Below are 142467 nucleotides of genomic sequence, written 5' to 3' on the forward strand. Positions count from 1 at the left end.
TCCAAATAGAATTCTCTAGCTTAGATTATACCTTTCTATGCAAGGGTAAATAGCTCAATTGTTTGACTGCAATGCCACAGGAAATGGTTTGGATCCAAGACAGTGTGACTGAATAATAAAGAAACCTTAAGATGAGTTCATGAATGTTGTATAAGTATTAGTGAGAGAAGGGGTCAGGAGCATGCTAGGCTGCAAAAAAATAAGGTAGGCTGCAAGTGAAAGTAATGATCTCCTATATATTTTCCCAGATCTGTCACTCTGTGTGGCTAACTCTGGGGGAAGTCACAGCAATGGGCGGAGACGGCATCTGCAGGACGATACACCAGTGCCAGCAGCAGACCGTAACAAAGTGACAGATTAGGGAGAATATATAGGAGGTAGGGAGGTGGCCATGGTACATGGCTGACCAAGGGACACTAGCTCATGTACCCCTTTACCACTGAGGCTAGCCACCAAGGATGGACCTGTCACCAGTGCACATGCAATAACCTCTTCTGCTGCCCTCTTTGCAACTCAGATTGCCCAGTGCTCCCCTTCGCTAACAGTCCACAAAGTTTCCCCATCTCACGATCTGCCTCCTCACCGCCACTTTCATCTCTACAGCACACGCGCATATCATACAAGATCCCATCATGCGTACGTAGGTCTGAAATGCCAGAGGGAGGTTGGGGGGAGATTGGCATGCGCCAGCAACACCACACAGCTCACTGTGACCACAGTGGAGAGGCGCTGCAACAGGACAATACACCAACCTCGGAGCAAGGAACTGCGTCGGTCAGGAGGAGAACAATTTCAATAGCATAAAAAGGTTAGTGCGTCCCACCCTATGGACACCAGACTCATCAAGTCACTGTTGCCAGAGTCTCATACAATGACTCTGAACCTCTAAGCACACTATTTGACTGTCCACACCCTGCTGTGCCTATTACCCATCTCCTCCACCACCCTCAACACTGAACCCACACATCATTCACCCACAAAGATACAATAAAGGTAGTTTGGATAAATTAGCTAAATGAAATGGATTTAACCAATTTATCTAAATGACCATTTTTGGATGTTTTCCAGTGTTTGTGAGCAAATGGTCAATTGTCATTTGCTGCCACATACAGTATTAGCATAATTTTGTTTCAACTAGAAAAAAAAAATTGGACAGATAATCTAAGTGTGGATCCAGTTTAAAGGTCCGTATTCACGGCCCAATTTTGGGGAGAGATGTGTGCTGAGCGAACTGCTCAGCACACATCTCTCCCCCCGCTCAGCACAGCGTGATGTGTACTGAGCGTACGGGGGCGCTCATTTCACCCCCTGTGTAGGGCATTCTGTGTGTATCCAGCTTAACAGGTGTGAGCATCATACAACTACTGACTTGCGAGTAACTATACAGCAGCTCCATACCTTGTGACTTGAAGAAACACCAGTTAACCCCGGGAATGCTGCAGTCAAAGCAACAATTCCTCTTCTTACATTCCGCTGCACTTATTGTGGGGTAGCCGCAATCCCTTCTGCTGTACGGTTCCACATTACATTGTTTCTTGTCACTTCCTGTTGATGCAGTAAGGAAACATCCAGGAATTACAGCAGCTTAGTTTTTTTTTTTTTTTTTAACTGGTGCAATTTAGCTAAAACAGCTAACAGGAAATTTCCACTTAAATGGTATTTTCTAATCTTATCTGACCATGACTAGGAATAAAGGATACACAAGATAAACTCTTATAGCTATGGACCTTATCCATGTTTAAGCTCCATCAAATCTGTAATCAATAGCACTACATGCTCCCACTCTACCACTGTACTGTATACTCTACCTGTGTTTTTAAGGTAAAAACACCATTTAACCCCAGTGACACTTGAATTAAAGCAGCAGCCTCTATAATAGCATTCTTTAGCATTAATCCCAGGAAATATGCAATCTTCACGCTCTTTGATAGCCACGCTACATTGCTGTTTACTTGGATGGAGCAGAGAGCACAACATCAGGACATAGGAAATATTACAATGCATGACAAGAAAGGTGTGAGCTCTACAGCAAGGCCTCTAACCCTTTGCCAGTGCCAAATACATAGGGCTTAACTCAGATCTGATCACAGCAGCAAATTTATTAGCTAAAACCATGTACACTGCAGGGGGGGGGGGGGTGTATAATATGTGCAGAGAGAGTTAGATTTTGGTGCGGTGTGTTCAAACTGAAATCTAAATTGCAGTGTAAAAACAAAACAGCCAGTATTTACCCTGCACACAAACAATATAACCCACCTAAATCTCTCTGCAAATGTTATATCTGCCCCCCCCCCATCCCTGCAGTGCACATGGTTTTGCCCACTAGCTAACAAATTTGCTGCATCTGGGAATTACAGCATCTTAATATTTCTTTTTACAGAAGGTTCAGCAAATTAAATTATTTAGTGAAATACTGTAATCATAACAGTTACAGGGATATTGTAGGTAGATTTATTGTCAGTGGATAAATGTAAAAATTAAACCCTTAGGCATAGTTCCCAAATGCTGTCATTGCAATCCAGATTTTAAGGATATCATGCTTGAGCACAGGTGACTTAATTAGAACTTCGGTCAATGTGAATTAACCATTGGACTCAACCATGGTTATCCTTAAAACCCAGGGGTCTATTTAAGATCGATCTTAATCGATGTTGGGCTTCCAGGTTGAAAAAAAAACACACATTTACTAACATTTTAAAATTTATATAAAAAATCATCTGTTCGTAAATGCAGTGCACATGGTTTTGCCCAACTGCTAACAAAAATCCTGCTGCGATCAACTCCGAATTACCCCCCATGGCCCTCATTCCGAGTTGTTCGCTCGCAAGCTGCTTTTAGCAGCATTGCACACGCTAAGCCGCCGCCTACTGGGAGTGAATCTTAGCATCTTAAAATTGCGAACGAAAGATTTGCAATATTGCGATAAGACATCTCTGTGCAGTTTCTGAGTAGCTCGAGACTTACTCTGCCAGTGCGATCAGTTCAGTGCTTGTCGTTCCTGGTTTGACGTCACAAACACACCCAGCGTTCGCCCAGACACTCCTCCGTTTCTCCAGCCATTACCGCGTTTTTCCCAGAAACGGTAGCATTTTTTCCCACACGCCCCTAAAACGGTCTGTTTCCGCCCAGAAACACCCACTTCCTGTCAATCACATTACGATCACCAGAACGATGAAAAAACCGTGAGTAATATTCCTAACTGCATAGCAAATTTACTTGGCGCAGTCGCAGTGCGAACATTGCGCATGCGCATTAAGCGGAAAATCGCTGCGATGCGAAGAAAATTACCGAGCGAACAACTCGGAATGACCACCTATGTGCACTGCAGGGAAGGCAGATTTAACATGTGCAGAGAGAGTTAGATTTGGGTGTGGTGTGTTCAATCTGCAATCTAATTTGCAGTGTAAAAATAAAGCAGTCAGTATTTACCCTGCACAGAAACAAAATAACTCACCCAAATCTAACTCTTTCTGCACATGTTATATCTGCCTCCCCTGCAGTACACATGGTTTTGCCCAACTGCTAACAAAATTCCTGCTGCGATCAACTTGGAATTACCCCCATCGAATTACCCCCATTTTCACACTGCTCGTGTATATAAGACATAGGGCCTAATTCAGTTTGGATCGTAATACGCGTTCCAACCGCAAAAACTATGAAGAGGATGGGGGCATATACGCAGGGTCCATCCTGTGCGTGTGCCTACATTTTCTCCGGGTGCCCCGCAGAAAATGCGAATGCCTCTGCCTGTCAATCAGTAGAGGGCGTACCTTCGCAGGTATATCGCGATCATGAGCCATGTCTCCCTTTTTTGTCATTATAGGTGCTCTGTGAGCTGCTGGCCATGCCCCAGCCCCTCTGTCTCCCGTGAATAGACATTGAGGCTTATTCAGACCAGATCGCTTCAATTTATTTTCACCCAGCGGGCAATCAGGTCTGCACTGCACATGCGTATGCGCCACAATGCGTAAGTGCGACGGTCCGGAGATCACAAGAAGATTGACAAGAAGAGGGTGTTTGTTTGGGTGGCAACTGAATGTTTCTAGGGAGTGTCCGGAAAAACACTGGAGGGACCCGGCGTTTTGTGGGAGGATTTGTGACGTCACCTCAATGGCTGAGTAAGTGCTGAGCTGTGCAGCTCTTGTGCACATGTGATCACACACCTGCACAGCAAATTTTCCCTTCCGCTGTAGGCGGCAACTACCTGATTACAGGGATGCAAAAAACACACCCTAGCGATCAGGTCTGAATTACCCACAATGTGCATATTTGCAGAGCAACAAGCTACAGGGAGCCTTCCACCCCCCACCCCCCCTTCCCCATGACTATGGGACACTGCGGCTCCCACAGGGCGGGGGGGGGGGGGTTGTTTGGGTTAGCTGGACATTCCCAAAAAAAGTGACTGTCCTGCAAAAATTGGTATAGTTGGGAGGTATGTTCAAATACATTTATTGTTTTGCATGCAGGGTAAATACTGGCTTCTTTGACATTTAGCCACAAATGCTGCACAGCTGAATTACAGTATTACACTGCAATTAACAGTTATGCTAGGACATTCCCCCTCCCAAATCTACCTCTCTCTGCATGTTACATCTGTCCCACAGTGGCGTGCGGTGAGGTCAGTGGCTAGTGAGGCACTACAGCCATAATTTCCGCCGAATCCTGCCGATGACCCTTAGCCAATGCCCGCTACTGCCTCTGAGCCGATACCCGCTGCCACCGCCAATGGCTTACAAACTCTCCCACAATCAACTGACCCAGCCCTCCACCACTAATTTCTATCTCAGTCCGATGCCGCCAATGCCTGCTGCCTGCCTGCTCATTGTTCTTGTTATATATTATACATTTTTAAAGAAAAAAAAATGAGTGTTTGGGACTGGGAAGGGTGAGGGAGGAGGACATGAATGCAATTTTGTTGTCCAGGGCTTCCATTAACTTAAAGGAGAAGGGTCTGAATGGGTTAAAAAAAAATGCGTGAGGTCCCCCCTCCTTAATATAACCAGCCTCGGGCTCTTTGAGCCGGTCCTGGTTATTTAAATACTGGGGGAAAAATTGGACAGGGGTTCCCCGTATTTAGACAACCAGCACCGGGCTCTTAGAACGGTCCAGGTTCCAAAAATACGTGGGACAAAAGATGTAGGGGTCCCCCATATTTTTAAAACCAGCACCGGGCTCCACTAGCCAGAGAGATAATGCCACAGTCGGGGGACACTTTTATGTAGGTCCCTGCGGCCCTGGCATTACCCCTCCAACTAGTCACCCCTGGCCGGGGTTCCCTGGAGGAGTGGGGACCCCTTAAATCAAGAGGTTCCTCCCCTCGAGGCACCCAAGGGCCAGAGGTGAAGCCCGAGGCTGTCCCCAGCACCCCTGGGTGGTGGGTGCCGGGCTGATAGCCATGTGTGTAAAAAAAGAATATTGTTTTTTTTGTTGTGGAACTACAAGGCCCAGCAAGCCTCCCCCGCTTGCTGGTACTTGGAGAACCTCAAGTACCAGCAGGCGGGGAAATAACGGGCTTGCTGGTACCTGTAGTTCTACAACAACAAAAAATACCCAAATAAAAACGCAAACACACACAGCGTGACAGTAAAATTATTGAGACAGGCTGTAGCATGTGGGTGCATGTAACCCTATAAAAGTGATGGATTGGGTGACTATTACAATACCCACTGTTGCTGTCTGAAAAATTATGGATTTATAGATTGCTCTGCCGAGACATGTTTTTTTCTAAAATGCACCACAGGTATGGATGGATAGTATACTTGACGACACAGAGGTAGGTAGAGCAGTGGCCTACTGTACCGTACTGCTATATATTATATTATTTATTATTATTATTATCCTTTATTTATATGGCGCCACATGGGTTCCGCAGTGCCCAATTACAGAGTACATAAACAAATAATCAAACAGGAAAACAGCAACTTACAGTTGACGACAATATAGGACAAGTACAGGGTAAATAAACATAGCTACATCAGCAGATGACACTGGAATAAGTATCAGGTGGCAGAAGACTGCTGGATTTGGTGCAGCTGAAGATTATTAAAGTAAGAAAAGAGTAAGCACATGAGGGAAGAGGGCCCTGCTCGTGAGAGCTTACATTCTAAAAGGGAGGGGTAGACAGACAGGGGTGAGACAGATGGGGTACATAGAGAGCGTGGAACAGAGGTTTAGGATGAGATTTGGCTGGGTTTGGTGAAGAAGTGGGTCTTGAGAGCCCGTTTGAAGTTTTGTAGAGAGGTGGAGAGTCTGAGTGGGAGAGGTAGGGAATTCCAGAGAAGTGGTGCAGCACGTGAAAAATCTTGGAGGTGGGAGGAAGTAATCCGTAGGCAGGAGTCGGTGTGCATTAGCAGAGCGAAGAGGACGGGTGGGAGTGTAAAGCGAGATAAGATCAGAGATGTAGATGGGAGAGGAGTGGGTGAGGGCTTTGTAAGCAAGTGTGAGAAGCTTGAAATGGATTCTGAAAGGGAAGGGGAGCCAGTGAAGGACTAGTAAGAGAGGAGAGGTGGACGTAGTGCGTTTGGTGAGGAAAATGAGCCGGGAAGCAGCATTGAGGATAGATTGGAGTGGAGAGAGGTATTTGTCAGGAATGCCAGTCAGGAAGAGATTACAGCAGTCCAGTCTGGAGATGACCAGTGAGTGGATAAGAGTCTTAGTAGCATCCTGGGTCAGAAAGGGTCTGATCCTGGAAATATTTTTTAGATGAAAACGGCAGGTTTGTGAGAGGTGCTGAATGTGTGGTTTGAAGGAGAGGGAGGAGTCAAGGATTACTCCAAGACAGCGCACTTGGGGGGGTAGAGGAGATAGTAGTGCCATCAATAGATAATGAGATTGTAGGAGGTGAGGTTATGCGGGAGGGAGGGAAGATGATCAGATCGGTCTTAGACATGTTAAGTTTAAGAAAGAGCTGGGACATCCAGGAAGAGATAGCAGAGAGACAGTTGGAGATACAAGTGAGGAGAGTAGGGGAGAGGTCTGGAGAGGAAAGATAGATTTGAGTGTCATCAGCATAGAGATGATATTGGAAACCAAAAGAACTAATGAGCTTACTTAGTGAGGACGTTTAGAGAGAGAAGAGAAGAGGACCAAGGACAGAACCTTGGGGTACCCCTACAGTTAGTGGAAGTGAGGGGGAGGTGGAGTCATGAGAGGAGACAGAGAATGAACGGTCAGAAAGGTAGGACGACAACCAAGAGAGGGCTGTGTTACGCAGACCAATGGAGTGAAGGATTTGCAGTAGGAGAGGATGGTCCACAGTGTCAAAAGCAGCAGAGAGATCAAGTAGAATAAGTAGAGAGTAGTGTCCCTTAGATTTAGCAGCATGGAGGTCATTGCATACTTTTGTAAGGGCAGTTTCAGTGGAGTGGAGAGGACGGAAGCCAGACTGGAATGGGTCAAGCAGTGAGTGTGAGGAAAGAAAGGAAGTAAGGCGGTTGTAGACAATACGCTCAAGGAGTTTGGAGGCAAAAGGGAGGAGAGAGATGGGTCGGTAGTTGGAGAGAGTGTTTGGATCAAGGGTAGGTTTTTTAAGAATAGGAGAGATGAGAGCGTGCTTGAAGGCAGAGGGGACAGTGCCTGATGAGAGGGAGAGATTGAGAAGGTGGGAAAGATGGGAAAAAGCAGAAGAAGAGAGGTGGCAAAGGAGGCAGGAGGGGATTGGGTCAAGTGGGGAGGTGGTGAGGGGACAGGAACGAATGAGGGCCATGACTTCCTCTCCAGATGCATGGGAGAAAGATGACAGAGTTGGTGCGAGGGATGGGGAGGGTTCGTAAGGGTTGGGAGAAGGCTGGTTACTGATAGTCTGGTGTGATGTGATGTCCGGACGTATGGAGTCAATTTTGGATGTGAAGTAAGTGGCAAAGTCAAGAGCAGAGAGTGAGGAAGGGAGACGAGGTGGAGGTGGGCAGAGGAGTGAGTTGAGAGTGGCAAAGAGGCGCCGGGGGTTGGAAGACTGGGAGGAGATGAGGTTCTTGAAGTATGACTGTTTAGCAAGAGAAAGGGCAGCACTGAAGGATGAGAGCATAAGTTTGAAATGGAGGAAAACACAAAAAGACAATTTGAGTGAGTGCGCTGTCAGCGGCAGCCGGTATAGGGATGGTAAGTCCCTAAACAGTAATACAAAGCAGAGAGAAATATACTGGCGCCGGCTGGATCTCAAAAATGAAAGAACGGAAACAGTTGTGTCAACTAAAAAATAAAATAATACATTTATTAAATATAAAAAATAATAATAATAATAAGAGTGGGTATAAATATCTGATATAATATCAAGAGGGTATTTAAAATTCAGCAGTTGAGAGTCACTCAATTTATCCTATGACCACTTGTATTTTCATTAGGCAGTGAATACTGGTATTCTGGCTAGAACTCAGTCCTCCTTGGTATCCTCACAAAATTTCAAATATGGATATTACCATGGTCTCAGATGAAAGGCCCCTTGGTTCTCGTTAGCAATTCGAGGTCCAATAGCAGCAGGGGAATGAGGAGACTTCAGATGGAAAGTGATGGTATGGATCCTGGAGGATTCAAAGTCCAATTATTGCCAGATATTCCAAAAGGTGGTTTGAAGTGCCAGTGGTCAGGGAGGAGTATATCTCTGTAGCTCAACGCGTTTCGCTGGACTAGATCACCGCCAGCTTCCTCAGGAGCATGCTCCTGAGGAAGCTGGCGGTGATCTAGTCCAGCGAAACGCGTTGAGCTACAGAGATATACTCCTCCCTGACCACTGGCACTTCAAACCACCTTTTGGAATATCTGGCAATAATTGGACTTTGAATCCTCCAGGATCCATACCATCACTTTCCATCTGAAGTCTCCTCATTCCCCTGCTGCTATTGGACCTCGAATTGCTAACGAGAACCAAGGGGCCTTTCATCTGAGACCATGGTAATATCCATATTTGAAATTTTGTGAGGATACCAAGGAGGACTGAGTTCTAGCCAGAATACCAGTATTCACTGCCTAATGAAAATACAAGTGGTCATAGGATAAATTGAGTGACTCTCAACTGCTGAATTTTAAATACCCTCTTGATATTATATCAGATATTTATACCCACTCTTATTATTATTATTTTTTATATTTAATAAATGTATTATTTTATTTTTTAGTTGACACAACTGTTTCCGTTCTTTCATTTTTGAGATCCAGCCGGCGCCAGTATATTTCTCTCTGAAATGGAGGAAGTCTGCATTAGAGCGTGATTTCCTCCAGTGTCGCTCAGCCGTACGTGAGCATTTTTGCAGATATCTGGTGCATTTGGTGTGCCAGGGTTGAGGTGTTAATTTGTGAGGGTGAATAGTGGTTGGTGGAGCAACAGAGTCAAGAGCAGAAGTAAGGGAAGCATTGTATGTGGAAGTGGCTTGTTCAGGGCATGAGAGAGAGAGACTAGGAGAGAGAAGTGAGTCAAACAGGGAGGAAAGGAATGTGGTGTCAATAGCTTCAATGTTACGCTTAGTGATGGTAGCCTTAGGAGGTAGAGATGGGGAAGTCGAGAGAGATAGGTTGAAGGAGAGCAGGTGGTGGTCAGAGAGGGGAAATGGGGAGTTGGAAAAATCAGAAATATCACAGCGGTGAGTGAAGACCAGATCCAGTGAGCTCCCATTCACATGGGAGGGTGATGAGGTCCACTGGGAGAGACCAAGTGAAGAGGTGAGGTTAAGGAGTTTAGAGGCAGGGGATTGTGTGGGGATGTCAATAGGGATGTTTAAATCGCCTAGGATAATGGTGGGAATGTCAGAAGAGAGGAAGTGAGGAAGCCAGGAAGCAAAGTTGTCGATGAATTTGGAAGCAGTGCCAGGGGGGCGGTAAATGACAGCTACTCTAAGATGGACTGGTTGGAAGAGGCATATGGCGTGGACCTCAAATGTAGAGAATATAAGGGATGGTTCTGGTGGTATGAGTTGGTAGGAGTAACTAGAAGGTAAAAGGACCCCAACACCACCCCCATGGCGACCCCCAGGTCGGGGTGTGTGTGTGAATGTAAGGCCCCCAGCAGAGAGAGCAGCAGCAGAAGTAGTGTCAGAGGGCGTAATCCAAGTTTCAGTAATGGCTAGTAGGTGTAGGGAGTTGGAAATGAAAAGGTCATGAGTGGGGACCAGTTTGTTATAAACAGATCTGGCATTCCAGAGGGCACAGGATAGGGGGTATGAGTTTGTGGGAGAGATGTGAATTAGATTTTCAGGGTTGCTGTAGCGATGAGGTGGGATTAACTTTGAGGGCAGGGATGATGAGAGAGTAGTGATGGTACGGGTGCCTGAGCTAGGAGGGGAAACTGCAGGAGGTGGGCAGGGAGGGAGGTCAGTGTGATGTGGATGGGGGTGTGGGGAGGTGACAGGGAAGGGAGAGAGGGAGCAGGGCTGAGTTGTGGGGTAGCAGGACCATGGGGCAGAGGTGAATGAAAGTGGGGTAACAGGAAAGGTGGGGGAAGGAAACAGAGGGATGGAGGGGAGACAGAGGAGGGGAGAGAGGAGGAGGTGGAGGAGACTAGGGGGGAAGGCTAAAGATACATTATTAGGTAGACACTGAGTGATGTGGGGAGTATAAGAAAACCTTGACATAGTGTTAAGTAGGTAAATAGGTTGAGGGAAAGTGGAAGTAGGAGAGGAGACTGTAAGGCAATCCGAGCAGAAGAATTGCAGAAATGCAGGTGAGAAAAGCAGTGTAGGCTCAAGGGGTGTAGATTTAGTATGAAATGAGTCAAAAGCGTAGATAAAGTGGGTGCAGAAAAGTATTTGGAGTGTAAGAAATGAAAGGATTGTGAGAGGTTTAAGAAGCAATGGTAATTATGTTAGATGTTTTAAGTGTTTGCAGGTAAAATTGCATTGGTGCAGCTGTGCTTAAAAAACAAAATTACAATAATACAGATACAGGCATTTGTAGGTGAAATGGATGGTTTATGAAATGTCCAAGTAAGGTAGTTCTGTGCTATGTAATCAGATGCAACAATCAGGAGGTGAGTGATCTGAGGAGTAAGTGACTCACATTTGTTATTAGTTCTTCAGTTTTCTTTGTTTTGTTAGATTGGTGTGCTTCTGTTTTCCTTCTTTTTCACTTCGATTGAACGCTAATTGAACACTGCTGTTATGTGTCAATTTTATCACGCTTTGATAAAAATGCACGCTTAGATCAATAAATGCACAGCCAAACGGCTTTGCACAGCCTACACCATTGGACTTAAGTAGAAGACTATTACAAGTGAAACCAATAATTGAAATCTGTAACCACACCCCACCCCCTCAAATGCCAGGCAATAAATTACCGTAAAAACAACAACCAGGCATTCCACAAAGATTAAACTGGGTCTATATCATTCAAAACTTTAAAAAAGTACTTCAAAATCACATACTATGCAATAATGTTTCAATTTGCATAACCCAGCAGAATTAGCTTTGCATATATAGATATAGTGCAGCAGAATATATTGGTGGTTGTAGTCAATTGTAATTACCTGTAGGTGACAAGAAGAGAAGAAACGTCAATTCACAATCAATATCAGCTGAAGATAAATTAATGCTGATTGAACACTGCTGTTATGTGTCAATTTTATCACGCTTTGATAAAAATGCACGCTTAGATCAATAAATGCACAGCCAAACGGCTTTGCACAGCCTACACCATTGGACTTAAGTAGAAGACTATTACAAGTGAAACCAATAATTGAAATCTGTAACCACACCCCACCCCCTCAAATGCCAGGCAATAAATTACCGTAAAAACAACAACCAGGCATTCCACAAAGATTAAACTGGGTCTATATCATTCAAAACTTTAAAAAAGTACTTCAAAATCACATACTATGCAATAATGTTTCAATTTGCATAACCCAGCAGAATTAGCTTTGCATATATAGATATAGTGCAGCAGAATATATTGGTGGTTGTAGTCAATTGTAATTACCTGTAGGTGACAAGAAGAGAAGAAACGTCAATTCACAATCAATATCAGCTGAAGATAAATTAACGCTGATTGAACGCTGCTGTTATGTGTCAATTTTATCACGCTTTGATAAAAATGCACGCTTAGATCAATAAATGCACAGCCAAACGGCTTTGCACAGCCTACACCATTGGACTTAAGTAGAAGACTATTACAAGTGAAACCAATAATTGAAATCTGTAACCACACCCCACCCCCTCAAATGCCAGGCAATAAATTACCTTAAAAACAACAACCAGGCATTCCACAAAGATTAAACTGGGTCTATATCATTCAAAACTTTAAAAAAGTACTTCAAAATCACATACTATGCAATAATGTTTCAATTTGCATTACCCAGCAGAATTAGCTTTGCATATATAGATATAGTGCAGCAGAATATATTGGTGGTTGTAGTCAATTGTAATTACTCAGCAGAATTAGCTTTGCATATATAGATATAGTGCAGCAGAATATATTGGTGGTTGTAGTCAATTGTAATTACCCAGCAGAATTAGCTTTGCAAATATAGATATAGTGCAGCAGAATATATTGGTGGTTGTAGTCAGTTGTAATTACCCAGCAGAATTAGCTTTGCATATATATAGTGCAGCAGAATATATTGGTGGTTGTAGTCAATTGTAATTACCCAGCAGCAGCTCTACTGCACTCAACATCACCAGTGCTCACAATATATATAATGCTATATACTATGCCATAGTGGTGCTTACTATATAACACCTCCTACTGCGTTCCCCCTGGCAATTAGCATGACACCCAGAGAGTGAAACCCCTGGCAAATGAGCATGACACCCAGCACGTGAAACTCTTGGCATTGAGCAGTTTTTGTAAAAGTAATTAGAAGCTTTACTGTAGGGCATAGTGTATCACAGATATTGTGGTGAGTGACATAATATGTTCCAAAGGGCATTAATGTGTGGGGCTTAACATGGTGGAAATTACTGTACTTTTTTCCCTGTGGTGGCCGAGGTCTGTTGGTGCAGGGTCAAGAACTGGGGTGTAAGGTAGTCTTTGCCTGCAAGGCTACGCCCATTTTATGGAGACCATACCCATTTTTGCGAGGTCACGCCCCCCCATCCCGTCCGGAGCGCTCACGCAAATATAGTTTTTTTTATATATATATATATATATGGGGGAGGGGCACAATTTTTAATGCCAATGGTGGCGGGGGGCACGCATTTGAAGCCAAATTGTTTAGAAACACCCCTGCAAGAAAATATCTGCAAATCCAATGTTACCATAAGTGTGGCATATACCTGCGCTTGCTCGCGGGGTGAGAACATCTCCCTAATTGAATTCAGCGATATGAATAGAGGTTGTGCAGCAGCCACAGAAAGGGTTAATCTCTGCAGCTTGTCACTAAATTACATTGTTGCAATTTTAGCTGGGAGCTGCAATAATTACTCTAATACATAACACAGCCAACACTTCTATATTCACACAATATACTGCATGGTGAATATAGAAGTGGTGCTTACTAAACAGCACCTCCTACTGCATTCCACATCACCGCTGGTCACACTCATATCAGGCCCATAATGCTGTATACTATGCCATAGTGGTGCTTACTATATAACACCAGGTGCTGTGCAGTGGTCAAAACAAACTAACTGGTCCCATGCTGTTGTTGAACTAAAGGCCTATACACACGATGAGATTCGGTCTATGCTAATAGGTTTAAAAAGGTTACATAAAAGCTACTTTATGTATTTATTCATTAAAGTTTTTAAGTTGTATTTTACAACCATACAATGATATGATATATAATGTATCGTATAATCATTACATAATGTTGATGGCATTGAATTGTCTCTGCCTTGACTAGTGGCAGCAGCTTCAGCACTAGGTGGAAGTGGATCTTGATCTTTCCCTATTTTACCCTCCACCTTTTTGTTCTCCATTTTTTAATGTGTGGAATTATATGCCAGTAATATATCTGGAATTAGACGGTGGTAATGTCTGGAATTAGATACCACTAGATAGATACCAGATATCACTGCATACCCTCCAACATTTTACACACAAAAATCGGTACAAATTAGAAAAAGGGCCGTGGTCACAGGTAAAGGGGGCGTGGTCACGCCCCTTTCCCTATACTTTCAATGGAAGTTTGGAGAGCCAAAAATAGGTACAGACCATGAAAAAAAGGTACTGTACCTATTAAAAAGGTACAGTTGGAGGGTATGTCACTGTGACTGGAATGATGACATATGCACAGTGACAGGACACTACCACAGCACCCTACAGCAGCCATATGCGGCACAAGACACTGGAGTATTAGTAATGTACTGTAGTATACTGAGCACCACAAGACAATGAGCAGTGATACGGAGCACTGATGAGATTACTAGAACTGACACTGAGCAGCAAGATGCAGCACTGGACTATTAGTAATGTTCTGTAGTATACTGAGCACCACAATGCAGCACAAAACAATGAGCAGTGATACTGAGCACTGATGAGGATACTAGAACTGACACTGAGCAGCAAGATGCAGCACTGGACTATTAGTAATGTACTCTAGTATACTGAGCACCACAATGCAGCACAAGACAATGAGCAGTGATACTGAGCACTGATGAGGATACTGAGAACTGACACTGAGCAGGAGAGACGCACTACAATTTCATCTTGCGCCTCTTTTTTTATTTATCTTTGCATCATGTGCTGTTTGGGGCTATTTTTTTAAGTGCCATCCTGTCTGACACTGCAGTGCCACTCCTAGATGGGCCAGGTGTTTGTGCTGCCCACTTGGGTCGCTTAGCTTAGTCATCCAGGGACCTTGGTGCAAATTTTAGGACTAAAAATAATATTGGGAGGTGTGAGGTGTTCAGAATAGACTGGAAAGGAGTAGAAATTATGGTTATTGAGCTTAATACTATAGGATCAAAATTACCCCCAAATTCTATTATTTTAGCTGTTTGAGGTTTTAAAAAAAAATCACCCGAATCCAAAACCCGAAAGGGTGGTTTTGCCAAAACGCGTCCGTATCCAAAACACAACTGCGGATCCGAAACCAAAACCAAAACATGAAACACGAAAAATGCCCGCTGCACATCTCTAGTTAGGGGAGAAGCATGTAGCCTTGTAGACTATGCACAGCTATATCTAGAAAAATATACGATCTAATCTTTAACCAACCAATGCAAGAAAGTATTTAATGTGAAAATACGAAACACTAGACTAATTGGAGGTGCGCCCTAAAGCAAATTACAATGTTAGGATTAGGGGGTTCGGAAAGACCTCTAGTGTATACACTACTATATACATTTTAAGATAGGAAGGTACAAATTACATATTCACATTGCATCTATGGGCTGGATTCAAATGTCCCTTTCCTCCCTCAATCGTGCCCGTCAGCAGCTATTCTAATGTTGCTGCCAACGGGTGCGACATGTTTATTTCAGCTCGCTACCCCCAGGGGAAACAAGCTGAAATGTGTGCAAAGAGACCCATTTGGGCAACCAAACGGTGTCTTTTCACGATCGCGCCCATTACTTTATTCAGGTTTAGGTGCTTTGTGCACCTAAACCAGAGTGTAATGGGCGCAATAATTGAGGGCATTTGAATTTCCCTTATATGTGTGTGTGTGATATACACACAGACACACATACTGTATTTCTTTATATAATGGACACCTCAGTTTCTATTCATTCATGTCATGCCCCCTACTCTGTCAGACCCCTTCCCCTCTACTTTTCTGACCCCAAACGCCACTCATTCTTGTTGAGTGCTGGTGGGCCCATTCAGAATTTTGCTATGGGGCCCACAAAGGTCTAGTTACGCCACTGGGCAGGGTTATAGAGGAGGCGGTGCAAGGCATCCTGGGAACAGTCAAAGCTTTAGCCTGTTGGTGCCTTGGATCAACATCCAACTCTACACCCCTATGTTAGTGTAGTGCCTTTTGGGGTTAAGGTTTTACAGAAAGTTACAGGTTTTTTTTAATTTAGTAAAATATGCCCCATTTTAAAGATAGGGCATTTAAATTTGTTGCACCTGTGCAGTACATAGCAGCCTGCAGGGCATGTACAGTGGCTTCATTTGGGTGCACATACATTGCCGGCTCCTGGACGCAAACTGAAATTATTGTGTGTAAGTGGAATTAGCGGTGTTTATGTCATACAGGGGGGTGGGGGAGGTTTGTGGTTGGCGGGGGGCACGCTGTGCGATTATTATCCTGCATCTATACATACATGCGCTAACACCTGGACATACACTGATGTACCCACACCTAATATCCATACATACACGCCCTGACACCTGGACATACACCAACATTCCCACACCTGCATCTATACATACACATGCTGACACCTGGACATACACCAACATACAAGCACCTGCATCTATATATACACGCGCTGACAAATGGACATACACCGACGTACCCACACTTGCATCTATACATACATGCACTGACATCTGGACATACAAGCACCTGCATCTATACATACACGCGCTGACACCTGAACCTACACTGACGTTCCCACACCTGCATCTATACATACACATTCTGACACCTGGACATACACAGACGTACCCACACCTGCATCTATACATACACGCGTTGACACCTGGACGTACACTGACGTACACACACCTACATCTATATATGCATGGATGCAAATGTGGGTACGTCTGTATACGTCCAGTTGTTAGCATGTGTATGTATAGATGTTAGGTGTGGGTACATCAGTGTATGTCCAGGTGTCAGCACATGTATGTATAGATTCACATGTGGGTACGTTGGTGTACGTTTAGGGGTCAGCGTGTTTATGTATAGATGTTGGTGTGTGTATGTCAGTGTACGTACAGATATAGGTGTGTGTATGTATGTATGTATGTATGTATATGTATAGAGGAAGGTGTGATACATACATATAACACATACATGATAGATACATACATATATCACACACACGATAGATAGATAGATAGATAGATAGATAGAACACATACATACAAGATAGATACATACATACATACATGATAGATAGATATATATATCTATCTATCTATCGTATGTGTGTGTATATATGTATCTATCATGTATGTATGTATGTATCTATCTTGTATGTATGTGTTCTATCTATCTATCTATCTATCACAAACATATATGATTCATACATATATCACACACACATACATGATACATACATGAGAAAGACCTGGGATGGTGATGAGGCCCGGGCCCCCTGCTGATGTTGCGTTGAGGAAGGCAGTGTTCCAGGGCGGATGCCAGTCGGGGAGAGCGCCGCGCAGCCCGGGAAAAATACTGCTGAGGAGCTACATCTGGAAGAGCCCCAGGGAGGGAGAGTGTCACATGCCCCATCCTGCGCGGCACACTCTGCAGGCCTGCACATGGGAAGGGAGGTCTCTGGCCACACATACTCACCCTGCTGCTGAAGCTCCGCTGCTGTCCCCATCAGCGCTCTCCAGCGGGGAGCGGGGCCAGGATGAACCTCAACCTGTGAGAACTATCTTCATGATCAAGAGATCTCATATGCAAGATAAGTATGTGTTGGGAAAGGGCTGGGGAGGGCGGCTGCTCGGGCACACCCTCGTCAAGTTAAGGAGATTTAACTGAGGAAGCACAAGGGAACTCTCGTCTGGGGACAACAACTGCAGGGAGACCACATCTTTTCAGATGAACATGGGAGGGCGGAAGGCTGCCTAATACTGAAGCACCCTCAGACATTAAACCATATGCAACAACTATTGCAAGCATTCCTGGGGGAAGGTCTGCAGCAGACGGATTTGCATTCGGTGATGTCATCCAAGCAGTGGGCCAAAGTTGGCTGGAACCCTCATCTGTATATGAAAAGAGAAAAGGGGCATGCGGGGCATGGCGGTCTTTTGCGGCGCTTGGATAACCCCAAGTTTGCATTAAACACCCCCACCCTCCTTCGGTGTGGGGCTCATGTTGGCCATGCCCAAGCCCCTGAAGCATTCAAGCTGATTTCTTGCAGCAGCTGGGCACTGTAACAGCTTCAGAGCTGCTCTACAAGACAAGTAAAGGGGTGTGGGCCCTGCAGCACCACCGGTAGTTTGCATACACACATATATAGGACAGCATCTCTTATATGCCCCAGGGTCAATAAAATAGTATCCTTGTCTAGGCTATCCATCCCCTCAGATAAGGCATTTGTCCATGCCGCTACAGCACTACACACCCAGGTTGACGCAATTGCCGGTCTGAGTAAGGTACCTGAATGTGTATAAATGGACTTCAGGGTAATCTCCTGTTTGCGGTCAGCACACTCTTTGAGGGTAGCCGTATCCTGGGACGGGAGGGCTACCTTCTTGGATAAGCGTGTTAATGCTTTGTCCACCCTAGGGGAGGATTCCCATCGTAACCTATCCGTTGATGGGAAAGGATACGCCATAAGAATCCTTTTGGAAATCTGCAGTCTTTTATCTGGAGATTTCCAAGCTTTTTTACATAACTCGTTCAGCTCGTGTGAGGGGGGAAAGGTTACCTCAGGCTTCTTTCCCTTGTACATATGTACCCTCTTGTCAGCGACAGGGGGTTACTCTGTGATGTGCAAAACATCTTTTATTGCCATAATCATAAATCGAATGGATTTTGCCAATTTTGGCTGTAACTTTGCATCATCGTAATCGACACTGGAGTCAGAATCCGTGTCGGTATCTGTGTCAACAAACTGGGATAGTGGGCGCTTATGAGACCCTGACAGTCCCTGCAACATAGGATCAGGCATGGGTTGAGACCCTGACTGTCCCAAAGCTTCTGCCTTGTCTAATCTTTTGTGCAATGAGTTTACACTAGCATTTAAAACATTCCACATATCCATCCAATCAGCTGTCGGCGGAGACACCACATTAATTTGCTCCCGCTCCTCTCTAATATAGCCTTCTTCCTCAGACATGTCGACACACGTGTACCGACACACCACACACACAGGGAATGCTTTTTCTGAAGACAGTTTCCCCACAAGGCCCTTTGGAGAGACAGAGAGGGAGTATGCCAGCACACACCCCAGCGCTATATAACCCAGGAATAAAACAGTAACTTAATGTTTGCCCAGTAGTGCTGCTGTATGTAATTTGCGAATTATGTGCCCCCCCCCCCCCCTCTTTTCAACCCTCTTGTCTAACGTGGTATAAGCAGGGTAGAGTCCGGGGAGCTTCCTCTCAGCGGTGCTGTGGAGAAAAAATGGCGCTGGTGAGTGCTGAGGGAGAAGCCCCGCCCCCTCGGAGGCGGGCTTCTGTCCCGCTTAAACTGTAAAATTGGTGGGGGCTCATACATATATACAGTGCCCAGCTGTATATATGTTATATTTTTGCGAAAGAGGTTTATATTGCTGCCCGGGGCGCCCCCCCTGCGCCCTGCACCCTTACAGTGACCGGAGTATGTGAGGTGTATGGGAGCAAAGGCACACAGCTGCAGTGCTGTGCGTTACCTCAGTGAAGATCATGAAGTCTTCTGCCGCCTCTGAAGTCTTCTTTTCTTCTCATACTCACCCGGCTTCTATCTTCCGGCTCTGCGAGGGGGACGGAGGCGCGGCTCTGGGACGGACGGCGAGGGTGAGATCCTGCGTACCAATCCCTCTGGAGCTAATGGTGTCCAGTAGCCTAAGAAGCAGGACCTTGCAACTCAGAGAGTAGGGCTGCTTCTCTCCCCTCAGTCCCTCGATGAGGGAGTCTGTTGCCAGCAGTGCTCCCTGAAAATTAAAAACCTAACAAAATACTTTCTGTCAGAAAGCTCAGGAGAGCTCCTGAAAAGCACCCAGTCTCCACTGGGCACAGTATCAAACTGAGGTCTGGAGGAGGGGCATAGAGGGAGGAGCCAGTGCACACCCAGAACTAAAGTCTTTCTTAAAGTGCCCATGTCTCCTGCGGAGCCCGTCAATCCCCATGGTCCTTACGGAGTCCCCAGCATCCTCTAGGACTTTAGAGAAAATAGGATTTTAATACCTACTGGTAAATCCTTTTCTCTTAGTCCGTAGAGGATGCTGGGCACCCGTCCCAGTGCGTACTGTGTCTGCAGTTATTAAATGGCCCTTAACTCCAGAACATTTATGTGGAGACAACTTTCCTGACTTGACCATCTTCCTTGGATGTTTTCCCCCTGTGTGACTGCTCCCCAGCCTCGGAGGGTTGCATCCGTGGTCCCTAGGATCCCGTCCTGGATCCCAAACCATCACCCCTCTAGGTGGTGAGAACTGTGCAGCCACCAATGGAGTGAGATTCTGGTCTTGGAAGACAGGATTATCCTCCGGTGCATGTGTAGGTGGATCCGGACCACTTGTCCAACAGGTCCCACTGGAACACTCTGGCATGGAGCCTGCCAAACTGAATGGCCTCGTAGGCCGCAACCATCTTCCCCAGCAACCGAATGCATTGATGGATTAACACTCTTGCTGGTTTCAGAATTTGTTTGACCAGACTCTGGATCTCCAGAGCCATTCCACTAGAAGAAAACCTCTTCTGTGTCCAGTATCACTCCCAAAAACAACAACCGCGTCATTAGGACCAACTGCGATTTTGGCAAGTTTAGGAGCCAACCATGTTGTTAAAGAACTGTCAGGGAGAGTAGATGTTTTGCACCAACTGGTACCTGGATCTCGCCTTTATCAGGAGATCATCCAAGTACGGGATAATTGTGACTCCTTGCTTGCGAAGGAGAACCATCATTTCCGCCATCACCCTGGTGAAAATCCTCGGAGCCGTGGACAGACCAAACGGCAACGTCTGAAATTGGTAATGACAATCCTGAATTGCAAACCTCAGGTAGCTTGATGCAGTGGCTAAATGGGAACATGTAAGTAGGCATCCTTTATGTCTACCAAAACCATGAAATCTCCTTTATCCCCCGGACTGGAGATCACTACCCTGAGAGATTCCATCTTGAAATTGAATTTCTTTAGGTAGAAATTAAGGGATTTCAGATTTAAGATTGGTCTGACTGAGCCGTCCGGCTTCGGGACCACGAAGAGGCTTGAATAAAAACCTTCTCCCTGCTGACTAAGGCTGATTTGAACAATCGGTGAGGGGGAACTTCTTGAAACCCCAGTTTGTACCCTTGGGACACTATTTGTAAAACCCACGAGTCCAGGTCCGAATGAATCCAGAACTGACTGAAGAGTTTTAGACGTGCCCCCCAGTGGCGGAACTAGCGAGCAGTGGGCCCATGTGCGACAAAATGGCTTGGGGCCCCCCCCTTCCCATCCCATCCAAGTCCACCCCCTCACCCCTGGAGAGGATCTGGTGAGGGGGGCCTGCTCAGGGAAGTGGATACCTAGCAACAGTGCCGTAACTAGACATTTTAGCAGTGTGTGCAAGAAACGGCATTGGAGCCCCACCCCTGCATGCAAAACAGGGGCAGTGCGCGCCGTAGGCGCGCGCAAAAAAACATAGTGGCGTGGCTTCGTGGTTAAGCGGTGTGGCCACAAAATAATACCAATTCATAACACGGTGCACAGTAGTCTCCATTATTCAAATTACGCCGCACAGTAGCACCACTACGCCAGGTAGAGACCCTTTTACACCTTACGGCGGACAGATTCCTCTTTTTACACATTACAGCAGACAGCGTCCTCTTTTTACACATTACAGCAGACAGCGTCCCCTTTTTACACATTACGGCAGACAGCATCCCCCTATTTTACACAACGGCAGACAGCGTGCCCTTGTTACACATAGCGGCAGACAGCGTACATTTTTTTCACATAACGGCAGACAGCCTGCCCTTGTTAAACATAGCGGCAGACAGCGTACACTTTTTACACATAACGGCAGACAGCCTGCCCTTGTTAAACATAGCGGCAGACAGCGTACACTTTTTTCACATAACAGCAGTCAGCCTGCCCTTGTTACACATAATGGCAGACATCGTACACTTTTTACACATTACAGCAGACAGCTTGCCCTTGTTACACATTACAGCAGACAGCTTGCCCTTGTTACACATTATGGCAGACAGCGTGCCCTTGTTACACATTACGGCAGATAGCATCCCCCTTGTTACACATTACGGCAGGCAGATTCCCCCTTGTTACACATTGCGGCAAGCAGATTCCCCCTTTTTACACATTGCGGCAAGCAGATTCCCCCTTTTTACACATTGCGGCAGGCAGATTCCCCCTTTTTACACACTGCGGCAGGCAGTCCCCCTTTTTACACATAGCTGTAGGCAGATTCCCCCTTTTTACACATAGCGGCAGGCAGATTCCCCCTTTTTACACATTGCGGCAGGCAGTCCCCCTTTTTACACATAGCTGCAGGCAGATTCCCCCTTTTAACACATAGCTGCAGGCAGATTCCCCCCTTTTACACATAGCTGCAGGCAGATTCCCCCTTTTTACACATAGCGGCAGGCAGATTCCCCCTTTTTACACATAGCGGCAGGCAGATTCCCCCTTTTTACACATAGCGGCAGGCAGATTCCCCCTTTTTACACATAGCGGCAGGCAGTCCCAACAAAGAAAGAAAGAGACGAAAGAAAGAAAGAAAGAAAGAAAGAAAGAAAGAAAGAAAGAAAGAAAGAAGAATTATACTTACCCTCTCCGCTGGCTCAGGCTCCTCGTGCAGCTTGACGATTCCCGGGCAGTAGAGAAGGATGAGGAGGGAGGTGGAGGAGGGAGCCGCAGCAGCGCTGTGTTATTGGTGGAGGCGCTGCTGCTGCTGCCCCTCTGCTTCACTATAGGCTGTTCTCGGAAGACAGCATATAGTGAAGCAGAGGGGCAGCAGCGCCTCCACCAGTAACAAAGCGCTGCTGCGGCTCCTTCCTTCACCTCCCTCCTCCTACTCCTCCCCCCCGTGCCGCTGCTCCTCTCATCTCCAAGCGACCCTCCTCCCTCTTCGTGTGTTACAGAGGCGGCAGCGTGTCTGGTGCTGCGGCTGCTGCCCGTAGTGCCCTGGCCTGATCTGTTCGTTACGACGGGCGGGCGGCGGGAGTCGCAGGACGCAGACCCGACGGGAGCGCTGGTGTGCGGCTGCGGCATGATACAATGAGTCATTGTGACTCATTGTAATGCCGGCGGCTGTGGGCCCTTGAGTGCGGCGGGGGCCCCAGTGCAATGCACTGCCTGCCCTGCCAGTAGTTCCGCCCCTGGTGCCCCCCTCTCTCCTGCAAGAGAGCCCCAGCGTCATGCAGTGGATTTGGCAGAAGCAGAGGACTCTGCTCCTGCGATCTTGAAGAGGCTTCTTGGAGTCAGCATCAGCATTCCCTTGGTGAATCCACAATGCCCTCCTATCCGAGACTGCCATGAAATTGGCCCGTGAGCACTTGTGCCCGGTGTAGGATTTTTAAATATGTGTAGTTTACTGTATGCAAGGGTTTAAAACCTTTTAGGAACTGAGATCTAAGGTGTATTACATGTAGTTTAAAAAAAACAAAAAAGGTTTATTTTATGGCAGTAGTTTCCAAACTGGGGTTCTTGCACTGGTAGCATAGTTTGGTGGTCCAGGACCAATTAAAATTATTTATACTTTATTAAATTGCCAAAACCATTCCCTCACAACATAACTGAACCTGAGGATGACATGCTATAAACACAATTTACTTAATTTTATATTTTTTTCTGAATTTCTCAATAAAAAAAAACTTTGGCCTAGGGGTGCCGTGAAACAAATTTTGATACTATTTATTTATATAGTGCTCTTTCTCCAACAGGACTCAAGGCGCTTGAGATATGGCTTCTGGAACTGAACACAGGATTCTAAATGTGGCTGTACCAAGGACCTATACAGTGGCATTACAGGTTGAGTATCCCTTATCCAAAATGCTTGGGACCAGAGGAATTTTGGATATCGGATTTTTCTGTATTTTGGAATAATTGCATACCATAACGAGATATTATGGTGATGGGACCTAAATCTAAGCACAGAATGCATTTATGTTTCATATATACCATATACACACAGCCTGAAGGTCATTTTAGCCAATATTTTTTATAACTTTGTGCATTAAACAAAGTGTGTGTACATTCACAGAATTCATTTATGTGTCATATACACCTTGGGGGTAATTCCAAGTTGATCGCAGCAGGACATTTTTAAGCAGTTGGTCAAAACCATGTGCACTGCAGGGGAGGCAGATATAACATGTGCAGAGAGAGTTAGATTTGGGTGGGGTGAGTTCAATCTGCAATCTAAATTGCAGTGTAAAAATAAAGCAGCCAGTATTTACCCTACACAGAAACAAAATAACCCACCCAAATCTAACTCTCTCTGCACATGTTATATCTGCCCCCCCTGCAGTGCACCATGGTTTTGCCCAACTGCTAAAAAATTTCCTGCTGCGATCAACTTGGAATTACCCCCCTTATACACACAGTCTGAAGTTCATTTAATACAATATTTTTAATAACTTTGAGTATTAAACAAAGTTTGTGTACACTGAGCCATCAAAAAACAAAGGTTTCACTATCTCAGTCTCACTCAAAAAAGTCCGTATTTCGGAATATTCCGTATTTCGGAATATTTGGATATGTGATACTCAACCTGTATTACTTTTTTCTGCTACTGGTTCTTTACCTATGCAAACAAGCATCTGACTTGCCTTTCCTATTGCTTTGTTACATTGCTCACCTGAAATAGTAATACTTAGATAGCTTTCCTCTTGCCATTATAATGCCCTTAATATTATAGTTAGCCTTTGTATTTTTGAGACGTGTATGATTTAGCATTTTTTGGCATTAAATGTTGCCATGTTCTTGACCATTCCTCTAGTCCAGGGGCGGAACTGCCAGAGACAACGGAGTCAGTTGCCGCCGGGCTCCAGCCCTAACGGGGCTTCCTCCATTGCCCTCCGGCTGTTACGTGCCCTTCCTATTAAATAGACAAAGGCGCTACCAGCAGGGTCTCGCAGTTTGTACATTCCATGCCGTAACACCCTTCTTTCCACCTTTTTCAAGACCCAGCCCAGCAGCCTCGCCGCTGCCACCACCGCTAGCTGCAGCACTGCCAGCGGTGGGGTGCCCCTGCTTCTTCTCACACCACAGATAGCTGGGCAGCACTGCAACTGCCTGCCTGATTGCTCCGCCCCCTTCCGGCTCCCAAGCACCTCTGCTGCCCAGTGATCCAGGAGCCTGCTGCTAGGAAGAAGTGGCCGAGCTTCAGCAAGCGAGTCTGGACACTGGCGGAGGAAGCCATGATAACCAGATAATGGGGAGTGGAGAGCCAGTTCCAAGGTAATACTTTATACAGCTGGTTGAGATCCTGGTCGGTGGATATGGATTCCAAGAAAACCCTGGAGGTGCTTCCTTTCAAGGGAGACACTCTCTTTGGAGAAGACCTCAATAAGATTGTAGCTGATCTGGCTACTGCTAAAACAGCTTGCCTACCTAGTATGACTCCTACCACGCAGAAGGCTAAAAGTACTTTCCCTTGGCCCTTTCATCCTCAAGGTAAAGTGTACCCAAGGTCAGGCATACCCAAAGCAAGCTCATGCTTCCAGACCTGCCAAGCCCAGACTGAAGCAAGCCTGGGCTGCCCATCAGCCTGCTTCCAAAACGGACAAGCCTGCCGCATGACGGTGCAGGCCTCCCTCTGGGGGATCCCAGGGTGGGGGGCCCGACTTCTAGGTTTGGCATAATTCTAAGCTAGAGAATTCTGTTTGGAGCTCACCTTGTACTTTGTGAAGAAATAATCAGCATTGTGGCTGAGCAGATACATGTAGTGTGTGGCTGCAAACTGCATGGATCTGCTGCGTTGTAATGCTGATACTTTTTTTTTCAAAGTACCAATAGCTTCATATAATGTTCACAATTTTTATGCAGGATCAAATAGCTCAATAGGTAGGGTGTTTGATTAGAATTCAACAGGTTATAGGTTTGAATCCTGGGTATGGTAGTTTGAGATGTGTTATTTAATAAAGTATGTTGTTCTGACTGCCGGCATCCTATCACCTGGGATATCATACTAAATAAATGGAGTTGATCAATTTTTTTTATTTTTTTTTTAAACTAGGGACAATTTCCAGATACTTTTCTTTATAACTGAGATTGCCCCCTGGAACTTCACATCAGTTGACAACTATGCATGAGTGGGCAGTGCTTGCTCTGGATCTGCCCACCCATTTATGTGCCGTCATAAAAGAAAGCACAACTGACAGTTATCCTGGGCGTACACTACACAATTATCTGTCAGGCTATCTATCCAGTCTGGATGGATGGAATGAAAATCTGGTAATGTATCGGAGCAAATGTCAATTAACCATTTGCTCCCAAACACTAGAAAAGTGGTCAAAAATGGTCATTACACAAATTGGTTAAACCCAAAATTTAACCAATTTGTTTAGGGGACCATTTTTGTCCATTTTCTAGTGTTTGAGAGTAAATCGTTGATGGTCATTTGCTCACATAGATAACCGGATTTCTATTCCAACCAGCCAGTGTTGGAGATATGGTCTGCCAGATTACATAATGCATACCAGAGCCATAACTAGACTTTTTGGTGCCCTGTGACAGATAATTATATGCGCCCCCCCCTCCCCATTTTTGCAATATGGACAAAAGGCGCATGCCTTGTGGGGAAGGGACATAACAAGATTGGTCTCAGAGAAAGCACATGAGATATGAAGATATATCTAGTATACTTGACACTCAATGGTTTGTGGTATTGCCGGGGTGCCCTCCTTAAATGCATATACAGTCACACATGGCGTGTTTGTGCAAATGGCATATCAGCAGTCAGCACTAACTGGTGACATGCCATTTGTACAAGTAAGCCATGTGTGACTAATATATAAACATACTTTATTAAATAACACCTCAAACTATCATACCCAGGATTCAAACCTATAACCTGTTGAATTCTAATCAAATACCCTACCCCAGGCCTGGCCAACCTGTGGCTCTCCATGCCCTGCCACAATTTTAGCATTCCCTAATAGCAAAACTGTGGCAAGGCATGATGGGACTTGTAGTTTCACAACAGCTGGAGAGACACAGGTTGGCCAGGCCTGCCCTACCCATTGAGCTACTTGATCCTGCATCTATTCTAACCTCCAAAAACAGATTCAGTTGCATTTTCCAGCGTGTTTTGTTTGCGCCTTTGCAAATGTCTTACATCGACAAACTTATTTAGTACTATTTTGCAAATAGGGTTACATTGTCGCAACATTGTGTTCCCTAATTGCTTGATTTTTTTAAATGCAACAATAGATAAAGACACCTGATAATTGCTCTGTGGAGTCTTATTTTGTGTCTACTTCTTATCTACATTTAATTCCCTACCTCTAATCAATGCATTTTTAAATGCTGGGGGCTGCCAGGACGTGAGGCCTACCTAGACTTTAGATCTGAATTTGAATGTACTTGTGAACTAACTTAATTTCCTACTTCTAAATTCATTCCTAAATTCACTACTTACATTAATCCTGTAGTTGGGCATTTTGAGCCTTCAATTGTGGGCATTGTTTTGTGTCCAGACCAGCAGCTGGTGGTGTGCATTTGCTGGAAAGGCATCGAAGACCTCCACTATGCTGCATCTCCTGATGTGTGTCTCCCTCAAGTGGCTGTCAGCAAATGCATGCTAGACACCCCATTCCAAGCTGATTGTGACATCACGGAACATGCATCATAGAACAGGCATGCTAGAATATGGGTCTTCAACCTGCGACCCTCCAGCTGCTGTGGAACTACATATACCAGCATGCCCTGCCTCAGTTTTAGCATACCTTAATAGCAAAACTGTGGCAGGGCATGCTGGGATGTGTAGTTTCACAGCAGCTGGAGGGCCACAGGATGAAGACCCATGTGCTAGAGCCAAGCCGCAGGTATATTGAATGCTAGCAAGCTGAATGTTTAAATCCTTTTTGTTCCGCAGCATTCCAATGCGGAAGATTCCATGGAACCAGAGATTATTCCATTGAGAAGGACATGCTGCCTGGATGACTGCACTGTGCAAATTAAATCACGGAGCCAGTTGGCTTGTGGGTGGCTCTGGTGACTGAATGGTTGGGTGGGCGGTGTGTCGGAGGTGGAGCACATGCAAATGAATGTGTATCATCCAGCTAGTGAGAGTGAAAACTCATGCAGGAGTGTGCCTGCTTGTCAGTGGGTTATGCACCTTGCCAGACGTCAAATCTACATGGAGCAGCTGTAGGGGACAAGAGCAGGTTTGCAAAATATAGATAGAAGAGCATATATGCTGGCACATTCTCCATGATTGTGTCAGCTTATGTTTTGGTGCACTGCACTTTCCTCCACTAAGTTTTAGCTATTTTGGTTAAACGCAAGTGTAGTTGCTTCTCGCCCTTTTGGCTGTGATCTTGTATCGTGGTTGAAGAGTCTGCTGGAGGGATTGTTTTCTTCATTGGCGAGAGACTGAAGATATTCCAGGATGGAAGGCTTGGGAACACTATCCGTTTTTAAGTTGTGGAAGAGTTGAAAGACCGGATTGAATTACATTCTATAGTAAAGGATATCTTTGTATTTATTAATCCTCCCTTTATATGTGTCTGTCTTTCAATAAAGCTTCGGGCTTGTGATTCCCTCACACTCTTACACTCCACACCCATAGCCTTATTAACTGTTGTATTATTGTATTGTTTAAATGTATAGTGCAGTTCATGATTTATAGTGTAGGCTGGCCTGTGCTGTAGTTCTTGAACTGTACTATACCGACAGCATTTGTATTGTGTTTTGGCTGTGCTGCAACACGGTACTTATGTGTGTAATGTTTATGTATGTTTTTTTGCTTCTTTATGTCAATAAAGACTGCTTTTTCAATCCAATATCTGAAAACAATCAATGTTTATCTTTGATGGCAATAGAAGTGGTATGATATTTGCTGCTTTTGAAAGGCAATATCTGATATGTCCCCTATCTGGGAACCATATATTAAATGGCTTTTCAGAAAAGGGAGATGGGAGAAGAGCTTTCAGTACTTGTAGGACCGATGCTCATTTCCTATTCTAGCCTCCAAAAACAGATTCAGTTGCATTTTCCAGCGTGTTTTGGATGCGCCTTTGCAAATGTCTTACATCGACAAACTTATTTAGTACTATTTTGCAAATAGGGTTACATTGTCGCAACATTGTGTTCCCTAATTGCTTGATTTTTTAAATGCAACAATTGATAAAGACACCTGATAACTGCTCTGTGGAGTCTTATTTTGTGTCTACTTCTTATCTACATTTAATTCTCTACCTCTAATCAAGGCATTTTTAAATGCTGGGGGCTGCCAGGACGTGAGGCCTACCTAGACTTTAGATCTGAATTTGAATGTACTTGTGAACTAACTTAATTTCCTACTTCTAAATTCATTCCTAAATTCACTACTTACATGAATCCTGTAGTTGGGCATTTTGGGACTTCGATTGTGGGCATTGTTTTGTGTCCAGACCAGCAGCAGGTGGTGTGCATTTGCTGGAAAGGCATCGAAGACCTCCGATATGCTGCATCTCCTGATGTGTGTCTCCCTCAAGTGTCTGTCAGCAAATGCCTGCTAGACACCCCATTCCAAGCTGATTGTGACATCACGGTACATGCATCATAGAACAGGCATGCTAGAACATGGGTCTTCAACCTGCGACCCTCCAGCTGCTGTGGAACTACACATCCCAGCATGCCCTGCCTCAGTTTTAGCATACCTTAATAGCAAAACTGTGGCAGGGCATGCTGGGATGTGTAGTTTCACAGCAGCTGGAGGGCCACAGGATGAAGACCCATGTGCTAGAGCCAAGCCGCAGGTACATTGAATGCTACCAAGCTAAATATTTAAATCCTTTTTGTTCCACAGCATTCCAATGTGGAAGATTCCATGGAACCAGAGATCCTTCCATTGAGAAGGACATGCTGCCTGGATGACTACACTGTGCAAATTAAATCACGGAGCCAGTTGGTTTGTGGGTGGCTCTGGTGACTGGGTGGTTGGGTGGGTGGTGTGTCGGAGGTGGAGCACATGCAAATGATTGTGTATCATCCAGCTAGTGAGAGAGAAAACTCATGCAGGAGTGTGCCTGCTTGTCAGTGGGTTATGCACCTTGCCAGACGTCAAATCTACATAGAGCAGCTGGAGTAGACAAGAGCAGGTTTGCAAAATATAGATAGAAGAGCATATATGCTGGCACATTCTCCATGATTGTGTCAGCTTATGTTTTGGTGCACTGCACTTTCCTCCACTAAGTTTTAGCCATTTTTGTTAAGCTCAAGTGTAGTTGCTTCTCGGCCTTTTGGCTGTGATCTTGTATCGTGGTTGAAGGGTCTGCTGGAGGGAGGGATTGTTTTCTTCATTGGCGAAAGACCAAAGATATTCCAGGATGGAAGGCTTGGGAACACTATCCGTTTTTCAGTTGTGGAAGAGCACAGAGGTCGGATTGGACTACATTCTATAGTAAATGATACCTTTCTATTTATTGCCCCTCCCCTTATATGTGTCTGTGTTACAATAAAGCTTTGATCTTGTGATTCCCTCACCCTCTTACACTCCACACACATAGCCTTATTAACTGTTGTATTATTGTATAGTTTAAATGTATAGTGCAGTTCATGATTTATAGTGTAGGCTGGCCTGTGCTGTAGTTCTTGAACTGTACTATACCGACAGCATTTGTATTGTGTTTTGGCTGTGCTGCAACACAGTACTTATGTGTGTAATGTTTATGTATGTTTTTTTGCTTCTTTATGTCAATAAAGACTGCTTTTTCAATCCAATATCTGAAAACAATCAATGTTTATCTTTGATGGCAATAGAAGTGGTATGATATTTGCTGCTTTTGAAAGGCAATATCTGATATGTCCCCTATCTGGGAACCATATATTAAATGGCTTTTCAGAAAAGGAAGATGGTAGAAGAGCTTTCAGTACTTGTTGGACCGATGCACATTTCCTATTCTAGCCTCCAAAAACAGATTCAGTTGCATTTTACAGTGTGTTTTAAATGCGCCTTTGCAAATGTCTTACATCGACAAACTTATTTAGTACTATTTTGCAAATAGGGTTACATTGTTGCAACATTGTGTTCCCTAATTGCTTGATTTTTTAAATGCAACAATTGATAAAGACACCTGATAACTGCTCTGTGGAGTCTTATTTTGCGTCTACTTCTTATCTACATTTAATTCCCTACCTCTAATCAAGGCATTTTTAAATGCTGGGGGCTGCCAGGACGTGAGGCCTACCTAGACTTTAGATCTGAATTTGAATGTACTTGTGAACTAACTTAATTTCCTACTTCTAAATTCATTCCTAAATTCACTACTTACATGAATCCTGTAGTTGGGCATTTTGGGACTTCGATTGTGGGCATTGTTTTGTGTCCAGACCAGCAGCAGGTGGTGTGCATTTGCTGGAAAGGCATCGAAGACCTCCGATATGCTGCATCTCCCTCAAGTGGCTGTCGGCAAATGCCTGCTAGACACCCCATTTCAAGCTGATTGTGACATCACGGTACATGCATCATAGAACAGGCATGCTAGAACATGGGTCTTCAACCTGCGACCCTCCAGCTGCTGTGGAACTACACATCCCAGCATGCCCTGCCTCAGTTTTAGCATACCTTAATAGCAAAACTGTGGCAGGGCATGCTGGGATGTGTAGTTTCACAGCAGCTGGAGGGCCACAGGATGAAGACCCATGTGCTAAAGCCAAGCCGCAGGTACATTGAATGCTAGCAAGCTGAATATTTAAATCCTTTTTATTCCGCAGCATTCCAATGTGGAAGATTCCATGGAACCAGAGATCCTTCCATTGAGAAGGACATGCTGCCTGGATGACTACACTGTGCAAATTAAATCACGGAGCCAGTTGGCTTGTGGGTGGCTCTGGTCACTGGGTGGTTGGGTGGGTGGTGTGTCGGAGGTGGAGCACATGCAAATGATTGTGTATCATCCAGCTAGTGAGAGAGAAAACTCATGCAGGAGTGTGCCTGCTTGTCAGTGGGTTATGCACCTTTCCAGACGTCAAATCTACATGGAGCAGCTGGAGAGGACAAGAGCAGGTTTGCAAAATATAGACAGAAGAGCTCTCCAGCCTAGTTTGCTGTCTGTTTCCACTTCTCTTTTCTTGAGCCGCTCCCTTCTATGCCCTAGCGCACTATCCTGACTTCTCCCATCTGCTTACTTTGTGCCTTCCAACCCACAATGCGAACTACAGGTAGTGCTGCAGGGCCCACACCCTTTTACTTGCCATACAGAGCAGCTCTGGAGCTGTTACAGTGCCCAGCTTCTGCAAGAAATCAGCTTGAATGCTTCAGGGGCTGGGGCATAGCCAACATGAGCCCCACACCGAAGGAGGGTGGAGGTGTTTAATGCGAACTAGGGGTCATCCAAGCACCGCAAAAGGCCGCCATGCCCTGCACGCCCCTTTTCTCTTTTCATATGCAGACGAGGGTTGAAGCCAACTTTGACCCACTGCTTGGATTACATCACCATATGCAAATCCATCTGCTGCAGGCCTTCCCCCAGGAATGCTTGCACTAGTTGTTGCATTTGGTTTGTTGTTTGGGGGTGCTTCAGTATTAGGCAGCCTTCTGCCCTCCCATGTTCATCTGAAAATATGTGTTCTCCCTGCAGTTGTTGTCCCCAGATGAGAGTTCCCTTGTGCTGCCTCAGTTGAATCTTCTTTACTTGACAGAGATGTGCCTGAGCAGCGGCCCTCCAAAGCCCTATCCTAAATCATACTTATTTTGCATAGGAGATACCATGGTCATGAAGATTGTTCTCCCAGGGTGAGGTTCATTCATTGCATTCTGGGTATGCTGACCCCTGTGATTTCCCCAAATGTGGGAAACTTGACTGCATTATTTGTGGTAGTGGGGGACTGTGTCTGTGCTTTCCTCTGGTCAGCTCTGGTAAAAGTCAGATTTCTTTGTCTCAGATCTTCCTCTAGCCTTGTTCTTCTTTCGAGAGTTCCCTTGTGCTGCCTCAGTTGGATCTCCTTTACTTGACAGGGGGGTGCCCAAGCAGCGACCCTCCCCAGCTCTAGCCCAACTCCTACTTACCTGCCAGGTGAGATACTATGATCACGAAGGTGCTTCTCCCAGGGCAAGGCTCACCCATTGCACTCTGGGTGTGCTGCCCCTGTGATTTCCCCAAATGTGGGAAACTTGATTGCATAATTTGTGTTTCCACTGGTCGGCTTTCATATAATTCAGATCTCTTTGTCTCAGGTCTTTCTCCAGCCTAGTTTGCAGTCTGTTTCCACTTCTTTTTTTTTAAGCCCCTCCCTTCTATACCCTTGTGCACTATCCTGACTTCTCCTCCTGTCTGCTTACTTTGTGCCTTCCAATGCACAATGCAAACTACAGGTAGTGCTGCAGGGCCCACAAACTTTTACTTGCATTACAGAGCAGCTCTGGAGCTGTTACAGTGCCAAGCTGCTGCAAGAAATCAGCTTGAATGCTTCAGGGGCTGGGGCATTGCCAACATGAGCCCCACACCGAAGGAGGGTGGGGGTGTTTAATGCGAACTAAGGGTCATCCAAGCGCCGCAAAAGGCCGCCATTCCCTGCATACCCCTTTTCTCTTTTCATATGCAGATGAGGGTTCCAGCCAACTTTGGCCCACTGCTTGGATGACATCACTGTATGCAAATCCGTCTTCGGCAGACCTTCCCCCAGGAATGCTTGTACTAGTTGTTGCATTTGGTTTGTTGTTTGGGGGTGCTTCAGTATTAGGCAGCCTTCTGCCCTCCCATGTTCATCTGAAAATATGTGTTCTCCCTGCAGTTGTTGTCCCCAGATGAGAGTTCCCTTGTGCTGCCTCAGTTGAATCTCCTTTACTTGACAGAGATGTGCCTGAGCAGCGGCCCTCCCCAGCCCTATCCCAAATCATACTTATTTTGCATAGGAGATATCATGGTAATGAAGACTGTTATCCCAGGGTGAGGTTCATTCATTGCATTCTGGGTATGCTGACCCCTGTGATTTCCCCAAATGTGGGAAACTCGACTTCATTATTTGTGGTAGTGGGGGACTGTGTTTGTGCTTTCCTCTGGTCAGCTCTGGTAAAAGTCAGATTTATTTGTCTCAGATCTTCCTCTAGCCTTGTTCTTCTTTCGAGAGTTCCCTTGTGCTGACTCAGTTGGATCTCCTTCACTTGACAGAGAAGTGCCCGAGCAGCGACCCTACCCAGCTCTAGCCCAACTCCTACTTACCTGCCAGGTAAGATACTATGATCATGAAGGTGCTTCTCCCAGGGCAAGGCTCACCCATTGCACTCTGGGTGTGCTGCTCTTGCGATTTCCCCAAATGTGGGAAACTTGACTGCATAATTTGTGTTTCCCCTGGTCGGCTCTCGTATAATTCAGATCTCTTTGTCTCAGGTCTCTCTCCAGCCTAGTTTGCTGTCTGTTTCCACTTCTCTTTTCTTGAGCCGCTCCCTTCTATGCCCTTGCGCACTATTATGACCTCTCCTGTCTGCTTACTTTGTGCCTTCCAACGTCAATGCAAACTACAGGTAGTGCTGCAGGGCCCACACCCTTTTACATGCTTTACAGAGCAGCTCTGGAGCTGTTACAGTGCCCAGCTGCTGCAAGAAATCAGCTTGAATGCTTCAGGGGCTGGGGCATAGCCAACATGAGCCCCACACCGAAGGAGGGTGGAGGTGTTTAATGTGAATTAGGGGTCATCCAAGCGCCGCAAAAGGCCGCCATGCCCTGCACATCCCTTTTTTCTTTTCATATGCAGACGAGGGTTGAAGCCAACTTTGACCCACTGCTTGGATGACATCACCATATGCAAATCCATCTGCTGCAGGCCTTCCCCCAGGAATGCTTGCACTAGTTGTTGCATTTGGTTTGTTGTTTGGGGGTGCTTCAGTATTAGGCAGCCTTCTGCCCTCCCATGTTCATCTGAAAATATGTGTTCTCCCTGCAGTTGTTGTCCCCAGATGAGAGTTCCCTTGTGCTGCCTCAGTTGAATCTCCTTTACTTGACAGAGATGTGCCTGAGCAGCGGCCCTCCCCAGCTCTATCCCAAATCATACTTATTTTGCATAGGAGATACCATGGTCATGAAGATTGTTCTCCCAGGTTGAGGTTCATTCATTGCATTCTGGGTATGCTGACCCCTGTGATTTCCCCAAATGTGGGAAACTTGGCTGCATTATTTGTGGTAGTGGGGGACTGTGTTTGTGCTTTCCTCTGGTCAGCTCTGGTAAAAGTCAGATTTCTTTGTCTCAGATCTTCCTCTAGCCTTGTTCTTCTTTCGAGAGTTCCCTTGTGCTGCCTCAGTTGGATCTCCTTCACTTGACAGGGGGGTGCCCGAGCTGCGACCCTCCCCAGCTCTAGCCCAACTCCTACTTACCTGCCAGGTGAGATACTATGATCATGTAGGTGCTTCTTCCAGGGCAAGGCTCACCCATTGCACTCTGGGTGTGCTGCCCCTGTGATTTCCCCAAATGTGGGAAACTTGACTGCATAATTTGTGTTTCCCCTGGTCGGCTCTCGTATAATTCAGATCTCTTTGTCTCAGGTCTCTCTCCAGCCTAGTTTGCTGTCTGTTTCCACTTCTCTTTTCTTGAGCTGCTCCCTTCTATGCCCTTGCGCACTATTCTGACCTCTCCTGTCTGCTTACTTTGTGCCTTCCAACGCACAATGCAAACTACAGGTAGTGCTGCAGGGCCCACACCCTTTTACATGCTTTACAGAGCAGCTCTGGAGCTGTTACAGTGCCCAGCTGCTGCAAGAAATCAGCTTGAATGCTTCAGGGGCTGGGGCATAGCCAACATGAGCCCCACACCGAAGGAGGGTGGAGATGTTTAATGCGAATTAGGGGTCATCCAAGCGCCGCAAAAGGCCGCCATTCCCTGCACATCCCTTTTTTATTTTCATATGCAGACGAGGGTTGAAGCCAACTTTGACCCACTGCTTGGATGACATCACCATATGCAAATCCATCTGCTGCAGGCCTTCCCCAGGAATGCTTGCACTAGTTGTTGCATTTGGTTTGTTGTTTGGGGGTGCTTCAGTATTAGGCAGCCTTCTGCCCTCCCATGTTCATCTGAAAATATGTGTTCTCCCTGCAGTTGTTGTCCCAAGATGAGAGTTCCCTTGTGCTGCCTCAGTTGAATCGCCTTTACTTGACAGAGATGTGCCTGAGCAGCGGCCCTCCCCAGCCCTATCCCAAATCATACTTATTTTGCATAGGAGATACCATGGTCATGAAGATTGTTCTCCCAGGGTGAGGTTCATTCATTGCATTCTGGGTATGCTGACCCCTGTGATTTCCCCAAATGTTGGAAACTCGACTGCATTATTTGTGGTAGTGGGGGACTGTGTTTGTGCTTTCCTCTGGTCAGCTCTGGTAAAAGTCAGATTTCTTTGTCTCAGATCTTCCTCTAGCCTTGTTCTTCTTTCGAGAGTTCCCTTGTGCTGCCTCAGTTGGATCTCCTTCACTTGACAGGGGGGTGCCCGAGCAGCGACCCTCCCCAGCTCTAGCCCAACTCCTACTTACCTGCCAGGTGAGATACTATGATCATGTAGGTGCTTCTCCCAGGGCAAGGCTCACCCATCGCACTCTGGGTGTGCTGCCCCTGTGATTTCCCCAAATGTGGGAAACTTGACTGCATAATTTGTGTTTCCCCTGGTCGGCTCTCGTATAATTCAGATGTCTTTGTCTCAGGTCTCTCTCCAGCCTAGTTTGCTGTCTGTTTCCACTTTTCTTTTCTTGAGCCGCTCCCTTCTATGCCCTTGCGCACTATCCTGACTTCTCCCGTCTGCTTACTTTGTGCCTTCCAACGCTAGAGATGAGCGCCGGAAATTTTTCGGGTTTTGTGTTTTGGTTTTGGGTCTGGTTCCGCGGCCGTGTTTTGGGTTCGACCGCGTTTTGGCAAAACCTCACCGAATTTTTTTTGTCGGATTCGGGTGTGTTTTGGATTCGGGTGTTTTTTTCAAAAAACCCTAAAAAACAGCTTAAATCATAGAATTTGGGGGTCATTTTGATCCCAAAGTATTATTAACCTCAAAAACCATAATTTACACTCATTTTCAGTCTATTCTGAATACCTCACACCTCACAATATTATTTTTAGTCCTAAAATTTGCACCGAGGTCGCTGTGTGAGTAAGATAAGCGACCCTAGTGGCCGACACAAACACCGGGCCCATCTAGGAGTGGCACTGCAGTGTCACGCAGGATGTCCCTTCCAAAAAACCCTCCCCAAACAGCACATGACGCAAAGAAAAAAAGAGGCGCAATGAGGTAGCTGACTGTGTGAGTAAGATAAGCGACCCTAGTGGCCGACACAAACACCGGGCCCATCTAGGAGTGGCACTGCAGTGTCACGCAGGATGGCCCTTCCAAAAAACCCTCCCCAAACAGCACATGACGCAAAGAAAAAAAGAGGCGCAATGAGGTAGCTGACTGTGTGAGTAAGATAAGCGACCCTAGTGGCCGACACAAACACCGGGCCCATCTAGGAGTGGCACTGCAGTGTCACGCAGGATAGCCCTTCCAAAAAACCCTCCCCAAACAGCACATGACGCAAAGAAAAAAAGAGGCGCAATGAGGTAGCTGACTGTGTGAGTAAGATAAGCGACCCTAGTGGCCGACACAAACACCGGGCCCATCTAGGAGTGGCACTGCAGTGTCACGCAGGATGGCCCTTCCAAAAAACCCTCCCCAAACAGCACATGACGCAAAGAAAAATAAAAGAAAAAAGAGGTGCAAGATGGAATTGTCCTTGGGCCCTCCCACCCACCCTTATGTTGTATAAACAGGACATGCACACTTTAACCAACCCATCATTTCAGTGACAGGGTCTGCCACACGACTGTGACTGATATGACGGGTTGGTTTGGACCCCCCCCAAAAAAGAAGCAATTAATCTCTCCTTGCACAAACTGGCTCTACAGAGGCAAGATGTCCACCTCATCATCATCCTCCGATATATCACCGTGTACATCCCCCTCCTCACAGATTATCAATTCGTCCCCACTGGAATCCACCATCTCAGCTCCCTGTGTACTTTGTGGAGGCAATTGCTGCTGGTCAATGTCTCCGCGGAGGAATTGATTATAATTCATTTTAATGAACATCATCTTCTCCACATTTTCTGGATGTAACCTCGTACGCCGATTGCTGACAAGGTGAGCGGCGGCACTAAACACTCTTTCGGAGTACACACTTGTGGGAGGGCAACTTAGGTAGAATAAAGCCAGTTTGTGCAAGGGCCTCCAAATTGCCTCTTTTTCCTGCCAGTATAAGTACGGACTGTGTGACGTGCCTACTTGGATGCGGTCACTCATATAATCCTCCACCATTCTTTCAATGTTGAGAGAATCATATGCAGTGACAGTAGACGACATGTCCGTAATCGTTGTCAGGTCCTTCAGTCCGGACCAGATGTCAGCATCAGCAGTCGCTCCAGACTGCCCTGCATCACCGCCAGCGGGTGGGCTCGGAATTCTGAGCCTTTTCCTCGCACCCCCAGTTGCGGGAGAATGTGAAGGAGGAGATGTTGACAGGTAGCGTTCCGCTTGACTTGATAATTTTCTCACCAGCAGGTCTTTCAACCCCAGCAGACTTGTGTCTGCCGGAAAGAGAGATCCAAGGTAGGCTTTAAATCTAGGATCGAGCACGGTGGCCAAAATGTAGTGCTCTGATTTCAACAGATTGACCACCCGTGAATCCTTGTTAAGCGAATTAAGGGCTCCATCCACAAGTCCCACATGCCTAGCGGAATCGCTCCGTGTTAGCTCCTCCTTCAATGTCTCCAGCTTCTTCTGCAAAAGCCTGATGAGGGGAATGACCTGACTCAGGCTGGCAGTGTCTGAACTGACTTCACGTGTGGCAAGTTCAAAGGGCATCAGAACCTTGCACAACGTTGAAATCATTCTCCACTGCGCTTGAGACAGGTGCATTCCACCTCCTATATCGTGCTCAATTGTATAGGCTTGAATGGCCTTTTGCTGCTCCTCCAACCTCTGAAGCATATAGAGGGTTGAATTCCACCTCGTTACCACTTCTTGCTTCAGATGATGGCAGGGCAGGTTCAGTAGTTTTTGGTGGTGCTCCAGTCTTCTGTACGTGGTGCCTGTACGCCGAAAGTGTCCCGCAATTCTTCTGGCCACCGACAGCATCTCTTGCACGCCCCTGTCGTTTTTTTAAAAATTCTGCACCACCAAATTCAAGGTATGTGCAAAACATGGGACGTGCTGGAATTTGCCCATATTTAATGCACACACAATATTGCTGGCGTTGTCCGATGCCACAAATCCACAGGAGAGTCCAATTGGGGTAAGCCATTCCGCGATGATCTTCCTCAGTTGCCGTAAGAGGTTTTCAGCTGTGTGCGTATTCTGGAAAGCGGTGATACAAAGCGTAGCCTGCCTAGGAAAGAGTTGGCGTTTGCGAGATGCTGCTACTGGTGCCGCCGCTGCTGTTCTTGCGGCGGGAGTCCATACATCTACCCAGTGGGCTGTCACAGTCATATAGTCCTGACCCTGCCCTGCTCCACTTGTCCACATGTCCGTGGTTAAGTGGACATTGGGTACAACTGCATTTTTTAGGACACTGGTGAGTCTTTTTCTGACGTCCGTGTACATTCTCGGTATCGCCTGCCTAGAGAAGTGGAACCTAGATGGTATTTGGTAACGGGGGCACACTGCCTCAATAAATTGTCTAGTTCCCTGTGAACTAACGGCGGATACCGGACGCACGTCTAACACCAACATAGTTGTCAAGGCCTCAGTTATCCGCTTTGCAGCAGGATGACTGCTGTGATATTTCATCTTCCTCGCAAAGGACTGTTGAACAGTCAATTGCTTACTGGAAGTAGTACAAGTGGGCTTACGACTTCCCCTCTGGGATGACCATCGACTCCCAGCAGCAACAACAGCAGCGCCAGCAGCAGTAGGCGTTACACGCAAGGATGCATCGGAGGAATCCCAGGCAGGAGAGGACTCGTCAGAATTGCCAGTGACATGGCCTGCAGGACTATTGGCATTCCTGGGGAAGGAGGAAATTGACACTGAGGGAGTTGGTGGGGTGGTTTGCGTGAGCTTGGTTACAAGAGGAAGGGATTTACTGGTCAGTGGACTGCTTCCGCTGTCGCCCCAAAGTTTTTGAACTTGTCACTGACTTATTATGAATGCGCTGCAGGTGACGTATAAGGGAGGATGTTCCGAGGTGGTTAACGTCCTTACCCCTACTTATTACAGCTTGACAAAGGCAACACACGGCTTGACACCTGTTGTCCGCATTTCTGTTGAAATACTTCCACACCGAAGAGCTGATTTTTTTTGGTATTTTCACCAGGCATGTCAGTGGCCATATTCCTCCCACGGACAACAGGTGTCTCCCCTGGTGCCTGACTTAAACAAACCACCTCACCATCAGAATCCTCCTGGTCAATTTCCTCCCCAGCGCCAGCAACACCCATATCCTCCTCATCCTGGTGTACTTCAACACTGACATCTTCAATCTGACTATCAGGAACTGGACTGCGGGTGCTCCTTCCAGCACTTGCAGGGGGCGTGCAAATGGTGGAAGGCGCATGCTCTTCACGTCCAGTGTTGGGAAGGTCAGGCATCGCAACCGACACAATTGGACTCTCCTTGTGGATTTGGGATTTCGAAGAACGCACAGTTCTTTGCGGTGCTTTTGCCAGCTTGAGTCTTTTCAGTTTTCTAGCGAGAGGCTGAGTGCTTCCATCCTCATGTGAAGCTGAACCACTAGCCATGAACATAGGCCAGGGCCTCAGCCGTTCCTTGCCACTCCGTGTGGTAAATGGCATATTGGCAAGTTTACGCTTCTCCTCCGACAATTTTATTTTAGGTTTTGGAGTCCTTTTTTTACTGATATTTGGTGTTTTGGATTTGACATGCTCTGTACTATGACATTGGGCATCGGCCTTGGCAGACGACGTTGCTGGCATTTCATCGTCTCGGCCATGACTAGTGGCAGCAGCTTCAGCACGAGGTGGAAGTGGATCTTGATCTTACCCTAATTTTGGAACCTCAACATTTTTGTTCTCCATATTTTAATAGGCACAACTAAAAGGCACCTCAGGTAAACAATGGAGATGGATGGATACTAGTATACAATTATGGATGGACTGCCGAGTGCCGACACAGAGGTAGCTACAGCCGTGGACTACCGTACTGTGTCTGCTGCTAATATAGACTGGTTGATAATGAGATGTAGTATGTATAAAGAAGAAAGAAAAAAAAAACCACGGGTAGGTGGTATACAATTATGGACGGACTGCCGAGTGCCGACACAGAGGTAGCTACAGCCGTGGACTACCGTACTGTACTGTGTCTGCTGCTAATATAGACTGGATGATAATGAGATTTAGTATGTATAAAGAAGAAAGAAAAAAAAACCACGGGTAGGTGGTATACAATTATGGACGGACTGCCGAGTGCCGACACAGAGGTAGCTACAGCCGTGGACTACCGTACTGTACTGTGTCTACTGCTAATATAGACTGGATGATAATGAGATGTAGTATGTATATTGAAGAAAGAAAAAAAAAACCACGGGTAGGTGGTATACAATTATGGACGGACTGCCGAGTGCCGACACAGAGGTAGCTACAGCCGTGGACTACCGTACTGTACTGTGTCTGCTGCTAATATAGACTGGATGATAATGAGATGTAGTATGTATAAAGAAGAAAGAAAAAAAAACCACGGGTAGGTGGTATACAATTATGGATGGACTGCCGAGTGCCGACACAGAGGTAGCTACAGCCGTGGACTACCGTACTGTGTCTGCTGCTAATATAGACTGGTTGATAATGAGATGTAGTATGTATAAAGAAGAAAGAAAAAAAAAAACACGGGTAGGTGGTATACAATTATGGACGGACTGCCGAGTGCCGACACAGAGGTAGCTACAGCCGTGGACTACCGTACTGTACTGTGTCTGCTGCTAATATAGACTGGATGATAATGAGATGTAGTATGTATAAAGAAGAAAGAAAAAAAAACAACGGGTAGGTGGTATACAATTATGGATGGACTGCCGAGTGCCGACACAGAGGTAGCTACAGCCGTGGACTACCGTACTGTGTCTGCTGCTAATATAGACTGGTTGATAATGAGATGTAGTATGTATAAAGAAGAAAGAAAAAAAAAACCACGGGTAGGTGGTATACAATTATGGACGGACTGCCGAGTGCCGACACAGAGGTAGCTACAGCCGTGGACTACCGTACTGTACTGTGTCTGCTGCTAATATAGACTGGATGATAATGAGATGTAGTATGTATAAAGAAGAAAGAAAAAAAAACCACGGGTAGGTGGTATACAATTATGGATGGACTGCCGAGTGCCGACACAGAGGTAGCTACAGCCGTGAACTACCGTACTGTGTCTGCTGCGACTGGATGATAAATAATGATATAAAAAAAATATATATATCACTACTGCAGCCGGACAGGTATATATTATATAATGACGGAACTGCTGGACACTGTCTGTCAGCAGAATGAGTTTTTTATTTTATAGAATAAAAAAACACCACACAAGTCACACGACGTGTGTTTAACTTTTACAGGCAGACATTCACAATACAATATAGTATACTATATACTGGTGGTCAGGTCACTGGTCAGTCACACTGGCAGTGGCACTCCTGCAGAAAAAAGGTGTGCACTGTTTAATTTTAATATGTACTCCTGGATCCTGCTATAACCTAACTGCTCCCCAGTCTCCCCCACAATTAAGCTGTGTGAGCACAGTTAGATATTATACATAGATGATGCAGCAGCACACTGGGCTGAGCACAGATATGGTATGTGACTGAGTCACTGTGTATCGTTTTTTCAGGCAGAGAACGGATTATATTAAATAATATAAAACTGCACTGGTGGTCACTGGTTAGTCACTAGTATAACTAACTAATACTATCAGCAAAATTCTGCACTCTCTGTCTGAGTACTCCTCCTAAGCTCCAGTAAATGAAGTGTCACTGTCTCACTCTGTCACTAGTATAACTAACTAATACTATCAGCAAAATTCTGCACTCTCTGTCTGAGTACTCCTCCTAAGCTCCAGTAAATGAAGTGTCACTGTCTCACTCTCACTCTCCTATCTATTTCTTCTCTAAACGGAGAGGACGCCAGCCACGTCCTCTCACTATCAATCTCAATGCACGTGTAAAATGGCGGCGACGCGCGGCTCCTTATATAGAATCCGAGTCTCGCGATAGAATACGAGCCTCGCGAGAATCCGACAGCGTCATGATGACGTTCGGCCGCGCTCGGGTTAACCGAGCAAGGCGGGAAGATCCGAGTCGCTCGGATCCGTGTAAAAAAAGCTGAAGTTCGGGCGGGTTCGGATTCCGAGGAACCGAACCCGCTCATCTCTATGCAATGCACAATGCGAACTACAGGTAGTGCTGCAGGGCCCACACCCTTTTACTTGCCTTACAGAGCAGCTCTGGAGCTGTTACAGTGCCCAGCTGCTGCAAGAAATCAGCTTGAATGCTTCAGGGGCTGGGGCATAGCCAACATGAGCCCCACACCGAAGGAGGGTGGAGGTGTTTAATGCGAACTAGGGGTCATCCAAGCGCCGCAAAAGGCCGCCATGCCCTGCACGCCCCTCTTCTCTATTCATATGCAGATGAGTGTTGAAGCCAACTTTGACCCACTGCTTGGATGACATCACCATATGCAAATCCATCTGCTGCAGGCCTTCCCCCAGGAATGCTTGCACTAGTTGTTGCATTTGGTTTGTTGTTTGGGGGTGCTTCAGTATTAGGCAGCCTTCTGCCCTCCCATGTTCATCTGAAAATATGTGTTCTCCCTGCAGTTGTTGTCCCCAGATGAGAGTTCCCTTGTGCTGCCTCAGTTGAATCTCCTTTACTTGACAGAGATGTGCCTGAGCAGCGGCCCTCCCCAGCTCTATCCCAAATCATACTTATTTTGCATAGGAGATACCATGGTCATGAAGATTGTTTTCCCAGGGTGAGGTTCATTCATTGCATTCTGGGTATGCTGACCCCTGTGATTTCCCCAAATGTGGGAAACTGGACTGCATTATTTGTGGTAGTGAGAGACTGTGTTTGTGCTTTCCTCTGGTCAGCTCTGGTAAAAGTCAGATTTCTTTGTCTCAGATCTTCCTCTAGCCTTGTTCTTCTTTCGAGAGTTCCCTTGTGCTGCCTCAGTTGGATCTCCTTCACTTAACAGGGGGGTGCCCGAGCAGTGACCCTCCCCAGCTCTAGCCCAGCTCCTACTTACCTGCCAGGTGAGATACTATGATCATGAAGGTGCTTCTCCCAGGGCAAGGCTCACCCATTGCACTCTGGGTGTGCTACTCCTGCGGTTTCCCCAAATGTTGGACACTTGACTGCATAATTTGTGTTTCACCTGGTCGGCTCTCGTATAATTCAGATCTCTTTGTCTCAGGTCTCTCTCCAGCCTAATTTGCAGTCTGTTTCCACTTCTCTTTTCTTGAGTTGCTCCCTTCTATGCCCTTGCGCACTATCCTGACTTCTCTCGTCTGCTTACTTTGTGCCTTCCAACGCACAATGCAAACTACAGGTAGTGCTGCAGGGCCCACACCCTTTTACTTGCCTTACAGAGCAGCTCTGGAGCTGTTACAGTGCCCAGCTGCTGCAAGAAATCAGCTTGAATGCTTCAGGGGCTGGGGCATAGCCATCATGAGCCCCACACCGAAGGAGGGTGGAGGTGTTTAATGCGAACTAGGGGTCATCCAAGCACCGCAAAAGGCCGCCATGCCCTGCATGCCAATTTTATCTTTTCATATGCAGACGAGGGTTGAAGCCAACTTTGACCCACTGCTTGGATGACATCACCATATGCAAATCCATCTGCTGCAGGCCTTCCCCCAGGAATGCTTGCACTAGTTGTTGCATTTGGTTTGTTGTTTGGGGGTGCTTCAGTATTAGGCAGCCTTCTGCCCTCCCATGTTCATCTGAAAATATGTGTACCTCCTGCAGTTATTGTCCCCAGATGAGAGTTCCCTTGTGCTGCCTCAGTTGAATCTCCTTTACTTGACAGAGATGTGCCTGAGCAGCGGCCCTCTCCAGCCCTATCCCAAATCATACATATTTTGCATAGGAGATACCATGGTCATGAAGATTGTTCTCCCAGGGTGAGGTTCATTCATTGCATTCTGGGTATGCTGACCCCTGTTATTTCCCCAAATGTGGTAAACTTGACAGCATTATTTGTGGTAGTGGGGGACTGTGTTTGTGCTTTCCTCTGGTCAGCTCTGGTAAAAGTCAGATTTCTTTGTCTCAGATCTTCCTCTAGCCTTGTTCTTCTTTCGAGAGTTCCCTTGTGCTGCCTCAGTTGGATCTCCTTCACTTGACAGGGGGGTGCCCGAGCAGCGACCCTCCCCAGCTCTAGCCCAACTCCTACTTACCTGCCATTTGAGATACTATGATCATGAAGGTGCTTCTCCCAGGGCAAGGCTCACCAATTGCACTCTGGGTGTGCTGCTCCTGCGATATCCCCAAATGTGGGAAACTTGACTGCATAATTTGTGTTTCCCCTGGTCGGCTCTCGTATAATTCAGATCTCTTTGTCTCATGTCTCTCTCCAGCCTAGTTTGCTGTCTGTTTACACTTCTCTTTTCTTGAGCCACTACCTTCTATGCCCTTGCGCACTATCTTGACTTCTCCCGTCTGCTTACTTTGTGCCTTCCAACGCACAATGCGAACTACAGGTAGTGCTGCAGGGCCCACACCCTTTAAGTTGCCTTACAGAGCAGCTCTGGAGCTATTACAGTGCCCAGCTGCTGCAAGTAATCAGCTTGAATGCTTCAGGGGCTGGGGCATAGCCAACATGAGCCCCACACCGAAGTAGGGTGGAGGTGTTTAATGCGAACTAGGGGTCATCCAAGCACCGCAAAAGGCCGCCATGCCCTGCACGCCCCTTTTCTCTCTTCATATGCAGACGAGGGTTGAAGCCAACTTTGACCCACTGCTTGGATGACATCACCATATGCAAATCCATCTGCTGCAGGCCTTCCCCCAGGAATGCTTGTACTAGTTGTTGCATTTGGTTTGTTGTTTGGGGGTGCTTCAGTATTAGGCAGCCTTCTGCCCTCCCATGTTCATCTGAAAATATGTGTTCTCCCTGCAGTTGTTGTCCCCAGATGAGAGTTCCCTTGTGCTGCCTCAGTTGAATCTCCTTTACTTGACAAGGGAGGCATTTTGGATTTTTTCTTTGGGTACCCTTACACCTGATGGTCTGAATGAGAGCATCGAACTGAACAACATTGGCAGTCTCTGAAGATTTTATCTATTGATTTACTTAATATATTATTTATTGAATATCCATTTATTGTATGTTTAATAAATAAACAAAATTATTAGAAGTAGCTATTTTGGAAACAGCTTTCCTCTTAGGATGAAACTGTATAATCCTGTTGTGTGTGTTCCTTTAAAGTTCTTTAGTAAAATCCACTAGTAATGATGAACATCAGATTTCTTCCTCCATCCTCTTTTTACACTTTCTCTTGGTTCTATATATATATTTTTTTTTTCTATTTTTTTTTCCCTCCTTCTCCCAAAAGGCCCCCCTCCCCCCCCCCTCCCTGTTTTAAATTTTAAAATCTTTAAATATTTAAATCTTCGAATCCTTAAATTGTCTGTTTAATATTTATTTTTTCTTCATTTCTTTTTGTTGTTTAAACAGCAATGTAATTATTCCAGGGGTTAAAATAATGAAATATAGAAATAATATTAACAAAAATTAAAGGTAAAAATGAATTGATAGAATGATCCCATTAAAAGTAAATAAATAATATGGATGTTAAGCTGAGCGGGTTGGATTCGAACATGGGACTAGCTGCATAGAGTGCATTTGATGTTTCCCCTGCGCCACAAGAACTGCTTTAGTAGTGGCATGGATTTATGTTACCCTAAAAGGTTTTATATAAGTAAATGGGGATCCTTAGTGCTGAGTCTCTGAATTATGTATATGTGATTATAGATATGAGGTATTGATTGAAAGATTATAGGTTAATCTGTATATAGATTATATATTTTCTGTTATTTTTTAAACCACCTTGTTGCTTATTTTATTATTATTTTTAATCACCATGTTGCTTATTTTTATATTATGAAATGCCTTTATATGTGCAATTGCAATTAGAAAGTTGTTCCATATGTGGGTCATTACATGTATGCATCCAATTAGTACATGTATGTATCCAATCAACTAATTAGTAATGCTATTGGTCCGGTGCATTTTAAAAAGAGCCTGCTAGGCTGCTGATGTATCCTCTGACGAAACCGCTCTTGGATAACAGCGGAGAAAGTGATTACCGGACACTCTGATTGCTGAGATATAAGCCCGTTCATGAACGAGCTACATCACGGCGGACGTCTGATGTAAAGACAGCGGTGAAGGGGAAAAAGCAATTTGAGACCGAGCAAAAGGAGGTCTCTACCCCACGGCAGGGAGAAATATCCCGACCGCGAGTGCCAATAAGATCCAGCCACGGTTAACGGGGGTCGTAGCATACCGCTGTGTTTCACCAACCATCACAGCGCTCTCCCCCTGTTTTCTTTCATTACTCACGTGAGTTACATATGAACTTTAACTGCAGTAAATAAGAGGCGTTGGTTACAACTGTTGCTGTTCATCCACAAGAAGGAATTTATTGTATCAATTACAATTGGAAAGTAACGATTAAATTACAACAGCTGTATCCAGGAGGATTTTTTGGACACTTTAATAAACATTCCGTTGTCATCAAGGGCAATATGAAATAGATCCTGATTACATTTAGATATGGATAGTGGTGCCTATATATGTTGACTCCATTGTATTTTATTGAATGTGGGTTTCTTCTGTCTATATATATTTTTTTTTAAAAAAGAGCTTGTATATTTTATTTTTTGCGCTCCCTTGATAACAAGTGTGATTATCTTTAAAATTTGGTTTATTATTGGTAGAACAGTACTACCTATGGGAGCAGCATTTTATAATATATGGTGAAAATTAATAGATGTATAAAGATTAAATAAGCAACAAATTGGTGAAATAGATACGTTTTGATAGGAGCGCTGGGTTCTATATATATATATTGACATTTGGTTATATATATGTATAGACTTTATAAATTCTTGACAGAGATGTGCCTGAGCAGCGGCCCTCCCCAGCCCTATCCCAAATCATACTTATTTTGCATAGGAGATACCATGGTCATGAAGATTGTTCTCCCAGGGTGAGGTTCATTCATTGCATTCTGGGTATGCTGACCCCTGTGATTTCCCCAAATGTGGGAAACTCGACTGCATTATTTGTGGTAGTGGGGGACTGTGTTTGTGCTTTCTTCTGGTCAGCTCTGGTAAAAGTCAGATTTATTTGTCTCAGATCTTCCTCTAGCCTTGTTCTTCTTTCGAGAGTTTCCATGTGCTGCCTCAGTTGGATCTCCTTCACTTGACAGGGGGGTGCCCGAGCAGCGACCCTCCCCAGCTCTAGCCCAACTCCTACTTACCTGCCAGGTGAGATACTATGATCATGAAGGTGCTTCTCCCAGGGCAAGGCTCACCCATTGCACTCTGGGTGTGCTGCTCCTGCGGTTTCCCCAAATGTTGGACACTTGACTGCATAATTTGTGTTTCCCCTGGTCGGCTCTCGTATAATTCAGATCTCTTTGTCTCAGGTCTCTCTCCAGCTTAGTTTGCTGTCTGTTTCCACTTCTCTTTTCTTGAGTTGCTCCCTTCTATGCCCTTGCGCACTATCCTGACTTCTCCCGTCTGCTTACTTTGTGCCTTCCAACGCACAATGCAAACTACAGGTAGTGCTGCAGGGCCCACACCCTTTTACTTGCCTTACAGAGCAGCTCTGGAGCTGTTACAGTGCCCAGCTGCTGCAAGAAATCAGCTTGAATGCTTCAGGGGCTGGGGCATAGCCCCACACCGAAGGAGGGTGGAGGTGTTTAATGCGAACTAGGGGTCATCCAAGCGCCGCAAAAGGCCGCCATGCCCTGCACGCCCCTTTTCTCTTTTCATATGCAGACGAGGGTTGAAGCCAACTTTGACCCACTGCTTGGATGACATCACCATATGCAAATCCATCTGCTGCAGGCCTTCCCCCAGGAATGCTTGCACTAGTTGTTGCATTTGGTTTGTTGTTTGGGGGTGCTTCAGTATTAGGCAGCCTTCTGCCCTCCCATGTTCATCTGAAAATATGTGTTCTCCCTGCAGTTGTTGTCCCCAGATGAGAGTTCCCTTGTGCTGCCTCAGTTGAATCTCCTTTACTTGACAGAGATGTGCCTGAGCAGCGGCCCTCCCCAGCTCTATCCCAAGTCATACTTATTTTGCATAGGAGATACCATGCATCTATACATACATGCGCTAACACCAGGGCATACACTGATGTACCCACACCTAATATCCATACATACACGCCCTGACACCTGGACATACACCAACATTCCCACACCTGCATCTATACATACACATGCTGACACCTGGACATACACCAACATACAAGCACCTGCATCTATATATACACGCGCTGACAAATGGACATACACCGACGTACCCACACTTGCATCTATACATACATGCACTGACATCTGGACATACAAGCACCTGCATCTATACATACACGCGCTGACACCTGAACCTACACTGACGTTCCCACACCTGCATCTATACATACACATTCTGACACCTGGACATACACAGACGTACCCACACCTGCATCTATACATACACGCGTTGACACCTGGACGTACACTGACGTACACACACCTACATCTATATATGCATGGATGCAAATGTGGGTACGTCTGTATACGTCCAGTTGTTAGCATGTGTATGTATAGATGTTAGGTGTGGGTACATCAGTGTATGTCCAGGTGTCAGCACATGTATGTATAGATTCACATGTGGGTACGTTGGTGTACGTTTAGGGGTCAGCGTGTTTATGTATAGATGTTGGTGTGTGTATGTCAGTGTACGTACAGATATAGGTGTATGTATGTATGTATGTATGTATGTATGTATATGTATAGAGGAAGGTGTGATACATACATATAACACATACATGATAGATACATACATATATCACACACACGATAGATAGATAGATAGATAGATAGATAGATAGATATATAGGACACATACATACAAGATAGATACATACATACATACATGATAGATACATATATACACACACATACGATAGATATATATATATATATATATATATATATATATATCACAAACATATATGATTCATACATATATCACACACACATACATGATACATACATGAGAAAGACCTGGGATGGTGATGAGGCCCGGGCCCCCTGCTGATGTTGCGTTGAGGAAGGCAGTGTTCCAGGGCGGATGCCAGTCGGGGAGAGCGCCGCGCAGCCCGGGAAAAATACTGCTGAGGAGCTACATCTGGAAGAGCCCCAGGGAGGGAGAGTGTCACATGCCCCATCCTGCGCGGCACACTCTGCAGGCCTGCACATGGGAAGAGAGGTCTCTGGCCACACATACTCACCCTGCTGCTGAAGCCCCGCTGCTGTCCCCATCAGCGCTCTCCAGCGGGGAGCGGGGTCAGGATGAACCTCAACCTGTGAGAACTATCTTCATGATCAAGAGATCTCATATGCAAGATAAGTATGTGTTGGGAAAGGGCTGGGGAGGGCGGCTGCTCGGGCACACCCTCGTCAAGTTAAGGAGATTTAACTGAGGAAGCACAAGGGAACTCTCGTCTGGGGACAACAACTGCAGGGAGACCACATCTTTTCAGATGAACATGGGAGGGCGGAAGGCTGCCTAATACTGAAGCACCCTCAGACATTAAACCATATGCAACAACTATTGCAAGCATTCCTGGGGGAAGGTCTGCAGCAGACGGATTTGCATTCGGTGATGTCATCCAAGCAGTGGGCCAAAGTTGGCTGGAACCCTCATCTGTATATGAAAAGAGAAAAGGGGCATGCGGGGCATGGCGGTCTTTTGCGGCGCTTGAATAACCCCAAGTTTGCATTAAACACCCCCACCCTCCTTCGGTGTGGGGCTCATGTTGGCCATGCCCAAGCCCCTGAAGCATTCAAGCTGATTTCTTGCAGCAGCTGGGCACTGTAACAGCTTCAGAGCTGCTCTACAAGACAAGTAAAAGGGTGTGGGCCCTGCAGCACCACCGGTAGTTTGCATACACACATATATAGGACAGCATCTCTTATATGCCCCAGGGTCAATAAAATAGTATCCTTGTCTAGGCTATCCATCCCCTCAGATAAGGCATTTGTCCATGCCGCTACAGCACTACACACCCAGGTCGACGCAATTGCCGGTCTGAGTAAGGTACCTGAATGTGTATAAATGGACTTCAGGGTAATCTCCTGTTTGCGGTCAGCACACTCTTTGAGGGTAGCCGTATCCTGGGACGGGAGGGCTACCTTCTTGGATAAGCGTGTTAATGCTTTGTCCACCCTAGGGGAGGATTCCCATCGTAACCTATCCGTTGATGGGAAAGGATACGCCATAAGAATCCTTTTGGAAATCTGCAGTCTTTTATCTGGAGATTTCCAAGCTTTTTCACATAACTCGTTCAGCTCGTGTGAGGGGGGAAAGGTTACCTCAGGCTTCTTTCCCTTGTACATATGTACCCTCTTGTCAGCGACAGGGGGTTACTCTGTTATGTGCAAAACATTTTTTATTGCCATAATCATAAATCGAATGGATTTTGCCAATTTTGGCTGTAACTTTGCATCATCGTAATCGACACTGGAGTCAGAATCCGTGTCGGTATCTGTGTCAACAAACTGGGATAGTGGGCGCTTATGAGACTCTGACAGTCCCTGCAACATAGGATCAGGCATGGGTTGAGACCCTGACTGTCCCAAAGCTTCTGCCTTGTCTAATCTTTTGTGCAATGAGTTTACACTAGCATTTAAAACATTCCACATATCCATCCAATCAGCTGTCGGCGGAGACACCACATTCATTTGCTCCCGCTCCTCTCTAATATAGCCTTCTTCCTCAGACATGTCGACACACGTGTACCGACACACCACACACACAGGGAATGCTTTTTCTGAAGACCGTTTCCCCACAAGGCCCTTTGGAGAGACAGAGAGGGAGTATGCCAGCACACACCCCAGCGCTATATAACCCAGGAATAACACAGTAACTTAATGTTTGCCCAGTAGTGCTGCTGTATGTAATTTGCGAATTATGTGCCCCCCCCCCTCTTTTCAACCCTCTTGTCTAACGTGGTATAAGCAGGGTAGAGTCCGGGGAGCTTCCTCTCAGCGGTGCTGTGGAGAAAAAATGGCGCTGGTGAGTGCTGAGGGAGAAGCCCCGGCCCCTTGGAGGCGGGCTTCTGTCCCGCTTAAATTGTAAAATTGGTGGGGGCTCATACATATATACAGTGCCCAGCTGTATATATGTTATATTTTTGCGAAAGAGGTTTATATTGCTGCCCAGGGCGCCCCCCCTGCGCCCTGCACCCTTACAGTGACCGGAGTATGTGAGGTGTATGGGAGCAAAGGCACACAGCTGCAGTGCTGTGCGTTACCTCAGTGAAGATCATGAAGTCTTCTGCCGCCTCTGAAGTCTTCTTTTCTTCTCATACTCACCCGGCTTCTATCTTCCGGCTCTGCGAGGGGGACGGAGGCGCGGCTCTGGGACGGACGGCGAGGGTGAGATCCTGCGTACCAATCCCTCTGGAGCTAATGGTGTCCAGTAGCCTAAGAAGCAGGACCTTGCAACTCAGAGAGTAGGGCTGCTTCTCTCCCCTCAGTCCCTCGATGAGGGAGTCTGTTGCCAGCAGTGCTCCCTGAAAATTAAAAACCTAACAAAATACTTTCTGTCAGAAAGCTCAGGAGAGCTCCTGAAAAGCACCCAGTCTCCACTGGGCACAGTATCAAACTGAGGTCTGGAGGAGGGGCATAGAGGGAGGAGCCAGTGCACACCCAGAACTAAAGTCTTTCTTAAAGTGCCCATGTCTACTGTGGAGCCAGTCTATCCCCATGGTCCTTACGGAGTCCCCAGCATCCTCTAGGACTTTAGAGAAAATAGGATTTTAATACCTACTGGTAAATCCTTTTCTCTTAGTCCGTAGAGGATGCTGGGCACCCGTCCCAGTGCGTACTGTGTCTGCAGTTATTAAATGGCCCTTAACTCCAGAACATTTATGTGGAGACAACTTTCCTGACTTGACCATCTTCCTTGGATGTTTTCCCCCTGTGTGACTGCTCCCCAGCCTCGGAGGGTTGCATCCGTGGTCCCTAGGATCCCGTCCTGGATCCCAAACCATCGCCCCTCTAGGTGGTGAGAACTGTGCAGCCACCAATGGAGTGAGATTCTGGTCTTGGAAGACAGGATTATCCTCCGGTGCATGTGTAGGTGGGATCCGGACCACTTGTCCAACAGGTCCCACTGGAACACTCTGGCATGGAGCCTGCCAAACTGAATGGCCTCGTAGGCCGCAACCATCTTCCCCAGCAACCGAATGCATTGATGGATTAACACTCTTGCTGGTTTCAGAATTTGTTTGACCAGACTCTGGATCTCCAGAGCCATTCCACTAGAAGAAAACCTCTTCTGTGTCCAGTATCACTCCCAAAAACAACAACCGCGTCATTAGGACCAACTGCGATTTTGGCAAGTTTAGGAGCCAACCATGTTGTTAAAGAACTGTCAGGGAGAGTAGATGTTTTGCACCAACTGGTACCGGGATCGCGTCCTTTATCAGGAGATCATCCAAGTACGGGATAATTGTGACTCCTTGCTTGCGAAGGAGAACCATCATTTCCGCCATCACCCTGGTGAAAATCCTCGGAGCCGTGGACAGACCAAACGGCAACGTCTGAAATTGGTAATGACAATCCTGAATTGCAAACCTCAGGTAGCTTGATGCAGTGGCTAAATGGGAACATGTAAGTAGGCATCCTTTATGTCTACCAAAACCAGGAAATCTCCTTTATCCCCCGGACTGCAGATCACTACCCTGAGAGATTCCATCTTGAAATTGAATTTCTTTAGGTAGAAATTAAGGGATTTCAGATTTAAGATTGGTCTGACTGAGCCGTCCGGCTTCTGGACCACTAAGAGGCTTGAATAAAAACCTTCTCCCTGCTGACTAAGGCTGATTTGAACAATCGGTGAGGGGGAACTTCTTGAAACCCCAGTTTGTACCCTTGGGACACTATTTGTAAAACCCACGAGTCCAGGTCCGAATGAATCAAGAACTGACTGAAGAGTTTTAGACGTGCCCCCCAGTGGCGGAACTAGCGAGCAGTGGGCCCATGTGCGACAAAATGGCTTGGGCCCCCCCCCCATCCCTTCCCATCCAAGTCCACCCCCTCACCCCTGGAGAGGATCTGGTGAGGGGGGCCTGCTCAGGGAAGTGGATACCTAGCAACAGTGCCGTAACTAGACATTTTAGCAGTGTGTGCAAGAAACGGCATTGGAGCCCCACCCCTGCATGCAAAAATGGTACCAGAAGAGTCCTTTGTAAATTCCATGGACCGCTAGAGGATTTTAAAAGATGTAAATGTCCCAAAGTTTGTGGGTACCTCATGCAATGCGGTGTTTGGATGGTGCCTCTCTGGAGTTCCTCTGGGTAGCTGGAAATTGTTGTGGGCTGGTTCAGATCCGGTTGAAGATAGTCGTGCTCAAAGCATGCAGTATCCAGATAACCTGACGCGTTTCGCTGCATATGCCTTGCAGCTTTTTCAAAGGAATTTACAAAGGACTCTTCTGGTACCATTTGAATGGGACTTATATAGTGGAAAATTACTGGTTATAAACCGTCTTTGGGCAATATTTGGAACAGATCCTCCAGAGTCTTATGATACATGTCCGGAATAACACCTGGGTAAAATTTACAACTCCATAGCATGCATATGGTATAATGTAATTGCACATAATATCACTGTTTTTTAAGTAAATATATGTTTTTAATAAATTGTTATTAATTGAGTACATTTAGTGGATATTGCTCATTTCCTCTCAAGCGCAGCCTTCCTTTCTAGAGACCCTTTTACACCTTACGGTGGACAGATTCCTCTTTTTACACATTACAGCAGACAGCGTCCTCTTTTTACACATTACAGCAGACAGCGTCCCCTTTTTACACATTACGGCAGACAGCATCCCCCTTTTTTACACAACGGCAGACAGCGTGCCCTTGTTACACATAGCGGCAGACAGCGTACATTTTTTTCACATAACGGCAGACAGCCTGCCCTTGTTAAACATAGCGGCAGACAGCGTACACTTTTTACACATAACGGCAGACAGCCTGCCCTTGTTAAACATAGCGGCAGACAGCGTACACTTTTTTCACATAACAGCAGTCAGCCTGCCCTTGTTACACATAATGGCAGACATCGTACACTTTTTACACATTACAGCAGACAGCTTGCCCTTGTTACACATTACAGCAGACAGCTTGCCCTTGTTACACATTATGGCAGACAGCGTGCCCTTGTTACACATTACGGCAGACAGCATCCCCGTTGTTACACATTACGGCAGGCAGATTCCCCCTTGTTACACATTGCGGCAAGCAGATTCCCCCTTTTTACACATTGCGGCAAGCAGCTTCCCCCTTTTTACACATTGCGGCAGGCAGATTCCCCCTTTTTACACATTGCGGCAGGCAGTCCCCCTTTTTACACATAGCTGCAGGCAGATTCCCCCTTTTTACACATAGCGGCAGGCAGATTCCCCCTTTTTACACATTGCGGCAGGCAGTCCCCCTTTTTACACATAGCTGCAGGCAGATTCCCCCTTTTAACACATAGCTGCAGGCAGATTCCCCCCTTTTACACATAGCTGCAGGCAGATTCCCCCTTTTTACACATAGCGGCAGGCAGATTCCCCCTTTATACACATAGCGGCAGGCAGATTCCCCCTTTTTACACATAGCGGCAGGCAGATTCCCCCTTTTTACACATAGCGGCAGGCAGTCCCAACAAAGAAAGAAAGAGACGAAAGAAAGAAAGAAAGAAAGAAAGAAAGAAAGAAAGAAAGAAAGAAAGAAAGAAGAATTATACTTACCCTCTCCGCTGGCTCAGGCTCCTCGTGCAGCTTGACGATTCCCGGGCAGTAGAGAAGGAGGAGGAGGGAGGTGGAGGAGGGAGCCGCAGCAGCGCTGTGTTATTGGTGGAGGCGCTGCTGCTGCTGCCCCTCTGCTTCACTATAGGCTGTTCTCGGAAGACAGCCTATAGTGAAGCAGAGGGGCAGCAGCAGCAGCGCCTCCACCAGTAACAAAGCGCTGCTGCGGCTCCTTCCTTCACCTCCCTCCTCCTCCTCCTCCCCCCCGTGCCGCTGCTCCTCTCATCTCCAAGCGACCCTCCTCCCTCTTCGTGTGTTACAGAGGCGGCAGCGTGTCTGGTGCTGCGGCTGCTGCCCGTAGTGCCCTGGCCTGATCTGTTCGTTACGACGGGCGGGCGGCGGGAGTCGCAGGACGCAGACCCGACGGGAGCGCTGGTGTGCGGCTGCGGCATGATACAATGAGTCATTGTGACTCATTGTAATGCCGGCGGCTGTGGGCCCTTGAGTGCGGCGGGGGCCCCAGTGCAATGCACTGCCTGCCCTGCCAGTAGTTCCACCCCTGGTGCCCCCCACTGGTGTGGGCTCCTGCAAGAGAGCCCCAGCGTCATGCAGTGGATTTGGCAGAAGCAGAGGACTCTGCTCCTGCGATCTTGAAGAGGCTTCTTGGAGTCAGCATCAGCATTCCCTTGGTGAATCCACAATGCCCTCCTATCCGAGACTGCCATGAAATTGGCCCGTGAGCACTTGTGCCCGGTGTAGGATTTTTAAATATGTGTAGTTTACTGTATGCAAGGGTTTAAAACCTTTTAGGAACTGAGATCTAAGGTGTATTACATGTAGTTTAAAAAAAAACAAAAAAGGTTTATTTTATGGCAGTAGTTTCCAAACTGGGGTTCTTGCACTGGTAGCATAGTTTGGTGGTCCAGGACCAATTAAAATTATTTATACTTTATTAAATTGGCAAAACCATTCCCTCACAACATAACTGAACCTGAGGATGACATGCTATAAACACAATTTACTTAATTTTATATTTTTTTCTGAATTTCTCAATAAAAAAAACTTTGGCCTAGGGGTGCCGTGAAACAAATTTTGATACTATTTATTTATATAGTGCTCTTTCGCCAACAGGACTCAAGGCGCTTGAGATATGGCTTCTGGAACTGAACACAGGATTCTAAATGTGGCTGTACCAAGGACCTATACAGTGGCATTACAGGTTGAGTATCCCTTATCCAAAATGCTTGGGACCAGAGGAATTTTGGTTATCGGATTTTTCTGTATTTTGGAATAATTGCATACCATAACGAGATATTATGGTGATGGGACCTAAATCTAAGCACAGAATGCATTTATGTTTCATATATACCATATACACACAGCCTGAAGGTCATTTTAGCCAATATTTTTTATAACTTTGTGCATTAAACAAAGTGTGTGTACATTCACAGAATTCATTTATGTGTCATATACACCTTATACACACAGTCTGAAGTTCATTTAATACAATATTTTTAATAACTTTGAGTATTAAACAAAGTTTGTGTACACTGAGCCATCAAAAAACAAAGGTTTCACTATCTCAGTCTCACTCAAAAAAGTCCGTATTTCGGAATATTCCGTATTTCGGAATATTTGGATATGGGATACTCAACCTGTATTACTTTTTTCTGCTACTGGTTCTTTACCTATGCAAACAAGCATCTGACTTGCCTTTCCTATTGCTTTGTTACATTGCTCACCTGAAATAGTAATACTTAGATAGCTTTCCTCTTGCCATTATAATGCCCTTAATATTATAGTTAGCCTTTGTATTTTTGAGACGTGTATGATTTTGCATTTTTTGGCATTAAATGTTGCCATGTTCTTGACCATTCCTCTAGTCCAGGGGCGGAACTGCCAGAGACAACGGAGTCAGTTGCCGCCGGGCTCCAGCCCTAAAGGGGCTTCCTCCATTGCCCTCCGGCTGTTACGTGCCCTTCCTACTAAATAGACAAAGGCGCTACCAGCAGGGTCTCGCAGTTTGTACATTCCATGCCGTAACACCCTTCTTTCCACCTTTTTCAAGACCCAGCCCAGCAGCCTCGCCGCTGCCACCACCGCTAGCTGCAGCACTGCAAGCGGTGGGGTGCCCCTGCTTCTTCTCACACCACAGATAGCTGGGCAGCACAGCAACTGCCTGCCTGATTGCTCCGCCCCCTTCTGGCTCCCAAGCACCTCTGCTGACCAGTGATCCAGGAGCCTGCTGCTAGGAAGAAGTGGCCGAGCTTCAGCAAGCGAGTCTGGACACTGGCGGAGGAAGCCATGATAACCAGATAATGGGGAGTGGAGAGCCAGTTCCAAGGTAATACTTTATACAGCTGGTTGAGATCCTGGTCGGTGGATATGGATTCCAAGAAAACCCTGGAGGTGCTTCCTTTCAAGGGAGACACTCTCTTTGGAGAAGACCTCAATAAGATTGTAGCTGATCTGGCTACTGCTAAAACAGCTTGCCTACCTAGTATGACTCCTACCACGCAGAAGGCTAAAAGTACTTTCCCTTGGCCCTTTCATCCTCAAGGTAAAGCGTACCCAAGGTCAGGCATACCCAAAGCAAGCTCATGCTTCCAGACCTGCCAAGCCCAGACTGAAGCAAGCCTGGGCTGCCCATCAGCCTGCTTCCAAAACGGACAAGCCTGCCGCATGACGGTGCAGGCCTCCCTCTGGGGGATCCCAGGGTGGGGGGCCCGACTTCTAGGTTTGGCATAATTCTAAGCTAGAGAATTCTGTTTGGAGCTCACCTTGTACTTTGTGAAGAAATAATCAGCATTGTGGCTGAGCAGATACATGTAGTGTGTGGCTGCAAACTGCATGGATCTGCTGCGTTGTAATGCTGATACTTTTTTTTTCAAAGTACCAATAGCTTCATATAATGTTCACAATTTTTATGCAGGATCAAATAGCTCAATAGGTAGGGTGTTTGATTAGAATTCAACAGGTTATAGGTTTGAATCCTGGGTATGGTAGTTTGAGATGTGTTATTTAATAAAGTATGTTGTTCTAACTGCCGGCATCCTATCACCTGGGATATCATACTAAATAAATGGAGTTGATCAATTTTTTTTTATTTTTTTTTTAAACTAGGGACAATTTCCAGATACTTTTCTTTATAACTGAGATTGCCCACTGGAACTTCACATCAGTTGACAACTATGCATGAGTGGGCAGTGCTTGCTCTGGATCTGCCCACCCATTTATGTGCCGTCATAAAAGAAAGCAAAACTGACAGTTATCCTGGGCGTACACTACACAATTATCTGTCAGGCTATCTATCCAGTCTGGATGGATGGAATGAAAATCTGGTAATGTATAGGAGCAAATGTCAATTAACCATTTGCTCCCAAACACTAGAAAAGTGGTCAAAAATGGTCATTACACAAATTGGTTAAACCCAAAATTTAACCAATTTGTTTAGGGGACCATTTTTGTCCATTTTCTAGTGTTTGAGAGTAAATCGTTGATGGTCATTTGCTCACATAGATAACCGGATTTCTATTCCAACCAGCCAGTGTTGGAGATATGGTCTGCCAGAATGCATAATGCATACCAGAGCCATAACTAGACTTTTTGGTGCCCTGTGACAGATAATTATATGCCCCCCCCCCCTCCCCATTTTTGCAATATGGACAAAAGGCGCATGCCTTGTGGGGAAGGGGCATAACAAGATTGGTCTCAGAGAAAGCACATGAGATATGAAGATATATCTAGTATACTTGACACTCAATGGTTTGTGGTATTGCCGGGGTGCCCTCCTTAAATGCATATACAGTCACACATGGCGTGTTTGTGCAAATGGCATATCAGCAGTCAGCACTAACTGGTGACATGCCATTTGTACAAGTAAACCATGTGTGACTAATATATAAACATACTTTATTAAATAACACCTCAAACTATCATACCCAGGATTCAAACCTATAACCTGTTGAATTCTAATCAAATACCCTACCCATTGAGCTACTTGATCCTGCATCTATTCTAACCTCCAAAAACAGATTCAGTTGCATTTTCCAGCGTGTTTTGTTTGCGCCTTTGCAAATGTCTTACATCGACAAACTTATTTAGTACTATTTTGCAAATAGGGTTACATTGTCGCAACATTGTGTTCCCTAATTGCTTGATTTTTTTAAATGCAACAATTGATAAAGACACCTGATAATTGCTCTGTGGAGTCTTATTTTGTGTCTACTTCTTATCTACATTTAATTCCCTTCCTCTAATCAAGGCATTTTTAAATGCTGGGGGCTGCCAGGACGTGAGGCCTACCTAGACTTTAGATCTGAATTTGAATGTACTTGTGAACTAACTTAATTTCCTACTTCTAAATTCATTCCTAAATTCACTACTTATATTAATCCTGTAGTTGGGCATTTTGAGCCTTCAATTGTGGGCATTGTTTTGTGTCCAGACCAGCAGCTGGTGGTGTGCATTTTGCTGAAAAGGCATCGAAGACCTCCGATATGCTGCATCTCCTGATGTGTGTCTCCCTCAAGTGGCTGTCAGCAAATGCATGCTAGACACCCCATTCCAAGCTGATTGTGACATCACGGAACATGCATCATAGAACAGGCATGCTAGAATATGGGTCTTCAACCTGCGACCCTCCAGCTGCTGTGGAACTACATATACCAGCATGCCCTGCCTCAGTTTTAGCATACCTTAATAGCAAAACTGTGGCAGGGCATGCTGGGATGTGTAGTTTCACAGCAGCTGGAGGGCCACAGGATGAAGACCCATGTGCTAGAGCCAAGCCGCAGGTACATTGAATGCTAGCAAGCTGAATGTTTAAATCATTTTTGTTCCGCAGCATTCCAATGCGGAAGATTCCATGGAACCAGAGATTATTCCATTGAGAAGGACATGCTGCCTGGATGACTGCACTGTGCAAATTAAATCACGGAGCCAGTTGGCTTGTGGGTGGCTCTGGTGACTGGGTGGTTGGGTGGGCGGTGTGTCGGAGGTGGAGCACATGCAAATGAATGTGTATCATCCAGCTAGTGAGAGTGAAAACTCATGCAGGAGTGTGCCTGCTTGTCAGTGGGTTATGCACCTTGCCAGGCGTCAAATCTACATGGAGCAGCTGGAGGGGACAAGAGCAGGTTTGCAAAATATAGATAGAAGAGCATATATGCTGGCGCATTCTCCATGATTGTGTCAGCTTATGTTTTGGTGCACTGCACTTTCCTTCACTAAGTTTTAGCCATTTTGGTTAAACGCAAGTGTAGTTGCTTCTCGCCCTTTTGGCTGTGATCTTGTATCGTGGTTGAAGAGTCTGCTGGAGGGATTGTTTTCTTCATTGGCGAGAGACTGAAGATATTCCAGGATGGAAGGCTTGGGAACACTATCCGTTTTTCAGTTGTGGAAGAATTGAAAGACCGGATTGGACTACATTCTATAGTAAAGGATATCTTTGTATTTATTAATCCTCCCTTTATATGTGTCTGTCTTTCAATAAAGCTTCGGGCTTGTGATTCCTTCACCCTCTTACACTCCACACCCATAGCCTTATTAACTGTTGTATTATTGTATTGTTTAAATGTATAGTGCAGTTCATGATTTATAGTGTAGGCTGGCCTGTGCTGTAGTTCTTGAACTGTACTATACCGACAGCATTTGTATTGTGTTTTGGCAGTGCTGCAACACGGTACTTATGTGTGTAATGTTTAAGTATGTTTTTTTGCTTCTTTATGTCAATAAAGACTGCTTTTTCAATCCAATATCTGAAAACAATCAATGTTTATCTTTGATGGCAATAGAAGTGGTATGATATTTGCTGCTTTTGAAAGGCAATATCTGATATGTCCCCTATCTGGGAACCATATATTAAATGGCTTTTCAGAAAAGGGAGATGGGAGAAGAGCTTTCAGTACTTGTAGGACCAATGCTCATTTCCTATTCTAGCCTCCAAAAACAGATTCAGTTGCATTTTCCAGCGTGTTTTGGATGCGCCTTTGCAAATGTCTTACATCGACAAACTTATTTAGTACTATTTTGCAAATAGGGTTACATTGTTGCAACATTGTGTTCCCTAATTGCTTGATTTTTTAAATGCAACAATTGATAAAGACACCTGATAACTGCTCTGTGGAGTCTTATTTTGTGTCTACTTTTTATCTACATTTAATTCTCTACCTCTAATCAAGGCATTTTTAAGTGCTGGGGGCTGCCAGGACGTGAGGCCTACCTAGACTTTAGATCTGAATTTGAATGTACTTGTGAACTAACTTAATTTCCTACTTCTAAATTCATTCCTAAATTCACTACTTACATGAATCCTGTAGTTGGGCATTTTGGGACTTCGATTGTGGGCATTGTTTTGTGTCCAGACCAGCAGCAGGTGGTGTGCATTTGCTGGAAAGGCATCGAAGACCTCCGATATGCTGCATCTCCTGATGTGTGTCTCCCTCAAGTGGCTGTCAGCAAATGCCTGCTAGACACCCCATTCCAAGCTGATTGTGACATCACGGTACATGCATCATAGAACAGGCATGCTAGAACATGGGTCTTCAACCTGCGACCCTCCAGATGCTGTGGAACTACACATCCCAGCATGCCCGGCCTCAGTTTTAGCATACCTTAATAGCAAAACTGTGGCAGGGCATGCTGGGATGTGTAGTTTCACAGCAGCTGGAGGGCCACAGGATGAAGACCCATGTGCTAAAGCCAAGCCGCAGGTACATTGAATGCTAGCAAGCTGAATATTTAAATCCTTTTTATTCCGCAGCATTCCAATGTGGAAGATTCCATGGAACCAGAGATCCTTCCATTGAGAAGGACATGCTGCCTGGATGACTACACTGTGCAAATTAAATCACGGAGCCAGTTGGCTTGTGGGTGGCTCTGGTCACTGGGTGGTTGGGTGGGTGGTGTGTCAGAGGTGGAGCACATGCAAATGATTGTGTATCATCCAGCTAGTGAGAGAGAAAACTCATGCAGGAGTGTGCCTGCTTGTCAGTGGGTTATGCACCTTTCCAGACGTCAAATCTACATGGAGCAGCTGGAGAGGACAAGAGCAGGTTTGCAAAATATAGACAGAAGAGCTCTCCAGCCTAGTTTGCTGTCTGTTTCCACTTCTCTTTTCTTGAGCCGCTCCCTTCTATGCCCTTGCGCACTATCCTGACTTCTCCCATCTGCTTACTTTGTGCCTTCCAACGCACAATGCGAACTACAGGTAGTGCTGCAGGGCCCACACCCTTTTACTTGCCATACAGAGCAGCTCTGGAGCTGTTACAGTGCCCAGCTTCTGCAAGAAATCAGCTTGAATGCTTCAGGGGCTGGGGCATAGCCAACATGAGCCCCACACCGAAGGAGGGTGGAGGTGTTTAATGCGAACTAGGGGTCATCCAAGCGCCGCAAAAGGCCGCCATGCCCTGCACGCCCCTTTTCTCTTTTCATATGCAGACGAGGGTAGAAGCCAACTTTGACCCACTGCTTGGATGACATCACCATATGCAAATCCATCTGCTGCAGGCCTTCCCCCAGGAATGCTTGCACTAGTTGTTGCATTTGGTTTGTTGTTTGGGGGTGCTTCAGTATTAGGCAGCCTTCTGCCCTCCCATGTTCATCTGAAAATATGTGTTCTCCCTGCAGTTGTTGTCCCCAGATGAGAGTTCCCTTGTGCTGCCTCAGTTGAATCTTCTTAACTTGACAGAGATGTGCCTGAGCAGCGGCCCTCCCCAGCCCTATCCCAAATCATACTTATTTTGCATAGGAGATACCATGGTCATGAAGATTGTTCTCCCAGGGTGAGGTTCATTCATTCATTGCATTCTGGGTATGCTGACCCCTGTGATTTCCCCAAATGTGGGAAACTTGACTGCATTATTTGTGGTAGTGGGGGACTGTGTTTGTGCTTTGCTCTGGTCAGCTCTGGTAAAAGTCAGATTTCTTTGTCTCAGATCTTCCTCTAGCCTTGTTCTTCTTTCGAGAGTTCCCTTGTGCTGCCTCAGTTGGATCTCCTTCACTTGACAGGGGGGTGCCCAAGCAGCGACCCTCCCCAGCTCTAGCCCAACTCCTACTTACCTGCCAGGTGAGATACTATGATCACGAAGGTGCTTCTCCCAGGGCAAGGCTCACCCATTGCACTCTGGGTGTGCTGCCCCTGTGATTTCCCCAAATGTGGGAAACTTGACTGCATAATTTGTGTTTCCACTGGTCGGCTTTCATATAATTCAGATCTCTTTGTCTCAGGTCTCTCTCCAGCCTAGTTTGCAGTCTGTTTCCACTTCTTTTTTTTTGAGCCCCTCCCTTCTATACCCTTGTGCACTATCCTGATTTCTCCTCCTGTCTGCTTACTTTGTGCCTTCCAATGCACAATGCAAACTACAGGTAGTGCTGCAGGGCCCACAAACTTTTACTTGCATTACAGAGCAGCTCTGGAGCTGTTACAGTGCCAAGCTGCTGCAAGAAATCAGCTTGAATGCTTCAGGGGCTGGGGCATTGCCAACATGAGCCCCACACCGAAGGAGGGTGGGGTGTTTAATGCGAACTAAGGGTCATCCAAGCGCCGCAAAAGGCCGCCATTCCCTGCATACCCCTTTTCTCTTTTCATATGCAGATGAGGGTTCCAGCCAACTTTGGCCCACTGCTTGGATGACATCACTGTATGCAAATCCGTCTTCTGCAGACCTTCCCCCAGGAATGCTTGTACTAGTTGTTGCATTTGGTTTGTTGTTTGGGGGTGCTTCAGTATTAGGCAGCCTTCTGCCCTCCCATGTTCATCTGAAAATATGTGTTCTCCCTGCAGTTGTTGTCCCCAGATGAGAGTTCCCTTGTGCTGCCTCAGTTGAATCTCCTTAACTTGACAGAGATGTGCCTGAGCAGCGGCCCTCCCCAGCCCTATCCCAAATCATACTTATTTTGCATAGGAGATATCATGGTAATGAAGACTGTTATCCCAGGGTGAGGTTCATTCATTGCATTCTGGGTATGCTGACCCCTGTGATTTCCCCAAATGTGGGAAACTCGACTTCATTATTTGTGGTAGTGGGGGACTGTGTTTGTGCTTTCCTCTGGTCAGCTCTGGTAAAAGTCAGATTTATTTGTCTCGGATCTTCCTCTAGCCTTGTTCTTCTTTCGAGAGTTCCCTTGTGCTGACTCAGTTGGATCTCCTTCACTTGACAGAGAAGTGCCCGAGCAGCGACCCTACCCAGCTCTAGCCCAACTCCTACTTACCTGCCAGGTGAGATACTATGATCATGAAGGTGCTTCTCCCAGGGCAAGGCTCACCCATTGCACTCTGGGTGTGCTGCTCTTGCGATTTCCCCAAATGTGGGAAACTTGACTGCATAATTTGTGTTTCCCCTGGTCGGCTCTCGTATAATTCAGATCTCTTTGTCTCAGGTCTCTCTCCAGCCTAGTTTGCTGTCTGTTTCCACTTCTCTTTTCTTGAGCCGCTCCCTTCTATGCCCTTGCGCACTATCCTGACTTCTCCCGTCTGCTTACTTTGTGCCTTCCAACGCACAATGCAAACTACAGGTAGTGCTGCAGGGCCCACGCCCTTTTACATGCTTTACAGAGCAGCTCTGGAGCTGTTACAGTGCCCAGCTGCTGCAAGAAATCAGCTTGAATGCTTCAGGGGCTGGGGCATAGCCAACATGAGCCCCACACCGAAGGAGGGTGGAGGTGTTTAATGTGAATTAGGGGTCATCCAAGCGCCACAAAAGGCCGCCATGCCCTGCACATCCCTTTTTTCTTTTCATATGCAGACGAGGGTTGAAGCCAACTTTGACCCACTGCTTGGATGACATCACCATATGCAAATCCATCTGCTGCAGGCCTTCCCCCAGGAATGCTTGCACTAGTTGTTGCATTTGGTTTGTTGTTTGGGGGTGCTTCAGTATTAGGCAGCCTTCTGCCCTCCCATGTTCATCTGAAAATATGTGTTCTCCCTGCAGTTGTTGTCCCCAGATGAGAGTTCCCTTGTGCTGCCTCAGTTGAATCTCCTTTACTTGACAGAGATGTGCCTGAGCAGTGGCCCTCCCCAGCTCTATCCCAAATCATACTTATTTTGCATAGGAGATACCATGGTCATGAAGATTGTTCTCCCAGGGTGAGGTTCATTCATTGCATTCTGGGTATGCTGACCCTTGTGATTTCCCCAAATGTGGGAAACTGGACTGCATTATTTGTGGTAGTGAGGGACTGTGTTTGTGCTTTCCTCTGGTCAGCTCTGGTAAAAGTCAGATTTCTTTGTCTCAGATCTTCCTCTAGCCTTGTTCTTCTTTCGAGAGATCCCTTGTGCTGCCTCAGTTGGATCTCCTTCACTTGACAGGGGGGTGCCCGAGCAGCGATCCTCCCCAGCTCTAGCCCAGCTTCTACTTACCTGCCTGGTGAGATACTATGATCATGAAGGTGCTTCTCCCAGGGCAAGGCTCACCCATTGCACTCTGGGTGTGCTACTCCTGCGGTTTCCCCAAATGTTGGACACTTGACTGCATAATTTGTGTTTCACCTGGTCGGCTCTCGTATAATTCAGATCTCTTTGTCTCAGGTCTCTCTCCAGCCTAATTTGCAGTCTGTTTCCACTTCTCTTTTCTTGAGTTGCTCCCTTCTATGCCCTTGCGCACTATCCTGACTTCTCCCGTCTGCTTACTTTGTGCCTTCCAACGCACAATGCAAACTACAGGTAGTGCTGCAGGGCCCACACCCTTTTACTTGCCTTACAGAGCAGCTCTGGAGCTGTTACAGTGCTCAGCTGCTGCAAGAAATCAGCTTGAATGCTTCAGGGGCTGGGGCATAGCCATCATGAGCCCCACACCGAAGGAGGGTGGAGGTGTTAAATGCAAACTAGGGGTCATCCAAGCACCGCAAAAGGCCGCCATGCCCTGCATGCCAATTTTATCTTTTCATATGCAGACGAGGGTTGAAGCCAACTTTGACCCACTGCTTGGATGACATCACCATATGCAAATCCATCTGCTGCAGGCCTTCCCCCAAGGAATGCTTGCACTAGTTGTTGCATTTGGTTTGTTGTTTGGGGGTGCTTCAGTATTAAGCAGCCTTCTGCCCTCCCATGTTCATCTGAAAATATGTGTTCTCCCTGCAGTTGTTGTCCCCAGATGAGAGTTCCCTTGTGCTGCCTCAGTTGAATCTCCTTTACTTGACAGAGATGTGCCTGAGCAGCGGCCCTCCCCAGCCCTATCCCAAATCATACTTATTGTGCACAGGCGATACCATGGTCATGAAGATTGTTCTCTTAGGGTGAGGTTCATTCATTGCATTCTGGATATGCTGACCCCTGTGATTTCCCTAAATGTGGGAAACTCGACTGCATTATTTGTGGTAGTGCTTTCCTCTGGTCAGCTCTGGTAAAAGTCAGATTTCTTTGTCTCAGATTTTCCTCTAGCCTTGTTCTTCTTTCGAGAGTTCCCTTGTGCTGCCTCAGTTGGATCTCCTTCACTTGACAGGGGGGTGCCCGAGCAGCGACCCTCCCCAGCTCTAGCCCAACTCCTACTTACCTGCCAGGTGAGATACTATGATCATGAAGTTGCTTCTCCCTGGGCAAGGATCACCCATTGCACTCTGGGTGTGCTGCCCCTGTGATTTCTCCAAATGTGGGAAACTTGACTGCGTAATTTGTGTTTCCCCTGGTCGGCTCTCATATAATTCAGATCTGTTTGTCTCAGGTCTCTCTCCAGCCTAGTTTACTGTCTGTTTCCACTTCTTTTTTCTTGAGCCCCTCCCTTCTATACCCTTGTGCACTATTCTGACTTCTCCTCCCGTCTGCTTACTTTGTGCCTTACAATGCACAATGCAAACTACAGGTAGTGCTGCAGGGCCTACACCCTTTTACTTGCCTTACAGAGCAGCTCTGGAGCTGTTACAGTGCCCAGCTGCTGCAAGAAATCAGCTTGAATGCTTCAGGGGCTGGGGCATAGCCAACATGAGCCCCACACCGAAGGAGGGTGGAGGTGTTTAATGCGAGCTAGGGGTCATCCAAGCGCCGCAAAAGGCTGCCATGCCCTGCACGCCCCTTTTCTCTTTTCATATGCAGACGAGGGTTGAAGCCAACTTTGACCCACTGCTTGGATGACATCACCATATGCAAATCCATCTGCTGCAGGCCTTCCCCCAGGAATGCTTGCACTAGTTGTTGCATTTTGTTTGTTGTTTGGGGGTGCTTCAGTATTAGGTAGCCTTCTGCCCTCCCATGTTCATCTGAAAATTTGTGTTCTCCCTGCAGTTGTTGTCCCCAGATGAGAGTTCCCTTGTGCTGCCTCAGTTGAATCTCCTTTACTTGACAGAGATGTGCCTGAGCAGCGGCCCTCCCCAGCCCTATCCCAAATCATACTTATTTTGCATAGGAGATACCATGGTCATGAAGATTGTTTTCCCAGGGTGAGGTTCATTCATTGCATTCTGGGTATGCTGACCCCTGTGATTTCCACAAATGTGGGAAACTCGACTGCATTATTTGTGGTAGTGGGGGGCTGTGTTTGTGCTTTCCTCTGGACAGCTCTGGTAAAAGTCAGATTTCTTTGTCTCAGATTTTCCTCTAGCCTTGTTCTTCTTTCGAGAGTTCCCTTGTGCTGCCTCAGTTGGATCTCCTTCACTTGACAGGGGGCTGCCCGAGCAGCGACCCTCCCCAGCTCTAGCACATGTAAGTTTGTTTTTATTTTACTACATTGTGGTTTGTGGCTCTATACCATGTAATGCATGTCTTTTAACAGTAGTCAAGTCTTCCAATGTGCTTGTTAGTGAAACCCAATACATAGCTTTATTTTATTTTGTTTCTTCAAATATTGAATGCATTTGTCTTATAACTTTTTTTTTCAATATATAAACATTTTTATTATAAGATTTTCAATGACACAAGTACATCCAAGTTGCAGATTATGGGTTGTGAAGGACAAATCAACCATATAAACAATTTAAGCAATTTAAATTGCATGCAGGTAGTAGAATATCAAACTCCTTGGATGAGAGTTGGTCGTAATAAACTAGGATAGAAAAGAATAAAGTAGAAAATAAGATTTTAAACCTACCGGTAAATCTTTTTCTCGTAGTCCGTAGAGGGTGTTGGGGACTCCGAAAGGACCATGGGGATAGACGGGCTCCGCAGGAGACATGGGCACTTTAAGAAAGACTTTAGTTCTGGGTGTGCACTGGCTCCTCCCTCTATGCGCCTCTATGCCACAGTTAGAGAAACTGTGCCCAGAGGAGACTGACAGTATGAGGAAAGGATTTTGTTAATCCAGGGCAAGATTCATACCAGCCACACCAATCACACCGTATAACTTGTGATAAACTACCCAGTTATGGCCCTCATTCCGAGTTGATCGGTCGCAAGGCGAATTTAGCAGAGTTACACACGCTAAGCCGCCGCCTACTGGGAGTGAATCTTAGCTTCTTAAAATTGCGACCGATGTATTCGCAATAATGCGATTACTAACTACTTAGCAGTTTCAGAGTAGCTCCAGACTTACTCTGCCTGTGCGATCATTTCAGTGCTTGTCGTTCCTGGTTGACGTCACAAACACACCCAGCGTTCGCCCAGGCACTCCCACCGTTTCTCCGGCCACTCCTGCGTTTTTTCCGGAAACGGTAGCGTTTTCAGCCACACGCCCCTGAAACGCCGTGTTTCCGCCCAGTAACACCCATTTCCTGTCAATCACATTACGATCGCCGGAGCGAAGAAAAAGCCGTGAGTAAAAATACTTTCTTCATAGTAAAGTTACTTGGCGCAGTCGCAGTGCGAACATTGCGCATGCGTACTAAGCGGATTTTCACTGCGATGCGATGAAAAATACCGAGCGAACAACTCGGAATGAGGGCCCATGAGTACGAAAAAACAACATACTGTAGCATCAGTGCAGGACCGATGCAACTATAACATAACCCTTATTGAAGCAATAACTATATACAAGTATTGCAGAAGTAGTCCGCACTTGGGACGGGCGCCCAGCATCCTCTACGGACTACGAGAAAAAGATTTACCGGTAGGTTTAAAATCTTATTTTCTCTAACGTCCTAGAGGATGCTGGGGACTCCGTAAGGACCATGGGGATTATACTAAAGCTCCAAAACGGGCGGGAGAGTGCGGATGACTCTGCAGCACCGATTGAGCAAACATGAGTTCCTCCTCAGCCAGGGTATCAAACTTATAGTATTTTGAAAAGGTGTTTGAACCTGACCAAGTAGCAGCTCGACACAGCTGTAGTGCCGAGACCCCTCGGGCAGCCGCCCAAGAAGAGCCCACTTTCCTCGTGGAATGGGCCTAGACCGATTTCGGTAACTGCAATCCAGCCATAGAATGCGCTTGCTGAATCGTGTTACAAATCCAGCGAGCAATAGCCTGCTTTGAAGCAGGGGCACCAATCTTGTTGGTTGCATACAGGACAAACAGCGCTTCAGTTTTCCTGACTCTAGCCGTCCTGGCTACGTAAATTTTCAAAGCCCTGACCACATCAAGTAACTCGGAATCCTCCAAGTCACGCGTAGCCAAAGGCACCACAATAGGTTGGTTCATATGAAAAGATGAGACCACTTTTGGTAGGAATTGAGGATGGGTCCGCAATTCCGCTCTATCCACATGGAACACCAAATATGGGCTTTTATGTGACAAAGCCGCTAATTCCGACACTCGCCTAGCCGAAGCCAAGGCTAATAACATGACCACCTTCCACGTGAGATATGTTAACTCCACCGTTTTAAATAGCGAGCAATCAACTCAGAATGACCCCCATAGTGTATTGCAAAAAAATATCTGTAAATCCAATGGTACCGTAAGTGCGGTATATACTCGCACTTCTTTGCGGGGCGAGAACATCTCCCCTAAGTGAAGTCAGCCCTATGAATAGAGTTTGTGTGATCCCTGTGCAGCAGTCACAGAAAGCGTTCATCTCTGCAGTTTGTCACTCAAATTACATTGTTGCATTTTTTCTAGAAGTGGATCTGAGAGCTGTTACCCGCAGACCAGCTACAATAATTATCCTGGGATAGTGCGCAAGGGCATAGAAGGGAGCGGCTCAAGAAAAGAGAAGTGGAAACAGACAGCAAACTAGGCTGGAGAGAGACCTGAGACAAAGAGATCTGAATTATACGAGAGCCGACCAGGGGAAACACAAATTATGCAGTCAAGTTTCCCACATTTGGGGAAATCGCGGGAGCAGCACACCCAGAGTGCAATGGGTGAGCCTTGCCCTGGGAGAAGCACCTTCATGATCATAGTATCTCACCTGGCAGGTAAGTAGGAGTTGGGCTAGAGCTGGGGAGGGTCGTTGCTCGGGCACCCCTACTGTCAAGTGAAGGAGATCCAACTGAGGCAGCACAAGGAAACTCTCGAAAGAAGAACGAGGCTAGAGGAAGATCTGAGACAAAGAAATCTGACTTTTACCAGAGCTGACCAGAGGAAAGCACAAACACAGTCCCCGACTACCACAAATAATGCTGTCAAGTTTCCCACATTTGGGGAAATCACAGGGGTCAGCATACCCAGAATGCAATGAATGAACCTCACCCTGGGAGAACAATCTTCATGACCATGGTATCTCCTATGCAAAATAAGTATGATTTGGGATAGGGCTGGGGAGGGCCGCTGCTCAGGCACATCTCTGTCAAGTAAAGGAGATTCAACTGAGGCAGCACAAGGGAACTCTCATCTGGGGACAACAACTGCAGGGAGAACACATATTTTCAGATGAACATGGGAGGGCAGAAGGCTACCTAATACTGAAGCACCCCCAAACAACAAACAAAATGCAACAACTAGTGCAAGCATTCCTGGGGGAAGGCCTGCAGCAGATGGATTTGCATATGGTGATGTCATCCAAGCAGTGGGTCAAAGTTGGCTTCAACCCTCGTCTGCATATGAAAAGAGAAAAGGGGCGTGCAGGGCATGGCGGCCTTTTGCGGCGCTTGGATGACCCCTAGTTCGCATTAAACACCTCCACCCTACTTCGGTGTGGGGCTCATGTTGGCTATGCCCCAGCCCCTGAAGCATTCAAGCTGATTACTTGCAGCAGCTGGGCACTGTAATAGCTCCAGAGCTGCTCTGTAAGGCAACTAAAAGGGTGTGGGCCCTGCAGCACTACCTGTAGTTCGCATTGTGCGTTGGAAGGCACAAAGTAAGCAGACAGGAGAAGTCAGAATAGTGGAGATAAGAAGTAGACGCAAAATAAGACTCCACAGAGCAGTTATCAGGTGTCTTTATCAATTGTTGCATTTAAAAAATCAAGCAATTAGGGAACACAATGTTGCAACAATGTAACCCTATTTGCAAAATAGTACTAAATAAGTTTGTCGATGTAAGACATTTGCAAAGGCGCATCCAAAACACGCTGGAAAATGCAACTGAATCTGTTTTTGGAGGTTAGAATAGATGCAGGATCAAGTAGCTCAATGGGTAGGGTATTTGATTAGAATTCAACAGGTTATAGGTTTGAATCCTGGGTATGATAGTTTGAGGTGTTATTTAATAAAGTATGTTTATATACTAGTCACACATGGCTTACTTGTACAAATGGCATGTCACCAGTTAGTGCTGACTGCTGATATGCCATTTGCACAAACACGCCATGTGTGACTGTATATGCATTTAAGGAGGGCACCCCGGCAATACCACAAACCATTGAGTGTCAAGTATACTAGATATGTCTTCATATCTCATGTGCTTTCTCTGAGACCAATCTTGTTATGCCCCTTCCCCACAAGGCATGCGCCTTTTGTCCATATTGCAAAAATGGGGAGGGGGGGGGGGGGGATATAATTATCTGTCACAGGGCACCAAAAAGTCTAGTTATGGCTCTGGTATGCATTATGTAATCTGGCAGACCATATCTCCAACACTGGCTGGTTGGAATAGAAATCCGGTTATCTATGTGAGCAAATGACTATCAACGATTTACTCTCAAACACTAGAAAATGGACAAAAATGGTCCCCTAAACAAATTGGTTAAATTTTGGGTTTAACCAATTTGTGTAATGACCATTTTTGACCACTTTTCTAGTGTTTGGGAGCAAATGGTTAATTGACATTTGCTCCTATACATTACCAGATTTTCATTCCATCCATCCAGACTGGATAGATAGCCTGACAGATAATTGTGTAGTGTACGCCCAGGATAACTGTCAGTTGTGCTTTCTTTTATGACGGCACATAAATGGGTGGGCAGATCCAGAGCAAGCACTGCCCACTCATGCATAGTTGTCAACTGATGTGAAGTTCCAGGGGGCAATCTCAGTTATAAAGAAAAGTATCTGGAAATTGTCCCTAGTTTAAAAAAAAAATTAAAAAAAATTGATCAACTCCATTTATTTAGTATGATATCCCAGGTGATAGGATGCCGGCAGTCAGAACAACATACTTTATTAAATAACACATCTCAAACTACCATACCCAGGATTCAAACCTATAACCTGTTGAATTCTAATCAAACACCCTACCTATTGAGCTATTTGATCCTGCATAAAAATTGTGAACATTATATGAAGCTATTGGTACTTTGAAAAAAAAAGTATCAGCATTACAACACAGCAGATCCATGCAGTTTGCAGCCACACACTACATGTATCTGCTCAGCCACAATGCTGATTATTTCTTCACAAAGTACAAGGTGAGCTCCAAACAGAATTCTCTAGCTTAGAATTATGCCAAACCTAGAAGTCGGGCCCCCCACCCTGGGATCCCCCAGAGGGAGGCCTGCACCGTCATGCGGCAGGCTTGTCCGTTTTGGAAGCAGGCTGATGGGCAGCCCAGGCTTGCTTCAGTCTGGGCTTGGCAGGTCTGGAAGCATGAGCTTGCTTTGGGTATGCCTGACCTTGGGTACGCTTTACCTTGAGGATGAAAGGGCCAAGGGAAAGTACTTTTAGCCTTCTGCGTGGTAGGAGTCATACTAGGTAGGCAAGCTGTTTTAGCAGTAGCCAGATCAGCTACAATCTTATTGAGGTCTTCTCCAAAGAGAGTGTCTCCCTTGAAAGGAAGCACCTCCAGGGTTTTCTTGGAATCCATATCCACCGACCAGGATCTCAACCAGCTGTATAAAGTATTACCTTGGAACTGGCTCTCCACTCCCCATTATCTGGTTATCATGGCTTCCTCCGCCAGTGTCCAGACTCGCTTGCTGAAGCTCGCCCACTTCTTCCTAGCAGCAGGCTCCTGGATCACTGGGCAGCAGAGGTGCTTGGGAGCCGGAAGGGGGCGGAGCAATCAGGCAGGCAGTTGCAGTGCTGCCCAGCTATCTGTGGTGTGAGAAGAAGCAGGGGCACCCCACCGCTGGCAGTGCTGCAGCTAGCGGTGGTGGCAGCGGCGAGGCTGCTGGGCTGGGTCTTTAAAAAGGTGGAAAGAAGGGTGTTACGGCATGGAATGTACAAACTGCGAGACCCTGCTGGTAGCGCCTTTGTCTATTTAGTAGGAAGGGCACGTAACAGCCGGAGGGCAATGGAGGAAGCCCCTTTAGGGCTGGAGCCCGGCGGCAACTGACTCCGTTGTCTCTGGCAGTTCCGCCCCTGGACTAGAGGAATGGTTAAGAACATGGCAACATTTAATGCCAAAAAATGCAAAATCATACACGTCTCAAAAATACAAAGGCTAACTATAATATTAAGGGCATTATAATGGCAAGAGGAAAGCTATCTAAGTATTACTATTTCAGGTGAGCAATGTAACAAAGCAATAGGAAAGTCAAGTCAGATGCTTGTTTGCATAGGTAAAGAACCAGTAGCAGAAAAAAGTAATACAGGTTGAGTATCCCATATCCAAATATTCCGAAATACGGAATATCCTGAAATACAGACTTTTTTGAGTGAGACTGAGATAGTGAAACCTTTGTTTTTTGATGGCTCAGTGTACACAAACTTTGTTTAATACTCAAAGTTATTAAAAATATTGTATTAAATGAACTTCAGACTGTGTGTATAAGGTGTATATGACACATAAATGAATTCTGTGAATGTACACACACTTTGTTTAATGCACAAAGTTATAAAAAATATTGGCTAAAATGACCTTCAGGCTGTGTGTATATGGTATATATGAAACATAAATGCATTCTGTGCTTAGATTTAGGTCCCATCACCATAATATCTCGTTATGGTATGCAATTATTCCAAAATACAGAAAAATCCGATATCCAAAATTCCTCTGGTCCCAAGCATTTTGGATAAGGGATACTCAACCTGTAATGCCACTGTATAGGTCCTAGGTACAGCCACATTTAGAATCCTGTGTTCAGTTCCAGAAGCCATATCTCAAGCGCCTTGAGTCCTGTTGGAGAAAGAGCACTATATAAATAAATAGTATCAAAATTTGTTTCACGGCACCCCTAGGCCAAAGTTTTTTTTATTGAGAAATTCAGAAAAAAATATAAAATTAAGTAAATTGTGTTTATAGCATGTCATCCTCAGGTTCAGTTATGTTGTGAGGGAATGGTTTTGCCAATTTAATAAAGTATAAATAATTTTAATTGGTCCTGGACCACCAAACTATGCTACCAGTGCAAGAACCCCAGTTTGGAAACTACTGCCATAAAATAAACCTTTTTTGTTTTTTTTAAACTACATGTAATACACCTTAGATCTCAGTTCCTAAAAGGTTTTAAACCCTTGCATACAGTAAACTACACATATTTAAAAATCCTACACCGGGCACAAGTGCTCACGGGCCAATTTCATGGCAGTCTCGGATTGGAGGGCATTGTGGATTCACCAAGGGAATGCTGATGCTGACTCCAAGAAGCCTCTTCAAGATCGCAGGAGCAGAGTCCTCTGCTTCTGCCAAATCCACTGCATGACGCTGGGGCTCTCTTGCAGGAGCCCACACCAGTGGGGGGCACCAGGGGCGGAACTACTGGCAGGGCAGGCAGTGCATTGCACTGGGGCCCCGCCGCACTCAAGGGCCCACAGCCGCCGGCATTACAATGAGTCACAATGACTCATTGTATCATGCCGCAGCCGCACACCAGCGCTCCCGTCGGGTCTGCGTCCTGCGACTCCCGCCGCCCGCCCGTCGTAACGAACAGATCAGGCCAGGGCACTACGGGCAGCAGCCGCAGCACCAGACACGCTGCCACCTCTGTAACACACGAAGAGGGAGGAGGGTCGCTTGGAGATGAGAGGAGCAGCGGCACGGGGGGGAGGAGGAGGAGGAGGGAGGTGAAGGAAGGAGCCGCAGCAGAGCTTTGTTACTGGTGGAGGCGCTGCTGCTGCCCCTCTGCTTCACTATAGGCTGTCTTCCGAGAACAGCCTATAGTGAAGCAGAGGGGCAGCAGCAGCAGCGCCTCCACCAATAACACAGCGCTGCTGCGGCTCCCTCCTCCACCTCCCTCCTCCTCCTTCTCTACTGCCCGGGAATCGTCAAGCTGCACGAGGAGCCTGAGCCAGCGGAGAGGGTAAGTATAATTCTTCTTTCTTTCTTTCTTTCTTTCTTTCTTTCTTTCTTTCTTTCTTTCTTTCTTTCTTTCTTTCTTTCTTTCTTTCTTTCTTTCTTTCTTCTCTTTCTTTCTTGGGACTGCCTGCCGCTATGTGTAAAAAGGGGGAATCTGCCTGCCGCTATGTGTAAAAAGGGGGAATCTGCCTGCCGCTATGTGTAAAAAGGGGGAATCTGCCTGCCGCTATGTGTAAAAAGGGGGAATCTGCCTGCAGCTATGTGTAAAAGGGGGGAATCTGCCTGCAGCTATGTGTTAAAAGGGGGAATCTGCCTGCAGCTATGTGTAAAAAGGGGGACTGCCTGCCGCAATGTGTAAAAAGGGGGAATCTGCCTGCCGCTATGTGTAAAAAGGGGGAATCTGCCTGCAGCTATGTGTAAAAAGGGGGACTGCCTGCCGCAATGTGTAAAAAGGGGGAATCTGCCTGCCGCAATGTGTAAAAAGGGGGAAGCTGCTTGCCGCAATGTGTAAAAAGGGGGAATCTGCTTGCCGCAATGTGTAACAAGGGGGAATCTGCCTGCCGTAATGTGTAACAAGGGGGATGCTGTCTGCCGTAATGTGTAACAAGGGCACGCTGTCTGCCATAATGTGTAACAAGGGCAAGCTGTCTGCTGTAATGTGTAACAAGGGCAAGCTGTCTGCTGTAATGTGTAAAAAGTGTACGATGTCTGCCATTATGTGTAACAAGGGCAGGCTGACTGCTGTTATGTGAAAAAAGTGTACGCTGTCTGCCGCTATGTTTAACAAGGGCAGGCTGTCTGCCGTTATGTGTAAAAAGTGTACGCTGTCTACGGCTATGTTTAACAAGGGCAGGCTGTCTGCCGTTATGTGAAAAAAATGTACGCTGTCTGCCGCTATGTGTAACAAGGGCACACTGTCTGCCGTTGTGTAAAAAAGGGGGATGCTGTCTGCCGTAATGTGTAAAAAGGGGACGCTGTCTGCTGTAATGTGTAAAAAGAGGACGCTGTCTGCTGTAATGTGTAAAAAGAGGAATCTGTCCGCCGTAAGGTGTAAAAGGGTCTCTACCTGGTGTAGTGGTGCTACTGTGCGGCGTAATTTGAATAATGGAGACTACTGTGCACCGTTTTATGAATTGGTATTATTTTGTGGCCACACCCCTTAACCACGAAGCCACGCCACTATGTTTTTTTGCGCGCGCCTACGGCGCGCACTGCCCCTGTTTTGCATGCAGGGGTGGGGCTCCAATGCCGTTTCTTGCACACACTGCTAAAATGTCTAGTTACGGCACTGTTGCTAGGTATCCACTTCCCTGAGCAGGCCCCCCTCACCAGATCCTCTCCAGGGGTGAGGGGGTGGACTTGGATGGGATGGGATGGGGGGGGGGCCCAAGCCATTTTGTCGCACATGGGCCCACTGCTCGCTAGTTCAGCCACTGGGGGGCACGTCTAAAACTCTTCAGTCAGTTCTGGATTCATTCGGACCTGGACTCGTGGGTTTTACAAATAGTGTCCCAAGGGTACAAACTGGGGTTTCAAGAAGTTCCCCCTTACCGATTGTTCAAATCAGCCTTAGTCAGCAGGGAGAAGGTTTTTATTCAAGCCTCTTCGTGGTCCCGAAGCCGGACGGCTCAGTCAGACCAATCTTAAATCTGAAATCCCTTAATTTCTACCTAAAGAAATTCAATTTCAAGATGGAATCTCTCAGGGTAGTGATCTCCAGTCCGGGGGATAAAGGAGATTTCATGGTTTTGGTAGACATAAAGGATGCCTACTTACATGTTCCCATTTAGCCACTGCATCAAGCTACCTGAGGTTTGCAATTCAGGATTGTCATTACCAATTTCAGACGTTGCCGTTTGGTCTGTCCACGGCTCCGAGGATTTTCACCAGGGTGATGGCGGAAATGATGGTTCTCCTTCGCAAGCAAGGAGTCACAATTATCCCGTACTTGGATGATCTCCTGATAAAGGCGAGATCCCGGTACCAGTTGGTGCAAAACATCTACTCTCCCTGACAGTTCTTTAACAACATGGTTGGCTCCTAAACTTGCCAAAATCGCAGTTGGTCCTAATGACGCGGTTGTTGTTTTTGGGAGTGATACTGGACACAGAAGAGGTTTTCTTCTAGTGGAATGGCTCTGGAGATCCAGAGTCTGGTCAAACAAATTCTGAAACCAGCAAGAGTGTTAATCCATCAATGCATTCGGTTGCTGGGGAAGATGGTTGCGGCCTACGAGGCCATTCAGTTTGGCAGGCTCCATGCCAGAGTGTTCCAGTGGGACCTGTTGGACAAGTGGTCCGGATCCCACCTACACATGCACCGGAGGATAATCCTGTCTTCCAAGACCAGAATCTCACTCCATTGGTGGCTGCACAGTTCTCACCACCTAGAGGGGCGATGGTTTGGGATCCAGGACGGGATCCTAGGGACCACGGATGCAACCCTCCGAGGCTGGGGAGCAGTCACACAGGGGGAAAACATCCAAGGAAGATGGTCAAGTCAGGAAAGTTGTCTCCACATAAATGTTCTGGAGTTAAGGGCCATTTAATAACTGCAGACACAGTACGCACTGGGACGGGTGCCCAGCATCCTCTACGGAATAAGAGAAAAGGATTTACCAGTAGGTATTAAAATCCTATTTTCTCTAACGTCCTAGAGGATGCTGGGGACTCCGTAAGGACCATGGGGATAGACGGGCTCCGCAGGAGACATGGGCACTTTAAGAAAGACTTTAGTTCTGGGTGTGCACTGGCTCCTCCCTCTATGCCCCTCCTCCAGACCTCAGTTTGATACTGTGCCCAGTGGAGACTGGGTGCTTTTCAGGAGCTCTCCTGAGCTTTCTGACAGAAAGTATTTTGTTAGGTTTTTAATTTTCAGGGAGCACTGCTGGCAACAGACTCCCTCATCGAGGGACTGAGGGGAGAGAAGCAGCCCTACTCTCTGAGTTGCAAGGTCCTGCTTCTTAGGCTACTGGACACCATTAGCTCCAGAGGGATTGGTACGCAGGATCTCACCCTCGCCTTCCGTCCCAGAGCCGCGCCTCCGTCCCCCTCGCAGAGCCGGAAGATAGAAGCCGGGTGAGTATGAGAAGAAAAGAAGACTTCAGAGGCGGCAGAAGACTTCATGATCTTCACTGAGGTAACGCACAGCACTGCAGCTGTGTGCCTTTGCTCCCATACACCTCACATACTCCGGTCACTGTAAGGGTGCAGGGCGCAGGGGGGGCGCCCTGGGCAGCAATATAAACCTCTTTCGCAAAAATATTACATATATACAGCTGGGCACTGTATAAATGTATGAGCCCCCACCAATTTTACAGTTTAAGCGGGACAGAAGCCCGCCTCCGAGGGGGTGGGGCTTCTCCCTCAGCACTCACCAGCGCCATTTTTTCTCCACAGCACCGCTGAGAGGAAGCTCCCCGGACTCTACCCTGCTTATACCACGTTAGACAAGAGGGTTGAAAAGAGGAGGGGGGGGGCACATAATTCGCAAATTACATACAGCAGCACTACTGGGCAAACATTAAGTTACTGTTTTATTCCTGGGTTATATAGCGCTGGGGTGTGTGCTGGCATACTCCCTCTCTGTCTCTCCAAAGGGCCTTGTGGGGAAACGGTCTTCAGAAAAAGCATTCCCTGTGTGTGTGGTGTGTCGGTACACGTGTGTCGACATGTCTGAGGAAGAAGGCTATATTAGAGAGGAGCGGGAGCAAATGAATGTGGTTTCTCTGCCGACAGCTGATTGGATGGATATGTGGAATGTTTTAAATGCTAGTGTAAACTCATTGCACAAAAGATTAGACAAGGCAGAAGCTTTGAGACAGTCAGGGTCTCAACCCATGCCTGATCCTATGTTGCAGGGACTGTCAGGGTCTCATAAGCGCCCACTATCCCAGTTTGTTGACACAGATACCGACACGGATTCTGACTCCAGTGTCGATTACGATGATGCAAAGTTACAGCCAAAATTGGCAAAATTCATTCGATTTATGATTATGGCAATAAAAGATGTTTTGCACATCACAGAGTAACCCCCTGTCGCTGACAAGAGGGTACATATGTACAAGGGAAAGAAGCCTGAGGTAACCTTTCCCCCCTCACACGAGCTGAACGAGTTATGTAAAAAAGCTTGGAAATCTCCAGATAAAAGACTGCAGATTTCCAAAAGGAATCTTATGGCGTATCCTTTCCCATCAACGGATAGGTTACGATGGGAATCCTCCCCTAGGGTGGACAAAGCATTAACACGCTTATCCAAGAAGGTAGCCCTCCCGTCCCAGGATACGGCTACCCTCAAAGAGTGTGCTGACCGCAAACAGGAGATTACCCTGAAGTCCATTTATACACATTCAGGTACCTTACTCAGACCGGCAATTGCGTCGACCTGGGTGTGTAGTGCTGTAGCGGCATGGACAAATGCCTTATCTGAGGGGATGGATAGCCTAGACAAGGATACTATTTTATTGACCCTGGGGCATATAAGAGATGCTGTCCTATATATGTGTGTATGCAAACTACCGGTGGTGCTGCAGGGCCCACTCCCTTTTACTTGTCTTGTAGAGCCCAGCTGCTGCAAGAAATCAGCTTGAATGCTTCAGGGGCTTGGGCATGGCCAACATGAGCCCCACACCGAAGGAGGGTGGGGGTGTTTAATGCAAACTTGGGGTTATCCAAGCGCCGCAAAAGACCGCCATGCCCCGCATGCCCCTTTTCTCTTTTCATATACAGATGAGGGTTCCAGCCAACTTTGGCCCACTGCTTGGATGACATCACTGAATGCAAATCCGTCTGCTGCAGACCTTCCCCCAGGAATGCTTGCAATAGTTGTTGCATATGGTTTAATGTCTGAGGGTGCTTCAGTATTAGGCAGCCTTCCGCCCTCCCATGTTCATCTGAAAAGATGTGGTCTCCCTGCAGTTGTTGTCCCCAGACGAGAGTTCCCTTGTGCTTCCTCAGTTAAATCTCCTTAACTTGACGAGGGTGTGCCCGAGCAGCCGCCCTCCCCAGCCCTTTCCCAACACATACTTATATTGCATATGAGATCTCTTGATCATGAAGATAGTTTTCACAGGTTGAGGTTCATCCTGGCCCCGCTCCCCGCTGGAGAGCGCTGATGGGGACAGCAGCGGGGCTTCAGCAGCAGGGTGAGTATGTGTGGCCAGAGACCTCCCTTCCCATGTGCAGGCCTGCAGAGTGTGCCGCGCAGGATGGGGCATGTGACACTCTCCCTCCCTGGGGCTCTTCCAGATGTAGCTCCTCAGCAGTATTTTTCCCGGGCTGCGCGGCGCTCTCCCCGACTGGCATCCGCCCTGGAACACTGCCTTCCTCAACGCAACATCAGCAGGGGGCCCGGGTCTCATCACCTTCCCAGGTCTTTCTCATGTATGTATCATGTATGTGAGTGTGATATATGTATGAATCATATATGTTTGTGATATATATATATATATATATATATATGTATCTATCTATCTATCTATCTATCTATCTATCTATCTATCGTATGTGTGTGTATATATGTATCTATCATGTATGTATGTATGTATCTATCTTGTATGTATGTGTTCTATCTATCTATCTGTCTATCTATCTATCTATCTATCGTGTGTGTGATATATGTATGTATCTATCATGTATGTGTTATATGTATGTATCACACCTTCCTCTATACATATACATACATACATACATACATACATACACACACCTATATCTGTACGTACACTGACATACACACACCAACATCTATACATAAACACGCTGACCCCTAAACGTACACCAACGTACCCACATGTGAATCTATACATACATGTGCTGACACCTGGACATACACTGATGTACCCACACCTAACATCTATACATACACATGCTAACAACTGGACGTATACAGACGTACCCACATTTGCATCCATGCATATATAGATGTAGGTGTGTGTACGTCAGTGTACGTCCAGGTGTCAACGCGTGTATGTATAGATGCAGGTGTGGGTACGTCTGTGTATGTCCAGGTGTCAGAATGTGTATGTATAGATGCAGGTGTGGGAACGTCAGTGTAGGTTCAGGTGTCAGCGCGTGTATGTATAGATGCAGGTGCTTGTATGTCCAGATGTCAGTGCATGTATGTATAGATGCAAGTGTGGGTACGTCGGTGTATGTCCATTTGTCAGCGCGTGTATATATAGATGCAGGTGCTTGTATGTTGGTGTATGTCCAGGTGTCAGCATGTGTATGTATAGATGCAGGTGTGGGAATGTTGGTGTATGTCCAGGTGTCAGGGCGTGTATGTATGGATATTAGGTGTGGGTACATCAGTGTATGCCCAGGTGTTAGCGCATGTATGTATAGATGCATGGGATCTCCTATGCAAAATAAGTATGACTTGGGATAGAGCTGGGGAGGGCCGCTGCTCAGGCACATCTCTGTCAAGTAAAGGAGATTCAACTGAGGCAGCACAAGGGAACTCTCATCTGGGGACAACAACTGCAGGGAGAACACATATTTTCAGATGAACATGGGAGGGCAGAAGGCTGCCTAATACTGAAGCACCCCCAAACAACAAACCAAATGCAACAACTAGTGCAAGCATTCCTGGGGGAAGGCCTGCAGCAGATGGATTTGCATATGGTGATGTCATCCAAGCAGTGGGTCAAAGTTGGCTTCAACCCTCGTCTGCATATGAAAAGAGAAAAGGGGCGTGCAGGGCATGGCGGCCTTTTGCGGCGCTTGGATGACCCCTAGTTCGCATTAAACACCTCCACCCTCCTTCGGTGTGGGGCTATGCCCCAGCCCCTGAAGCATTCAAGCTGATTTCTTGCAGCAGCTGGGCACTGTAACAGCTCCAGAGCTGCTCTGTAAGGCAAGTAAAAGGGTGTGGGCCCTGCAGCACTACCTGTAGTTTGCATTGTGCGTTGGAAGGCACAAAGTAAGCAGACGGGAGAAGTCAGGATAGTGCGCAAGGGCATAGAAGGGAGCAACTCAAGAAAAGAGAAGTGGAAACAGACAGCAAACTAGGCTGGAGAGAGACCTGAGACAAAGAGATCTGAATTATACGAGAGCCGACCAGGGGAAACACAAATTATGCAGTTAAGTGTCCAACATTTGGGGAAACCGCAGGAGCAGCACACCCAGAGTGCAATGGGTGAGCCTTGCCCTGGGAGAAGCACCTTCATGATCATAGTATCTCACCTGGCAGGTAAGTAGGAGTTGGGCTAGAGCTGGGGAGGGTCGCTGCTCGGGCACCCTCCTGTCAAGTGAAGGAGATCCAACTGAGGCAGCACATGGAAACTCTCGAAAGAAGAACAAGGCTAGAGGAAGATCTGAGACAAATAAATCTGACTTTTACCAGAGCTGACCAGAGGAAAGCACAAACACAGTCCCCCACTACCACAAATAATGCAGTCGAGTTTCCCACATTTGGGGAAATCACAGGGGTCAGCATACCCAGAATGCAATGAATGAACCTCACCCTGGGAGAACAATCTTCATGACCATGGTATCTCCTATGCAAAATAAGTATGATTTGGGATAGGGCTGGGGAGGGCCGCTGCTCAGGCACATCTCTGTCAAGAATTTATAAAGTCTATACATATATATAACCAAATGTCAATATATATATATAGAACCCAGCGCTCCTATCAAAACGTATCTATTTCACCAATTTGTTGCTTATTTAATCTTTATACATCTATTAATTTTCACCATATATTATAAAATGCTGCTCCCATAGGTAGTACTGTTCTACCAATAATAAACCAAATTTTAAAGATAATCACACTTGTTATCAAGGGAGCGCAAAAAATAAAATGTACAAGCTCTTTATTTTTAAAAAATATATATAGACAGAAGAAACCCACATTCAATAAAATACAATGGAGTCAACATATATAGGCACCACTATCCATATCTAAATGTAATCAGGATCTATTTCATATTGCCCTTGATGACAACGGAATGTTTATTAAAGTGTCCAAAAAATCCTCCTGGATACAGCTGTTGTAATTTAATCGTTACTTTCCAATTGTAATTGATACATTAAATTCCTTCTTGTGGATGAACAGCAACAGTTGTAACCAACGCCTCTTATTTACTGCAGTTAAAGTTCATATGTAACTCACGTGAGTAATGAAAGAAAACAGGGGGAGAGCGCTGTGATGGTTGGTGAAACACAGCGGTATGCTACGACCCCCGTTAACCATGGCTGGATCTTATTGGCACTCGCGGTCGGGATATTTCTCCCTGCCGTGGGGTAGAGACCTCCTTTTGCTCGGTCTCAAATTGCTTTTTCCCCTTCACCGCTGTCTTTACATCAGACGTCCGCCGTGATGTAGCTCGTTCATGAACGGGCTTATATCTCAGCAATCAGAGTGTCCGGTAATCACCTTCCTTACGCGTTTCTCCGCTGTTATCCAAGAGCGGTTTCGTCAGAGGATACATCAGCAGCCTAGCAGGCTCTTTTTAAAATGCACCGGACCAATAGCATTACTAATTAGTTGATTGGATACATACATGTACTAATTGGATGCATACATGTAATGACCCACATATGGAACAACTTTCTAATTGCAATTGCACATATAAAGGCATTTCATAATATAAAAATAAGCAACATGGTGATTAAAAATAATAATAAAATAAGCAACAAGGTGGTTTAAAAAATAACAGAAAATATATAATCTATATACAGATTAACCTATAATCTTTCAATCAATACCTCATATCTATAATCACATATACATAATTCAGAGACTCAGCACTAAGGATCCCCATTTACTTATATAAAACCTTTTAGGGTAACATAAATCCATGCCACTACTAAAGCAGTTCTTGTGGCGCAGGGGAAACATCAAATGCACTCTATGCAGCTACTCCCATGTTCGAATCCAACCAGCTCAGCTTAACATCCATATTATTTATTTACTTTTAATGGGATCATTCTATCAATTCATTTTTACCTTTAATTTTTGTTAATATTATTTCTATATTTCATTATTTTAACCCCTGGAATAATTACATTGCTGTTTAAACAACAAAAAGAAATGAAGAAAAAATAAATATTAAACAGACAATTTAAGGATTCGAAGATTTAAATATTTAAAGATTTTAAAATTTAAAACAGGGAGGGGGGGGAGGGGGGCCTTTTGGGAGAAGGAGGGAAAAAAAAAATAGAAAAAAAATATATATATATATAGAACCAAGAGAAAGTGTAAAAAGAGGATGGAGGAAGAAATCTGATGTTCATCATTACTAGTGGATTTTACTAAAGAACTTTAAAGGAACACACACAACAGGATTATACAGTTTCATCCTAAGAGGAAAGCTGTTTCCAAAATAGCTACTTCTAATAATTTTGTTTATTTATTAAACATACAATAAATGGATATTCAATAAATAATATATTAGGTAAATCAATAGATAAAATCTTCAGAGACTGCCAATGTTGTTCAGTTCGATGCTCTCATTCAGACCATCAGGTGTAAGGGTACCCAAAGAAAAAATCCAAAATGCCTCCCTTGTCAAGTAAAGGAGATTCAACTGAGGCAGCACAAGGGAACTCTCATCTGGGGACAACAACTGCAGGGAGAACACATATTTTCAGATGAACATGGGAGGGCAGAAGGCTGCCTAATACTGAAGCACCCCCAAACAACAAACCAAATGCAACAACTAGTACAAGCATTCCTGGGGGAAGGCCTGCAGCAGATGGATTTGCATATGGTGATGTCATCCAAGCAGTGGGTCAAAGTTGGCTTCAACCCTCGTCTGCATATGAAAAGAGAAAAGGGGCGTGCAGGGCATGGCGGCCTTTTGCGGCGCTTGGATGACCCCTAGTTCGCATTAAACACCTCCACCCTACTTCGGTGTGGGGCTCATGTTGGCTATGCCCCAGCCCCTGAAGCATTCAAGCTGATTACTTGCAGCAGCTGGGCACTGTAATAGCTCCAGAGCTGCTCTGTAAGGCAACTAAAAGGGTGTGGGCCCTGCAGCACTACCTGTAGTTCGCATTGTGCGTTGGAAGGCACAAAGTAAGCAGACGGGAGAAGTCAAGATAGTGCGCAAGGGCATAGAAGGTAGTGGCTCAAGAAAAGAGAAGTGTAAACAGACAGCAAACTAGGCTGGAGAGAGACATGAGACAAAGAGATCTGAATTATACGAGAGCCGACCAGGGGAAACACAAATTATGCAGTCAAGTTTCCCACATTTGGGGATATCGCAGGAGCAGCACACCCAGAGTGCAATTGGTGAGCCTTGCCCTGGGAGAAGCACCTTCATGATCATAGTATCTTACCTGGCAGGTAAGTAGGAGTTGGGCTAGAGCTGGGGAGGGTCGCTGCTCGGGCACCCCCCTGTCAAGTGAAGGAGATCCAACTGAGGCAGCACAAGGGAACTCTCGAAAGAAGAACAAGGCTAGAGGAAGATCTGAGACAAAGAAATCTGACTTTTACCAGAGCTGACCAGAGGAAAGCACAAACACAGTCCCCCACTACCACAAATAATGCTGTCAAGTTTACCACATTTGGGGAAATAACAGGGGTCAGCATACCCAGAATGCAATGAATGAACCTCACCCTGGGAGAACAATCTTCATGACCATGGTATCTCCTATGCAAAATAAGTATGATTTGGGATAGGGCTGGAGAGGGCCGCTGCTCAGGCACATCTCTGTCAAGTAAAGGAGATTCAACTGAGGCAGCACAAGGGAACTCTCATCTGGGGACAACAACTGCAGGAGGTACACATATTTTCAGATGAACATGGGAGGGCAGAAGGCTGCCTAATACTGAAGCACCCCCAAACAACAAACCAAATGCAACAACTAGTGCAAGCATTCCTGGGGGAAGGCCTGCAGCAGATGGATTTGCATATGGTGATGTCATCCAAGCAGTGGGTCAAAGTTGGCTTCAACCCTCGTCTGCATATGAAAAGATAAAATTGGCATGCAGGGCATGGCGGCCTTTTGCGGTGCTTGGATGACCCCTAGTTCGCATTAAACACCTCCACCCTCCTTCGGTGTGGGGCTCATGATGGCTATGCCCCAGCCCCTGAAGCATTCAAGCTGATTTCTTGCAGCAGCTGGGCACTGTAACAGCTCCAGAGCTGCTCTGTAAGGCAAGTAAAAGGGTGTGGGCCCTGCAGCACTACCTGTAGTTTGCATTGTGCGTTGGAAGGCACAAAGTAAGCAGACGGGAGAAGTCAGGATAGTGCGCAAGGGCATAGAAGGGAGCAACTCAAGAAAAGAGAAGTGGAAACAGACTGCAAATTAGGCTGGAGAGAGACCTGAGACAAAGAGATCTGAATTATACGAGAGCCGACCAGGTGAAACACAAATTATGCAGTCAAGTGTCCAACATTTGGGGAAACCGCAGGAGTAGCACACCCAGAGTGCAATGGGTGAGCCTTGCCCTGGGAGAAGCACCTTCATGATCATAGTATCTCACCTGGCAGGTAAGTAGGAGCTGGGCTAGAGCTGGGGAGGGTCGCTGCTCGGGCACCCCTCTGTTAAGTGAAGGAGATCCAACTGAGGCAGCACAAGGGAACTCTCGAAAGAAGAACAAGGCTAGAGGAAGATCTGAGACAAAGAAATCTGACTTTTACCAGAGCTGACCAGAGGAAAGCACAAACACAGTCTCTCACTACCACAAATAATGCAGTCCAGTTTCCCACATTTGGGGAAATCACAGGGGTCAGCATACCCAGAATGCAATGAATGAACCTCACCCTGGGAAAACAATCTTCATGACCATGGTATCTCCTATGCAAAATAAGTATGATTTGGGATAGAGCTGGGGAGGGCCGCTGCTCAGGCACATCTCTGTCAAGTAAAGGAGATTCAACTGAGGCAGCACAAGGGAACTCTCATCTGGGGACAACAACTGCAGGGAGAACACATATTTTCAGATGAACATGGGAGGGCAGAAGGCTGCCTAATACTGAAGCACCCCCAAACAACAAACCAAATGCAACAACTAGTGCAAGCATTCCTGGGGGAAGGCCTGCAGCAGATGGATTCGCATATGGTGATGTCATCCAAGCAGTGGGTCAAAGTTGGCTTCAACACTCATCTGCATATGAATAGAGAAGAGGGGCGTGCAGGGCATGGCGGCCTTTTGCGGCGCTTGGATGACCCCTAGTTCGCATTAAACACCTCCACCCTCCTTCGGTGTGGGGCTCATGTTGGCTATGCCCCAGCCCCTGAAGCATTCAAGCTGATTTCTTGCAGCAGCTGGGCACTGTAACAGCTCCAGAGCTGCTCTGTAAGGCAAGTAAAAGGGTGTGGGCCCTGCAGCACTACCTGTAGTTCGCATTGTGCGTTGGAAGGCACAAAGTAAGCAGACGGGAGAAGTCAGGATAGTGCGCAAGGGCATAGAAGGGAGCGGCTCAAGAAAAGAAAAGTGGAAACAGACAGCAAACTAGGCTGGAGAGAGACCTGAGACAAAGACATCTGAATTATACGAGAGCCGACCAGGGTAAACACAAACTATGCAGTCAAGTTTCCCACATTTGGGGAAATCACAGGGGCAGCACACCCAGAGTGCGATGGGTGAGCCTTGCCCTGGGAGAAGCACCTACATGATCATAGTATCTCACCTGGCAGGTAAGTAGGAGTTGGGCTAGAGCTGGGGAGGGTCGCTGCTCGGGCACCCCCCTGTCAAGTGAAGGAGATCCAACTGAGGCAGCACAAGGGAACTCTCGAAAGAAGAACAAGGCTAGAGGAAGATCTCAGACAAAGAAATCTGACTTTTACCAGAGCTGACCAGAGGAAAGCACAAATACAGTCCCCCACTACCACAAATAATGCAGTCGAGTTTCCAACATTTGGGGAAATCACAGGGGTCAGCATACCCAGAATGCAATGAATGAACCTCACCCTGGGAGAACAATCTTCATGACCATGGTATCTCCTATGCAAAATAAGTATGATTTGGGATAGGGCTGGGGAGGGCCGCTGCTCAGGCACATCTCTGTCAAGTAAAGGCGATTCAACTGAGGCAGCACAAGGGAAATCTCATCTGGGGACAACAACTGAAGGGAGAACACATATTTTCAGATGAACATGGGAGGGCAGAAGGCTGCCTAATACTGAAGCACCCCCAAACAACAAACCAAATGCAACAACTAGTGCTAGCATTCCTGGGGGAAGGCCTGCAGCAGATGGATTTGCATATGGTGATGTCATCCAAGCAGTGGGTCAAAGTTGGCTTCAACCCTCGTCTGCATATGAAAAGAAAAAAGGGATGTGCAGGGCATGGCGGCCTTTTGCGGCGCTTGGATGACCCCTAATTCACATTAAACACCTCCACCCTCCTTCGGTGTGGGGCTCATGTTGGCTATGCCCCAGCCCCTGAAGCATTCAAGCTGATTTCTTGCAGCAGCTGGGCACTGTAACAGCTCCAGAGCTGCTCTGTAAAGCATGTAAAAGGGCGTGGGCCCTGCAGCACTACCTGTAGTTTGCATTGACGTTGGAAGGCACAAAGTAAGCAGACAGGAGAGGTCATAATAGTGCGCAAGGGCATAGAAGGGAGCGGCTCAAGAAAAGAGAAGTGGAAACAGACAGCAAACTAGGCTGGAGAGAGACCTGAGACAAAGAGATCTGAATTATACGAGAGCCGACCAGGGGAAACACAAATTATGCAGTCAAGTTTCCCACATTTGGGGAAATCGCAAGAGCAGCACACCCAGAGTGCAATGGGTGAGCCTTGCCCTGGGAGAAGCACCTTCATGATCATAGTATCTCACCTGGCAGGTAAGTAGGAGTTGGGCTAGAGCTGGGTAGGGTCGCTGCTCGGGCACTTCCCTGTCAAGTGAAGGAGATCCAACTGAGTCAGCACAAGGGAACTCTCGAAAGAAGAACAAGGCTAGAGGAAGATCTGAGACAAATAAATCTGACTTTTACCAGAGCTGACCAGAGGAAAGCACAAACACAGTCCCCCACTACCACAAATAATGAAGTCGAGTTTCCCACATTTGGGGAAATCACAGGGGTCAGCATACCCAGAATGCAATGAATGAACCTCACCCTGGGATAACAGTCTTCATTACCATGATATCTCCTATGCAAAATAAGTATGATTTGGGATAGGGCTGGGGAGGGCCGCTGCTCAGGCACATCTCTGTCAAGTAAAGGAGATTCAACTGAGGCAGCACAATGGAACTCTCATCTGGGGACAACAACTGCAGGGAGAACACATATTTTCAGATGAACATGGGAGGGCAGAAGGCTGCCTAATACTGAAGCACCCCCAAACAACAAACCAAATGCAACAACTAGTACAAGCATTCCTGGGGGAAGGTCTGCAGAAGACGGATTTGCATACAGTGATGTCATCCAAGCAGTGGGCCAAAGTTGGCTGGAACCCTCATCTGCATATGAAAAGAGAAAAGGGGTATGCAGTGAATGGCGGCCTTTTGCGGCGCTTGGATGACCCTTAGTTCGCATTAAACACCCCCACCCTCCTTCGGTGTGGGGCTCATGTTGGCAATGCCCCAGCCCCTGAAGCATTCAAGCTGATTTCTTGCAGCAGCTTGGCACTGTAACAGCTCCAGAGCTGCTCTGTAATGCAAGTAAAAGTTTGTGGGCCCTGCAGCACTACCTGTAGTTTGCATTATGCATTGGAAGGCACAAAGTAAGCAGACAGGAGGAGAAGTCAGGACAGTGCACAAGGGTATAGAAGGGAGAGGCTCAAAAAAAAAGAAGTGGAAACAGACTGCAAACTAGGCTGGAGAGAGACCCGAGACAAAGAGATCTGAATTATATGAAAGCCGACCAGTGGAAACACAAATTATGCAGTCAAGTTTCCCACATTTGGGGAAATCACAGGGGCAGCACACCCAGAGTGCAATGGGTGAGCCTTGCCCTGGGAGAAGCACCTTCATGATCATAGTATCTCACCTGGCAGGTAAGTAGGAGTTGGGCTAGAGCTGGGGAGGGTCGCTGCTTGGGCACCCCCCTGTCAAGTAAAGGAGATCCAACTGAGGCAGCACAAGGGAACTCTCGAAAGAAGAACAAGGCTAGAGGAAGATCTGAGACAAAGAAATCTGACTTTTACCAGAGCTGACCAGAGGAAAGCACAAACACTGTCCCCCACTACCACAAATAATGCAGTCAAGTTTCCCACATTTGGGGAAATCACAGGGGTCAGCATACCCAGAATGCAATGAATGAACCTCACCCTGGGAGAACAATCTTCATGACCATGGTATCTCCTATGCAAAATAAGTATGATTTAGGATAGGGCTGGGGAGGGCCGCTGCTCAGGCACATCTCTGTCAAGTAAAGAAGATTCAACTGAGGCAGCACAAGGGAACTCTCATCTGGGGACAACAACTGCAGGGAGAACACATATTTTCAGATGAACATGGGAGGGCAGAAGGCTGCCTAATACTGAAGCACCCCCAAACAACAAACCAAATGCAACAACTAGTGCAAGCATTCCTGGGGGAAGGCCTGCAGCAGATGGATTTGCATATGGTGATGTCATCCAAGCAGTGGGTCAAAGTTGGCTTCAACCCTCGTCTGCATATGAAAAGAGAAAAGGGGCGTGCAGGGCATGGCGGCCTTTTGCGGTGCTTGGATGACCCCTAGTTCGCATTAAACACCTCCACCCTCCTTCGGTGTGGGGCTCATGTTGGCTATGCCCCAGCCCCTGAAGCATTCAAGCTGATTTCTTGCAGAAGCTGGGCACTGTAACAGCTCCAGAGCTGCTCTGTATGGCAAGTAAAAGGGTGTGGGCCCTGCAGCACTACCTGTAGTTCGCATTGTGCGTTGGAAGGCACAAAGTAAGCAGATGGGAGAAGTCAGGATAGTGCGCTAGGGCATAGAAGGGAGCGGCTCAAGAAAAGAGAAGTGGAAACAGACAGCAAACTAGGCTGGAGAGCTCTTCTGTCTATATTTTGCAAACCTGCTCTTGTCCTCTCCAGCTGCTCCATGTAGATTTGACGTCTGGAAAGGTGCATAACCCACTGACAAGCAGGCACACTCCTGCATGAGTTTTCTCTCTCACTAGCTGGATGATACACAATCATTTGCATGTGCTCCACCTCCGACACACCACCCACCCAACCACCCAGTGACCAGAGCCACCCACAAGCCAACTGGCTCCGTGATTTAATTTGCACAGTGTAGTCATCCAGGCAGCATGTCCTTCTCAATGGAAGGATCTCTGGTTCCATGGAATCTTCCACATTCGAATGCTGCGGAATAAAAAGGATTTAAATATTCAGCTTGCTAGCATTCAATGTACCTGCGGCTTGGCTTTAGCACATGGGTCTTCATCCTGTGGCCCTCCAGCTGCTGTGAAACTACACATCCCAGCATGCCCTGTTACAGTTTTGCTATTAAGGTATGCTAAAACTGAGGCAGGGCATGCTGGGATGTGTAGTTCCACAGCAGCTGGAGGGTCGCAGGTTGAAGACCCATGTTCTAGCATGCCTGTTCTATGATGCATGTACCGTGATGTCACAATCAGCTTGAAATGGGGTGTCTAGCAGGCATTTGCCGACAGCCACTTGAGGGAGATGCAGCATATCGGAGGTCTTCGATGCCTTTCCAGCAAATGCACACCACCTGCTGCTGGTCTGGACACAAAACAATGCCCACAATCGAAGTCCCAAAATGCCCAACTACAGGATTCATGTAAGTAGTGAATTTAGGAATGAATTTAGAAGTAGGAAATTAAGTTAGTTCACAAGTACATTCAAATTCAGATCTAAAGTCTAGGTAGGCCTCACGTCCTGGCAGCCCCCAGCATTTAAAAATGCCTTGATTAGAGGTAGAGAATTAAATGTAGATAAGAAGTAGACACAAAATAAGACTCCACAGAGCAGTTATCAGGTGTCTTTATCAATTGTTGCATTTAAAAAATCAAGCAATTAGGGAACACAATGTTGCAACAATGTAACCCTATTTGCAAAATAGTACTAAATAAGTTTGTCGATGTAAGACATTTGCAAAGGCGCATCCAAAACACGCTGGAAAATGCAACTGAATCTGTTTTTGGAGGCTAGAATAGGAAATGAGCATCGGTCCTACAAGTACTGAAAGCTCTTCTCCCATCTCCCTTTTCTGAAAAGCCATTTAATATATGGTTCCCAGATAGGGGACATATCAGATATTGCCTTTCAAAAGCAGCAAATATCATACCACTTCTATTGCCATCAAAGATAAACATTGATTGTTTTCAGATATTGGATTGAAAAAGCAGTCTTTATTGACATAAAGAAGCAAAAAAACATACATAAACATTACACACATAAGTACCGTGTTGCAGCACAGCCAAAACACAATACAAATGCTGTCGGTATAGTACAGTTCAAGAACTACAGCACAGGCCAGCCTACACTATAAATCATGAACTGCACTATACATTTAAACAATACAATAATACAACAGTTAATAAGGCTATGGGTGTGGAGTGTAAGAGTGTGAGGGAATCACAAGCCTGAAGCTTTATTGAAAGACAGACACATATAAAGGGAGGATTAATAAATACAAAGATATCCTTTACTATAGAATGTAATTCAATCCGGTCTTTCAACTCTTCCACAACTTAAAAACGGATAGTGTTCCCAAGCCTTCCATCCTGGAATATCTTCAGTCTCTCGAAAATGAAGAAAACAATCCCTCCAGCAGACTCTTCAACCACGATACAAGATCACAGCCAAAAGGGCGAGAAGCAACTACACTTGCGTTTAACCAAAATAGCTAAAACTTAGTGGAGGAAAGTGCAGTGCACCAAAACATAAGCTGACACAATCATGGAGAATGTGCCAGCATATATGCTCTTCTATCTATATTTTGCAAACCTGCTCTTGTCCCCTACAGCTGCTCCATGTAGATTTGACGTCTGGCAAGGTGCATAACCCACTGACAAGCAGGCACACTCCTGCATGAGTTTTCACTCTCACTAGATGGATGATACACATTCATTTGCATGTGCTCCACCTCCGACACACCGCCCACCCAACCACCCAGTCACCAGAGCCACCCACAAGCCAACTGGCTCCGTGACTTAATTTGCACAGTGCAGTCATCCAGGCAGCATGTCCTTCTCAATGGAATAATCTCTGGTTCCATGGAATCTTCCGCATTGGAATGCTGCGGAACAAAAATGATTTAAACATTCAGCTTGCTAGCATTCAATGTACCTGCGGCTTGGCTCTAGCACATGGGTCTTCATCCTGTGGCCCTCCAGCTGCTGTGAAACTACACATCCCAGCATGCCCTGCCACAGTTTTGCTATTAAGGTATGCTAAAACTGAGGCAGGGCATGCTGGGATGTGTAGTTCCACAGCAGCTGGAGGGTCGCAGGTTGAAGACCCATGTTCTAGCATGCCTGTTCTATGATGCATGTTCCGTGATGTCACAATCAGCTTGGAATGGGGTATCTAGCAGGCATTTGCTGACAGCCACTTGAGGTAGACACACATCAGGAGATGCAGCATATCGGAGGTCTTCGATGCCTTTCCAGCAAATGCACACCACCTGCTGCTGGTCTGGACACAAAACAATGCCCACAATCGAAGTCCCAAAATGCCCAACTACAGGATTCATGTAAGTAGTGAATTTAGGAATGAATTTAGAAGTAGGAAATTAAGTTAGTTCACAAGTACATTCAAATTCAGATCTAAAGTCTAGGTAGGCCTCACGTCCTGGCAGCCCCCAGCATTTAAAAATGCCTTGATTAGAGGTAGGGAATTAAATGTAGATAAGAAGTAGACGCAAAATAAGACTCCACAGAGCAGTTATCAGGTGTCTTTATCAATTGTTGCATTTAAAAAAATCAAGCAATTAGGGAACACAATGTTGCAACAATGTAACCCTATTTGCAAAATAGTACTAAATAAGTTTGTCGATGTAAGACATTTGCAAAGGCGCATTTAAAACACACTGGAAAATGCAACTGAATCTGTTTTTGGAGGCTAGAATAGGAAATGTGCATCGGTCCAACAAGTACTGAAAGCTCTTCTACCATCTTCCTTTTCTGAAAAGCCATTTAATATATGGTTCCCAGATAGGGGACATATCAGATATTGCCTTTCAAAAGCAGCAAATATCATACCACTTCTATTGCCATCAAAGATAAACATTGATTGTTTTCAGATATTGGATTGAAAAAGCAGTCTTTATTGACATAAAGAAGCAAAAAAACATACATAAACATTACACACATAAGTACTGTGTTGCAGCACAGCCAAAACACAATACAAATGCTGTCGGTATAGTACAGTTCAAGAACTACAGCACAGGCCAGCCTACACTATAAATCATGAACTGCACTATACATTTAAACAATACAATAATACAACAGTTAATAAGGCTATGTGTGTGGAGTGTAAGAGGGTGAGGGAATCACAAGACCAAAGCTTTATTGTAACACAGACACATATAAGGGGAGGGGCAATAAATAGAAAGGTATCCTTTACTATAGAATGTAGTCCAATCCGACCTCTGTGCTCTTCCACAACTGAAAAACGGATAGTGTTCCCAAGCCTTCCATCCTGGAATATCTTTGGTCTTTCGCCAATGAAGAAAACAATCCCTCCCTCCAGCAGACCCTTCAACCACGACACAAGATCACAGCCAAAAGGCCGAGAAGCAACTACACTTGAGCTTAACAAAAATGGCTAAAACTTAGTGGAGGAAAGTGCAGTGCACCAAAACATAAGCTGACACAATCATGGAGAATGTGCCAGCATATATGCTCTTCTATCTATATTTTGCAAACCTGCTCTTGTCTACTCCAGCTGCTCCATGTAGATTTGACGCCTGGCAAGGTGCATAACCCACTGACAAGCAGGCACACTCCTGCATGAGTTTTCTCTCTCACTAGCTGGATGATACACAATCATTTGCATGTGCTCCACCTCCGACACACCACCCACCCAACCACCCAGTCACCAGAGCCACCCACAAACCAACTGGCTCCGTGATTTAATTTGCACAGTGTAGTCATCCAGGCAGCATGTCCTTCTCAATGGAATAATCTCTGGTTCCATGGAATCTTCCGCATTGGAATGCTGCGGAACAAAAAGGATTTAAATATTCAGCTTGGTAGCATTCAATGTACCTGCGGCTTGGCTCTAGCACATGGGTCTTCATCCTGTGGCCCTCCAGCTGCTGTGAAACTACACATCCCAGCATGCCCTGCCACAGTTTTGCTATTAAGGTATGCTAAAACTGAGGCAGGGCATGCTGGGATGTGTAGTTCCACAGCAGCTGGAGGGTCGCAGGTTGAAGACCCATGTTCTAGCATGCCTGTTCTATGATGCATGTACCGTGATGTCACAATCAGCTTGGAATGGGGTGTCTAGCAGGCATTTGCTGACAGACACTTGAGGGAGACACACATCAGGAGATGCAGCATATCGGAGGTCTTCGATGCCTTTCCAGCAAATGCACACCACCTGCTGCTGGTCTGGACACAAAACAATGCCCACAATCGAAGTCCCAAAATGCCCAACTACAGGATTCATGTAAGTAGTGAATTTAGGAATGAATTTAGAAGTAGGAAATTAAGTTAGTTCACAAGTACATTCAAATTCAGATCTAAAGTCTAGGTAGGCCTCACGTCCTGGCAGCCCCCAGCATTTAAAAATGCCTTGATTAGAGGTAGGGAATTAAATGTAGATAAGAAGTAGACACAAAATAAGACTCCACAGAGCAGTTATCAGGTGTCTTTATCAATTGTTGCATTTAAAAAAATCAAGCAATTAGGGAACACAATGTTGCGACAATGTAACCCTATTTGCAAAATAGTACTAAATAAGTTTGTCGATGTAAGACATTTGCAAAGGCGCAAACAAAACACGCTGGAAAATGCAACTGAATCTGTTTTTGGAGGTTAGAATAGATGCAGGATCAAGTAGCTCAATGGGTAGGGTATTTGATTAGAATTCAACAGGTTATAGGTTTGAATCCTGGGTATGATAGTTTGAGGTGTTATTTAATAAAGTATGTTTATATATTAGTCACACATGGCTTACTTGTACAAATGGCATGTCACCAGTTAGTGCTGACTGCTGATATGCCATTTGCACAAACACGCCATGTGTGACTGTATATGCATTTAAGGAGGGCACCCCGGCAATACCACAAACCATTGAGTGTCAAGTATATTAGATATATCTTCATATCTCATGTGCTTTCTCTGAGACCAATCTTGTTATGTCCCTTCCCCACAAGGCATGCGCCTTTTGTCCATATTGCAAAAATGGGGAGGGGGGGGCGCATATAATTATCTGTCACAGGGCACCAAAAAGTCTAGTTATGGCTCTGGTATGCATTATGTAATCTGGCAGACCATATCTCCAACACTGGCTGGTTGGAATAGAAATCCGGTTATCTATGTGAGCAAATGACCATCAACGATTTACTCTCAAACACTAGAAAATGGACAAAAATGGTCCCCTAAACAAATTGGTTAAATTTTGGGTTTAACCAATTTGTGTAATGACCATTTTTGACCACTTTTCTAGTGTTTGGGAGCAAATGGTTAATTGACATTTGCTCCGATACATTACCAGATTTTCATTCCATCCATCCAGACTGGATAGATAGCCTGACAGATAATTGTGTAGTGTACGCCCAGGATAACTGTCAGTTGTGCTTTCTTTTATGACGGCACATAAATGGGTGGGCAAATCCAGAGCAAGCACTGCCCACTCATGCATAGTTGTCAACTGATGTGAAGTTCCAGGGGGCAATCTCAGTTATAAAGAAAAGTATCTGGAAATTGTCCCTAGTTTAAAAAAAAAATAAAAAAAATTGATCAACTCCATTTATTTAGTATGATATCCCAGGTGATAGGATGCCGGCAGTCAGAACAACATACTTTATTAAATAACACATCTCAAACTACCATACCCAGGATTCAAACCTATAACCTGTTGAATTCTAATCAAACACCCTACCTATTGAGCTATTTGATCCTGCATAAAAATTGTGAACATTATATGAAGCTATTGGTACTTTGAAAAAAAAAGTATCAGCATTACAACGCAGCAGATCCATGCAGTTTGCAGCCACACACTACATGTATCTGCTCAGCCACAATGCTGATTATTTCTTCACAAAGTACAAGGTGAGCTCCAAACAGAATTCTCTATCTTAGAATTATACCTTTCTATGCCAAACCTAGAAGTCGGGCCCCCCACCCTGGGATCCCCCAGAGGGAGGCCTGCACCGTCATGCGGCAGGCTTGTCCGTTTTGGAAGCAGGCTGACGGGCAGCCCAGGCTTGCTTCAGTCTGGGCTTGGCAGGTCTGGAAGCATGAGCTTGCTTTGGGTATGCCTGACCTTGGGTACGCTTTACCTTGAGGATGAAAGGGCCAAGGGAAAGTACTTTTAGCCTTCTGCGTGGTAGGAGTCATACTAGGTAGGCAAGCTGTTTTAGCGGTAGCCAGATCAGCTACAATCTTATTGAGGTCTTCTCCAAAGAGAGTGTCTCCCTTGAAAGGAAGCACCTCCAGGGTTTTCTTGGAATCCATATCCACCGACCAGGATCTCAACCAGCTGTATAAAGTATTACCTTGGAACTGGCTCTCCACTCCCCATTATCTGGTTATCATGGCTTCCTCCGCCAGTGTCCAGACTCGCTTGCTCAAGCTCGGCCACTTCTTCCTAGCAGCAGGCTCCTGGATCACTGGGCAGCAGAGGTGCTTGGGAGGCGGAAGGGGGCGGAGCAATCAGGCAGGCAGTTGCAGTGCTGCCCAGCTATCTGTGGTGTGAGAAGAAGCAGGGGCACCCCACCGCTGGCAGTGCTGCAGCTAGCGGTGGTGGCAGCGGCGAGGCTGCTGGGCTGGGTCTTGAAAAAGGTGGAAAGAAGGGTGTTACGGCATGGAATGTACAAACTGCGAGACCCTGCTGGTAGCGCCTTTGTCTATTTAATAGGAAGGGCACGTAACAGCCGGAGGGCAATGGAGGAAGCCCCTTTAGGGCTGGAGCCCGGCGGCAACTGACTCCGTTGTCTCTGGCAGTTCCGCCCCTGGACTAGAGGAATGGTCAAGAACATGGCAACATTTAATGCCAAAAAATGCAAAATCATACACGTCTCAAAAATACAAAGGCTAACTATAATATTAAGGGCATTATAATGGCAAGAGGAAAGCTATCTAAGTATTACTATTTCAGGTGAGCAATGTAACAAAGCAATAGGAAAGGCAAGTCAGATGCTTGTTTGCATAGGTAAAGAACCAGTAGCAGAAAAAAGTAATACAGGTTGAGTATCCCATATCCAAATATTCCGAAATACGGAATATTCCGAAATACGGACTTTTTTGAGTGAGACTGAGATAGTGAAACCTTTGTTTTTTGATGGCTCAGTGTACACAAACTTTGTTTAATACTCAAAGTTATTAAAAATATTGTATTAAATGAACTTCAGACTGTGTGTATAAGGTGTATATGACACATAAATGAATTCTGTGAATGTACACACACTTTGTTTAATGCACAAAGTTATAAAAAATATTGGCTAAAATGACCTTCAGGCTGTGTGTATATGGTATATATGAAACATAAATGCATTCTGTGCTTAGATTTAGGTCCCATCACCATAATATCTCGTTATGGTATGCAATTATTCCAAAATACAGAAAAATCCGATATCCAAAATTCCTCTGGTCCCAAGCATTTTGGATAAGGGATACTCAACCTGTAATGCCACTGTATAGGTCCTTGGTACAGCCACATTTAGAATCCTGTGTTCAGTTCCAGAAGCCATATCTCAAGCGCCTTGAGTCCTGTTGGAGAAAGAGCACTATATAAATAAATAGTATCAAAATTTGTTTCACGGCACCCCTAGGCCAAAGTTTTTTTTTATTGAGAAATTCAGAAAAAAATATAAAATTAAGTAAATTGTGTTTATAGCATGTCATCCTCAGGTTCAGTTATGTTGTGAGGGAATGGTTTTGGCAATTTAATAAAGTATAAATAATTTTAATTGGTCCTGGACCACCAAACTATGCTACCAGTGCAAGAACCCCAGTTTGGAAACTACTGCCATAAAATAAACCTTTTTTGTTTTTTTTAAACTACATGTAATACACCTTAGATCTCAGTTCCTAAAAGGTTTTAAACCCTTGCATACAGTAAACTACACATATTTAAAAATCCTACACCGGGCACAAGTGCTCACGGGCCAATTTCATGGCAGTCTCGGATAGGAGGGCATTGTGGATTCACCAAGGGAATGCTGATGCTGACTCCAAGAAGCCTCTTCAAGATCGCAGGAGCAGAGTCCTCTGCTTCTGCCAAATCCACTGCATGACGCTGGGGCTCTCTTGCAGGAGCCCACACCAGTGGGGGGCACCAGGGGCGGAACTACTGGCAGGGCAGGCAGTGCATTGCACTGGGGCCCCGCCGCACTCAAGGGCCCACAGCCGCCGGCATTACAATGAGTCACAATGACTCATTGTATCATGCCTCAGCCGCACACCAGCGCTCCCGTCGGGTCTGCGTCCTGCGACTCCCGCCGCCCGCCCGTCGTAACGAACAGATCAGGCCAGGGCACTACGGGCAGCAGCCGCAGCACCAGACACGCTGCCGCCTCTGTAACACACGAAGAGGGAGGAGGGTCGCTTGGAGATGAGAGGAGCAGCGGCACGGGGGGGAGGAGTAGGAGGAGGGAGGTGAAGGAAGGAGCCGCAGCAGCGCTTTGTTACTGGTGGAGGCGCTGCTGCTGCTGCCCCTCTGCTTCACTATAGGCTGTCTTCCGAGAACAGCCTATAGTGAAGCAGAGGGGCAGCAGCAGCAGCGCCTCCACCAATAACACAGCGCTGCTGCGGCTCCCTCCTCCACCTCCCTCCTCCTCCTTCTCTACTGCCCGGGAATCGTCAAGCTGCACGAGGAGCTTGAGCCAGCGGAGAGGGTAAGTATAATTCTTCTTTCTTTCTTTCTTTCTTTCTTTCTTTCTTTCTTTCTTTCTTTCTTTCTTTCTTTCTTTCTTTCTTTCTTTCTTTCTTTCTTTCTTTCTTTCTTTCGTCTCTTTCTTTCTTTGTTGGGACTGCCTGCCGCTATGTGTAAAAAGGGGGAATCTGCCTGCCGCTATGTGTAAAAAGGGGGAATCTGCCTGCCGCTATGTGTAAAAAGGGGGAATCTGCCTGCCGCTATGTGTAAAAAGGGGGAATCTGCCTGCAGCTATGTGTAAAAGGGGGGAATCTGCCTGCAGCTATGTGTTAAAAGGGTGAATCTGCCTGCAGCTATGTGTAAAAAGGGGGACTGCCTGCCGCAATGTGTAAAAAGGGGGAATCTGCCTGCCGCTATGTGTAAAAAGGGGGAATCTGCCTACAGCTATGTGTAAAAAGGGGGACTGCCTGCCGCAGTGTGTAAAAAGGGGGAATCTGCCTGCCGCAATGTGTAAAAAGGGGGAAGCTGCTTGCCGCAATGTGTAAAAAGGGGGAATCTGCTTGCCGCAATGTGTAACAAGGGGGAATCTGCCTGCCGTAATGTGTAACAAGGGGGATGCTGTCTGCCGTAATGTGTAACAAGGGCACGCTGTCTGCCATAATGTGTAACAAGGGCAAGCTGTCTGCTGTAATGTGTAACAAGGGCAAGCTGTCTGCTGTAATGTGTAAAAAGTGTACGATGTCTGCCATTATGTGTAACAAGGGCAGGCTGACTGCTGTTATGTGAAAAAAGTGTACGCTGTCTGCCGCTATGTTTAACAAGGGCAGGCTGTCTGCCGTTATGTGTAAAAAGTGTACGCTGTCTGCCGCTATGTTTAACAAGGGCAGGCTGTCTGCCGTTATGTGAAAAAAATGTACGCTGTCTGCCGCTATGTGTAACAAGGGCACGCTGTCTGCCGTTGTGTAAAATAGGGGAATGCTGTCTGCCGTAATGTGTAAAAAGGGGACGCTGTCTGCTGTAATGTGTAAAAAGAGGACGCTGTCTGCTGTAATGTGTAAAAAGAGGAATCTGTCCGCCGTAAGGTGTAAAAGGGTCTCTACCTGGTGTAGTGGTGCTACTGTGCGGCGTAATTTGAATAATGGAGACTACTGTGCACCGTGTTATGAATTGGTATTATTTTGTGGCCACACCGCTTAACCACGTAGCCACGCCACTATGTTTTTTTGCGCGCGCCTACGGCGCGCACTGCCCCTGTTTTGCATGCAGGGGTGGGGCTCCAATGCCGTTTCTTGCACACACTGCTAAAATGTCTAGTTACGGCACTGTTGCTAGGTATCCACTTCCCTGAGCAGGCCCCCCTCACCAGATCCTCTCCAGGGGTGAGGGGGTGGACTTGGATGGGGGGGGGCCCCAAGCCATTTTGTCGCACATGGGCCCACTGCTCGCTAGTTCCGCCACTGGGGGGCACGTCTAAAACTCTTCAGTCAGTTCTGGATTCATTCGGACCTGGACTCGTGGGTTTTACAAATAGTGTCCCAAGGGTACAAACTGGGGTTTCAAGAAGTTCCCCCTCACCGATTGTTCAAATCAGCCTTAGTCAGCAGGGAGAAGGTTTTTATTCAAGCCTCTTCGTGGTCCCGAAGCCGGACGGCTCAGTCAGACCAATCTTAAATCTGAAATCCCTTAATTTCTACCTAAAGAAATTAAATTTCAAGATGGAATCTCTCAGGGTAGTGATCTCCAGTCCGGGGGATAAAGGAGATTTCATGGTTTTGGTAGACATAAAGGATGCCTACTTACATGTTCCCATTTAGCCACTGCATCAAGCTACCTGAGGTTTGCAATTCAGGATTGTCATTACCAATTTCAGACGTTGCCGTTTGGTCTGTCCACGGCTCCGAGGATTTTCACCAGGGTGATGGCGGAAATGATGGTTCTCCTTCGCAAGCAAGGAGTCACAATTATCCCGTACTTGGATGATCTCCTGATAAAGGCGAGATCCAGGTACCAGTTGGTGCAAAACATCTACTCTCCCTGACAGTTCTTTAACAACATGGTTGGCTCCTAAACTTGCCAAAATCGCAGTTGGTCCTAATGACGCGGTTGTTGTTTTTGGGAGTGATACTGGACACAGAAGAGGTTTTCTTCTAGTGGAATGGCTCTGGAGATCCAGAGTCTGGTCAAACAAATTCTGAAACCAGCAAGAGTGTTAATCCATCAATGCATTCGGTTGCTGGGGAAGATGGTTGCGGCCTACGAGGCCATTCAGTTTGGCAGGCTCCATGCCAGAGTGTTCCAGTGGGACCTGTTGGACAAGTGGTCCGGATCCCACCTACACATGCACCGGAGGATAATCCTGTCTTCCAAGACCAGAATCTCACTCCATTGGTGGCTGCACAGTTCTCACCACCTAGAGGGGTGATGGTTTGGGATCCAGGACGGGATCCTAGGGACCACGGATGCAACCCTCCGAGGCTGGGGAGCAGTTACACAGGGGGAAAACATCCAAGGAAGATGGTCAAGTCAGGAAAGTTGTCTCCACATAAATGTTCTGGAGTTAAGGGCCATTTAATAACTGCAGACACAGTACGCACTGGGACGGGTGCCCAGCATCCTCTACGGACTAAGAGAAAAGGATTTACCAGTAGGTATTAAAATCCTATTTTCTCTAAAGTCCTAGAGGATGCTGGGGACTCCGTAAGGACCATGGGGATAGACGGGCTCCGCAGGAGACATGGGCACTTTAAGAAAGACTTTAGTTCTGGGTGTGCACTGGCTCCTCCCTCTATGCCCCTCCTCCAGACCTCAGTTTGATACTGTGCCCAGTGGAGACTGGGTGCTTTTCAGGAGCTCTCCTGAGCTTTCTGACAGAAAGTATTTTGTTAGGTTTTTAATTTTCAGGGAGCACTGCTGGCAACAGACTCCCTCATCGAGGGACTGAGGGGAGAGAAGCAGCCCTACTCTCTGAGTTGCAAGGTCCTGCTTCTTAGGCTACTGGACACCATTAGCTCCAGAGGGATTGGTACGCAGGATCTCACCCTCGCCGTCCGTCCCAGAGCCGCGCCTCCGTCCCCCTCGCAGAGCCGGAAGATAGAAGCCGGGTGAGTATGAGAAGAAAAGAAGACTTCAGAGGCGGCAGAAGACTTCATGATCTTCACTGAGGTAACGCACAGCACTGCAGCTGTGTGCCTTTGCTCCCATACACCTCACATACTCCGGTCACTGTAAGGGTGCAGGGCGCAGGGGGGGCGCCCCGGGCAGCAATATAAACCTCTTTCGCAAAAATATAACATATATACAGCTGGGCACTGTATATATGTATGAGCCCCCACCAATTTTACAGTTTAAGCGGGACAGAAGCCCGCCTCCAAGGGGGCGGGGCTTCTCCCTCAGCACTCACCAGCGCCATTTTTTCTCCACAGCACCGCTGAGAGGAAGCTCCCCGGACTCTACCCTGCTTATACCACGTTAGACAAGAGGGTTGAAAAGAGGGGGGGGGGGGCACATAATTCGCAAATTACATACAGCAGCACTACTGGGCAAACATTAAGTTACTGTTTTATTCCTGGGTTATATAGCGCTGGGGTGTGTGCTGGCATACTCCCTCTCTGTCTCTCCAAAGGGCCTTGTGGGGAAACGGTCTTCAGAAAAAGCATTCCCTGTGTGTGTGGTGTGTCGGTACACGTGTGTCGACATGTCTGAGGAAGAAGGCTATATTAGAGAGGAGCGGGAGCAAATGAATGTGGTGTCTCCGCCGACAGCTGATTGGATGGATATGTGGAATGTTTTAAATGCTAGTGTAAACTCATTGCACAAAAGATTAGACAAGGCAGAAGCTTTGGGACAGTCAGGGTCTCAACCCATGCCTGATCCTATGTTGCAGGGACTGTCAGGGTCTCATAAGCGCCCACTATCCCAGTTTGTTGACACAGATACCGACACGGATTCTGACTCCAGTGTCGATTACGATGATGCAAAGTTACAGCCAAAATTGGCAAAATCCATTCGATTTATGATTATGGCAATAAAAGATGTTTTGCACATCACAGAGTAACCCCCTGTCGCTGACAAGAGGGTACATATGTACAAGGGAAAGAAGCCTGAGGTAACCTTTCCCCCCTCACACGAGCTGAACGAGTTATGTAAAAAAGCTTGGAAATCTCCAGATAAAAGACTGCAGATTTCCAAAAGGATTCTTATGGCGTATCCTTTCCCATCAACGGATAGGTTACGATGGGAATCCTCCCCTAGGGTGGACAAAGCATTAACACGCTTATCCAAGAAGGTAGCCCTCCCGTCCCAGGATACGGCTACCCTCAAAGAGTGTGCTGACCGCAAACAGGAGATTACCCTGAAGTCCATTTATACACATTCAGGTACCTTACTCAGACCGGCAATTGCGTCGACCTGGGTGTGTAGTGCTGTAGCGGCATGGACAAATGCCTTATCTGAGGGGATGGATAGCCTAGACAAGGATACTATTTTATTGACCCTGGGGCATATAAGAGATGCTGTCCTATATATGTGTGTATGCAAACTACCGGTGGTGCTGCAGGGCCCACACCCCTTTACTTGTCTTGTAGAGCAGCTCTGAAGCTGTTACAGTGCCCAGCTGCTGCAAGAAATCAGCTTGAATGCTTCAGGGGCTTGGGCATGGCCAACATGAGCCCCACACCGAAGGAGGGTGGGGGTGTTTAATGCAAACTTGGGGTTATCCAAGCGCCGCAAAAGACCGCCATGCCCCGCATGCCCCTTTTCTCTTTTCATATACAGATGAGGGTTCCAGCCAACTTTGGCCCACTGCTTGGATGACATCACCAAATGCAAATCCGTCTGCTGCAGACCTTCCCCCAGGAATGCTTGCAATAGTTGTTGCATATGGTTTAATGTCTGAGGGTGCTTCAGTATTTGGCAGCCTTCCGCCCTCCCATGTTCATCTGAAAAGATGTGGTCTCCCTGCAGTTGTTGTCCCCAGACGAGAGTTCCCTTGTGCTTCCTCAGTTAAATCTCCTTAACTTGACGAGGGTGTGCCCGAGCAGCCGCCCTCCCCAGCCCTTTCCCAACACATACTTATCTTGCATATGAGATCTCTTGATCATGAAGATAGTTCTCACAGGTTGAGGTTCATCCTGGCCCCGCTCCCCGCTGGAGAGCGCTGATGAGGACAGCAGCGGGGCTTCAGCAGCAGGGTGAGTATGTGTGGCCAGAGACCTCCCTTCCCATGTGCAGGCCTGCAGAGTGTGCCGCGAAGTATGGGGCATGTGACACTCTCCCTCCCTGGGGCTCTTCCAGATGTAGCTCCTCAGCAGTATTTTTCCCGGGCTGCGCGGCGCTCTCCCCGACTGGCATCCGCCCTGGAACACTGCCTTCCTCAACGCAACATCAGCAGGGGGCCCGGGCCTCATCACCATCCCAGGTCTTTCTCATGTATGTATCATGTATGTGTGTGTGATATATGTATGAATCATATATGTTTGTGATATCTATCTATCTATCTATCTATCTATCTATCTATCTATCTATCTATCTATCTATCTATCGTATGTGTGTGTGTATATATGTATCTATCATGTATGTATGTATGTATGTATGTATGTATGTATGTATCTATCTTGTATGTATGTTATCTATCTATCTATCTATCTATCTATCTATCTATCTATCTATCTATCTATCTATCGTGTGTGTGATATATGTATGTATCTATCATGTATGTGTTATATGTATGTATCACACCTTCCTCTATACATATACATACATACATACATACATACATACATACACACACCTATATCTGTACGTACACTGACATACACACACCAACATCTATACATAAACACGCTGACCCCTAAACGTACACCAACGTACCCACATGTGAATCTATACATACATGTGCTGACACCTGGACATACACTGATGTACCCACACCTAACATCTATACATACACATGCTAACAACTGGACGTATACAGACGTACCCACATTTGCATCCATGCATATATAGATGTAGGTGTGTGTACGTCAGTGTACGTCCAGGTGTCAACGCGTGTATGTATAGATGCAGGTGTGGGTACGTCTGTGTATGTCCAGGTGTCAGAATGTGTATGTATAGATGCAGGTGTGGGAACGTCAGTGTAGGTTCAGGTGTCAGCGCGTGTATGTATAGATGCAGGTGCTTGTATGTCCAGATGTCAGTGCATGTATGTATAGATGCAAGTGTGGGTACGTCGGTGTATGTCCATTTGTCAGCGCGTGTATATATAGATGCAGGTGCTTGTATGTTGGTGTATGTCCAGGTGTCAGCATGTGTATGTATAGATGCAGGTGTGGGAATGTTGGTGTATGTCCAGGTGTCAGGGCGTGTATGTATGGATATTAGGTGTGGGTACATCAGTGTATGTCCAGGTGTTAGCGCATGTATGTATAGATGCAGGATAATAATCGCACAGCGTGCCCCCCGCCAACCACAAACCTCCCCCACCCCCCTGTATGACATAAACACCGCTAATTCCACTTACACACAATAATTTCAGTTTGCGACCAGGAGCCGGCAATGTATGTGCACCCAAAAGAAGCCACTGTACATGCCCTGCAGGCTGCTATGTACTGCACAGGTGCAACAAATTTAAATGCCCTATCTTTAAAATGGGGCATATTTTACTAAATTAAAAAAACCTGTAACTTTCTGTAAAACCTTAACCCCAAAAGGCACTACACTAACATCGGGGTGTAGAGTTGGATGTTGATCCAAGGCACCAACAGGCTAAAGCTTTGACTGTTCCCAGGATGCCTTGCACCGCCTCCTCTATAACCCTGCCCAGTGGCGTAACTAGACCTTTGTGGGCCCCATAGCAAAATTCTGAATGGGCCCACCAGCACTCAACAAGAATGAGTGGCGTTTGGGGTCAGAAAAGTAGAGGGGAAGGGGTCTGACAGAGTAGGGGGCAGGACATGAATGAATAGAAACTGAGGTCTCCATTATATAAAGAAATACAGTATGTGTGTCTGTGGGGTGGTCTTCTGTTTGCCGGCGGTCGGGCTCCCGGCGCTCAGTATACCGGCGCCGGGAGCCCGACAGCCGGCATACCGACAATTATTTTCCCTCGTGGGGGTCCACGACCCCCATAGAGGGAGAATAAAATAGTGTGGCGCGCGTAGCGCGCCACCGTGCCCGTAGCGTGGCGAGCGCAGCGAGCCCGCAAGGGGCTCATTTGCGCTCGCCAAGCTGTCGGTAAGCCGGCGGTCGGGCTCCCGGCGCCGGGATGCTGGTCGCCGGGAGCCCGACCGCCGGCCAGCCGTAGTGAACCCGTGTCTGTGTGTATATCACACACACACATATAAGGGAAATTCAAATGCCCTCAATTATTGCGCCCATTACACTCTGGTTTAGGTGCACAAAGCACCTAAACCTGAATAAAGTAATGGGCGCGATCGTGAAAAGACACCGTTTGGTTGCCCAAATGGGTCTCTTTGCACACATTTCAGCTTGTTTCCCCTGGGGGTAGCGAGCTGAAATAAACATGTCGCACCCGTTGGCAGCAACATTAGAATAGCTGCTGACGGGCACGATTGAGGGAGGAAAGGGACATTTGAATCCAGCCCATAGATGCAATGTGAATATGTAATTTGTACCTTCCTATCTTAAAATGTATATAGTAGTGTATACACTAGAGGTCTTTCCGAACCCCCTAATCCTAACATTGTAATTTGCTTTAGGGCGCACCTCCAATTAGTCTAGTGTTTCGTATTTTCACATTAAATACTTTCTTGCATTGGTTGGTTAAAGATTAGATCGTATATTTTTCTAGATATAGCTGTGCATAGTCTACAAGGCTACATGCTTCTCCCCTAACTAGAGATGTGCAGCGGGCATTTTTCGTGTTTCATGTTTTGGTTTTGGTTTCGGATCCGCAGTTGTGTTTTAGATACGGACGCGTTTTGGCAAAACCACCCTTTCGGGTTTTGGATTCGGGTGATTTTTTTTTAAAACCTCAAACAGCTAAAATCATAGAATTTGGGGGTAATTTTGATCCTATAGTATTAAGCTCAATAACCATAATTTCTACTCCTTTCCAGTCTATTCTGAACACCTCACACCTCCCAATATTATTTTTAGTCCTAAAATTTGCACCAAGGTCCCTGGATGACTAAGCTAAGCGACCCAAGTGGGCAGCACAAACACCTGGCCCATCTAGGAGTGGCACTGCAGTGTCAGACAGGATGGCACTTAAAAAAATAGCCCCAAACAGCACATGATGCAAAGATAAATAAAAAAAGAGGCGCAAGATGAAATTGTAGTGTGTCTCTCCTGCTCAGTGTCAGTTCTCAGTAGTATCCTCATCAGTGCTCAGTATCACTGCTCATTGTCTTGTGCTGCATTGTGGTGCTCAGTATACTAGAGTACATTACTAATAGTCCAGTGCTGCATCTTGCTGCTCAGTGTCAGTTCTAGTATCCTCATCAGTGCTCAGTATCACTGCTCATTGTTTTGTGCTGCATTGTGGTGCTCAGTATACTACAGAACATTACTAATAGTCCAGTGCTGCATCTGGCTGCTCAGTGTCAGTTCTAGTAATCTCATCAGTGCTCCGTATCACTGCTCATTGTCTTGTGGTGCTCAGTATACTACAGTACATTACTAATACTCCAGTGTCTTGTGCCGCATATGGCTGCTGTAGGGTGCTGTGGTAGTGTCCTGTCACTGTGCATATGTCATCATTCCAGTCACAGTGACATACCCTCCAACTGTACCTTTTTAATAGGTACAGTACCTTTTTTTCATGGTCTGTACCTATTTTTGGCTCTCCAAACTTCCATTGAAAGTATAGGAAAAGGGGCGTGACCACGCCCCCTTTACCCGTGACCACGCCCCCTTTTCTAATTTGTACCGATTTTTGTGTGTAAAATGTTGGAGGGTATGCAGTGATATCTGGTATCTATCTAGTGGTATCTAATTCCAGACATTACCACCGTCTAATTCCAGATATATTACTGGCATATAATTCCACACATTAAAAAATGGAGAACAAAAAGGTGGAGGGTAAAATAGGGAAAGATCAAGATCCACTTCCACCTAGTGCTGAAGCTGCTGCCACTAGTCAAGGCAGAGACAATTCAATGCCATCAACATTATGTAATGATTATACGATACATTATATATCATATCATTGTATGGTTGTAAAATACAACTTAAAAACTTTAATGAATAAATACATAAAGTAGCTTTTATGTAACCTTTTTAAACCTATTAGCATAGACCGAATCTCATCGTGTGTATAGGCCTTTAGTTCAACAACAGCATGGGACCAGTTAGTGTGTTTTGACCACTGCACAGCACCTGGTGTTATATAGTAAGCACCACTATGGCATAGTATACAGCATTATGGGCCTGATATGAGTGTGACCAGCGGTGATGTGGAATGCAGTAGGAGGTGCTGTTTAGTAAGCACCACTTCTATATTCACCATGCAGTATATTGGCCCTCATTCCGAGTCGTTCGCTCGGTAATTTTCTTCGCATCGCAGTGAAATTCCGCTTAGTACGCATGCGCAATATTCGCACTGCGACTGCGCCAAGTAATTTTACAATGAAGATAGTATTTTTACTCACGGCTTTTTCTTCGCTCTGGCGAACGTAGTGTGATTGACAGGAAATGGGTGTTACTGGGCGGAAACACGGCGTTTTCGGGGCGTGTGGATAAAAACGCTACCGTTTCCGGAAAAAACGCAGGAGTGGCCGGAGAAACGGGGGAGTGTCTGGGCGAACGCTGGGTGTGTTTATGACGTCAAACCAGGAACGACAAGCACTGAACTGAACGCAGATGCCGAGTAAGTCTGAAGCTACTCTGAAACTGCTAAGTAGTTTGTAATCGCAATATTGCGAATACATCGGTCGCAATTTTAAGCAGCTAAGATACACTCCCAGTAGGCGTAGGCTTAGCGTGAGCAACTCTGCTAAATTCGCCTTGCGAGCGATCAACTCGGAATGAGGGCCATTGTGTGAATATAGAAGTGTTGGCTGTGTTATGTATTAGAGTAATTATTGCAGCTCCCAGCTAAAATTGCAACAATGTAATTTAGTGACAAGCTGCAGAGATTAACCCTTTCTGTGGCTGCTGCACATCCTCTATTCATATCGCTGAATTCAATTAGGGAGATGTTCTCACCCCGCGAGCAAGCGCAGGTATATGCCACACTTATGGTAACATTGGATTTGCAGATATTTTCTTGCAGGGGTGTTTCTAAACAATTTGGCTTCAAATGCGTGCCCCCCGCCACCATTGGCATTAAAAATTGTGCCCCTCCCCCATATATATATATATAAAAAAAACTATATTTGCGTGAGCGCTCTGGACAGGATGGGGGGGCGTGACCTCGCAAAAATGGGTATGGTCTCCATAAAATGGGCGTAGCCTTGCAGGCAAAGACTACCTTACACCCCAGTTCTTGACCCTGCACCAACAGACCTCGGCCACCACAGGGAAAAAAGTACAGTAATTTCCACCATGTTAAGCCCCACACATTAATGCCCTTTGGAACATATTATGTCACTCACCACAATATCTGTGATACACTATGCCCTACAGTAAAGCTTCTAATTACTTTTACAAAAACTGCTCAATGCCAAGAGTTTCACGTGCTGGGTGTCATGCTCATTGCCAGGGGTTTCACTCTCTGGGTGTCATGCTCATTGCCAGGGGGAACGCAGTAGGAGGTGTTATATAGTAAGCACCACTATGGCATAGTATATAGCATTATATATATTGTGAGCACTGGTGATGTTGAGTGCAGTAGAGCTGCTGCTGGGTAATTACAATTGACTACAACCACCAATATATTCTGCTGCACTATATATATGCAAAGCTAATTCTGCTGGGTAATTACAACTGACTACAACCACCAATATATTCTGCTGCACTATATCTATATTTGCAAAGCTAATTCTGCTGGGTAATTACAATTGACTACAACCACCAATATATTCTGCTGCACTATATCTATATATGCAAAGCTAATTCTGCTGAGTAATTACAATTGACTACAACCACCAATATATTCTGCTGCACTATATCTATATATGCAAAGCTAATTCTGCTGGGTAATGCAAATTGAAACATTATTGCATAGTATGTGATTTTGAAGTACTTTTTTTAAAGTTTTGAATGATATAGACCCAGTTTAATCTTTGTGGAATGCCTGGTTGTTGTTTTTAAGGTAATTTATTGCCTGGCATTTGAGGGGGTGGGGTGTGGTTACAGATTTCAATTATTGGTTTCACTTGTAATAGTCTTCTACTTAAGTCCAATGGTGTAGGCTGTGCAAAGCCGTTTGGCTGTGCATTTATTGATCTAAGCGTGCATTTTTATCAAAGCGTGATAAAATTGACACATAACAGCAGCGTTCAATCAGCGTTAATTTATCTTCAGCTGATATTGATTGTGAATTGACGTTTCTTCTCTTCTTGTCACCTACAGGTAATTACAATTGACTACAACCACCAATATATTATGCTGCACTATATCTATATATGCAAAGCTAATTCTGCTGGGTTATGCAAATTGAAACATTATTGCATAGTATGTGATTTTGAAGTACTTTTTTAAAGTTTTGAATGATATAGACCCAGTTTAATCTTTGTGGAATGCCTGGTTGTTGTTTTTACGGTAATTTATTGCCTGGCATTTGAGGGGGTGGGGTGTGGTTACAGATTTCAATTATTGGTTTCACTTGTAATAGTCTTCTACTTAAGTCCAATGGTGTAGGCTGTGCAAAGCCGTTTGGCTGTGCATTTATTGATCTAAGCGTGCATTTTTATCAAAGCGTGATAAAATTGACACATAACAGCAGTGTTCAATCAGCATTAATTTATCTTCAGCTGATATCGATTGTGAATTGACGTTTCTTCTCTTCTTGTCACCTACAGGTAATTACAATTGACTACAACCACCAATATATTCTGCTGCACTATATCTATATATGCAAAGCTAATTCTGCTGGGTAATGCAAATTGAAACATTATTGCATAGTATGTGATTTTGAAGTACTTTTTTAAAGTTTTGAATGATATAGACTCAGTTTAATCTTTGTGGAATGCCTGGTTGTTGTTTTTAAGGTAATTTATTGCCTGGCATTTGAGGGGGTGGGGTGTGGTTACAGATTTCAATTATTGGTTTCACTTGTAATAGTCTTCTACTTAAGTCCAATGGTGTAGGCTGTGCAAAGCCATTTGGCTGTGCATTTATTGATCTAAGCGTGCATTTTTATCAAAGCGTGATAAAATTGACACATAACAGCAGTGTTCAATCAGCGTTCAATCGAAGTGAAAAAGAAGGAAAACAGAAACACACCAATCTAACAAAACAAAGAAAACTGAAGAACTAATAACAAATGTGAGTCACTTACTCCTCAGATCACTCACCTCCTGATTGTTGCATCTGATTACATAGCACAGAACTACCTTACTTGGACATTTCATAAACCACCCATTTCACCTACAAATGCCTGTATCTGTATTATTGTAATTTTGTTTTTTAAGCACAGCTGCACCAATGCAATTTTACCTGCAAACACTTAAAACATCTAACATAATTACCATTGCTTCTTAAACCTCTCACAATCCTTTCATTTCTTACACTCCAAATACTTTTCTGCACCCACTTTATCTACGCTTTTGACTCATTTCATACTAAATCTACACCCCTTGAGCCTACACTGCTTTTCTCACCTGCATTTCTGCAATTCTTCTGCTCGGATTGCCTTACAGTCTCCTCTCCTACTTCCACTTTCCCTCAACCTTGATAAAGCTAAATATTTATCTTATTTAAAACCCTTTAAGAGGCCTAAGAACACTGTACGCTATTGACGTATGGAGTACCGTAAGGGTACGCACGTTGCGTAGCAATCGCTTAGCCGAGGTCGAGACGCTCAAGCGTCACGTTCGCTCACGGCCAAGAGATCACAGGCAGGCACGCTATTGGCTGCTGACTAACGTAATGGTTCGCTATAGCGTAGCGGACGCTCGGGACCACGAGGAGATCACCAGCGGCGCAGACGCTCACAATGTTAAACCTTTATCTCTAAACCATAAACAATGTCATATGCAGTAAAACCTTAGTGTAGAGATAGGGTGTAGATGCAACACAGTGTAACCTTATTAACTTAAAAGCTGTTTGAGCGTCACCGACGCTCTGTGAATACTTAACACTATAATAAATACACAACTACCGGGCTTAGGGTCTAACGCCTTATATGAATGTTTATACTTGCAAAAAGAATAATACAGTACAAGTCATACACTACAATATAACACAGACAAACTAACCAGGTAACTACACAGGAAATACAATACAATACTATTACGTTTAAGAGAATACGAGAGAAAGAGGAGAAGAGAGAGAGAGAGAGATATGGCTCACAATAACAAGAAAGACAATATAAACAATAAATAATCACCTGCGCTCCTTACTTACAATCAGGCTGCGGAAATCAGACGTGACTTACACCAATCACAAAAATACAATAAAAACACAAATGAGATTTCTGCGCACTGATCAAGGGTATAAGGCACTTAAAAAATGAATGAAATGAATAACCCTTCCGGGTATTGACGTTTAAAATAAATCAGGTAAAAAAAGAGTCTCAATAAAGTCAATTATACTATGGTTAGTCTTTGTGTTGATCTCTCTTAGTGATGATAAATCAGACTAAAGATTAGACATGATGTCCCAATGAAGTGGTTTTTCCAACAAAGTCAGACATAAAGTCTTTTATCTGGTCTCGTTCTTGGTCCTCCACTCGTTTAAAAACTTGAACGTGATAAAACTTAGATTCAGTCAGCACCACCGTGATTTAATTCTTTGTCTCTTTTTGGTGCATCAGATTGGACTTCAAAATATGAGAAAAAAACAAATCAAATCAAAGGTATGCCCGTATGTTTCCTTTTTAATGCATCCAATTAGACTTCACCATCAAAGTGGACCAAAAATAATTCAGACACTAGCCGGTAAACTCCCTTTGTAGTGCCTCAGGGTTCAATTCACAGCAATAAGTCTTATTGCTGTGAATTGAACCCTGAGGCACTACAAAGGGAGTTTACCGGCTAGTGTCTGAATTATTTTTGGTCCACTTTGATGGTGAAGTCTAATTGGATGCATTAAAAAGGAAACATACGGGCATACCTTTGATTTGATTTGTTTTTTTCTCATATTTTGAAGTCCAATCTGATGCACCAAAAAGAGACAAAGAATTAAATCACGGTGGTGCTGACTGAATCTAAGTTTTATCACGTTCAAGTTTTTAAACGAGTGGAGGACCAAGAACGAGACCAGATAAAAGACTTTATGTCTGACTTTGTTGGAAAAACCACTTCATTGGGACATCATGTCTAATCTTTAGTCTGATTTATCATCACTAAGAGAGATCAACACAAAGACTAACCATAGTATAATTGACTTTATTGAGACTCTTTTTTTACCTGATTTATTTTAAACGTCAATACCCGGAAGGGTTATTCATTTCATTCATTTTTTAAGTGCCTTATACCCTTGATCAGTGCGCAGAAATCTCATTTGTGTTTTTATAAGAAAGACAATATGATTGCGGAGAAAACTTACGCACAAAGGGGAACGATCGCATGCGCCTCTGGACATCCAGCTCCCGATTATCAGCAATGAGAACCGTTGAAGAGTGAGCTGGATGTGATCGGCTTGTCTATTTATGCCCCACACACAATACAATTCAATGGTCCCTACAATCTCATTGTTCATTGGACACAGGAATTCCTCTTCGCATTATAACAAAAGGTCATAGGTTGATTCATACAGGTGGGCTGTGACGATTTCCAACTGCTCAGGTGGGTGGGAAACTAGGTTTCCCGCCGCATGGATAAGTAAGTGCAAATAATAGTAAATGGACATAAACTTCTTATGTCCATAACTATTCGCACGAGCGATTAATCTGTTTCAAACCAACACCGGAATATTGCTAATTAAATACTCTTCCGATGGATACTAAACACCACTGTATTACTCCTGTCTGACCCTTCGTATCAAACAAAGAGGGATTTCTCTGTCCATGAACATGCTACATTAACCAAACTTTCAGAATCTATCAAAGGGACCATAATCTACAAAATACATTATATAGTTAAAATATGTTATGAACGAGTCGCCCGCTAGACGCATACAATCTCTACCGTAAATGCGCACACCGTGCGCCTGCGGGTGCCCGCAACAGCGAGTATGCGCACGCACGGGAGAGCGCACGCATGCGCAGCAGGGACACATATGAGGTGCAAATATGGCAGTGTGCATCGTGATATTTTTCTGACTTTGACAGTCCACCCTTTGGCAGTCAACAATAACTGCCACTTCCTAAAACATTTCAAAAAGAGAAAAATATATGTCAAGTGTAAATACATTTCCATGGTTGGGTAGGGGAGGAGAGGAGAAGGTAGGAAAAGGGTATGACCTAGTGAGATAGCAGAAGCATGTGTGTATGAATCCGTGTTTGGGGGTCATGTATCATCGTGCCGTACGTGTTTTAAATCAAGCTTCGAGGTATTGCGAAGTATACATTGGAATTCCTTCTTATCCCGTGGTACGGGTCTGTGGATAGGCTGTCAAACTTTACCGAGCTCTCTTCGGCTGTGGTTGTAGCAAAATGGGGAGCACATTTTAGTTGATGATACATGAATGGGGGAATATGTGATTGCTGATATCTGTGCCTGTATTCCCTATCGACTATGTGTGTAATTACCTGAAGGTTGTAGAGATGAAGATAAAGAACACTTATGGTAAAATGCAGTGGTATTCTATGTCAGGTTAATGAACATTTGTCGGTTGAAGTCTTGTTCGGTGTCTGTTGAATGCAGTCTTCTTTGTGCTTTTGCCAAAAGGCGTGTGGGCAAAAAGCTTTGTCAATGTCCATAGACTTACAAAAGTGTTGGGCTAGCGTAATTTTAAAATTTCTAGGGAAACTGGGGGTCTATGGCATAGTTCATCAAATCTCTGTGTATAAGGTTGTCAAAACTTCTTCTTTAATCCATCCGTTGTCTGTATACAGGATCATCAAATTCCTCGTCAAACGTCGGTCTTGTTACCTTGGAGAAACCGGAAAAAAACAGGTGAAAGAAACGGACCGTAGAAATCGCATTTTCATCACATCATTGTTTCTACAGTTGGGTCATAAATCAAATCCATTGGAATTACAATTTCCTCACTCCTTAGACTCATTACCCTGGTACTACGTTTGCACTTCATTAAAGCCTGACCGCATCTAAATATCAAGCCAATCGTTATGACAACACCTAAGATACATAGAAGAAACTTCCCAACATCCATTATGACTCCTTGAGCCCATTCTCCTAAACCAGAGAACCAATTTTGCGGGTTCAACCATGACACCCAACTAGTCAGCTCATTACTCACAGCAGCAAGAGTGAGATTGTGTCTCCTGCGAAATTCCCACTTCAATTGGAGAATATCGTCCATCTTTTGGTCTATGACCTCGACCGGGTCCTCGGTACTATTCGTTATATATGTGCAGCATTTCACGCCGTACTGCGTTGCCAGTGTGACACAATATCTACCTGTTACTGCTGTGAGATAATTAAGAACCATTCTATGCTGAACTAGTTCTGTTTTATAAGCTTGAAGTTCTCTTCCAGTATACCTAAACGTGTCATCATACATTTCTGTGATATTGTCTAACAAATTTGCAAGCGCAGAGATGTATCTATAGTTCAGCACTCCTCTAGCGGTGCGAGTGATATCTAACGCGATTAGAAACTGAATCCCGGTGGATTCATGGATCATGTCAGAGGCCGGATGCTCTGTTTTTTCTATCAGGTGCCGTTTAACTACGTGCTCGTAATGAGTATGAGTATAAGGAGCTTGGGCAACACGGTGAATATCTTTCATTTTGGCATGTGATACAGTCATTACTTCAGGCAGTACTTTTCCAATATAACACAATCCTTCAGAGTTTGGGGCAAGCCACTTATACGCCTTCCTCCCGCATATGAAATATGCATCATCGGGGAGAACATATGGGACGGAGTAGGACATAACCATATTACACATCTTCCATGTGAAATCTCCTAACCCTAATTCTCCCATCTGTCTAGTACACGTATCAGCTTGTACGATATGTGCACAGTATCCTGGTGATACCTCTCCAACTCTCGTAATCCTATTTCCTAGGGTATACCTATATCGGAAAGATTTTCCTCTACTGGCTATGTGGCGTATAAGCTCTGTATCTGTCGGCATTCTATCTGCTCTATATGAAAAGGTCATGGTTTGGTTACTCCATGACACTTCCCAATTTCCCGGCTTTCGGGGATTGGAAATGTTAAAACATATTAGGGATCTATCCACATGATATTGGTGGAGCTTCAAACTAGGAGGACTGGAGATATTAAACCTCCTGTCCACCGGCCTCCCACCACTTAGCTCAAGTACCTCCCCTATCGTTAAAGGAAATGGTACTAGTCCTGATTTGCTATGACCTTGAGGTACTTGAGAGCATACCCAACAATCTGTTTGATTTAACACACTACCCACTAAGGAGTGATAGTCACTCAAGGGATGCCGGTCCATGTGGATATTAAAACTGGATTGGCATTTCTTGATGCACCCATCCTCAACTACATTGTCACAGAGCCTACAGATACAGTTTTCTTCAGCTAACAATCCTTCACAATTCCTTCTATGGTCAATGCTATCGGATCGTTTTCTGATACTCGCCTTTGCTTGTTGATTATGTTGTTCTTGGGAAACTACGCCTCCATCTCTGCCATCAGAACCCATTCCAGAACCTCTCTCGACCTCCATGGTACTCTCGCCGGAACAGACTGCTCTGGTCAACATCATGGTTAACAGGAAAATCCGGATCACAGTCTCTTGGGGCAAGTCCATCTTATAGGAGGAAACGAAGAAGAATGAGAAGGGGGAAAAATAATTTGAGGGAGAGGGGATGGGAAGTGGAGGAAAACAATAAAAGGGAACAGGGAATCGACAACTGCTTTTGATCTTGTGATTCTCGATGCTCAGGTGCCGCCTCAGTCCTCCTGGAACAGACACTCCAGTGATACAACTTCCTCTACCGTCTGTTCCTTATCACGGGACCTCTCTGGATCAGCAACCTTCTTACAATGGGACGAATGAACCCAAGTCTCTCTCTCGGCAACTTTCAATGCTGTAGTGCTAGTCAATAAGACTTGGTATGGTCCTTCCCATCTGTCAATAAGGCAACCTGAGCGTAGAAAATTCCGTATCATTACATAATCCCCAGGTCCAATGTCATGACAATTACTATCTGGTAAATCAGGAATCACTAGCTTCAGATTGTCATTTTGATTCCTTAGCTGTTTACTCATATTAACCAGGTACTTTACAGTCACTTCATTGTTACACTTCAAATCATCCTGAGGGTTAATCATAACATGCGGTTGTCGGCCAAACAAGATTTCAAAGGGAGACAGATTAAGAGGGGACCTGGGAGTGGTTCTGATGCTGTATAGTACAATGGGTAAAGCTTCTGGCCATGTCAATCCTGTTTCTGCCATGACTTTGCTCAGTTTATTTTTAATAGTGCTGTTCACTCTTTCCACCTTCGCACTCGCCTGTGGACGGTATGGAGTGTGCAGCTTGCTATCAATTCCCATCAACTTACACATTCCTTGAAAGACATCACCTGTAAAATGGGTACCCCTATCACTTTCAATTATTCTAGGGATACCATATCTACATACAAATTCCTGCACAATTTTCTTAGCAGTGAACATAGCGGTATTTGTGGCCGCAGGAAATGCTTCGACCCAATTTGAGAACACATCTATACAAACAAGTACATATTTCAAATTTCGACAAGGGGGTAATTGAATAAAGTCAATCTGTATTACCTGAAAAGGACCGCCTGTAGGTGGGATATGAGATGGTTCTGTTGGTATTGCCTTTCCGATATTCTTTCTCAAGCATGTAAGGCATGACATTGCTCTCTTACTTGCATGAGATGAAAATCCTGGGGCGCACCAATATGCTCTTACCAACTTGCACATTCCTTCCTTGCCCAGATGAGTCAGCCCGTGAGCTGCCTCAGCTAAACATGGGAGATATGCTCTGGGGGCCACTGGTTTACCTTGTCCATCCGTCCAGAGTCCTGAGGACTCCTGGCCATATCCCTTTGCCTTCCAGACTGCCTTTTCCTGTGTGGAACACAAATTTTGCATTTCACACAGCTTCTGTGTGTTGATGGTATTAAATACCATCAGTTGTGTGGTGTCTGTCTGTCTGGGGGTACCAGCTGCTAACTTAGCAGCTTCGTCTGCTCGGCTGTTACCAAGTGATACTGGGTCCTGGCTATATGTGTGTGCTTTACACTTGATAACAGCCACTCTGTCGGGTTCCTGTATCGCTGTTAGAAGCGTTTTGATGTGAGCTGCATGCGCTACCGGTGTACCAGCTGCCGTCATAGGGCTCCGAAATCATGGACTACCCCGAATGCGTATCTAGAGTCGGTGTAGATATTGGCTGATTTGCCCTTAGCCAATTCACATGCTCTGGTTAGGGCGACCAGTTCAGCAACCTGGGCTGAGTGAGGTGGGCCTAGCGGTTCCGCTTCTATGGTGCCTTGGTCATCTACGACTGCGTATCCAGTACACAAGTCTCCCGAGTCTGACTGTCTGTGACAACTACCGTCCGTGTAGAAAGTTAGATCTACATCTTCCAGTGGGTTGTCACTGATGTCAGGCCTTGCGGTAAAATTTTGGGTTAAATATTCCATACAATCATGTGTGTCATCCTTTGTATTAAATCCTCCTTCCCCACCACTCTCATCCTCCACCCTTTGTGCCTGTCCAGGCACACCTGGGAGATATGTTGCAGGATTTAATGCACTGCATCTCCTTATGGTGATGTTTACGGGGGCCATTAGTGCCAATTCCCATCTTGTAAACCGCGCTGATGAGACGTGTCTGGTTTGGGCAGAATTTAGCAAGGCTGACACTGCATGTGGTGTATGAATTGTGAGGTTGTGACCTAGCACTACATCTTCGCTTTTCGTTACTAGCAATGCTATCGCAGCAACGCTTCGCAAGCATGTGGGGAGGGATCGCGCTACCGTATCTAGTTGAGCGCTATAGTATGCTACTGGCCTGCTGGCATCACCGTGTTTTTGGGTTAGGACGCCTGCCGCGCAACCAGCACTTTCTGTTCCGTACAGCTCAAAGGGTTTCCCATAGTCTGGCATACCTAATGCTGGTGCCTGCGTTAGGCACTGTTTAAGTCTCTCAAATGCCATCTCGGACTCGTCTGTGTGCGAAATCCGATCAGGCTTGTTTGAGGAAACCATCTCCTGCAAAGGTAATGCTAGAATGGAAAATCCTGGGATCCAGTTACGGCAATACCCACACATTCCTAAAAACGTTCTGATCTGTTGCTGGGTTTGTGGCAGAGTCATGTCTCTAATTGCTTGAATTCTATCAGCGGTCAGGTGTCTCAGTCCTTGTGTTAGACAGTGTCCCAAATATTTTACCTTAGTTTGGCATAATTGCAACTTGTCTTTGGAAACCTTGTGTCCAGTGTCTGAAAGATGAAACAGGAGCTGTTTCGTATCCTTCAGGGATGCTTCCAATGAATCAGAACACAGTAGTAGATCATCCACGTACTGTATTAATACTGATCCAATCTCTGGTTGGAAAGACTGTAAACAACCATGCAAAGCCTGGGAAAATATACTTGGACTGTCTATATAACCTGGTGGTAATCGAGTCCATGTGTATTGGACTCCTCTGTATGTAAATGCAAACAAATATTGGCTGTCAGGGTGCAGAGGTACCGAAAAGAAAGCGGAGCAGAGGTCAATAACAGTGAAAAAATTCGCAGTGGGAGGGATTTGCATAAGGATGACAGCTGGATTTGGCACTACGGGGAACTGACTCTCAACTATTTTGTTAATCCCCCTTAGATCCTGCACTAGCCTGTAACCCCTCCCCCCACTCTTTTTAACAGGGAAGATGGGACTATTGGCAGTGCTGGATGTTCTTACCAGTATGCCCTGTTGTAGCAAGCGCTCTATTACTGGGTAAACTCCTAACTCCACCTCTGGCTTCAGAGGGTACTGTGGGATTTTTGGAGCTATCCTACCATCTTTTACTTGCACAACTACTGGAGCTACGTTTGCCATCAATCCAGTGTCTTGTCCGTCTTTAGTCCACAGTGACTCTGGTATCTGGGATGTCATTTCTTCTACTTGGGATGGAGTCCTATTTGTCATAATGGTATGTGACATTAATTTTGATGGGGAGTCTAACATGTCTTGCACTTCCTGAGCGTGATTCTCAGGTATGTCCAAGAATACACCTTCAGGAGTACAATAAATGACGCACCCCATTTTACACAATAAGTCTCTTCCCAGGAGATTAGTCGGTGCCGATGCAGCCAGCAAAAAGGAATGCTTGGTATGTAAAGGCCCTACTGTAATCTCGGCTGGTTTGCTAACAGGGTAGTGCTGGACTACTCCCGTTACTCCCATGGCTGGAATTGTCTTACCAGTGGTTCTCATGCCCACTGTCGAATTTATCACTGATTTGGCCGCCCCCGTATCTACAAGAAAGTTTAATGATTTACCAGCTACATTTATTGCAATTTCGGGTTCACTCCCAAGACTTGCAATCAATTTTACTGGCTGCAGATTACAGGTATGGCCACACCCCTATTGGGTATGGTGACCTCCCTGAATCCCGCTGGCAGCAACTACTTGTGAAGGGGTTAAATGGGAACTGCCAGAGGCTTGCCAGTCTCTGTTCGGGGGGTATCTTTTTGTTTCCCCTGCATGTGGCTCATAACTCCGTTTCTGCGGACCCTGCTCCCAATGTCGTGTGTCGTGTCGTTGTCTAGGGGGTTGATATGAGTTTTGTGAATTTTTCACTCTACAGTCTCGTGCCATGTGTCCCTGTCTATGACAAGAAAAACAAGTTACCACATTTGACTTACCCACAGGGTTTGGTGATTTATACAAAGGCTGCCTTGTGGTCAGGGCCTGTATACTTACGGCCATTAACTTATCACCTTGTGACTCCCTGTGTCGGGTGATATTCCGGTCGTGATCAATAGCAGCCTCTCTCAAAGTAGCCACCGACAGACCTCGCCAACATGGTTGCGTGGTCTGTACCCTTGTCTTTAATGTCTCTTTTAAACCATCCATTAGTACAGATACTGCTACTTCTCGATGGTTTATGTTTGTTTTAATGTCCTCTATACCTGTGTATTTTGCAATTTCTAGTAATGCCCTGTGAAAATATTCTGCAGCAGTTTCTGACTCTTTCTGTTTAATGGAGAAAATCTTGTTCCATTTAACTACCGCTGGAAAATACTCCATTAACTGTAAACTTATTCTTTTTACGTTATCTTTGTTGTACACATCTGTAAGAGGTACATCCTGATCCAATCCACAGTCAGCTAAAAATTGAGCTGCGTCGACATTGGAGGGTAAACATGCCCTCAGCAATATCTGCCAGTCTTTGTTATTGGGCTCTAAAGTGTTTCCTAGGTCTCTGATGTATTTCTGGCTAGCAACTAAGTCTTTCCTAGGGTCAGGGAATTCTGACACTATGGTTCTTAATTCCATTCGGGAAAATGGGCTGTACATGGCAATGTTCCTAACAGGTGTGATTCCTGTCGTGTCAGTTTTCCCATTTGGCACTGCTATTACCCTAACAGGATTAAGTCTACTAACATCATTCTGTGTAGGTTCTACAGCCTGTGGTGAAATGGTTTCAGCATAGTGTATGGTGCCGTACTTACCTGTAGATACGACCTCACCTATCCCTCCGCTAGGGGCTTTTGTTACTAATCTCGTGGGTGGAGCCGTGCCTACTGTTGTCTCTGCTATGGTGGCTGCTAGAGAGAGCGCCGATATTGTTGCCGATTCGTCCTCTTGATCACACTCCTGGGGAAAGTTCAAAACAGGGTACAACTTGCACGGGTTAATACTGGCATTTGTTAACTTATTAACATTTACACAGTTGCTAAGTGTTTGTTTGTTACACCCTAATGCGTCATTCTCCGCAACCAATTTCTCTCCTGATATGTATGGTGGCGGCGGGGCCGTGGCTACCAATTTCTTGATAGGATTAGATCCCGCCGCCAGAGCCAATCCTCTCTGTATTTCACCCTCCTGTTGCCATAACTGCAAATAATCATAATGTTGGATTCATCTCTTTGTTGATTTAATGAGACATATCCTCCTCCTTAAATTTTGCAACACTTCTGGGCTAAAGCTACCTACTCTTGGGAATTTCTCCCCGTCATGCACTGTCATTCTCTCCCATTCATCACATAAAACCTCTGTGTGTGAACCATATTTTTCACACATTACGTACCTTGCCGACCCGACTGGTCGGTTTACTGAATCAACCCGAACCGAGGTTGATCGCCCCTTTCCTGAACAATTTGCCCCCATAACTTGCAGGCGTTGCTTTCACCACCTCTGACCTTCAATCAGGGTCTTCAGCGAACCCTTACAAAAACCAAAATGTTCACGATAGGCTGACGGTGGCGGTTTACCGAGTACCCCACTCACTCGCCCACGCCGACCAATACGACCTACACACTGCCTTAGCGCTGGCGTACTCGACCCAGGGCCCCTATGAACCTCTATTTACTGGAACATGCGAGGGATATCCGCAGAACACTTACTCTTTCCAGTAACTATTGGTTGTTGGACAATTCCTGAGTGACCAGCGAACTTCCCTTCAGAAAATAAAAAATTACACAAATCACGTCAGAATGTACAAATAGTTTTATGACCGGGTTCGTACACAAATGGTACTGGTCAGACTAACTAATGCACACAATTACGTGCGGTACAATCGTTCAGCACATAAGCAACTAATCTTATGTACTGAGCGACCAGTGGAATCGAAAATTTCGTCTGCGAATTCCTTCAGCCAGAGCTTTATTGGCCTATATGGGTTTTGCACCAACCCCCTGGGTTGTGCCCTTTTCTCTTATTTATGGCAGACTTCTTAGTCTGCTGTACCTGGACCTCCTGGTCTGTAGTATGACCTCCTGGTCTACTATACTCTACTGCTCAAATTTTATATTTAACAAAGGATGCCTCCCTCGCCACCATGTACGACACTTACATGCATGTACCTCTGCGAGAACTCGACTTCTTGTGGTTCAACCTGGAAATTGTATAAACTTATATATACAAAACACTCACTCACCACATATATACTTTTGTTTCTATTTCTATTTCTGCGCAGAAATTTTCTTTAAACCAGATGTGTTGTGAATTTGGAGAAGGATCTGTTAGTCTAAATTTCGGACACTAAAATAAACTTGCGCTATTTATCGCGTTGCCACCTTTTCGCCTGTTACGATAATACTACCGTGTGATTTGAGTTACGTGGGCGTACCCGGACGCTCCGTTGCGTAATTTACGCTGCATGCGTCGGCCTTTGAGTTGCGTACGCGAGTCTCACCCTTTGTTAGAGACACGTGTACGCAAAGCAAATATCCACCGTAACACAACTAACACGTTTATCAATGTAGATGATCCTCGATCGTCTACCGCGCAACACACCAATCTCTCCTTATACCTTAGGTAGAGTTGCGTGTGGGCTTTACACTTTATCCCTTTATATATTACTTTTACACTTTAACTATGAAATAGCGACAAATCTCTCTTAGCACGTTTTATCAATTATAAAATGGCAAACAGGAGAGTGATATGAAAATACACGAATGAAAAAGAAATGCAGATATGTGCGTGCGTGCGTACGCAAGACAGAAATAAACAGTTTTAAAAGACACTAGCGTTTTGTTCTTACCTCCGGTTCCGGATTCCTTCAGCACCCTTTACTAAGCTAAGCAGACGCTTATCCAAACAGCACTACGAGGAATATGACCTCCCGCCCTTTGCTGCTGGATAATGTCTGCTGAAATTACCTAGCAGAGATATGTGAAGGACGGACGAGCCGCCAATTGATAAAGCTAAATATTTATCTTATTTAAAACCCTTTAAGAGGCCTAAGAACACTGTACGCTATTGACGTATGGAGTACCGTAAGGGTACGCACGTTGCGTAGCAATCGCTTAGCCGAGGTTGAGACGCTCAAGCGTCACGTTCGCTCACGGCCAAGAGATCACAGGCAGGCACGCTATTGGCTGCTGACTAACGTAATGGTTCGCTATAGCGTAGCGGACGCTCGGGACCACGAGGAGATCACCAGCGGCGCAGACGCTCACAATGTTAAACCTTTATCTCTAAACCATAAACAATGTAATATGCAGTAAAACCTTAGTGTAGAGATAGGATGTAGATGCAACACAGTGTAACCTTATTAACTTAAAAGCTGTTTGAGCGTCACCGACGCTCTGTGAATACTTAACACTATAATAAATACACAACTACCGGGCTTAGGGTCTAACGCCTTATATGAATGTTTATACTTGCAAAAAGAATAATATAGTACAAGTCATACACTACAATATAACACAGACTAACTAACCAGGTAACTACACAGGAAATACAATACAATACTATTACGTTTAAGAGAATACGAGAGAAAGAGGAGAAGAGAGAGAGAGAGAGATATGGCTCACAATAACAAGAAAGACAATATGATTGCGGAGAAAACTTACGCACAAAGGGGAACGATCGCATGCGCCTCTGGACATCCAGCTCCCGATTATCAGCAATGAGAACCGTTGAAGAGTGAGCTGGATGTGATCGGCTTGTCTATTTATGCCCCACACACAATACAATTCAATGGTCCCTACAATCTCATTGTTCATTGGACACAGGAATTCCTCTTCGCATTATAACAAAAGGTCATAGGTTGATTCATACAGGTGGGCTGTGACGATTTCCAACTGCTCAGGTGGGTGGGAAACTAGGTTTCCCGCCGCATGGATAAGTAAGTGCAAATAATAGTAAATGGACATAAACTTCTTATGTCCATAACTATTCGCACGAGCGATTAATCTGTTTCAAACCAACACCGGAATATTGCTAATTAAATACTCTTCCGATGGATACTAAACACCACTGTATTACTCCTGTCTGACCCTTCGTATCAAACAAAGAGGGATTTATCTGTCCATGAACATGCTACATTAACCAAACTTTCAGAATCTATCAAAGGGACCATAATCTACAAAATACATTATATAGTTAAAATATGTTATGAACGAGTCGCCCGCTAGACGCATACAATCTCTACCGTAAATGCGCACACCGTGCGCCTGCGGGTGCCCGCAACAGCGAGTATGCGCACGCACGGGAGAGCGCACGCATGCGCAGCAGGGACACATATGAGGTGCAAATATGGCAGTGTGCATCGTGATATTTTTCTGACTTTGACAACCTATTTACCTACTTAACACTATGTCAAGGTTTTCTTATACTCCCCACATCACTCAGTGTCTACCTAATAATGTATCTTTAGCCTTCCCCCCTAGTCTCCTCCACCTCCTCCTCTCTCCCCTCCTCTGTCTCCCCTCCATCCCTCTGTTTCCTTCCCCCACCTTTCCTGTTACCCCACTTTCATTCACCTCTGCCCCATGGTCCTGCTACCCCACAACTCAGCCCTGCTCCCTCTCTCCCTTCCCTGTCACCTCCCCACACCCCCATCCACATCACACTGACCTCCCTCCCTGCCCACCTCCTGCAGTTTCCCCTCCTAGCTCAGGCACCCGTACCATCACTACTCTCTCATCATCCCTGCCCTCAAACTTAATCCCACCTCATCGCTACAGCAACCCTGAAAATCTAATTCACATCTCTCCCACAAACTCATACCCCCTATCCTGTGCCCTCTGGAATGCCAGATCTGTTTATAACAAACTGGTCCCCACTCATGACCTTTTCATTTCCAACTCCCTACACCTACTAGCCATTACTGAAACTTGGATTACGCCCTCTGACACTACTTCTGCTGCTGCTCTCTCTGCTGGAGGCCTTACATTCACACACACACCCCGACCTGGGGGTCGCCATGGGGGTGGTGTTGGGGTCCTTTTACCTTCTAGTAACTCCTACCAACTCATACCACCAGAACCATCCCTTATATTCTCTACATTTGAGGTCCACGCCATATGCCTCTTCCAACCAGTCCATCTTAGAGTAGCTGTCATTTGCCGCCCCCCTGGCACTGCTTCCAAATTCATCGACAACTTTGCTTCCTCACTTCCTCTCTTCTGACATTCCCACCATTATCCTAGGCGATTTCAACATCCCTATTGACATCCCCACACAATCCCCTGCCTCTAAACTCCTTAACCTCACCTCTTCACTTGGTCTCTCCCAGTGGACCTCCTCACCCTCCCATGTGAATGGGAGCTCACTGGATCTGGTCTTCACTCACCGCTGTGATATTTCTGATTTTTCCAACTCCCCATTTCCCCTCTCTGACCACCACCTGCTCTCCTTCAACCTATCTCTCTCGACTTCCCCATCTCAACCTCCTAAGGCTACCATCACTAAGCGTAACATTGAAGCTATTGACACCACATTCCTTTCCTCCCTGTTTGACTCACTTCTCTCTCCTATTCTCTCTCTCTCTCTCATGCCCTGAACAAGCCACTTCCACATACAATGCTTCCCTTACTTCTGCTCTTGACTCTGTTGCTCCACCAACCACTGTTCACCCTCGCAAATTAACACCTCAACCCTGGCACACCAAATGCACCAGATATCTGCAAAAATGCTCACGTACTGCTGAGCGACACTGGAGGAAATCACGCTCTAAGGCAGACTTCCTCCATTTCAAACTTATGCTCTCTTCCTTCAGTGCTGCCCTTTCTCTTGCTAAACAGTCATACTTCAAGAACCTCATCTCCTCCCAGTCTTCCAACCCCCGGCGCCTCTTTGCCACTCTCAACTCACTCCTCTGCCCACCTCCACCTCGTCTCCCTTCCTCACTCTCTGCTCTTGACTTTGCCACTTACTTCACATCCAAAATTGACTCCATACGTCAGGACATCACATCACACCAGACTATCAGTAACCAGCCTTCTCCCATCCCTTACCAACCCTCCCCATCCCTCGCACCAACTCTGTCATCTTTCTCCCATGCATCTGGAGAGGAAGTCATGGCCCTCATTCGTTCCTGTCCCCTCACCACCTCCCCACTTGACCCAATCCCCTCCCGCCTCCTTTGCCACCTCTCTTCTTCTGCTTTTTCCCATCTTTCCCACCTTCTCAATCTCTCCCTCTCATCAGGCACTGTCCCCTCTGCCTTCAAGCACGCTCTCATCTCTCCTATTCTTAAAAAACCTACCCTTGATCCAAACACTCTCTCCAACTACCGACCCATCTCTCTCCTCCCTTTTGCCTCCAAACTCCTTGAGCGTATTGTCTACAACCGCCTTACTTCCTTTCTTTCCTCACACTCACTGCTTGACCCATTCCAGTCTGGCTTCCGTCCTCTCCACTCCACTGAAACTGCCCTTACAAAAGTATGCAATGACCTCCATGCTGCTAAATCTAAGGGACACTACTCTCTACTTATTCTACTTGATCTCTCTGCTGCTTTTGACACTGTGGACCATCCTCTCCTACTGCAAATCCTTCACTCCATTGGTCTGCGTAACACTGCCCTCTCTTGGTTGTCGTCCTACCTTTCTGACCGTTCATTCTCTGTCTCCTCTCATGACTCCACCTCCCCCTCACTTCCACTAACTGTAGGGGTACCCCAAGGTTCTGTCCTTGGTCCTCTTCTCTCTCTATACGTCCTCACTAGGTAAGCTCATTAGTTCTTTTGGTTTCCAATATCATCTCTATGCTGATGACACTCAAATCTATCTTTCCTCTGCAGACCTCTCCCCTACTCTCCTCACTCGTATCTCCAACTGTCTCTCTGCTATCTCTTCCTGGATGTCCCAGCGCTTTCTTAAACTTAACATGTCTAAGACCGAGCTGATCATCTTCCCTCCCTCCCGCATAACCTCACCTCCTACAATCTCATTATCTATTGATGGCACTACTATCTCCTCTACCCCCCAAGTGCGCTGTCTTGGAGTAATCCTTGACTCCTCCCTCTCCTTCAAACCACACATTCAGCACATCTCACAAACCTGCCGTTTTCATCTAAAAAATATTTCCAGGATCAGACCCTTTCTGACCCAGGATGCTACTAAGACTCTTATCCACTCACTGGTCATCTCCAGACTGGACTACTGTAATCTCCTCCTGACTGGCATTCCTGACAAATACCTCTCTCCACTCCAATCTATCCTCAATGCTGCTGCCCGGCTCATTTTCCTCACCAAATGCACTACGTCCACCTCTCCTCTCTTACTAGTCCTTCACTGGCTCCCCTTCCCTTTCAGAATCCATTTCAAGCTTCTCACACTTGCTTACAAAACCCTCACCCACTCCTCTCCCATCTACATCTCTGATCTTATCTCGCTTTACACTCCCACCCGTCCTCTTCGCTCTGCTAATGCACGCCGACTCTCCTGCCTACGGATTACTTCCTCCCACTCCTACCTCCAAGATTTTTCACGTGCTGCACCACTTCTCTGGAATTCCCTACCTCTCCCCCTCAGACTCTCCACCTCTCTACAAAACTTCAAATGGGCTCTCAAGACCCACTTCTTCACCAAAACCAGCCAAATCTCATCCTAAACCTCTGTTCCACGCTCTCTATGTACCCCATCTGTCTCACCCCTGTCTGTCTACCCCTCCCCTTTAGAATGTAAGCTCTCATGAGCAGGGCCCTCTTCCCTCATGTGCTTACTCTTTTCTTACTTTAATAATCTTCAGCTGCACCAAATCCAGCAGTCTTCTGCCACCTGATACTTATTCCAGTGTCATCTGCTGATGTAGCTATGTTTATTTACCCTGTACTTGTCCTATATTGTCATCAACTGTAAGTTGCTGTTTTCCTGTTTGATTATTTGTTTATGTACTCTGTAATTTGGTGCTGCGGAACCCTTGTGGCGCCATATAAATAAAGGATAATAATAATAAATAATATAATATATAGCAGTACGGTACAGTAGGCCACTGCTCTACCTACCTCTGTGTCATCAAGTATACTATCCATCCATACCTGTGGTGCATTTTAGAAAAAAAACATATCTCGGCAGAGCAATCTATATATCCATCATTTTTCAGACAGCAACAGTGGGTATTGTAATAGTCACCCAATCCATCACTTTTATAGGGTTACATGCATCCACATGCTACAGCCTGTCTCAATAATTTTACTGTCACGGTGTGTGTGTTTGTGTTTTTATTTGGGTATTTTTTGTTGTTGTAGAACTACAGGTACCAGCGAGCCCGTTATTTCCCCGCCTGCTGGTACTTGAGGTTCTCCAAGTACCAGCAAGTGGGGGAGGCTTGCTGGGCCTTGTAGTTCCACAACAAAAAAACAATATTCTTTTTTTACACATATGGCTATCAGCCCGGCACCCACCACCCAGGGGTGCTGGGGACAGCCTCGGGCTTCACCCCTGGCCCTTGGGTGCCTCGAGGGGAGGAACCTCTTGATTTAAGGGATTCCCACTCCTCCAGGGAACCCCGGTCAGGGGTGACTAGTTGGAGGGGTAATGCCAGGGCCGCAGGGACCTACATAAAAGTGTCCCCTGGCTGTGGCATTATCTCTCTGGCTAGTGGAGCCCGGTGCTGGTTTTAAAAATATGGGGGACCCCTACATATTTTGTCCCACGTATTTTTGGAACCAGGACCCGTCTAAGAGCCCGGTGCTGGTTGTCTAAATACGGGGAACCTCTGTCCAATTTTTCCCCCAGTATTTAAATAACCAGGACCGGCTCAAAGAGGCTGGTTATACTAAGGAGGGGGGACCTCACACATTTTTTTTAACCCATTCAGACCCTTCTCCTTTAAGTTAATGGAAGCCCTGGACAACAAAATTGCATTCATGTCCTCCTCCCTCACCCTTCCCAGTCCCAAACACTCATTTTTTTTCTTTAAAAATGTATAATATATCACAAGAACAAAGGCCCTCATTCCGAGTTGTTCGCTCGTTCTTTTTCATCGCATCGCAGTGAAAATCCGCTTAGTACGCATGCGCAAAGTTCGCACTGCGACTGCGCCAAGTAACTTTACTATGAAGAAAGTATTTTTACTCACGGCTTTTTCTTCGCTCCGGCGATCGTAATGTGATTGACAGGAAATGGGTGTTACTGGGCGGAAACACGGCGTTTCAGGGGCGTGTGGCTGAAAACGCTACCGTTTCCGGAAAAAACGCAGGAGTGGCCGGAGAAACGGTGGGAGTGCCTGGGCGAACGCTGGGTGTGTTTGTGACGTCAGCCAGGAACGACAAGCACTGAAATGATCGCACAGGCAGAGTAAGTCTGGAGCTACTCAGAAACTGCTAAGTAGTTAGTAATCGCAATATTGCGAATACATCGGTCGCAATTTTAAGAAGCTAAGATTCACTCCCAGTAGGCGGCGGCTTAGCGTGTGTAACTCTGCTAAATTCGCCTTGCGACCGATCAACTCGGAATGAGGGCCAATGAGCAGGCAGGCAGCGGGCATTGGCGGCATCGGACTGAGATAGAAATTAGTGGTGGAGGGCTGGGTCAGTTGATTGTGGGAGAGTTTGTAAGCCATTGGCGGTGGCAGTGGGTATCGGCTCAGAGGCAGTAGCGGGCATTGGCTAAGGGTCATCGGCAGGATTCGGCGGACATTATGGCTGTAGTGCCTCACTAGCCACTGACCTCACCGCACGCCACTGTGGGACAGATGTAACATGCAGAGAGAGGTAGATTTTGGGAGAAGGAATGTCCTAGCATAACTGTTAATTGCAGTGTAATACTGTAATTCAACTGTGCAGCATTTGTGGCTAAATGTCAAAGAAGCCAGTATTTACCCTGCATGCAAAACAATAAATGTATTTGCACATACCTCCCAACTAACCCAATTTTTGCAGGACAGTCACTTTTTTTGGGAATGTCCAGCTAACCCAAATAACCCCCCCCCCAGTGTCCCATAGTCATGGGGAAGGGGGGGGGGGGTGGAAGGCTCCCTGTAGCTTGTTGCTCTGCAAATATGCACATTGTGGGTAATTCAGACCTGATCGCTAGGGTGTGTTTTTTGCATCCCTGTGATCAGGTGGTTGCCGCCTACAGCGGAAGGGAAAATTTGCTGTGCAGGTGTGTGATCACATGTGCACAAGAGCTGCACAGCTCAGCACTTACTCAGCCATTGAGGTGACGTCACAAATCCTCCCACAAAACGCCGGGTCCCTCCAGTGTTTTTCCGGACACTCCCTAGAAACATTCAGTTGCCACCCACACAAACACCCTCTTCTTGTCAATCTTCTTGTGCACCTACGCATTGTGGCGCATACGCATGTGCAGTGCAGACCTGATTGCCCGCTGGGTGAAAATAAATTGAAGCGATCTGGTCTGAATAAGCCCCAATGTCTATTCACGGGAGACAGAGGGGCTGGGGCATGGTCAGCAGCTCACAGAGCACCTATAATGACAAAAATAGGAGACATTGTTCATGATCGCGATATACCTGCGAAGGTACGCCCTCTATTGATTGACAGGCAGAGGCATTCGCATTTTCTGCGGGGCACCCGGAGAAAATGTAGGCACTTGCCCCCATCCTCTTCATAGTTTTTGGGGTTGGAACGAGCAGTGTGAAAACATCAATCGATGGGGGTAATTCCAAGTTGATCGCAGCTGGAATTTTGTTAGCAGTTGGGCAAAACCATGTGCACTGCATTTACGAACAGATGATTTTTTATATAAATTTTAAAATGTTAGTAAATGTGTGTTTTTTTTCAACCTGGAAGCCCAACATCGATTAAGATCGATCTTAAATAGACCCCTGGGTTTTAAGGATAACCATGGTTGAGTCCAATAATTAATTCACATTGACCGAAGTTCTAATTAAGTAGTGATGTGCACCGGAAATTTTTCGGGTTTTGGTTTTGGGTTCGGTTCCGCGGCCGTGTTTTGGGTTCGGACGCGTTTTGGCAAAACCTCACCGAAATTTTTTTGTCGGATTCGGGTGTGTTTTGGATTCGGGTGTTTTTTTCAAAAAACCCTAAAAAACAGCTTAAATCATAGAATTTGGGGGTCATTTTGATCCCATAGTATTATTAACCTCAATAACCATAATTTCCACTCATTTTCAGTCTTTTTTGAACACCTCACACCTCACAATATTATTTTAATTGGTATTTGGTACCGGGGACACAGTACCTCAATCAAGTCTATAGTTGGCTCTGAAATCAGCATTAAACTGGATCCACACTTAGATTATCTGTCCAATTTTTTTTTTCTAGTTGAAACAAAATTATGCTAATATGTGGCAGCAAATGACAATTGACCATTTGCTCCCAAACACTGGAAAACATCCAAAAATGGTCATTTAGATAAATTGGTTAAATCCATTTCATTTAGCTAATTTATCCAAACTACCTTTATTGTATCTTTGTGGGTGAATGATGTGTGGGTCAGTGTTGAGGGTGGTGGAGGAGATGGGTAATAGGCACAGCAGGGTGTGGACAGTCAAATAGTGTGCTTAGAGGTGCAGATAAATAGGGATATCTAATAATTCACCCACTATTCTATAGAATTATTAGATATCCCTATTTATCTGCATTACTCACCTAACACTCAGCATTTATCTACATGCTGATGCTATTCATAGCCCTTAGCTTGCAAGTATTTTACCCATAAGGAGACACATTAGATGTTCCCTCTCTTTTCATTAAAGACGTCCCCAGCAACCATACTGTACTATACTACAACAGGAATAATTACTGTGGGGGATTATACCATTTGATCTGGAATAAAGGGAAAATATTGTGGAAAGAGTGCTGTAAGTGTATGATATGTAGAACTATTGCCAGGTTCTGACATTTGTCAAGTGAATTACTAATATACATTCAACTAATATTACATAGTGTCCAGTAATTCAGTATCAGACTAATTGATATAGTCAATTTGGATCAATAATAAAGACACAACACAGGTAGCGAACCTTGATATTAATAAATGTATTTCCATTTATTATATATGGTAATTACATTATACAAACGTATTGTACTTTATTTCGTGTTTAGACAATTTTAACGAATTTATTAAAAGTTAATTTTTAAATCATCATTTGTGCGCCAGCAAAAGAGACATTCTTTTCTCTTCTCCTTTCCTGCATAACATTACTTGTCTCTGGTAGCACCCCCGAACGTCCTACAATTAATATTTAATATAACTGATGGACATTTATTGGGGCCTCTTCATACAAATATTTAGAATTTAATAGCTGGTGCAGAACACATCCCCTTCCCCCCATTCCCTGTATATCTGGATTCACCAAGGAAATGCTGATACTGACTCCAAGAAGAAAGGGAGTCTCTTCCCTATGAAGGTGAAGCCTTGTTTGGCGACGGCCTAGTTAATTTGATCTCGGCAGCTCCCGCAGGTAAGTCAACCTTCTTGCACTATGTTCCCTCTCAACGGATAAAGACGCATCATTATCTGATGCAGTCATTTCGGCCCAATAGATATGCAAGAAGTTAAGATTCCCCTTTCTTTGCAGGTAGAGGAAGGAGAAGAGGAAAGAGGTCTGTAGCCTCTTCAAGATTGCAGGAGCAGAGATTGTCCTCTGCTTCTGCCAAATCCACTGCATGACGCTAGGGCTTTCTTGCAGGAGCCCGCACCAGTGGGGGCACGTCTAAAACTCTTCAGTCAGTTCTGGATTCATTCGGACCTGGACTCGTGGGTTTTATAAATAGTGTCCCAAGGGTACAAACTGGGGTTTCAAGACGTTCCCCCTCACCGATTGTTCAAATCAGCCTTAGTCAGCAGGGAGAAGGTTTTTATTCAAGCCACTTCGTGGTCCCGAAGCCGGACGGCTCAGTCAGACCAATCTGAAATCTGAAATCCCTCAATTTCTACCTAAAGAAATTCAAATTCAAGATGGAATCTCTCACGGTAGTGATCTCCAGTCCGGAGGAAGGAGATTTCATGGTTTTGGTAAACTTAAAGGATGCCTACTTACATGTTCCCATTTAGCCACTGCATCAAGCTACCTGAGGTTTGCAATTCAGGATTGTCATTACTAATTTCAGACGTTGCCATTTGGTCTGTCCACGGCTCCGAGGATTTTCACCAGGGTGATGGCGGAAATGATGGTTCTCCTTCGCAAGCAAGGAGTCACAATTATCCCGTACTTGGATGTTCTCCTGATAAAGGCGAGATCCAGGGACCAGTTGGTGCAAAACATTGCACTCTCCCTGACAGTTCTTCAACAACATGGTTGGCTCCTAAACTTGCCAAAATCGCAGTTGGTCCCAATGACGCGGTTGTTGTTTTTGGGAGTGATACTGGACACAGAAGAGGTTTTCCTCCAGTGGAAAGGCTATGGAGTTCCAGAGTCTGGTCAAACAAATTCTGAAACCAGCAAGAGTGTTAATCCATCAATGCATTCGGTTGCTGGGGAAAATGGTTTTGGCCTACGAGGCCATTCAGTTTGGCAGGTTCCATGCCAGAGTGTTCCAGTGGGACCTGTTGGACAAGTGGTCCGGATCCCACTTACACATGCACCGGAGGATAATCCTGTCTTCCAAGACCAGAATCTGACTCCATTGGTGGCTGCACAGTTCTCACCTCCTAGAGGGGCGATGGTTCGGGATCCAGGACTGGATCCTAGGGACCACGGATGCAACCCTTTCGAGGTGGGGAGCAGTCACACAGGGGGAAAACGTCCAAGGAAGATGGTCAAGTCAGGAAAGTTGTCTCCACATAAATGTTCTGGAGTTAAGGGCCATTTAATAACAGCAGACACAGTACACACTGGGACGGGTGCCCAGCATCCTCTACGGACTAAGAGAAAAGGATTTACCGGTAGGTATTAAAATTCTAGTTTCTCTAATGTCCTAGAGTATGCTGGGGACTCCGTAAGGACTATGGGGATAGACGGGCTCCGCAGGAGACATGGGCACTTTAAGAAAGACTTTAGTTCTGGGTGTGCACTGGCTCCTCCCTCTATGCCCCTCCTCCATACCTCAGTTTGATACTGTGCCCAGTTGAGACTGGGTGCTTTTCAGGAGCTCTCCTGAGCTTTCTGACAGAAAGTATTTTGTTAGGTTTTTAATTTTCAGGGAGCACTGCTGGCAACAGACTCCCTGCATCGAGGGACTGAGGGGAGAGAAGCAGCCCTACTCTCTGAGTTGCAAGGTCCTGCTTCTTAGGCTACTGGACACCATTAGCTCCAGAGGGATTGGTACGCAGGATCTCACCCTCGCCGTCCGTCCCAGAGCCGCGCCGCCGTCCCCCTTGCAGATTCAGAAGATAGAAGCAGGGTGAGTATGAGAAGAAAAGAAGACTTCAGAGGCGGCAGAAGAGTTCATAATCTTCACTGAGGTAACGCACAGCACTGCAGCTGTGCACCATTGCTCCCATACACCTCACATACTCCGGTCACTGTAAGGGTGCAGGGCGCAGGGGGGGCGCCCTGGGCAGCAATATAAACCTCTTTTTGGCAAAAATATAACATATATATACAGCTGGGCACTGTATATGTATGAGCCCCTGCCAATTTTACAGTTTAAGTGGGACAGAAGCCCGCTGCCGAGGGGGCGGGGCTTTTCCCTCAGCACTCACCAGCGCCATTTTTTCTCCACAGCACCGCTGAGAGGAAGCTGCCCGTACTCTCCCCTCCTTATACCATGGTAGACAAGAGGGTTGAAAAGAGAGGGGGGGCACATAATTCGGCGCAAATGACATACAGCAGCGCTACTGGACAAACATTAAGTTACTGTGTTATTCCTGGGTTATATAGCGCTGGGGTGTGTGCTGGCATACTCTCTCTCTCTGTCTCTCCAATGGGCCTTGTGGGGAAACTGTCTTCAGAAAAAGCATTCCCTGTGTGTGTGTGGTGTGTCGGTACACGTGTGTCGACATGTCTGAGGAAGAAGGCTATATTAGAGAGGAGCGGGAGCAAATGAATGTGGTGTCTCCGCCGACACCTGATTGGATGGATATGTGGAATGTTTTAAATGCTAGTGTAAACTCATTGCACAAAAGATTAGACAAGGCTGAAGCTTTGGGACAGTCAGGGTCTCAACCCATCCCTGATCCTATGTCGCAGGGACTGTCAGGGTCTCATAAGTGCCCACTATCCCAGATTGTTGACACAGATACCGACACGGATTCTGACTCCAGTGTGTCGATTACGTTGATGCAAAGTTACAGCCAAAATTGGCAAAATCCATTCGATATAGGATTATGGCAATAAAAGATGTTTTGCACATCACAGAGGAACCCCCTGTCCCTGACAAGAGGGTACATATGTACAAGGGAAAGAAGCCTGAGGTAACCTTTCCCCCCTCACACGAGCTGAACGAGTTATGTGAAAAAGCTTGGGAATCTCCAGATAAAAGACTGCAGATTTCCAAAAGGATTCTTATGGCGTATCCTTTCCCATCAACGGATAGGTTACGATGGGAATCCTCCCCTAGGATGGACAAAGCATTAACACGCACAGCTACAGCTGGAAAATCAAATTTTTTACCTTATGTTCCCTCACAGCATAAGAAAGCTCTGCATTATCAAATGCAGTCCTTTCGGTCACAAAGAAACAAGAAAGTGCGAGGTGCGTCCTTTCTTGCCAGAGGTAGGGGCAGAGGAAAAAAGATGCACAACACAGCTAGCTCCCAGGAACAGAAGTCCTCCCCGGCCTCTACAAAATCTACTGCATGACGCTGGGGCTCCACTGGCGGAGTCCGGCCCATGTGATGTCATGCAGCCGCTCTGACCACGCCTCCTGTTTCTCCGTTGCCGACCCAATATTGAAAACCCTGCCCCCGCACCGCTCCATCTCCGACTTGGAAATGGAGTGTTGTTGACCCCCCTCCCCCCCCCCCTGCACCGATTGACAGGCAGAGGCGATCGCATTATCTGCAGGCGGATGCGTATGCTCTTAGCAATTTTTGCAGTTGGATTGCTTATTGCGATTGCAATCCAACCTGAATCAGGCCCTATTACCTATCACAATGCACTGCGGGTAGTACAAAATGGGGTTAATATAGGAGAAAAACCCCCAGAGCTGTGCTCCTTAACTGTCCCTGGTGGCTAGTGGAGCAGCTGCCCAGTAATCAGTGTCCACGCCAGTGCGCACACGGCCCGCCCCCTACAGCCACGCTGGATCACGGTATAAAGTGGGCACAGAAGCCCCTTACCACCCTTTCATCAGCGGCCTCGTGATCCCGGAGGGCGGTGTGTGTGTGACTGACCTTAGGAAGAAACCGGAGCCTCCGCTGCAGTGACCCAGCAACCGGGGCACTGGAGTATACTGTGCCGCTGGGAGTGATGGAGCTGCAGTAAATATGTCTATTAGACCTAGCCTGCTGCAGCCCTTGTAGATTCTTATTAAAAAAGTTCTTCTTTTCTTGTCAAAATTAATAGCTAAGAATAGGCTGCCTGAGGCAGCCCCCTGTTAAGTGGCCTGCTACTGAAGGCACCAACTACAAACTGAGCTCCCTGTTCATGGAAGCGAGGTTATAGAGGAGGGGGCGCTGAGTATCTTGTGAACAGTCAAAAGCTTTGAGCTTGTTGGTGCCTCAGATCAAGATCCTACTCTACACCCCAATATGAATCCTTGTGGAGTCCAGTGTACCCCACAGAAGAAAAAAATGTGTCACAACCATTGGCAGCAACATAAGAATAGCTGCTGATGGGCACAATTGAGAAAGGAAGGGGGGAAAACATTTGAATCCAGCACATATATGTAATTCGAATATGTAATTTGTACCTTCCTACTTTAAAATGTAATGGATGAACCTCACCCTGTGAGAACTATCTTCATGATCAAGAGATCTCATATGCAAGATAAGTATGTGTTGGGATAGGGCTGTGGAGGGCGGCTGCTCGGGCACACCCCCGTCAAGTTAAGGAGATTCAACTGAGGAAGCACAAGGGAACTCTCATCTGGGGACAACAACTGCAGGGAGAACACATTTTCAGATGAATGTGGGAGGGCAGAAGGCTGCCTAATACTGAAGCACCCCCAAACAACAAACCAAATGCAACAACTAGTGCAAGCATTCCTGGGGGAAGGCCTGCAGCAGATGGATCCAATAACAGCTCCAGAGTTGCTCTACAAGACAAGTAAAAGGGTGTGAGCCCTGCAGCACCACCTGTACTTTGCATACACACATATAGGACAGCATCTCTTATATGCCCCAGGGTCAATAAAATAGTATCCTTATCTAGGGTATCCATCCCCTCAGATAAGGTATCCGTCCATGCTGCTACAGCACTACACACCCAGGCCGACGCAATTGCCGATCTGAGTAAGGTACCCGAATGTGTATAAATGGACTTCAGGGTTATCTCCTGTTTGCGGTTAGCAGACTCTTTGAGGGTAGCCGTATCCTGGGACGGGAGGGCTACCTTCTTGGATAAGCGTGTTAATGCTTTGTCCACCCTAGGGGAGGATTCCCATCTTAACCTATCCATTGATGGGAAAGGATACGCCATAAGAATCCTTTTGGAAATCTGCAGTCTTTTATCTTGAGATTCCCAGGCTTTTTCACATAACTCGTTCAGCTCGTGTGAGGGGGGAAAGGTTACCTCAGGCTTCTTTCCCTTGTACTTATGTACCCTCTTGTCAGGGACAGGGGGTTCCTCTGTGATGTGCAAAACATCTTTTATTGCCATAATCCTATATCGAATGGATTTTGCCAATTTTGGCTGTAACTTTGCATCATCGTAATCGACACTGGAGTCAGAATCCGTGTCAGTATCTGTGTCAACAATCTGGGATAGTGGGCGCTTATGAGACCCTGACAGTCCCTGCGACATAGGATCAGGCATGGGTTGAGACCCTGACTGTCCCAAAGCTTCAGCCTTGTCTAATCTTTTGTGCACTGAGTTTACACTAGCATTTAAAACATTCCACATATCCATCCAATCAGCTGTCGCAGAGACACCACATTAATTTGCTCCCGCTCCTCTCTAATATAGCCTTCTTCCTCAGACATGTCGACACACGTGTACCGACACACCACACACACAGGGAATGCTTTTTCTGAAAACAGTTTCCCCACAAGGCCCTTTGGAGAGACAGAGAGAGAGAGTATGCCAGCACACACCCCAGCGCTATATAACCCAGGAATAACACAGTAACTTAATGTTTGCCCAGTAGTGCTGCTGTATGTAATTTGCGCCGAATTATGTGCCCCCCCCCCTCTTTTCAACCCTCTTGTCTACCGTGGTTTCAGCAGGCGAGAGTCTGGGGAGCTGCCTCAGCGGTGCTGTGGAGAAAAAATGGCGCTGGTGAGTGCTGAGGGAGAAGCCCCGCCCCCTCGGCGGCGGGCTTCTGTCCCGCTTAAACTGTAAAATTGGCGGGGGCTCATACATATATACAGTGCTCAGCTGTATATATGTTATATTTTTGGCAAAAAGAGGTTTATATTGCTGCCCAGGGCGCCCTGCACCCTTACAGTGACCAGAGTATGTGAGGTGTATGGGAGCAATGGCGCACAGCTGCAGTTCTGTGCGTTACTTCAGTGAAGATCATGAAGTCTTCTGCCACCGCTGAAGTCTCTTTTCTTCTCATACTCACCCGGCTTCTATCTTCCGGCTCTGCGAGGGGGACGGCGGCGCGGCTCTGGGACGGACGGCGAGGGTGAGATCCTGCGTACCAATCCCGCTGGAGCTAATGGTGTCCAGTAGCCTAAGAAGCAGGACCTTGCAACTCAGAGAGTAGGGCTGCTTCTCTCCCCTCAGTCCCTCGATGCAGGGAGTCTGTTGCCAGCAGTGCTCCCTGAAAATTAAAAACCTAACAAAATACTTTCTGTCAGAAAGCTCAGGAGAGCTCCTGAAAAGCACACAGTTTCCACTGGGCACAGTATCAAACTGAGGTATGGAGGAGGGGCATAGAGGGAGGAGCCACTGCACACCCAGAACTAAAGTCTTTCTTAAAGTGCCCATGTCTCCTGCGGAGCCCGTCTATCCCCATGGTCCTTACAGAGTCCCCAGCATCCTCTAGGACGTTAGAGAAAATAGGATTTTAATACCTACCGGTAAATCCTTTTCTCTTAGTCCGTAGAGGATGCAGGGCACCCGTCCCAGTGCGTACTGTGTCTGCAGTTATTAAATGGCCCTTAACTCCAGAACATTTATGTGGAGACAACTTTCCCAACTTGACCATCTTCCTTGGATGTTTTCCCCCTGTGTGACTGCTCCCCAGCCTCGGAGGGTTGCATCCGTGGTCCCTAGGATCCAGTCCTGGATCCCGAACCATCGCCCCTCTAGGAGGTGAGAACTGTGCAGCCGCCAATGGAGTGATATTCTGGTCTTGGAAGATAGGATTATCCTCCGGTGCATGTGTAGGTGGGATCCGGACCACTTGTCCAACAGGTCCCACTGGAACACTCTAGCATGGAACCTGCCAAACTGAATGGCCTCGTAGGCCGCAACCATCTTCCCCAGCAACCGAATGCATTGATGGAT

At 46.0% G+C, this 142467-nt stretch overlaps 35 non-coding genes and 2 pseudogenes across 35 annotated transcripts; 23 read left to right on the forward strand and 14 right to left on the reverse strand.

Moving 5' to 3' along the window:
* The first annotated feature begins 32526 nt into the window (after positions 1–32526).
* LOC134950874 (U1 spliceosomal RNA) lies at positions 32527–32690 on the forward strand. The gene has a single exon (XR_010183716.1). It is a non-coding gene; the product is annotated as a U1 spliceosomal RNA (small nuclear RNA).
* Positions 32691–32842: 152 nt separating this feature from the next.
* On the forward strand, positions 32843–33005 carry LOC134952631 (U1 spliceosomal RNA). Its single transcript, XR_010185114.1, has one exon. It is a non-coding gene; the product is annotated as a U1 spliceosomal RNA (small nuclear RNA).
* A 674-nt stretch (positions 33006–33679) lies between these two features.
* LOC134951845 (U1 spliceosomal RNA) lies at positions 33680–33843 on the forward strand. The gene has a single exon (XR_010184508.1). It is a non-coding gene; the product is annotated as a U1 spliceosomal RNA (small nuclear RNA).
* A 152-nt stretch (positions 33844–33995) lies between these two features.
* Positions 33996–34158, forward strand: LOC134952765 (U1 spliceosomal RNA). Its single transcript, XR_010185195.1, has one exon. It is a non-coding gene; the product is annotated as a U1 spliceosomal RNA (small nuclear RNA).
* Positions 34159–34828: 670 nt separating this feature from the next.
* Positions 34829–34992, forward strand: LOC134951418 (U1 spliceosomal RNA). Its single transcript, XR_010184163.1, has one exon. It is a non-coding gene; the product is annotated as a U1 spliceosomal RNA (small nuclear RNA).
* A 152-nt stretch (positions 34993–35144) lies between these two features.
* On the forward strand, positions 35145–35307 carry LOC134952757 (U1 spliceosomal RNA). Its single transcript, XR_010185190.1, has one exon. It is a non-coding gene; the product is annotated as a U1 spliceosomal RNA (small nuclear RNA).
* A 670-nt stretch (positions 35308–35977) lies between these two features.
* On the forward strand, positions 35978–36141 carry LOC134950785 (U1 spliceosomal RNA). The gene has a single exon (XR_010183643.1). It is a non-coding gene; the product is annotated as a U1 spliceosomal RNA (small nuclear RNA).
* Positions 36142–36293: 152 nt separating this feature from the next.
* LOC134952831 (U1 spliceosomal RNA) lies at positions 36294–36456 on the forward strand. The gene has a single exon (XR_010185223.1). It is a non-coding gene; the product is annotated as a U1 spliceosomal RNA (small nuclear RNA).
* Positions 36457–43711: 7255 nt separating this feature from the next.
* LOC134951781 (U1 spliceosomal RNA) lies at positions 43712–43875 on the forward strand. Its single transcript, XR_010184457.1, has one exon. It is a non-coding gene; the product is annotated as a U1 spliceosomal RNA (small nuclear RNA).
* Positions 43876–44027: 152 nt separating this feature from the next.
* LOC134952990 (U1 spliceosomal RNA) lies at positions 44028–44190 on the forward strand. Its single transcript, XR_010185343.1, has one exon. It is a non-coding gene; the product is annotated as a U1 spliceosomal RNA (small nuclear RNA).
* A 671-nt stretch (positions 44191–44861) lies between these two features.
* Positions 44862–45025, forward strand: LOC134951717 (U1 spliceosomal RNA). Its single transcript, XR_010184406.1, has one exon. It is a non-coding gene; the product is annotated as a U1 spliceosomal RNA (small nuclear RNA).
* A 152-nt stretch (positions 45026–45177) lies between these two features.
* LOC134953548 (U1 spliceosomal RNA) lies at positions 45178–45340 on the forward strand. Its single transcript, XR_010185628.1, has one exon. It is a non-coding gene; the product is annotated as a U1 spliceosomal RNA (small nuclear RNA).
* A 2608-nt stretch (positions 45341–47948) lies between these two features.
* LOC134950448 (U1 spliceosomal RNA) lies at positions 47949–48112 on the forward strand. The gene has a single exon (XR_010183366.1). It is a non-coding gene; the product is annotated as a U1 spliceosomal RNA (small nuclear RNA).
* Positions 48113–48264: 152 nt separating this feature from the next.
* On the forward strand, positions 48265–48427 carry LOC134952854 (U1 spliceosomal RNA). The gene has a single exon (XR_010185240.1). It is a non-coding gene; the product is annotated as a U1 spliceosomal RNA (small nuclear RNA).
* Positions 48428–63542: 15115 nt separating this feature from the next.
* Positions 63543–63710, forward strand: LOC134951841 (U1 spliceosomal RNA). Its single transcript, XR_010184505.1, has one exon. It is a non-coding gene; the product is annotated as a U1 spliceosomal RNA (small nuclear RNA).
* A 152-nt stretch (positions 63711–63862) lies between these two features.
* On the forward strand, positions 63863–64025 carry LOC134952322 (U1 spliceosomal RNA). The gene has a single exon (XR_010184872.1). It is a non-coding gene; the product is annotated as a U1 spliceosomal RNA (small nuclear RNA).
* A 673-nt stretch (positions 64026–64698) lies between these two features.
* Positions 64699–64862, forward strand: LOC134951846 (U1 spliceosomal RNA). The gene has a single exon (XR_010184509.1). It is a non-coding gene; the product is annotated as a U1 spliceosomal RNA (small nuclear RNA).
* Positions 64863–65014: 152 nt separating this feature from the next.
* On the forward strand, positions 65015–65177 carry LOC134952257 (U1 spliceosomal RNA). The gene has a single exon (XR_010184821.1). It is a non-coding gene; the product is annotated as a U1 spliceosomal RNA (small nuclear RNA).
* Positions 65178–65848: 671 nt separating this feature from the next.
* On the forward strand, positions 65849–66012 carry LOC134951605 (U1 spliceosomal RNA). Its single transcript, XR_010184314.1, has one exon. It is a non-coding gene; the product is annotated as a U1 spliceosomal RNA (small nuclear RNA).
* Positions 66013–66164: 152 nt separating this feature from the next.
* Positions 66165–66327, forward strand: LOC134953370 (U1 spliceosomal RNA). Its single transcript, XR_010185544.1, has one exon. It is a non-coding gene; the product is annotated as a U1 spliceosomal RNA (small nuclear RNA).
* A 672-nt stretch (positions 66328–66999) lies between these two features.
* Positions 67000–67154, forward strand: LOC134953105 (U1 spliceosomal RNA; annotated as a pseudogene).
* Positions 67155–67299: 145 nt separating this feature from the next.
* On the forward strand, positions 67300–67441 carry LOC134953484 (U1 spliceosomal RNA; annotated as a pseudogene).
* Positions 67442–68136: 695 nt separating this feature from the next.
* LOC134951014 (U1 spliceosomal RNA) lies at positions 68137–68300 on the forward strand. Its single transcript, XR_010183830.1, has one exon. It is a non-coding gene; the product is annotated as a U1 spliceosomal RNA (small nuclear RNA).
* Positions 68301–70879: 2579 nt separating this feature from the next.
* On the reverse strand, positions 70880–71042 carry LOC134951949 (U1 spliceosomal RNA). The gene has a single exon (XR_010184586.1). It is a non-coding gene; the product is annotated as a U1 spliceosomal RNA (small nuclear RNA).
* Positions 71043–71195: 153 nt separating this feature from the next.
* Positions 71196–71359, reverse strand: LOC134951197 (U1 spliceosomal RNA). The gene has a single exon (XR_010183983.1). It is a non-coding gene; the product is annotated as a U1 spliceosomal RNA (small nuclear RNA).
* An 11848-nt stretch (positions 71360–83207) lies between these two features.
* On the reverse strand, positions 83208–83370 carry LOC134953388 (U1 spliceosomal RNA). Its single transcript, XR_010185554.1, has one exon. It is a non-coding gene; the product is annotated as a U1 spliceosomal RNA (small nuclear RNA).
* Positions 83371–83522: 152 nt separating this feature from the next.
* LOC134950306 (U1 spliceosomal RNA) lies at positions 83523–83686 on the reverse strand. The gene has a single exon (XR_010183247.1). It is a non-coding gene; the product is annotated as a U1 spliceosomal RNA (small nuclear RNA).
* A 2621-nt stretch (positions 83687–86307) lies between these two features.
* On the reverse strand, positions 86308–86470 carry LOC134953408 (U1 spliceosomal RNA). The gene has a single exon (XR_010185562.1). It is a non-coding gene; the product is annotated as a U1 spliceosomal RNA (small nuclear RNA).
* Positions 86471–86622: 152 nt separating this feature from the next.
* LOC134951211 (U1 spliceosomal RNA) lies at positions 86623–86786 on the reverse strand. The gene has a single exon (XR_010183993.1). It is a non-coding gene; the product is annotated as a U1 spliceosomal RNA (small nuclear RNA).
* A 671-nt stretch (positions 86787–87457) lies between these two features.
* Positions 87458–87620, reverse strand: LOC134952992 (U1 spliceosomal RNA). Its single transcript, XR_010185344.1, has one exon. It is a non-coding gene; the product is annotated as a U1 spliceosomal RNA (small nuclear RNA).
* A 152-nt stretch (positions 87621–87772) lies between these two features.
* LOC134951782 (U1 spliceosomal RNA) lies at positions 87773–87936 on the reverse strand. The gene has a single exon (XR_010184458.1). It is a non-coding gene; the product is annotated as a U1 spliceosomal RNA (small nuclear RNA).
* A 671-nt stretch (positions 87937–88607) lies between these two features.
* Positions 88608–88770, reverse strand: LOC134953061 (U1 spliceosomal RNA). Its single transcript, XR_010185399.1, has one exon. It is a non-coding gene; the product is annotated as a U1 spliceosomal RNA (small nuclear RNA).
* Positions 88771–88922: 152 nt separating this feature from the next.
* Positions 88923–89086, reverse strand: LOC134950652 (U1 spliceosomal RNA). The gene has a single exon (XR_010183534.1). It is a non-coding gene; the product is annotated as a U1 spliceosomal RNA (small nuclear RNA).
* Positions 89087–89756: 670 nt separating this feature from the next.
* LOC134952259 (U1 spliceosomal RNA) lies at positions 89757–89919 on the reverse strand. The gene has a single exon (XR_010184822.1). It is a non-coding gene; the product is annotated as a U1 spliceosomal RNA (small nuclear RNA).
* Positions 89920–90071: 152 nt separating this feature from the next.
* LOC134951847 (U1 spliceosomal RNA) lies at positions 90072–90235 on the reverse strand. The gene has a single exon (XR_010184510.1). It is a non-coding gene; the product is annotated as a U1 spliceosomal RNA (small nuclear RNA).
* Positions 90236–90909: 674 nt separating this feature from the next.
* LOC134952181 (U1 spliceosomal RNA) lies at positions 90910–91072 on the reverse strand. Its single transcript, XR_010184760.1, has one exon. It is a non-coding gene; the product is annotated as a U1 spliceosomal RNA (small nuclear RNA).
* Positions 91073–91224: 152 nt separating this feature from the next.
* On the reverse strand, positions 91225–91388 carry LOC134950431 (U1 spliceosomal RNA). The gene has a single exon (XR_010183351.1). It is a non-coding gene; the product is annotated as a U1 spliceosomal RNA (small nuclear RNA).
* Positions 91389–142467: the final 51079 nt, after the last annotated feature.

The sequence above is a fragment of the Pseudophryne corroboree genome, chromosome 8, assembly GCF_028390025.1.
Source record: "Pseudophryne corroboree isolate aPseCor3 chromosome 8, aPseCor3.hap2, whole genome shotgun sequence".
Classification (NCBI taxonomy): Eukaryota; Metazoa; Chordata; class Amphibia; order Anura; family Myobatrachidae; genus Pseudophryne; species Pseudophryne corroboree.